Genomic DNA, 144,179 nt, shown 5'->3' on the forward strand with positions numbered 1-144,179 from the left:
AAATATGTTAAAAAATAATCTTCTATAGGTCCATTATTCTTCTGATCTGTGTAGATTTATTGCACCGCGAGATAAGGTCTGTCTGGACAAACAGTGCAGGTTAGGTTTAGGTTAGGCTCACTGCTTTCTGGATTAGTGGCATGAATTATGTTTTGGATTCAACCGTTACTCTTTGTCCAAAGGCGTCATTCATACATTCCACAACAGGATCAGTAATTTCAACATCAATACAGCTGTGATTTAAATTAAAGATCTCTTCTTGTAAACAAACCTCATTATAAAGATAAAGGAATTAATCAGAAATTTCAGTAGATAGAGGCAGGGGGTGAGGTTTTAAAAGAATATCTCAAGCGGGATCTCATCCAAAAATACAAAAAGAGTACAGAATAACTGAAAGCACACCGAAACATGGCTGTCCACCCAAATCAACAAGGCATGGCATGGAGGCAAGACAGAAAAAAAAAGCTATGGCTTTTTGAAGAAAGCTACATGAAATAATATTTGCAGTTTAACTTAAAGGAAATAGTCAAATTTAACTTTTAGGCTGCTCTGTGCTAAATTGTGGGTAGGATTTTTTTTTTTAGGAGAGACAATGAAGCGGGTCAAAGGTTACTGCGAAATGGATGGGGGGCAACACTGAAGAAACACTGAAAACTAAAGAACCTGATTGGGGTAAATATTCATCTTAAAACAGGACCAGAACTAAACATATTATACACTCAGGTGTACAATGAAAATATTTGGATAAAACCAAACTCTAAAAGAAAGAAAAAAAGCACTTGACAGTTTTGAAAATAACATATTTTCACATTTAAGAGAGTGTTTCACTCCACAAATACAGTTATGTGTTATTGTATTACTTAACATCGTAATGAAGTGTGTAGTATGTATGGTACAGAGGCTCCAATTACTTCCTAGTTATTTCCTAATAAGTTGGGGCGCTTACAGGCCATTCTAAAACCAATAAAACAAAAGGTAAAGGCTGAGGCAACATCAGTTTAAATGTTTTGTCTCCAGCCACTCAGAAACCGTTTCCTCTTAGTTTTCTTATTTTGGCACAACGCATTCCCGGTGCAGTCTATCCCTGCCTGCTGTCCACCACCATGGTGGTTCACCCAATCACGTCCCTCTCATGAAGCCTCCCTAGGAGCAGGAGATGGGTCACTGGGTCACAAACCAAATGCCACCTGTGGACTTTGACCTTTCTGCTGGTTTATGTGGTTCTGACCAATGCGGAATTCCAAAGTTATTTATTTCTGGGATAAGCGGCATATGTATGAGATGCCACATTGGTATGACTGCATCGTACAATACATCAGGAGTACAATGTACATGGACCAAAGCAAGTGGTGCATCTCTTCTTCACTTAAGGTCAGGAGCTTAGAGGTCTAAATGTTATTTCAAACTATTAGTAAGCTTTAGATCTATACTTTAACTCAATTCTAATACAATGAATACAATCTGATTAAGGTAGTAGAGGGTGAATCTTTAACACTGAGGTCTTTTTGTAGGCTCTAGTGTGTTTCTTTCAGGAATGCTCTAAATTGTGCTCCATCCTCTCAACAACCTGCTTCCGGATCTCTGCAGAAGCATCCCCATAACATGCTGCTGCCACCACTGTGTTTTAGTTTGATCTAACCACAGCACCGTGTCCCAATGGACCTCTTTCAACAAAACCTTTCATATGCCACCGGGTTATATTCAACAACTAATACTTGTCCTCAGAGAAAATCTCCTTGATATCTGCAGCTACTAAAGTGCTTCTTTGATCAAAGCTGCATCTTGGTTTGGGAATTAGATGACTTCTATAGGTAACTGGTTGCATTTTGTTATCCAGGTATGCAGAGTGGGCGGAATGCAAATGCATCCTAAACTTTGCAGACTTTTACAAACACTTGTATCTTTTCATCATTTCCTGTTGGTCTGTTGGGGCTCAATGATTTTTAATTTCGTTTGTGGTTATGATGTGAAACGTTACACAGGGTACTCCAATGCATTATGCATGAGAACATGGGATTCATCTAAAAAAGTGCATTAAATGTTTTCTTTTTTTGCTATCAAACTGAAGCTTGGCTCTCATTAACTTTTTTTATGAACAGGAGCACAGTCCCGATGTTTCTCCTCAACACTCCTTAGGTTTCTTCTGCCAAGATGTTTATTTCAGTGGAAAGAAGCCTGAATTGTTCACTTGAAGTTGTCAAAAACAGCTATTTCAATATGAAGCCCTCTAAGTTCATGTGATGCAATGTTAAATCAGCATCACAGCTATTTTTTTTTCAAGAGTATTTACATCACACATCCTTTTCTTCATTTTTTAGACTCTTGGCAGTTACAGTGCTTGCCCATCCCAGCCAGTGAGTCAGTGGAAAGTAAACTCTCTTCCATATCTACCCCCACCCCACCAAGTAGATTTATGTGTCATAGTTGTTCAGTTTCCTTCAAACATACCATCTGTCCCCCATCCTGTCAATCAAAGTTCTTCTGGTTAGCCATTTAAAATTAGCTCACCCTCCTTGTCCTCAAAATTTTTCTCACGATCTATTGCGGTTTTTGTAGACCAGCCTCTGATTAGGGATAAGCCTCCCAGAAATAAATAAATAAAAAAATATTTGAATCTCTTTCAACTTAGAGAGAACAGGCTACTTTTTTTTTTCTCTGCCGTTATTCCATCCAGGAAAAAAGGAGGACATTTTTTAATTTCAATTTGGCCGACTCTTTGTGGAGAACTTTTATTTATTTCCACTCTGTGATGTCTCCCTGGCTTGGGGAGGCTGAGAGGATCCTTACTAAAACACTACACTGCCCGAGGCAGGAACAGGCCTGAGATCTCGCCACATAAATAACACAGGATCGTGGAGGCAGCCCGTTTGGTGGTCTGCTGCAGGGATAGAAGCAACCCTTCAGTCTGTGGCTCTGTCCTTCTCTTCTCATGCTCAGTGTCTCAGAGGTCTAACAGTTTGACCATAGAGGCATAAAACAGCAGGATCTAGAGACTATTGAGCCAAGTTGTACATCTGAGTGAAGAGCAGACCTCCAATAGCCTGCAGGCGTAACCCAGACAGAGTGGATGCATCAAACTAACCTGGCACATGGGAGGGAGAGATTTACGAATTTGAGGAGAAAAAAAAAAGGAAATGTGTTAGGACAGCAGACCATATTTATTTTTTACTGCTAAATTATTATTTATAACATGTTGCCATTTTTTCTGTCACACATGGTGGATTATAGGTTAAGGTTCAAATGTTTTCAGAATAATAGTCTTGTTACAAACTGGATCAGTCGCTGGGTTTGGTACAAATTATATTTCTAAATGGCAAGCAATCAACTAGGTGTAGTGGAGCAATAGAAAAGCAGCAGAGCTAAAAGTCAGGACATGCATGCTGCTATTTAACTGAAGTTTGTTAGAAAATTAAATAAAAAAAAGCATCAGTGTAGTCAGTAATAGTGTTAAAAAAGTGATCTTTGTTTAAGGTCAAAGGCAAGAAATCTTAGACATGCTGCTAGCTGCTAGTCCTCTAAAAAAAATTCATATTTGTACAATAGGCCATTCCTAAAATTGTTTATAAAGACCTGCTTTGCATAAAAATGAGATGATTGAAGAAAGAAAAACACTAAGAAGTCAAGAAAATAATAGTTTGGTTTGTAAAAAAAAAAAAAAAAAAAGCAGAGAAGATTTGAAGAAAAAAGTGATTTTGATGGATTTAAAGGCTCAGGTAATGATAAATTTGATCATTATATGGGGATATTTTCATACAATAGTGTCATATCTTTAGACGTTTCTAGACTTTAGACAGATTTTGTCATTTTGTTTACACAAGTGTAAAACAAAAAGAAATTTCGTTTGGAAACAGCTCACTGGACAATTTCAGCTTTTAAAAGTGCAGCCTTAAAAAATAGTAAAAATGACTATAAATTTACAGTTCTAACAAATATTTTAAATTTATTTAATATCTATGTTATCAGTTTCAATAAATAGGAACAGCTGGGTATGTCATGTTACTCTGCTGAATAGGAAAGGCTGTTTATGTTTTTTTTTTTTTTAAATGGAACTGCAAACAGACAAGCATCGTGGTTTTAGACCAGGCATCACCAAAGTCGGTTCAGAATCAGAAATAATCCCAGAGGGAAATTACTTTTGTTACAAGCTCCAGTTACAGTTATATTTATATCTATCTATCTATCTATCTATCTATCTATCTATCTATCTATCTATCTATCTATCTATCTATCTAGATATATCTAGATAGATAGATATACACAACCAACAACACAGGATAATAAAGATATAAATATTTACACATATAACTCTTCTGTATATCTATATATATGTATGTATATGCATATGTATAACAGATTTTAGAGGTTTGTCTGCTTTAGCACAGCCGAGTCTGATGATTGCAGTTCCGCAAATGTCTGTTAATCAGCTTCCAAAGTAAATCATCTTTGCTGGAGCAAGGAAATCTCTAAAACCTGGAGGACAGCGGCCCTCGAGGACCGACTTTGGGGATGCCTGTTTTAGAGCAACGGTTTAAGCTTAATTAACATTGCGGAGGGTTAATCCTGAGCCACAACGGGATGGAGAATCTATTAAACTACATCAAATGTGCTGTTTCTGATTAAAAACTGAGAAATCCAAAGGAAATCTGGAATGTAGTTCAATTATCCTGGTCTGGAGTATTTGTTTATTGAGGTGAGCAGTGACAACATAAAGTACCACAATGTGAAAATCAAAATAATAATAAAAAAAATATTTAAAGTCTATTAATCATTATTAGTTTCTCAAGTACAGGAACATTTAAAAAAAATTTTTTCACTTTCTGTATAGGTATTGCGTATTCTATCATTCACTCTTTGTGATTTAATTTAGATCACAGTGTACCGCATTCGGCATACATTTGTCTGTATAGAAATTAAAGCTTTAAATAGCTTTACTTGGTTTTTCAGACTCGCTGCTATAACTGAAAATCAAACTGTACGTTATCAAAGCTGGATGCTTCTTTCAGATCAATCTACTCCACAACCCGAGCCGCTGCCTGCCCAGGAAGCAGCTTCTCCAAACTGACCTTATTGGGAAAGCGCTCAGGAGAGTTATTCTTATTGTTGTGACAGGAACAATGAATCTAAAAGTGGTAGAGTCGGAGGGGGCAAAGGAAAACAAACCACAAAAAAAAAACATGTCTGTTCTCAAAAATAATTACATGGAAGCTATTTATTTCTGTATTTGCATTGACATCATGGAAATCTTGTCAGCTGACTTTGATGCCAGTACTTGTCTTTGAAGTCGGTTTATAAAAAGATGCATTTAGCGCAAACAGCTTAATTTATAGGAGCTGACCCTGGCTACTCTTTGTTGAAACAGCCATCTTGGAAAACAATGGCAGGAAGGCTTGAAATTTAAGAGGAACTGAATCTGCTATTTTCCATTTATTCTGCTCTTGTTCAATGGACTTTTTTCCCCTCCTTGTGTAAAATAGCTCTATGTTTTTGTGTCCAACAGGAGCCATAAACTGATGTCTGGGCATACCATGGTCAGGCAATAGGGTTGGGTTTAACTAGACACATGGGGACAGTTGTTTTGTACGACAGGGGTGAGGTAGGTGGTGGTGGTGGGCTGACAGAAGAAGCCTTTGCTGCCTGGCGACCCCGTGGTGACCTAACGGCCTCTTCTTGGAAGGATCAAGGCCTGGAAGAGAGCTGGCTGAGGGTTAGAGGTTTAGGGGTAACAAATCAAGCAACACTTTAAGGGTATTTAACCCCCCCATGTACCCTAGCCTTCTAACCGTGTGAAGAGTTCATGCCTGCAGAAAAAAACACTTATTTTTATTCTGCATTATGATTTTATTTTCAGTGTGAAAAAAGTGAGTCAAATATCACAATTTTTTCATCTGACTAAAGCTTTAAATTAACTTTCAGATGAGTAGCAGGGGAGATATAGAGCCTGGCTGATAGAAAATAAGATGTTATCATTTGTATTTGGTTAAATCCTGCGGTTAGAACAGGGGAAATTATGTTTCTCTCACATTAGGTTCTTTATCCTCTCACTTTTTTCCTCTTATGTTTTTGTAGATCATAAAGGGGAGAATGGAGACCTACAGACAGGGCATATGACAGCTTCAATCATGGTTTTGTTCCATTTCCCAAAACTCAGCTGTTTCTTCCCTCAGCATCTCTCCATAAAGTGTGCTGAAGATGATCACTACTGTGCTCCCTGGTTTTTCATGGTAATTAGATGTTTCCACCAACTCACATAACCAGATATAATAGACACCTGACAAGACATTATACAAATGAGTTTGACTAAACATTTTCACTAATAGTTGGCAAAGAGGGAAACTTTTTAAAATGCAAACTAAGTGGTTGCATTTGTCCTGGTGAAGACTGAAATCTATTAAAAGGAAAATATTTGCATTTGCAATTAGGAAGCCTGTGTTGCTTTGTTCAGAAAACCAAAGTTTGACTTTCGAGTAAAACAAATCGGTTTTAGGTCATTTTTAAGCTGTTTGCTTTTTATTATTTACATAATTGTGTGTTTATGTTTATCGCAGCGCTCCAGAGCTGCACTCTATATAGGACTAACATGTAAATCCTTTGCTGCAGCTGCAAAACGCGCGTTCGGTGGAAACGTACCTTTATAGATGTGCAGTGGTTACTAGAACCAGAGCAGGAACATTTTTAGGTGTTATGTTAAAAAAACAAAAAAAAACTCATTTTACAGTCATAGCAGATGAAATTAATTCTAGCAGGCTGTCAGGTAAACTATCAGATTGACTGGCTGTTTCCTCTGGCTGCTTGGTGCAAATGGTACTGCACTCCGGCCCATTAACCACCTGTTGCTGCACACTGCTGGTCAACTTGCTGAAAATAACCAAAGAGCAGCTTAAATCATTTGCATCATGGGTTGTTCAGAAATAGTTGGCGCGGTAAAATGAGCAAAACCCAGATCAACTATCGGACACATTCCAGGAAAATCGTTCTCACATAAATTTAATGAAACTGTTATTTACACCTAAGGTTATCATGTGAAAACAGTATAAACAGTATAAGATTAAATATATAATGATTTCGTTATAACTCACCGGTTAGTCTAAATGAATTAAGTATACAGTTTTACTACATATGCAGTTTGAAATAGGGTTTATTTAATTAATTAAAATCAAAAAGTTCACTTACATTGTAAAATTATATAATAGCTCAAACACGATACATCAGAGCTTTTAGAAATCTTAAAAGCAATCAGATGAGAATATGTCCTTAGAAGGATTAGAATAATACTAGTTGCAGTGATTGACAGAAAAAATGCCAACTATAGAAAAAGCAGTGTTAGAACGATGTACAGAAATAAACATATAAGAGGGGTCGTTGGGAGGGCAACCTTAATCAGCACTGATCCTGTTTACCCCCCTGCAGAGTGACTGAGAGGGCACCGAGTGACGTAGGTGAGAGACAGGCGCCCACCCAGACCCCACCTTCCTTATCTGCCCGGTGGAACGGAGACGGAAGCAGTGAGAAAGGCCAGGGCTTTGGGTGTGATAAGAGAGGGTCTTGTGTCCTGCCTCAGCCCTGGCCGTCCACTGAGAGGGGCCATCCAAGGGCCAGGTGGTGACCACAAGCAGAATCTGGCCATGCACCGTCAGATATCCAGAACGCTGTTGTGTGTCTCCATGAGGTTGCGTTGGCGCAATGAATGGGAGGAAGAAAGACAGATACAGATGGTGAGAGGGGGTCAGGTGGAGTTCAGGGCAGATTCTTGCCAGCTGCATCATGCTGCAGGAAAGCCTAATTGCTTCCGGATCTACAGTAGGAATCCTGCCCTGCATAGTTCAGTGTTCCTGCCCTTCCCACCTCCTAGCCTTTCTGCATCTTTTGTCTCTTTCAACGCCCAGTCTTTAATTTGTTTGGTTTTCCCCCTCCACTACTGAACTTCTCTCACTCTTTGTCCTTTTTCTGGCTTTCAGGCGTATGCTCCTGCTGGCTGGCGTGGCAGAGTGTCACAATGTCTGTAGGAAAACAGTCTTTGAGTAAGATGCCTCTGTCTCTCTGGCAGTCCAGCTCCTCTATGAAACCGTACCAGTAGATCACAAGGCCAGGGCCAAACCTGTGACACACAACACATCAAATATATGGGTTATTTCACCTTATTTCTGGAAAATAGTAGTTTTTCAAAGCAGTAACAGAAGAGCATCTAAAGATGCTAAAATCTGTAAAAAGATGTGACCAACAAGTGAGTCGAACCTGCAGAGCTAAGGTAGTGTTGGTATTGGCATTTGATCAAGTGCTGCTTTGTGCAAATTGCAAGTTTAACACAGTTTTTCTTTGACTTTCAACCTCTAAGAAAGAAAGTAATAAAGAAAAAAACCCCAAAACATTTAAAATTCTTAATTCTGCTTTCATGTGTATCAGGTTGGGGTCATTCAAATCATAAAAAATAATAAATACTTTGAAAACTAATTTTAGGGGATCCTTAAATCATTCTCTTCATTACTTACAGAGCTGTCTGCACTTCAAAACACTGGAATCTAAGTATGACATTTGTCCTTAAAATATGTGCACTTTCTATTGAATTGAGGGGGAAGTGACACACTTTGCCAATGGAACAAGATCATTTATATTTAAAATAAGAAAAAACAATTACTTTGTCTCATTTCAAGTGCATATTATCTAATTATCTTCTTTAGGAGTAAAAATACTAATTCCATTGCCAAATTATCTTATTTACCTACTCAAATTAAGGGTAAATATACCTAATTTAAGAAATCCTGACTTATTTCTATATCTTTTTAGCAGTGTGTGCGTACGTCCACTCAGCATCTATTACAACTACAAATCTGGAATATTATATAACATATAAGACATCAACATAAGAGTGTCTATGATTTGGAAATGGGCCAAAGACAACAGGCTACAGTCATTATGATAACATTTTTTGCAACAGATTCTGAACTGGTTTAGGTCTGGACTTTGACTCATTCCAAATATGCTTTATTTTATGCCTCTCAGTTGTGGCTCTGGCTGCATGTTTATGGTATTTGCCATGTTAATCTAGATACTGGATGATTTATTATGTCATGTAGTAAAAGAAAGTCTAGACTACATTTTTATTCAGAAACCTTTTGTGCTGATATCCACAATTAAAATTCAGCACAGCTAATTGCTTTTAAAAGACAATTATTGAATAGTTAAAAAAAACAGAGGTGAAGATGGAGGTAATTAGACCGATGAAAAACCGTTGGAGGCTGTAAAGATTTGCATTACTTAGGATAGAAAGATTCTTACTATCAAAACTATAAAACTATTTTTGTTGAACATTTTTTGTATATGTAAGGGTAAATGTGTCCAACACATATCCACAATCTAATACATCTTTATATACCGTAATCTTCGGACTACAAGCCGCAACTTTTTCCCAATTTTTTGACCTTGTGGCGTATATAACAATGCGGCTTATCTATGGACTTATATAGCTAACGGCCACTAGCGTAATACCTATCCATGGATTTTACCATCCAACATGTTGACATCACATTTGCTTCAACACACAAGTACGGTAGCCGCGTGCGGTGGAATGCGAAGGTCCTCCTGAAGCAGACTTCTACCGTGAGTGGTACGAGACAGAACGACAGCGAGAAAGACGGTCATTAAACATAAAAAACCTGCGGCTTATAGTCTGGTGCGGATTGTATATGTACAAATCATGCAATTTAGCTTCTGCGGCTTATATTCAGGTGCAGCTAATAGTTCGAAAATTACGGTACTAAATAATGTCCACTAAATATATGGATCTCATTTTGATTCAAACATCTTACCTCTTTGTACGTGCCTCTTTTTTTTATAAAAACATATTGTGTACCTCACCATTGCTATAAAGTACATTAGTTTAACTCATAAATAAATCTGATGTTGATTTCCCCAGCATTTACCAATTAAAACTTTTATGCATGTTTCAAATTTGCATTCCTTATCTTTTGTTTGTGTTCAGCTGAGTATTTAGTTCTGTATTTAAAATAAATTATCATCTTTTCCAAGAGAGAGTCATAATAATCTTGATTTTCTTAATCTTTGCACCTTCTTATATAATAATAAATAAAATCCAACATGATTCAATTTCACTTTCACAAATAAACAATGGTAAAAATCATATGTTTTATTTTTCTTTCATTTTTGCATCAATATGCGTCACATAAAACCAGAACACAATCCACTGAAGTTTGCGGCTGTAATGTGATAAAATGTAAAAAACTTCAAGGTGGATGAAGACTTTCTTCAAGACGCCGTAGATCGTTCATACCTATTGTTTAAACATTAACTGCCATGCATAAAAATATGTTGGCGTTGAACTCTGAGCACTTCACCTCCCTTGTGCAATACCAGATTGTGGGGGTTGACAGAGCTCCAGTCCCAGATACTCCATCCTCAGACAGTTAACAATGCTGCAGGGCCTCAGGAGACCTAGAGAGGAAGCTAGCCAAGGGGCCATGAGAGCAGTGGAAGTTCAGTTCCAAGGTAAAGTACATAAAACCTTGGACATGCGATTAATCTTTTGGTGGTGTAACTTCACTTCAACAAATTAATTCTTTGGGAATCGTATCTCGTATGGTTATTTGAGATTATTGTAAATACCTTAATGTCTGGCTTTAAAAAAAATGTAAAAATAAAAGTTTCACGTCTGATTTGTGGTGTGCATGTGCAGCGCTGCGTTGACGGAGCCTTGAGGCGGTGCATGTTTTACATACAGCATTTCTGTGGAGACAGACATGTTCAAGAAAACATGCAGCTATACACGTTCATCCCTCCCTCTGCACGGCCCTTGCAGCAGTACATGCTCCTGCACACTATCCCTGCATCCTAGGCTTTACAGTGAGTGATTTACGGTGCTGTATCTAGGAGCAAACGGCCCTGAAGTAAGCCTGCAGATGAACACTCCAAGTTCAAAACAATGTCACAACGCACACACACAGCTTAGCCTCTCAACGCTGCAAAAAGCTCAAAGCCCCAAAACTCCCATCATTTCCACGGTCCACTGCTGCACATGGCCACCAATTCTTAATATGGAAATGTTATGGAGACGCAAGCTAAACATTTACATTAAGACGATGACTTCCTTTCGTATGAAAGCGATGCTGTATGGATTTCCCGTGCTCTAGATGAGGAGGCGAGACAGAGCAGAGGAGAAAAGGGGGACTGTTCTCAACAGAGTGGAGAGGAGCAAAACCTCTGAAAAGGTTAAAACTGTAGATCAACAGATAAGGCGGTGGTCCGCGATACATCATGTCCCAGGTCCGTCAGGGGAGGCCAAGTACAAATTGAAACTAGCAAAATTCTAAACACAGGGGAGTCATGCCACCAAGGCCTTTTCATACCGTAAAGAAAATAAATAGAGTCTGAAACCTGCTCAGCATTAATACAAGTCAATACTACGGGGACCTTGAGGCAAAAAGCTAACACATGGAAGAAACAATAACAGGGAGGAATGGTCAGGCAGGGAGGACGACTACAGCACGACGACTACAGCATGAAAGTCTTTGGAATAATAACAAACAGCATGCAAGTGCACCTAAAAGTCATTATAAATGCACCCAAGGATACTTTATATGCTACTCTGCTGCATATTGGCTCTTTAAAGGTTTAACTGTAGATGAAGTGGGAAAAAAAAGTTTAGCTTAAATTTGAAGGCAAATGATGGCCTATTATGTAAGCTTACTCTCCTTAGCCTGGTACGTGCTCATTACAGACAACCTCTAAGTGAGACAGGCCATCTTCCAATAAACACCCAGCTACATAAGGAGATTGGGAAATTGTTTGTGAAATAGAGCTAATTTCAGCCAGAAAGCCTCTTGACAAGGCTGGGCGTGGATTGCTCCTGCCAGCCGTGCTTTCGATAGTGTTAATGAACGGATGGTGGTTACATTTTAAGCAGGTTCCAAGCAGCTTACGGTAGCAGCTTAATGAGAGCAAGGCACTCTGGGAAAAAAAAAAAACAACCTCTTGAATGGTGAAGAGGCAGCGTTATTAGCTGCCAGTGCGTACACACAGTGTGCAGTGAAGCAGACAACCACTCCGACACCTTTGAATCTTAAATACTCTTTGCATAAATGCATCAAAGGCCGAGTTTCAAAACTAAATGCAGAAGTCTTTAAATTAACTTCAGCCATGCATTAAACTACAAACCAAGTTTAATTTGCCACCTAAATGTTACTTTAGATCTTTTTCTGAATATGATGTAAGCAGAAACTTTGCATTTAAAAAGAAAGTCCATCACGTTGTCTTGTCTAGAAACAGTAATATAAAAGCATGCTAACCTGTTGAGTTTAAGTGATAATTTGTGACATTTCAACTGACCTATAATCTGTACAGCCAGAAAATATGAAGGACTAAAAAACAAAAGTGTAATAACCTGCTTAAATAAGATTGCACAACCTTTCATTTAAGTGTTTTATGCTTTAATAGTTTCATAACATTCTTTTATTTTGGAAACATGCGTACCACATGTTCAGTAATATCAGGAAATATTTTCTTAAATTTCCTGCATTTACTAACGTGAAGGTAAAGACTACATTTTTTCCAAAAATACCCATGGCTTCTGAACTGGTAACATATCCAACATTGTCTGTTCTGAAGGGACCAGAACTTCTTTAAACTGGCAAATGAGCAAAGTTTTTATCTACAAGCTAGAAGACAAACGGGCTCCCTGGTAACATGAATTGCATTTTATTTGTATAATCTAACATAGTATAACTTCATAAATTCATTTTGCATTAATGAAACATCCTGGTCATTGCTTTCTCGTCATCATCCAAACCTTTATACGGTAGTTTAGGCTGCTTTGCACCCGTTTTTGGCTGCAAACTACAGCCATCAACCAGGAGATGATTAGTCATAACTTGACAAATAGCAATCTGAAGTATTTATTACAATAATAAAAAGATAAAGATTAAAGGGTTCAAGTACATTGGTATGAATTGATTTGTTACATAAATAAAATGAAAGTAAAAAGCGGTGGAGTGGCCAGGCCTGGGTATAAACTGTTATCCAGTTGGAAATTTAACTTTTAATTTAACAATTATTAAATTCAAAGTGTTGCTGCAGAAGTGTATTCTGCTGCGTTTTGGGAGGAAAAAAAGGAAAACAACCTCCTAATAAATATATTATTCACTGAAGACATGGTAAGTAAAAAGGAGATAAATTTAAATGAAACTGTAAAACATCCCTACCTTTCTTTGCATACCACGCAATCACTTTAAACAAACACCCCAGAAATGATTTAGACAGAGCAAGCCTCTACCTGAGGGTGAACTCTGCGTCTCTGAGGTCTCTACATAAAGAACTCTTTGTTTCCAGCCTCCATACATCAGGTCAGAAGTTATGGCCTCTGAGGTGCTGTAAAATATTGGCCTTATATTATTCTAATTTCTCTTTATCTTATTTTCACCAAAGAAAATATGCAACTTTTAAGACAGACATCAATGAATGGGATCCAGCAGGAAAAGAGCAGGTAAATACAAGCCCGTTTAAAAAAAGACAAAGAAAATGTGTCTCAGTGACAAATGCCCAGTTCTTTAGAGGTCACCCACTGGAAGTGCTTTTCCAAAGGTGGATAATGGTTCTATGATGAATTAGTTTGTGGTGGAATTTCAGAATATGCTAGTGATCCGGGGGCTTGTATGCCAGGTGATTCAACCCCTGCAGCTAATCGCTGTAAATCCCAACACATTGTGTATTTTAATGGCCTTGCAGAAGCTGTTTGTAACAACTCAGCCTGCTGGACAACGATGACACCGCTGATAAGTAAAGCTTTTGTGCACAAATCGGGTATTTAAAGGCTGACTCTGCCCAGAGGGGCACACAGGCACTGGGAGGTAAATAATCCCTTGCTGCAAACTATACAACCTACTCACCATAAATAACAGGAATTGAACAGCAGAGTTCACCTCCTACAGTCAAGGTATTAACATGAGTCTAGCTAAGAATAGAGGCCTTCTTTCTGCTCTGCACTACCTGCTTATTCTTTACAAGAAAGCTCAGATACGTTAAAAACAAACCAAACACACTGGTAGCTCCTGGATGTATGTTAAAATCGCCTACACCTACTGTATGCCTGACAGCTTGAAAAGAAGGCAGGTTGTGGTTAAAATCTCCAAGCGTTCTCAGATTCTGAAAACACACAATTTTTCATGAAATAAGGTTTAAGACTTTTTATGAAATTTTACAATTTTTACAAAAACAAAAAAGCAATTTTCCACACAATCCATCGTTATATTAATTACTTAAGGTTGAAATACATATCAAGAGATTTAGAAAAAAAGAATGCATTTTCCATTATCCTTACAACCTCCGTTAACAACCGTCCCTTTATTAATTTGCCGTTTAATGTTAATATACTAGTATAAATATGACTACAGAGTCATGTAGTTTTTACTACCAGCAATACAATTTAAGAATGTACCAGATAGGAAAGAACTGATTCCAAATCTCAAGAATCGGATTGAAGCTATGGCCAGAGCCACTTTAAAGTTTAAAGGAAGTATTGCTCTCCACTGTCACTGCATGCATGCCGAGTATGACAGATTGCTGCAAAGTCAACATCACTATGTATGCAAGCCAAAGTCCACTGTGGCTACAGTGTGGTGGAGGAGTGCGGTATCTAACAGTATTTCTTATTTTGAAAAGTTGTAAATAATTTACAGTTGCAGGTAATTATTGCAAAAATTATAAATCAGAGGCTACCATTTAGTAACTGGCACTCCTGCCAGAATATTTCAAACCTGACCTACTATTTCTATAAAACTGTACCATATTTTATTGCAAAGCAAAACATCTGCATTTTATCAAACCAAGACACCAGCTTAAATGAAAAGCTGACTTATAAATCAATCTGCTATTCAAACACGGCTTCTAACATGATTAAGGTGGTTGCATCTTCAGATTAAAAATTGTTTGTGAGAATGGATACCGATACATCCAGGGAGATTTAAAACCCATTACACTCTAATTGGAGTATCTTATCAAAAGATGCTGAAGGGAAGCCTGGTGGGTTTAGGACAATTTGAAATATCAGGACATGGGGCCTTCTTAAGCCAAACAAAATAAATGTGTCACCAACTGACCAAAGTCTTGAATTCATTTATTTTTTGCTAAACCAAATTAATAGTTACTTTGTGAATGTGCTAACCTTTACCTACATCTTCTCCAATGACCACTCAGCACTATCAGAGATTTTTCTTTCCTGCAATCAGTATCACTCTCTCTGACCTCACCCCCCAAAACGCTCCAATCACCTTAACCACCTTCTCAAATTAACCAAAGGCTTATCACCTTACCAACACACCCTCACCCAATCTGACAGCTGAATGATTGCCTGAGTTATACATGATTAAGTAACAGAGTTGCTAAAGAGAATGACTTTGTTTATTTTTAAAGAACAAATGTAAGATGGAAAAATCTGGGGTCAAGTCTCTGTTTGGGCTGTCAAAGAACTGCACATATTGCTTTCCAAACATCCTCCAGTCACAGGGAGGAGTTCTGATCGATGTTTTGAACTCGTTAAGTCTCTTAACTGAGCATGTCGCCTAACACATTAGCAGCGTGTATCTGAGGGACAAGTGTTTTCTGTGTGTGTAATGTGCTCTGGACCCTTCTCAGATCTACTGCGTCATGGTGAAATGGATTCTGACAATCTCTGGTCTGGCTTGGACATGGAGAAAAGCAAACAAGCTGGGATCTGGTTTGGGCTTTGGTAAGAGTTCAAAAGTTGGACCAAAAAGGAAAGAAGGCATAGCACAGATCCAGACAATACATGAAAAACTTTTTGATTAAAATCAATGTACAGCACATTCTACATAAACTGTGCTCTCTGACACTATAAAGTGTGTTGATAACCAAAACTTTGTTCGATTCTTCTACATTTCATACCCAAAACTAATCTTTTATAATCAATTTCTGCGTTTCTAATTTAACGTTTTTCATTGTTTCACCCTGTACATATTCTCAGTCATCAGGGTCATGGGAACCACAAAAATGGAGGCAACCGGATTTTTCTGAAAACATTTTGACACCTATCGAGGAGTCTGTCAGTTTAGTTAGTTCGCAGTAGAGCACCCTTAGGTTGGAAAGCTGATGCTTGTCAGCCCCTGGAAGCCCATCCTCCTAAACACATTCCAAGTCAGATGCAAATTTTGTTACAGTGCTGTTAGAAGAAAGTCCTCGACTCAGTCCCAAGTGCTTTGCAAACGCCAACAGGTTTCCTGGATGTGTGGACGATGGACCAAACAGTACTTAATACATGGGATGGCTGATGGTTATGGCCAATATCGTATTTTTCCTTTATCAGCAGGTACATATATGCATTGGTACATTCAATGCATTTGCCTTAAATCACGTGAATCGCATACAACACTGCTCCCTCTGTTTGCTATCCGTTAATGTTTTTTTTTTGTTTTCGGTTGACACTGTGACTGGTGTAACATTTGTTATGATGTAATTTTATTATTTAAATGGAGGGAGAAAAAAGCAAAAGCCACTTCAGGAATTGGCCCCCGAAAATTATCACTACATACACTACAATAGTGGCTTTTCATTAACAATATTAATACATTCCATGGTGGACCTCAAATTCATAAAAATATATTTAATAAAGAAAAGGTCAAATTAGAAATATAATCTTCAGATTGCTCTTAAAATTTTTAGATTACGCTTCTTGCTAGTTTTTAATGCAAAAACACAGTCAACAGCAATATTTTAGACCTGTGTCCGATTAATCCCTCTTGCCTTTGTTGAGGCCCCGTGTCTGTATTCTGCTTCGAGACGGGAAGCTCCCCATGGTGTTGGTGTGCAGGCTGGGGGGAGCTGAGAGGCAGTCCTAACAGAAGACCACGTCGTCAGGGGGATACATGCTCCTTTAACCTGTTATTGTGAACTCCCAGCAGCCCTGGCCGATAATTGCCACCTGTCTCTTGGGGAAACACAGTCAAAGGAAGGAAGGCAGAGGAACGGCCATTTTGTGTGTGCTGCTGCCTCTCGCCCCTGTGCGGCCCTGGGCCTAATCCTGCCCTTAACCCTTGCTGCTAATGTGTTTTCAATTTAGGACGTCCCCCCAACTGCTACAGGCATGGCCCTAATCAACAACAGTTTGTACTGTAACCTTATCTTGCCTTGCTAGGGCAGAGTCAGCCTGACCGGGCGCCTACAAATCTGATGCATCCAGCAGAGTAAAGTGTGTGTATGTATGGATATCATGTTTATTTGCGAGGTCACAGGAAGTGGACCTTCCACACAGACGAGGTCCACACATGAAGAACCACGGATCGCAATGCAACCGCAGTAACTTGTGATGCAAGTGACTGCAAAGAAATGCACATATTTAATGACTTATAACAGTAAAAAAGAAAGAAAAAAAGAGTTTTTTTTGTTTTCTCAGTGTGATATTAAAGTGTACCAGCAGTAAAGTGAAAGGGAAATAGAAGCATGAAAAATAATAGATTAAGTAAAACAGACAAAAAATAAATAAGAAACTGTATGGTAGGCGCACATTTTTTATGTAATTTGAAAAAAATATTTATTGCAGGTTTTAAAAATATGAAACTCAGACTCAAAGAATTTTCCAGCTAAATATCACTAGCAAAGCAAATAAACAATTTAAAAAGCCAGACCTATTTCCAATACAGACAATTCCTCAGTGTCAACAGCTTTGTGCTCAATCATCTTAAATACTTATTATATATTATTGTTCTTTCATTTTCATCCATTGGCTTTAATCTGCAAACATCTCGTTGAAGGCAGAATTAGAAGTCACAGTAGGGCAGGTGTGAATGTCTGCTGTGTCGGCCCTCTGACCCCTGCATCCATGAGAACAACTCTGCCCCAAAATTAGAGTCAGGTCTCTAATGTCTCCCAGAGAGAGAGAAAGAAAAAAAAAAAAAGGAAGAGAGGCCTGGCTTTTATCCAAGTCAGCACCTTTGGAAGTGCAGTCGTATTACCACCACTAAATCAACATGTCAGCGCCCGGCCCACTGAACTTCTTCACCCAGACTCAACAGCTTTCAGCTATTCTGCACAAATAATGAACAGTTGAGAAAACCCATCTCTCTGCTAAAACAAAAAAGAAACTAAGGTTTTTAACAACATTAGAAGAATTCTAAAGTATATAAGATGCTCTCTGTTCCTTCAATGCGAATTGCAGCTGTAAGTCAGCTAAAACCAGCTAATGGTATCCCCCAAACCCCTTTTGGTCTGTTTGTCCAAACTGCATCTGCCCTGGTCTAGTTTGGAGACGAAGGTCCATAGAAATCTGTGTGCTTACTCGGCAGTCTGTTTACATTCCTAAGGGTAATTTTAGCCCCCTGGGGGGAGCAGAGCAGGGGGGCCAACATCTCGTTTGGGCTTGTCAGTGTTGGACCGGCTAGCCGGCGCAGTGGCGGCACCTAGACATCTGGGTGGAAGGTAAACACACACATACAGACAGACCCCCAGTAGGGAACAAAAAGAAATACTTTATTTACTAAATTATCTGACTTTGTATCTTTTATTAAGTTATTGTTACTATAAATATTTTTAAGGAACCAGCTGGGATCCTCTAAAGGATATCAATGCTCTGACAAATCTACAGAAATGGATGGCCAACAGAAGCAAGAGTCCAGTCCTGCCAAAAGATCCACTGCAGGGCACCATTACTTTTAGCCCCAGTGTTTTCACTAAAAATCTGAAGTGCAAATCCAATTTTATTGTCGTTTTTAGAAATTTGTTAAGCAAACATGTCAATAATCCCTCCACAAGAGAAGCAAAGGGCTTATGTGTGTGTGTGCTGGGATTTGTGCTACTCCCAGAGAGGTCCTCTACAAGGGGCAAAAGAGCCAAATGCCTGTTGTGTTTGGTATGCCTGTGTGTGAACGCACATGTAAGAGAGAAGGAGAGGGACAGAGAGATAGGGAAAGAGGAAAAAAAGAGAGCGACTCGGAGCTTATCGAAACTAATTAGGCAAGGGATCAGGATGGAAGTTAAATACTGAGCTACATGTAATGAAAGAAGCAGAGTGGGGGACATCTAAGGGTCAGACCCACACCAAACAGTGGTCCTCAGGCAATCTGGTATTGATTTTCACTTGTTTGGGGATGACTGTGGATAGGAGGGAAGCATGGAGAGGCAGTAGGGCAGAGTCTAAGGGTCTCGCGAGTTGTCAACTTGACAGTTTAACCCCTTTTGGAGTAGAACAAACAAACAGAGGGATCTCCTGGGCTGACAGCGTTGATCTGTCATAGCGATGACACTGCAAAGCCTAACACAATGCCCACACAGGAGATGTGAGTTGGGGGAGTAAAAGGGAGGGAGGGTGAGCTGATACAGATATGCACAGACACATACCTTAAGCCAATGAAAATAGGACTCAGACTTGGTAACATTTAAATATTCTAGGGAACAACAGTGTTTTGGATTTTACAAAAAGAAAAAAACAGCAAGAAAAGAAAAAAAGACCCCAAAACATCACTTACATGGTCTACAGCAACAAAATTATTTAATGAAAGAGGAAGAAAAGTTGTTAAAAATTATTGATATTATTTGAGCATTTTTACACGATTTAGAAGATAGGAAAATTGTTGGTTTTTTTCCCAACATACATTATTTATTACAAAATTAATTCTGGCATTATTCAAACACACCTAACAGAACTGTAACTCTACATTCCTTGTTGAAAATTAGTTTGAAATCAAGTCCAGTTCATAATTTTTAAATATTTTAAACATATTTCAAGCTTTATTCTCTCCCCTTTTTTGTTCGTCTTTTTTTTTTTTTTTTTAGAAAAAAACGTTTTAACTCAATACCGTTTCATGATAATTATTGAAACTATTAGGTGAAGTGTAGATATTTTTTGTTTTTATTGTCCAGTTCTAGTATTAAGCTATTGTAAAGGCTTATTTTTACCACAAGAAGCTTTTACTGGAGACTGTTCTTGGGTTATGATAAACCTACTGAGTATGTTGTCTGCTGTTTGTGACTGGGACATATCTCAAAGACTTTAAAAAATAGTTAATGTTACAAACCTCCTTTGACTTTAAAATGAAGACATTTCATAGTTTATAGCTAGAGCAGCAGGTTCTAAACCCAACAAAGGCTACCTTCCCTCTTCTCCCAGCTCAGAATAAAAAGAACACATAAGTCAACGTCAGCAAAATCTGTTTAGATCTATCAGTTACAACCTTCTGAGGATTTTGTAGCTCCTTTACATAGGTTATAAAGACAATATCCTTGGCAACCTTTTTAATGGGGAAAAGAATAGATATTAATACCCAAACAGAAGCCTCTCTCCCTCTCTTTCAGCCAACAATCATCAACTGATAGTACTGCAGAGGGAGGAGAGATATGCTCAGGGGCTGGATAAATAAATTCAACAAATAAACACTCTGGATATCATTGTTTTAACTTTTTTTTTTTAACAATGTAAAGAGTCGTGTCTGTTAAAAGACCATCATTATGTTCTAACCATTCATAATCAAATATCATATTGATCAAACATTCTCAAAAAAATAAAGAGCCTGCAGGACATGGACTGGTTACTAGAACCTCAATAAGCTAAAAGTTTAAATCATTCATGTTATGGGTACTACTAAAATTGTTCTTGATTACATTTCTGTGGTATAAAATTATTTTAAGAAGATGCCAAAGAAAGGTCAAGAGAAACAGAGTTCTCTTTAGGAGTTTAAAGCACGGAGTGAAACTGATCCTCCATCTCTCCGACTCATTACTGTGAAGGGACTCCAAACAGACTGAAACAAGGCATCATAGTCTATTCCTTTCCAAACGGATAAGACGAAATCTGTCCACTTTTAAAAAGTCACTAAAATAGCACCACTTTAAGGTAACACAGCTCTAACAAATCGGATGGCGCCAATGCATCCTCAGCTCATTAAACAATAAAATCTGTGCATCAAATCCCAGAAAATATTCATAAAAACATCTTAGCTGTGCTAGTCAATTTTATTAAATATTTGTGGTAGGGCTGGACAATAAATTAAATTTAAAATGTAATCACACACAAAAAAAAAGAAAAAACAACAACAAAAAAAGTACTTTCAAAGCTAGATGTAAGCACTTTTCCATTCAATAGTTGTCTCAAGACAATACACTCTGGAGTGGAAAACATTCTGGGCCATGAAAATAATGAAACCCTCAAGCCATAAAGCCAAACATGTATATGCTTACGGTCACAATTTCAGCTGAAAATAAAATAAAAAATAAAAACTTTATTGGCAAAAGGATTATTGGCAGAGTTGCACAGGGCTACCGGTACTTGTTGCAATTACAAAACCTTTTTGTTCTTCTTTTTTAAATTACACAACATTCAATTAGCAATCTTTAATAGGTTATTGTGCAATGAGAATCTCCTACCTATGCTTGTTTTTGTGCATGATTTTAACAAGGGGTGATACAACTTTTTAATTTCTGTAATGATACCCATTTGAAAGCTTCTAGTACGGACCGATATCGATGTTGACTAGATACGATAACAGCACAAATCCTACATTTTTTATACTTATTTTGTAGGGTGAAATGTAAAAAAAAAAAAAAGGTTTGATCAAGCGATAACACTCAACAACGACAGCAATTAGAAAAACTAACCCATTTTTTATTAACCAATGGACTCCAGAAGTGCATAGAAGGAAAGTTTTGCTATCAGCTCGCTTATATATCAGATTTTAGATGCAGACCGATATATATTCATTTTTGGCTGATATCGGAACATTTCCAATATCGGATTGGGATATCCCTAATTTAAGTTTGATTTAGAATTTTTTTTTGTATTTTTCTCTTTCTTTGGTCAATAAACTAAAGATGTAAAAAATAAACATTAAAATCCACAACCTGAGAGACACAAAATGTCAGTGCTCCTTTCTTGTCATTCACTGTTCAACCCGTCACCCTAAGCACCTTCCCTCTCATGTCTATAAACACTTGAAGACCTCTCCCACTGTTCCCCCAAGACTGCCTCATCGTTCTGTCACATTGCCAAAGGGGACTCCATTAGCCTGGCCAACTCTCACTTATACTTAGCACACTGCCACAAACACACACACACAAACAAGGGATGGTGGATACTTTCCACATTAAATTAGAGTGGCCCCTACCCTTCCTGTTATGGTCTGGGAATGCTCCATCATCACGGATGCTACGGGGTCCCTCACTTGTCAGAAGTTGTCAGACAGATAGGGAATCTGGATACACACAGCTGACAGGTAATCTTAATGTCCTCAATTAGCCTAATTAGGCCTGTCATAAACAATTCGATAAGTGCTCAACCAACACAAACAGATAAATGTACGTGTACGAGCGCAGGGACGCACAAGCTCACACACAAGGGGTCTGCAGGGTATTAATGAGAAGGGTAATGGGTATATCAGTGGACGGTCGACTAGCTTTCCGTATCAAGCAGGGGTGTGCCTTGCTCTCAGCTGTGCACTGCTGGCTGCAAGCGGGTCACTTCAAATTGTACCATCTCCTTTCATTAGTACATTGCTGGATGAGAATCTGAAAGGCCGTGACAAAATTCATTCGAGACGAGTGGGAGCAGATTGCCTGAAGCAGGTGCTATAAGGGAGATAAAACAAAAGCTGCACCTTTCTGAGGCTCTGTGTGTGCGGTCAGGACTGATCTTTGTCTATTCCACCGTGAGAGGGCTTTTTTCCCTGCTCTTCAAATCAGTTCCTCTCCTTGCTGTGGTAAATAGATAATGACTGGAAAGTGCCCTCAAAGAAAGGTAGGCAGCTATATGTGCAAAACATATGAATGGTAACACTGATAAAAATCGGTTAGATTTTTGCAACGGAGAGGATTCACACTGCATCATCAACATACAGTACTAATAAAACCAACTTACACACCCCTGTTAAAACCGCAGGTTCTGTTTCAGTAAATAGAGATGTAACATCAAGCTGTGAAAATCTGGCATAAGTGACAATACCAAGAACTGAATATTCCCTCTAAAACAATAAAAGACATTTTTCTGGCAACTACCTAGTGTGTATTATGTGACAATAATCTTCCATAGTTCCTCGTAAATCTGGGTGATATGGTAGAGTGTTAGACTGAAGCTATTTCGTTGATAGGGACTATCTATGTCACATTCCAGTTTAAGCCTCTAAAACATGTGGCCTGATAAAATTAGGGTAACACTTCCTAACAATGTATTTCTAAAAAGGTTACTAAGTGCAAAAACAATATTTCACATTCAAGGAAAAACCACTCCTACAATCAAGCATCAGGATAGCAGCATCATGCATTGTTATAATGTTTGTCATCACCCATAAGGGCCATAAGGAAATTATTATCAATATTTACCAATATTGGTGTAAGCATACAACATTCTGATTTTTAGGAAAAAAGGGAATAACTATTAAAAGGACACACAACATATTGCAACAAAAATGCCTTGAACAGAGGACTGAAGTTTTGGAATGGCCCACGAAGATCAAACTATTACCTTATTTCCCCTATCCACCTTAAAAGTTGTACAGGTTATATGCAGGGCTCGATGTTAACCATTGCCCGATCACCCAGGGCAAGTAGTTTGTATTGTCAGGAGAGTACAAATTTCATTGCATTTATCACTCAAAATTACTTTTAAATCACCGACATTCACTTAAAAAAGGACCCACAAGCATTGCCGGCACCATTTTTGTTGTTTTGTACACATTCTGGCATGATTTGAAAAAGCCGCGTGATTTAATAAAAGGCCGTGAGATTTTCCGCCAGATTTTCGTCCGGGAATTGCCGTGAATCAGACACATTTTTTTCAACTTGGCAGGCTAAAAAACAACAAGGCAAAGTAGAGTTACACACCCACCACCTATTTTACCCTCCACCCATTTCACCCAACCCCCAGATAACCCTAGATTAAAAATTATTGGTCAGGGATTAGGAAAATTGGCATAATTGTATGCTGAAATTATGTACGACTGTAGAAACCCTGTATAAAATAAATATGCATAATGATTCTCTAGAAAAGTCACAATATATTAATAGTATCATCTTGTAAAAACATACCGTGACTCTAAAATAAAAGTTATTCATTTGTGACATTGACTTCTGTCTTGTGATTTATCTTAAGTTTTTAACCTGTCAAGTTTTTTTTAGATTTTTAACATTACAATTTATATTTTTTCAAGCAGATAACATTGTAAAGCAAAGTTTAGTTTGAAAAGAATGTGCAGGAAGGCTTGAAAAGCATGTTAACACGGTAATGTAGGCTTGAGTTCATTATCTGACGCATGCATATACACACCAGGAACCTGTAAACTTGAAAAAATACTGAATTACAAAAAACATTTAAAAAACAAACATGTTTCATTGATATATATACAACAATTTATATTAGGAACTATATTTATCAAACATTATACTGGGCAAGTAAAATTGTTTCTGGGCAAATTAAATGTGAAAGTCACTTGCCCGAAGGGCAAGTTGTAAAAATCCTTAACGTCAACCCCTGATAGGTCACATTAAAATGGGAAAACAGTTTTCAACTTCACCAGTACATATAGGCAGCAGGAGGTTATACAATAAATCTTTAGACCTTTAATAATCTATTCATTCCAATTCACAATCAACTATTAATATTTGAACAAGAACTTAATCTTCACATAGACAGATTTTGAAGTAAAGGAGCTTCCAACACTCAAGTGTTCTTCATCTGTCTGAAAGCAAGAAAAGGTAGAACGTGTCACTTCAAAGAAGTCAAAGTAGGACAAGCAAGAAAACTACGCACAAGGATTTTGATGGATCTGACACTACTTCTGACTCTCAACCAAAATGATTGCTGGAAAACTCTTGGAGAGGGAAAAAAAAAAAAAAGGAAGAAAGAAGGCCAGGAAGCAAATAACCGTCACAGGGAAGTTGTAATAGGAAATTGCTTTTGGCAACTATTTGTTCAAGCACCAGATTTTTTTCGTCTTTATGCCAACCCAGTGAGCCCCCTTTGGAAAATAGGGCAGGTCTCCCTAATGAGTAATCTATTTCAAAGAAGTCATGTCTGGGCATGACAGTTTACTGAGAGGCTTGAAGAACTGGTAATTACCAGTGTTACGGGGCAATTAATGCATATTACACTGCGGCACTCATGGCGGTGACTGTCAGCTCCCCAATAAAAATGAGCACTCTTCAGCTAAAGGGTGACATTAATTGGGCCCTTAATGACTATGCAGAGGAACCAAGCCAAATAGGAACAAAACAGGGGACTCGCTCTGACACTAGCAGAGGGCTGGAAATTGGACTAAAAATGAGATTAATTGCTGTTTAGAAAAAAAAAAGAAAAAGATGGGAAAAGGTGGTGAGGGGATGGGGGGGATAGAGGTTGAAATTATAGGGTGCAGAAAGCAAGAACTGTTCATACAGATGACAATTCAATCAATTATTTTACACTGTATTTTCTTTACGTTAGGAAGTGCCAACAGGAGTCTGGCCCTGTTTAGGATTTTGGTATGTAGCTCAATGTATTCCAGCTGCACACACACATATTCTACATCGCAAAGAAGACTGAGCCGGTGGTGTGCTCAATATGTTACAGTAGGAACACGTCAGGGTAGGGAAGAACAGGAGGAATCAACACATACAGTGCTTTTCAAATATATATACATAATTTATTATTATACCATGTAAAAAATATTTTCCTTAAAAATGCATTATGTAAGTTTTAATTAAAAATATCTTCCAAATAGCCTTTTTATTTGACCTTTTAATACGAAAATATTATTTGATGAGCAGACTGACATCTCATTAGTTCAGAGAAGATGAATGAGTCCCCTCTGTGCTTCCGTGGATGTGACGTCAAATGCGTTGAAGTTAAATGGATCCAACCTAACCAACAACCGAAGCTTTATATTCAAGATGGATTTTGTGGATAAACAGAAATCACCTGCATCCCGCTCAACAAGCAGAGGTGCTGCAGTTCTGTGCCTTTGCGCAGATGGCATCATCATGAGAAAACTCTGTAATGCCTTAATAGCAACAGAAGATTAAGAGCTTATAGAAGAATATATATATATATATATATATATATATATATATATATATATATATATATATATATATATATATATATATACACATATATATACATATATATATATATATATACATATATATACATATATATATATATATATACATATATATATACATATATATATATATATATATACATATATACACACACATACAACTATAGGTTGCAAAGGAACTAAACCATTGTGTTTACTGGGTCGACAAGTTTTTTCTGGGTTAGAATGACGTAGGTAAGGTGAGCGATAGAAGTCAATACATACATCTGTGGTTAAACATGGACAGTTGATATTTAAAGAAACTCACCTATGAAAAATGATCTAACTTTAGGTATTTTGAAAAAAAAAATACTATTGATATAGTTTACACTCCAAAAGACTTGTAGTTACAGCAAAATTAGGCTAAATATACATATACAAATATTATATACCAAATATTTACTGGATACTTGCTAACTAGATTTATACCAGATTTATATCAGGAACATAATAAAATGAAAAATTATAAGGAACATATTTTAGCTTCTAATTGATAGATATGCATCACATAAAATTCCAACACAGTATACTGAAAGATTAATGTGTAGGGATAATTATGCAGGGTACTGTACGTGTATTAAAAGAATATACCTTATATTTGAATGAATAATAAAATGTAAGGACTGGAAACATCTAAGTTAATATCCAGCCTTTTCTTGGTCTCTATAGAAGGACTTTCTTTTAGTTAAAGCTGTTATTCAAAGAGCCCCTTAAAAATTAAGCAAAACCTTCATTAAATGTACACCTACCAGACTGAAGAGCTTTCACCTCCAGCAATGTTTGTGTGGGAAAAGATCAAGGAGGCAGTGAAAACGCAAGTTACTCTGATTAATTTTGCTAAAGCTAAACACGTACCTGAAAATGAAAGGCCCAAACGGTAAAAAAAAATAAAAATAAAAATCAGCATGCAGAACATGCCATCATTTGCATACATTTTGGATTCTGGATTTCCTTGCTATTTAAATATGCAGTTAGAAATAGTCCAGCACTGCCTCTTGCCCTGTCACGGTGCACACTCACACTGTCATTGGTCCTGATAGAACTACTAGGCTTCAAAGGGAGCTTTAGAGTTGGAGAAGGAAATATTTGAATTGCAAAAACACATCATTTTCAGAATTGGGGGGGTTCAAGACAACTTTTTAGAGGTGAAATAGACTCCCAACCCCCAGAAAGCCAACTCTGTGCACACAGCACAAAAAAAGTCAACATATTCACCGCTTAAGCACTCTCTTCCCTAATTTACCATATCCAAATTTGTGTAATGGGATATGACATATTTTAGAGGGGATTGCAGGGGGAGAAAAAAAAAACTTTAATTTGAGGAGAGAACCATATAATGTTTAAGCTGCTCCCATATTTAACTGAAATCCACCGTATAAATCCAGGTTCTCAGACACCCTGACATGGGTTTGATTATGGACTGAAGTGTAATTAGCTGTTTAAGTTGTGCTATGCAAAGCTTTGGTAAACCGTACCAACATCTTTACCAGATCTTTTCAGCATAAAGAGACCTGAATTTTCTTGCAGGGGTCCCTTTCTCATTCAGATGCATATCTGTAGGCAGGTTTACATACAGGCACTGAATGATAACATTTGACACTTTCCAGTCTATGCATAAAATAAAGTAGATGCATATAAACTTTTGGCTGCTTATAATTTGTTTAGTTCGAAGCAACTACAAAGTATTAATAAAACTGTCTGCTGTAGGAATATGTACAGAATATTACTTTATCCTGAAGGTTTCTGCTGCCATGAAGGTCATAAACATATAAACAGAAATTTAATATCAATGTTCAGATAATAAAGAAAACAGCTCATGACAGATTTCCATCTTAAAAAAAAAAAAATATGCTGACATGACAACGTCACAGGGCTGATCAGTGGCGCAGTGGGTAGCATTGCTGCCTTGCAGCAAGAAGGTTGCATGTTGCATGTTCTCCCTGAGCATGTGTGGGTTCTCTCCCGGTGCTCCGGCTTCCTCCCATCGTCCAAAAACATGCCTGTTAGGTTAACTGGCTTCTCTAAAGTCCCCTTAGGTGTGAGAAAGTGTGTGTGTGAATAGTTGTTTGGCCTGTTTGTCTCTGTGTTGCCCTGAAATGGACTGGCACCAGGACCCCTCGCGACCCCACTTGGGATAAGCGTGTAAAAAAAATGGATGGATGGACAATTTCGCATCAAGGTTTTGCTCAGATTAAATAAAAATATGCTCTTAAACCATTTACCATTCCAAACTTTCTTCAGACAAGAGGTTTTTGCTACTTTTTAGATACAAATTTCATTTTCAAATTTTCAACATGCAAAAAATAGAATTATGATACTCTTTTGTTTTTTTATGTTTATGTTGTGATCCAAGTTTCTATATCGAACCATTAAAAAACCCAATTTTTTAGAAGGACAAAGAATGAATAGATGAATGGATGACCGAGAGATGGACGGCTTGTGACAAATCCTCTAAAAGTGTTTACTTAAATGAGTATGTATCAATTTGTGAAAATATAAACAATAATTAATAAGCTAATTTAAAATAACTGATATATGCATTTAAAAGCCTTAAAGACAAAAAAAAATAATGTGATCTCCCATTTATTTGAAATTACAGCAAGTGACATTAAACATAGTTACTTAATTGCTCAAAATTATTATTCCAGTTTGTCACGTATTTGATCATAAAATGAAAGGTAAACACAGACAACATAAAATTTGTTGGAACAGCATCTAACAATTAACTTTGCACTGTAAGCTGGATTGTCGCCAGATTTTAGTTTTGAGTCTCACAAGAAATCCATCTTGAAAGACTCCGCTAATACGTCAGTCTCTTAACAACCAGCAAGTGTTTTTTGGGGTTGGACATGAAGGAATGACGGCAGTCAGAAGGGCTTCGCCGGGGGCATTACAAACGCCGGAGGACTCACCAGTTGATACCTCAATGGACTCTGTTTTTGTTTAAATAGACACAATTTCTCGTTTAAAAAAGAAGAATTGTTGGAGCAAGCACTTTGTGCATTTGTAGATGGGAAAATGTCTGTACATTTCTTCCGACAGGATTTGGAAAAGGTTTGATTTATCAGCTTACTCCGCTAGTTGTGAAAACACTCCCACCTGTCATTCCTTGTGCGATTCGCTGCTGGGATTGGTGTATTATGGAGGGCTGTCACTATCTGGCATGTCACCCAATCAGCTCGGAGTAATGTACTTAACGTCCCTCCTTTTCACGGACAGACATGAACGGCCGCCACTCCAGATTTATAATGTAGAACTCAACTAATTTCTACACATATCACTCCGGGTACTGCCAGATTATCTAACAATCCCAAACCAAACTACATATTACTCAGCATTTGGGTATGCAAAGATTCAACATTAACGCCTGACTGGTATTGTAACAGTATGGGACATCGGACATTCTGTTGTTTAAACAATAAAATAAAGGAATAATTATGTCCTTAACATCCATAAAATGGTCAAAATCAAAAACTACTAAATATTAAAATCTCCTCCATGTTATAACCTTGTAAGCGCTAACCAGAGCTACTCAGATCCCAATCCTCCAAACAGTCAAAACATTGCGTGGCCACCTTCTGCAGCAGCACAACCACCACCCATGTAGACAACCTGGAGACAGGTCTGAGCAGAAATCAAACCTGAATGACGGATAGCTTTAGCACACAGTGACCTCTGTCACTGGGCTTTTGCCCTAAATCAATGTAGCCGATAAGGGTCCCACACCAACGCTTACCTTGATACAGACCTTATCTTTGGCAGGATGAAGTATGAGTAATAACTAAAGACAAGCAACAACAAGACCACTAACCCTACCTTGTCAAACATAATTTACAACCTATATCCTTTTGCTTCCCCCTCTGCTGCAGTTAAACAGTAATTATGAGAATTGGAGCAGTGAGTTTGGAAGATTAACCTGTAGGCAGAACTTTGTAAGTATCTGGGCTGCAAATGAGGCGCATTTTTATAAGACAGCCAAAAGACTGATGAACCCCCGACTAGTGTTGCCAGCATGCACAAATTAATTTGCAAAGTTATGAGTAAAAGCAAGGGTAAAGATTGAGGTTTAAAGTAGAGCTGACAAGAAAAAGAGGTAAAGACTTTATGAGAATTACAGCAGCGAGACCTTCTAGTAGTTTCCATTTTACTGAACATGACAATTTGTATGTGTGTGTATGGAGAGTAAAGCAAGAGTAAGACTTTGAGGCAAGTGGAAAAAGAAAGAGACCAAACATGACATCAAACGTTGCAATTAACTGACCTCTTTCTCTAAGAGTCACAGTCTAAAAAAAACTGCCTTTAAAACTCTGATTAAAATATGCTTGGGTTCTCATTCAAAATGACATTTGACAAGGTTAGTAATATTTCAACTTACTGCAAAAACATTCCTTTGACATAATCCTTTTTCCATCAATTTGTAGGGGTGCAGGTAACCTTAGAGTGTGTTTCTCATGAACTCAGAGCAAAACTTCAAAAATGAAATGAAGGGGGGGAAAAAAAGAGGAAGTAGCTCTAAAATTCACTTGTGTTTTGTTTCACCTACTGAGCTGAAGCTAATGGTTTTTGATCATTATTCATGGCATTTATCTCCACCAGAACAACAAAACCAAACAAAAAGTTTTGTTTTTTTCTTCTAAACCTCGATCAATATTTAGGAACTAAAGTGTGGCAGGGATGTTATCAAATCTTTGAATAACAGAGATCAGGCTTTTCCTGAAAGATAAAAAAATAAAGTTTACTACAGAAAAGGAGTTTGCATTGAATTAAATAAGATTATCGTGTTTTGCTTGTCACAGTAGAAGCTGTTAGCAGATGCCATAGAATGAAAATAATGTGAGTTCTTAGTTGCAATACCTTCAATTAATAAAAAAATGTTTTTTCAAAATATGTGCACTTGATACTGATTAGGGACAATTTAGCTAATAGAAAAATAGAATTTCAGTGTCTGGTGGAGTCATGGAGAATGGTGTCAATCATACTGTTGATGTCTCATCTTTACTAGATGAGGAGACTTGGTAAATGCAACTTAGAAGAGGTTCTATTTCAGCTACAACTCAATATCATTTAACATTGAAGACTATTTCTCAAATGAACCAGTTAAGAAACTTGCATAAACAAGAAGCAAATTGTCACAGAGACAGCTGTCAGTGCTGATAAATCAAGCTGGAATAAAGCAGTGACAGAAACGAGAAAACAGATCTGGTCAGGCCGAACTCTGTCTGAAGTTTAACACAGTTTTCACTTCCATTCTACTGGCTGTAGAGCAGAATGTGAAGTGTCAGATAATACAGTGAGTCAGGCCATAGCTTAGCTGTAGTTGCGCTAAAATGGAAGTGGCACCTCCTATCAGAGGCCTTTCACCAGACAGCTCTATTCTGTCCATTCCCCTCGTAACCCTCATGACACTCTGGCACCCTTTGCAAAAAATAAGAGTGGTCAGTTAAAGCACGCAACTGTCATCTTAGAGATATTGGGTGTAACGTCTGAGCCGATATAAATATCAGTCAAAATGAGAAATAGATTTCTGTGACATCTTTGTGGCGGCTCTTCAAAGGATGGGTCAAACCCCCCAAACTCTGTAGAGTTTCTGTTTCACTTGTTCAGAAATGTAAACCTCTTTTATCTTGCATCAGTCAAAAGAAAAAAAGGATTGGGTTGCGCTCTTTAAATCTCAACTTATTTTTTCCATATTGTTTACATAATTACATTTACTCAATCTATAATGTTTCAAGATATGGTCACTTAAAACCAAAATTTGACATAATGACACATCCATCATGAAAAGACTTCTTTTAGTGGGACTTCTCTACAAACTAGTTACAATATTGACATAGTTTGTGAAGATACATCTCTTGACCTAATGGGTCATCTACATTAAAACTAATGAGCAAAATCAGTTCAACACTTGGGGCACAGGCTCCTCATGCGTCTTTGATTACATACTCAACCTAAAGGACAACCAGGCAGCGGAGTTTAACCTATCAGGCAATCAGACCGCCGAGACATGTGAAACTCAAACCACAGATAGAGTGGGGGGTTGGGGTGGACCTGACGAAACACCAGTGAGGAAAAGCTCTAATGTATCTGTTTTCAGTGTTTGAAGCAACAATGCAGATGAGTCAATTATTATTAATCCATGACGCTTTTTCCCACTGGCTTTGCCAGAATTATCCCAGAATTGGGTTTATTTAATTTTTAAACTAGTGAGGTTCATGTCTGTCTCCTAAGAATCTGACTGTAGCCAGGCTACCTGAGCAACGAATACGACTGATTGACCAGCTAATATCAGCATTTGAGGCTTCCAGTGTATATCTTTAAGAAACTAAAACAGCAATAACTCAAAAATGTCAGCTTAAAAGCCACTAATTAGAGATTATATTGAATTTCTGCTGAAATCAGAATCAAACAGCTTTTTCAAATAGCTTAGACTGACTGTGATTTATACATCTGTTTGATATATTTAAAAACGCATTTTGGAATAAATACCAGAAAGATATAGAAAGGTTTGTACATATGCATGCTCTTCAGAAGAATACTGTTCCTTGTTGATTACTTTTAAAGGAAAAATCTTTGGAGCTCCATCAGCTAATATTGGCTACCTATATCCTGGCCATGGTTGGGTTAACCTAGACTGTAGTCTGCTTCTGATCAGACAAGCTATTCAAGCCTCTTGTGATACAAGTTTACTTTCAAAAAACATGACCCTAACAGTAATGGTAGTTCCCTTTTATAATATAAAACAATGAAAACAACCAACTTACTTTCTTGTAAACAAGAATAATGTGTAACTAATAATGCAATGATGCAAACAAGGTAGGGACAATGGTTTAGCTCCAAATACGCAGTCAAACTCCTATTACACCCAAACGTATTCTGACATCTCATTTTCATAAGAATGTTACACGGGTCACAATTTATCAAAAAGGAAAAAGGTATAAACATATTAAACAAAAAATAATATGTAGGAAATTAAGGGAGTGCTTCCGGTGATTTTAAGGCATAGCGGCTTAATGCAGCGATGGTGGTGAACACCTACATATATCGCCCAATGCTGATAGAAAAAAGCTATTATCAGCCAAATATATCGGTCGGATGATAAATCCGTCTACCTGTAGTTGCAGAAGTGAGAAATATTCTTTGAAAATTGAACAATGTAATATAATTTTTGCTTTAAAGTGTGACTTCCGTTTTTGTTTTTGTCTTTTTCCTGACAATTTTCATTAATGAAAATACTTGCCCACCTTATGTTTATTTTAAGGTCAGCCCAGACAGAATATAAAACTAAAATCTTAGCTTCAGAATTATGCATTTGAGCACCTATTATGAACATGAGTTTTATATCAGCACAGATTGTTTACAATGAAATCAATTTACTTTAAGCAATTAATTACATTGTTTGATAAGAAAAAAAAAACCTAAAATATAACATGTAAATAAAACTACAGAAACAAAAACAAGGTTATATGAGGGACAGGAGGCCTATAAAAAGAAGTCAACTGTCTTTGTTATCTATAAGGAAGCACTTATCACAAGCAGCCAGGTCCACACTGTGACTGATGGGCCACTGCAGACCATGAGTACGACCACATTATCTGGTCTACACAGAGCCCCTATTTAAACACAAAGGCAGAAATATGAAGCATTTCTTCCTTGGTTGTCACCCTGTAAAATATTTTATTTATGTTTTGCTCTTAAAAAAGCGAGAGCTTAGTGCTTCTATGCCTAAAAACCCAGACAGCCATTAAAGTGCAGCGTGCAAAATACTTCACGGATTTAAGCCAACATAACTCTTAAAATAACCAGCGGGCTTTAATCATTGATGTCAAATTCAAGGAGAAAGCAGAAACAATCTTAATAAGCTAACCGTAAGAATATCTTCAAACTAAAAAGCAACAATCTCACCTTCTACATTCAATGTGATGATAGACATTCCAACTAAATAAAAATTAACCCTTTGTCAAATTTCATAAACATACAAATAAACAATTACTTTAAAGATACTCTACATTCAACTGTGCTCTTTAGTTTACTTTTAATAACACAATCAGATCTAAATAGCTGATTCATTCTAAGCTATGATTAATCTGTTATGATAAAAAAAGATTATAAAAAAGAACAAAAAAGGAGAAACCAATTAGTTTTTTTGCACCAAGAAGCTATGTGGCCCGTGTATAGCTTAAGACATCGACACACTGGGCAACAGTGGCATATGATGCAGATGTTTGTATTGCAAGAAAAGGGTCACATGTTCAAACTCCTGATCCTTCTGTCTCAGTTGTTTTCTTGGGAAAGAAACGTAAAACATTAAAATAATAATCACTATAATCGCTCTGCGCGACAAAGTACAACTCTACCATAGTGATCTAATGGTACCGTTTGCAGTCTGGCTGAGAGCTAATATTTTTTTTAGGCTTCTTAAAAAACCCAGTTTTAGTATCGATCAACATCATTTCAACATCCTTAGAACTTAAAGGAACTGCATCACCATCTAAGATTAGCTAACGTAACGTTAATTGAGAAGACTCGTGCAAATATTTTAATATACACGTGAGAAAATGCAAGCAGAAATGAATCAATGAGAGAGGCTTAAGTTTCATGATATTTACATTAATTGAAACGTTTGATTATGTTTTGTATAAGTGAGAAAATATAGCCTATGAATATCTATATATCCATAACTAACTACCCATTTCTACATCCATCTATATCTATATTTCAATGATATATTAATATTTATTATAATTATCATGTCATATATGTTTTACATTATTCTAACCTATATATAAAAAAACATGAATCTGGAGGTGTGGCACTTTTGCTATGGCTGTGCACCACGATCAATTGCATGATATGTAGAGGAAATCCTGGGCCATTTACAATTTCAGTCATGATTTACATAAGAAATACAACTAAAACGTCATTTATTGAAATTTTACTTCCTGCAATCTTTGTATCTAGAGAAACATTTCCTTTTGTATGCAAATAGAAATCCAATATAATACATACCTCTGTAAATCCGACTCATGAGGAACCTTTCTACACAGTTACTCATACACAGGCCGCAATAGTAGATCTAAATGTTATTAAATGTTGACAACTGATTGGGGTCATCAATCCACTATCTATAACTATATATAACTATATATATATATATAACTATATATATATATAACTATATATATATATATATATATATATATATATATATATATATATATATATATATATATATATATATATATATAACTATATATATATAACTATATATATATATAACTATATATATATATATATATATATATATATATATATATATATAACTATATATATATAACTATATATATATAACTATATATATATATATATATATATATATATATATATATATATATATATATATATAACTATATATATATATATATATATATATATATATATATATATATATATATATATACCTGATCTGTGGGTGGGATGGTGTCCATACCTGCAGTGGTCATTGAGTAAGAGGCAGGGTGGACTTTGGGTAGGTCACCAGTTCATTACAGGAGAATACACAAACAAACAATGATGAAGACACTCTCTCATACCTACATAAAAAAAACATAAAGAAAACATGCAAACTACATGCAGGAATATGTTAAGCCGGGGTTCAAACCCAGGAACTTGTGATAAGTTAACAATGCAACCAACTTCATTACTGAACAAAGGCCGTTTCTAAGTTCACAAGATCGGGAGTAGGGACTCGTGTTCTTGCAAGTACTTTCTTGACAAGAACATAGGAAAGTATGGACTCCGGGAGAACGCAGAATAAATATGGGTCAATTATAACAAAAGTGTAGTCATGTTACCACATTAAAAGCTAGTCTGGGGCTGCATTTCACCTCCTGTTATTAATAGTCTCTAGATATATAACAAAATCTAAATTTTTTTAATGTAGTGGGGGAATAATAATTAACAGTCAGATCAATACAAATCAAATGAATGTTTTGCAAAATAAAGCAAAAATAAAACGCCATCAAAGCCACCTTTACACACAGCTCTGCTGAGAGAGGGCTGCTGCAGACGGGCTGCGGATAGCCCTGGCTGCGGTTAGCCTTGCAGGCCCGCTGGTTTCCCTGGTCCTCTCAACATCGGAAATTTCTTTTAAATGATGCACTTAATGAGTACATGGGCCATATGGTGATGTTTAAAAGTATAAAGTCCTCGCCTCAAATGATAAAAGAGAACTTTTAATTAAACAGTGAGCTTTGTGAGCACTCCACTGGAAGCTGCTGCCCAGGTGCATGCTGGGAGGGCTGTCAATATTGAGAACAGTCTGCTCTGACTCATGCTCGGTAAAGAGAGAGGGGCGAGAATATCCGGGGACTTTGTCCAATCTCCGTCTTGTGTTCTTGTGAATTGTAACAGTACTAGGGCTGAGGCTGGTGACATTTCACAAGTACACAAGAACACACAAATAAACATATTGTGAAACGACCAAAGAGTTGAGTTCATTTGGCCAAAAATGTCTCATAAAAGTCAGACATGAAAGGGCTGATCATTCCTACGTGTATACACATTTCAGGCTGGATGTGGTGGTGAAATGGTGTACGGGGAATGTTTTATGGGCACACTTTTGACTCATGAAAAAGCCCATCTATTGAGGCTATTGTTTATCACGTAACACAACTTGAAACCTTCCAGATTGATTTCATCAGCATAACAATGGGTTCATTTTCCTAATTTGGCAATATATTCACCAAATCCCATCCAACCAACTATTTGGATTTGGTGGAATGTGATAGCCACATCAGGGATGTGCGACGACAAATATGTAACAAATGCATTATACAGATCCTAATCATGCAGGGATATTTCTGGAATTATGTTAAATCATTGAAGCAAGGTGTACCTGATGAAATGGTTGGTGAGTTTATGTGGCTCCATTCTACAGATTTAAAAATATTATCTGGTTAATATAACTCAAATCTGTTTTAGACTTAAGGGGATCTGTTGGAGTGATGGCTACAAAAAGTCTGCATGTGTCTCAGCCTCTTTTTGGCATCCTTCTGATAAATGCTGCTGACTTCTTACTGGAATAAAACCCAGAAGGTCAATGTAGATTAAAAAAAGGACTGGGAAGAGACAGCAAGGCAGAGAAACTGAGGGTGAAAAAAGTGTCTCTGCAACTGTGACAACATACATTGTGAAAGCTGACAAAAAAATGCACGTTCATCTTAAAGAAAGTTCCATAGCGAAACAGGAATTCATGGAGTAGACATGCTCACACCTCATTTTACTTGAGGCTCTCCTCTCCATCTCAAAGTGTCACAGGAAACGCAGAGACAGGGGGAGGAGTATATACTGCTGCCTTTCCCGCTCCTCGTTCATACAAACAGCGACCATGTCAAAGTGGCTCTTACGCTCAGCGGTAAATGACAAATTTGGATAATGCGCACAAACAATCTGACTAAAATAAACAGCAGACACGGAGGCTTAACCTGAGCTAAATCCTCAGGCTGCAACAGCCCTGCGAGTGACGATTACACCCCAGACGCCTTAAACAATGCGCCAAAACGAACACCCTTAAAAGCATGAAATCCTTGAAGCATCAGAGCCGACTTGTCATTTGTCATTAATATTCCACTTTGCCTGTGCTTTGGGGGCCAGCATTGCACTTTTGTGTGTTACTGCGCCCTAAAACAAACACTTGCAAAGCCCTTAAGGAGCCACCACAGTGAAACATTTTTTATGGTAGAGGAATATTCTACGGAGGATGTCATAACAAAGGAAACAATGAAAGGCCACGTTCCTTCACTGCATGGCTCATCATTTATTATATATAAGAGAAAGGCTTACTTGCTTTTCTGTCTTACTCTGGAAAAACTGAACAACAAAACATTAAAACAAATATAGTTACCATAAAAAGTCACCTTGCCTACATTTTAAAAAACTAATTCAAAGTAAGAATTTTTAAAGATCACTTCCACGAATCCGATGCTTTTTGGGGAAGAAAACACTTCTAAAGACAAGTTTTGTCTGCACATTTTTGCCCTTGTTAATTTTAGATTTCTGGAATATTTGCTTTTTAAAACATAAACCTTAGATAGCTTTAAAATATTGTTAGAGTGTTGTGTTATATTTTGGTTATTTTGCATCTATTTGAATTGATTTTACTACCTTCTGTGACTTCTGAGAAAGCATGTACGGTATGTTGAGATTGAAAAATTTCATTATTTACAGATTTAATAATTTGTCCTTGTTTTATCACCATGGTATTAAAAATGCCCTAACAGCAGTCAAATTACTGTGATCATTAGAACTTCTTTAAGAAAAACACTACTGAGGTGTTCATGTTTCATCCAAAATCTGTTGTATACATTTTTCCAAAAACCTCAGTTAAACGGAGGCAGAGCACAAGCCTATGAATCGTCACTTTGTAATCCCAGGAAAACCAGGATCTGTTCTCAGTAGCGACATGCAATGTCCAGCAAAATCGTATCATCAGAAACAACGACATGTGGGCACCCCTTCTCAGGTGACATCCAGTGTCTGCTCTGGATTAGTGATGCACCAGCTGCAGAAGCTGTTATTAATCATATCCTTCTACTTTATGGCACAGGCATACACAAGATGACAGGCTGCAGGCACATATGTTAACTGTATAAAGTGCCTTAAAAAACAGTATACATTTTCCTCGAGTTTATCACATAAGAGTCATGTATTTTGATGTATATTATAACACTTTACTGCTGCAAAGTGCAAACCAATCAAAAGTAGTACATAATCATGAAAGGCAAGAAGATAAATGTTTTAACTAATAATAACATATATAATAAAAAAATTACTCTGGCAACAAAGTATTATATCCAGTGAAACTAATGGTATCATTAGTTACATTAATTAGTAAAGTCAACATATGCGTAACTTATTCTCAGTATAAATCCAGCTGCACTGTGAAGGCCTCAACAGTTTCTTAAGGAAATTAATAATAACATGTAAGACCAGGATGGCACCATGAACAGTTCCCTAGTTTGTGTATTTTGGTGTATCTCTCTTGGTCATTGATTCTATACTGCAGATATTTTAATAAGAACAACCCCTAAATGTTTGGGTGACCTATTTAAGCAGTTTCTCTCTAGTTTTCATAGAACCAGACAGTTTTCCTGATATCCTAGTTTTCAAGAGCTCTTGTTTTTACAGACCTTTTATGCCTTCAAAACCACCTATAGGGACAAACCAACAGAGGCACTTACAAAAGCAGTGACTATGTTCTTGTCTATTGATCCATCTGCTGCTTTTAAGTCCGTTATTAACTAAAGGAGCCCAACCCTATCCTAACTGCTTTTTCTATAAGTTTAAAAATCTGCAGTTCACACCACACTCACACACAGCAGGTCTACCAACACCTTCCCGACTCCTATCTAAAGCCCCGCCAACACTACAGGTCACAGAAGATGTAAAAAGGATCTTCCAAAATCAGACACGGAAAAAAAGCTCCAGGTCTTGATGGTATTTCTCCACAATGCCCGTGGTAACCAAATTATTTCAGATCTGTAGTCTTTAATATTGTTTGAGTGCCTGGTTTTATAAATATTATGGCATATGAAGGACATAACAGGCCCCCTACTGAACCCGTGTATTTTACTTACAGAGTATACTAGCAGATGACACAGTTCACTCGAGCCTTCACTTAATCTTGCATACCTGGTCCACCCAAGGTGGTACTCCAGGATCCTGTGTGTGGACCTCGGTTCTTTTTCCAACTAAAGAGAAATCGTCCAACAAGTACTCACCCAGCCCACGGCCCCCACCTGTCAGTATGAACAGCTTCCCAACTGATCATAAGTTGTGAGTCAAGACAGACAGCATCTTGTCCTGAACAAGACTCATCAGCACCAGTAACCCCAAGGAATGCACCCCCCTCTTCTCCCTGTGACCAGTTGAGAAAGCAACTTGCTTTTTCAAAGCACAGAGAATGATGGTAGTGGTGTTGGAGAAAGCAATTTTAAACATCTGATTGGTATATGCAACTACAAAGTAAAAGTGAATAAAAGCACACTGCTCAAAAAAATAAATGGGAAACTCAAGTAACACATCCTAGATCTGAATGAAATATTCTCATTAAATACTTAGTTCTGTACACAACACAAAAACCATGAATGGAAATCAAATGTATTAACCAATGGAGGCCTATATTTGGAGTCACACACAAAATTAAAGTGGAATGACACAATACAGGCTAATCCAAGTTTGATGTAATGTCCTCAAAACAGCACAAAATTAGGGATCTCCTTCCAAACCTGAACTAAAGCTTCTGCCAACTCTTGGAATGTCTGTGGTGCAATGTGACATTGGTTGATGGATTCAGACATGGTGTCCCAGATGTGCTCAATTGGATTCAGGTCCAGGGGACAGGCCATTCCATAGCTTCAATGTCTTCATCTTGCAGAAACTGCTGACACACTCAAGACACACTAGGTCTTGCATTGTCCTGCATTAGCAGGGACCAAGCACCAACTTAACTAGCATATGGTCTTGCAAGGGGTCTGAGGATCTCATCTTGGTAACTAATGGCAGTAATGCTACCTTTGGTGAGCACATGAAGGGCTGTGCGGCCCTCCAAAGAAATGTCTTCCGACACCATTACTGACCCATTGCCAAACTGACGATGCTGAAGGACTTTGCAGGCAGCAGATCACTCTCCACAGTGTCTCCAGATTCTGTTACGTGCTAGGTTTTAATGTGCTTTCATCTGTGAAGAACACAATGTGCCAGTAGAGAATTTGCTATTCGTGGTGTTCTCTGGCAAATGCCTAGCATCCTGCATGGTGTTGGGCTGTGAGGACAACCCCATCTGTGGAGGTTGGTTCCACATTCCATCCTCATGCATTCAGGTTCTAACTGTTTCTAACTGTACCGGTCCCACTCCTGGGTTTTTTCCCCTCTTATGGCCTCCTTCACATGGTGTACTGGTCTGATGTACTGGCCTAGTGTACACTGACAGCCACAGCAAGCCTTGATGAAGCATTGATTAGCTATTCTAGATGATCTGCACTACCTAAGCCACTTGTCTAGGTCGTAGGGTCCATCTCATGCCATCATGAGTATGTATGAAAGCCCCACCAATATTCAAATGTGACCAAAACATCAGCCAGGTCAAGGTCAGTAAACTATATTAACATTGGTCTAAACACGTTTATACCTTCAACTATTAACCATTATAAGAAAATTGATAGCAATTTAAAATATATTAAATAAAAGATTTATTGTCCTGAATCAATGGACATGCTGAGACTAAAAACGTCGATATAATGTTAGATTCAACTAGAAAAGAAGTCCAAACGAAGAAAAGGATTTCCAATGCCAATTGGTGCCAGTGACAGCAAAATGCCACATAAATCATTTTCTATCCATTTGTTAGACAGCTTGTCACAGACCAGATTGCTGATGCTGTACAAATCACTAGATAATTGTTCAAAACCCTTACTTCCTCAGTAATCATAGTATTGCCTCCATTATGTATATGAAAAGTGTAACAAAGAACCCCAAAGGACAGATCTATATTAAGATCTACAAAGTATGTGCTTTAAAAGCATAATGATTATTTGCTGCAAATACATAAGACTACAAATCTACAAATCACTCCAAGATGTAACTTTTAAAATGATTTAACGAGACAAAAAGTAAACCATTGTATTTGCATGTGCAATCAACCCCATAACAAATTTCAAATTGGTCATGTATAGCATCAAACCAAAAAGTATTACCCCCCCATTTCATACGGGAGAGAAATGAGCCATACAGTCCATTATTTTGCTATAAATCATGTTTTGTGGAAGGCTGACAGCTTTTTATCAGATCTAACCTTTTCAAGCTTCTATTATGAGAGCCAACATTTTCAACTCTGACATATTTGCACTTCATGAATTGCATAGCTGATTTATGTTGGTAAGGATTGTGCGATCCTTGACTGGTACCTAAATTCATTTTGATGAGATCACATTTTAGACAACATCATAGTTTAATAAAGTTTGAATATCTAAGGGCTTCAAAATAAAATCATCCATTTCTAAATATCACAATATTAAAATTAGAAAGAGCTGCTTGAATGAAGCCTTTGGTAGAAACAATCATATTCAAATTTTTTTGGATAATGTATTACCCAGCTGCATGCAGATCACTGCCATACTTCCTTGCATATGATCCAAACTTCAGTGAATGGTGACCCAAGGAAGAGAAAGGTGGTGGCAAATTCAATTTATTCAGAATTAATATGGTCATCTTAGCTTCTAATAAATTAATTAAAGTCAGATGATACTGTAGTGCAAATCTGTGGAACATAAAACATGCCCTGAAATAAACACATAGCCACTTATTTTGACTTGCTTTTAGTGCACTTCAATTTACATGAACTGCAACACAAATTCCGCTTATTTTTGCAACATGAAAAACTGCAGTCTATTGATTGACAAATATTTATACGCGCTGCTAAAATCTCGGGCCAATTTTCCAGGCCAATGTTGCTTTTTCTTTCCCCATTAACATGATAAAAATGAAAAGGTGATGACAAATGCTAAACTATGCTCAGTTTAAACAAAAATAAATATCAATTAACAAGTTAAACACTAATAATGAATAAAAAATGGAGGGAGCAGCAATAAATGCACTTTACACAATCTCAAGGCATGGCTGCTGAATACACTAATGTATTGGCGAATGTATGTTTTGTATCTGCTGATATGGAAACAAGAAAAAATGAAAAAAAAAAAAAAAAAAACTTATCGCCAATAATTTTGTGTGTCTCTACCACAGTCAATATATTTTGCACACTGCAATTCAAGCACCACTGCATGCTAAATTACAATGAAGTGTGCATAAGGGCTGAAAGAAAATTTATCAGATTAACTATGATTAACTAGATAACCAAAAAAAGCCAACTAATTCAAAAACTGAGTAATACCTAACTGGAGTAAAAATACTTTAAAAGAAACAATTTACTGAAAGAAAAAAATCAGAGCAGAAATGAAAAGAAAAAAAAATGGCACAAAATATTCCTTCAAATTTTGCATCAAGATGAAAAACTTTATTTTTAAGTAAATTGAAATTAAAGCAATACAGGTTGTACTGTTTTTGCCCAACTCCATCTTTCACCAAATATAGACAGTGGAACTAGATTTTGCAGTCAAAACTGCTTTTCCTTGGATATCAAAAATCACATGATGATATGTATAGACCAGAAGCTTGATTATGGTTTGTTTGCTTTGTGGGAGAACCCTTGGCAACCCTGACAAAGTTCACCGTATATTAGATGGCACAGTTAAGTTAATAAGCACACAGGAGTACATATTTCTCTCCATGCTGTGCTTAACCTTACGCACTTGTCCTAAAACACATGAAAAGCTCATTATGTGTTTAATATTCACAAGCAGGTGAATAATTTTTATGCAACTCTGATAGTTGGGCAAGATAGATCGCTCAATTATCTGAACATCCGTCAGAGCGGAGGGCTCGTCGGCTCTGGAACGCCACCAGCTAAAGATTGATGGCTGGAAGACACCAATAGCCGCTGCTTCGCCATCTCATCCAGGCACTGGGCCTAAACGTAGCATCTGAATCTGCACCAGGCTGCTTTCCTCTCCCTTTTTCCATCCGCTGTCTTCTTTTCTTGGTAGCATTGTAGGTGAAGCGTCATTACCCCTCACTCCACTGAAGAGGGGTTCATTATGGGGTTAGTGTGTTGGCAAGACTATTGCTTGGATGATAAATGCAGTTGTTGAGGGCTTTGGAGGGAAAATCAGTTATGTTTTATTTTTTTTTCTTCCAGTCTACAAAAACATGCCCCGACTACACTTTGCTTGAAGGCAACCGAAGAACAATTAACACGAGCACTGGGTGAAGCGGCTCAGTTAAAGCAAAGAGGGAATTCATGAAAAAATAAGCAAATCACTGAAAACGTCAATCAGAAGCAATGAGGTAATTACAAAGAGCGGTGTGCAATTCCAAGGGCAATAACAAAGAAAGCAGTTTAAAGTCAAGGTCTAAAATCAGATTTTGAAGGATGAAGGAATGGGCAAATAAACCAAATGTCCCTGCTTAAAGCTTTCCCAGAAAACAAAACCCAATAGGAGGTGAGATACGAAGGAATAAATTAATCTGATCCCTCCCTTACTGCCCGCTTTTCACTTAGAGAACTAAAATATGCATTTTCACTTTCTATGCTCAAAATTTATGTGTGCATACCACGCCATAACAAAGATTACAAAACCTAATAATCATTGTATTTAAAAAGTTACACGACTTCTAGATAAAGGTACCACTAAGAGCTTTTTACTTTGTTCTTTACATAATTTGCTTCTGGACCTACTCGGTTAGAACCTTAATACACTTGGACAAGACAATGCCAGTCAAAATAAATGCAACATACTGTACCTTAAGGCTAAAATTTAAGAGTAGCATAGATTGGAATGACAGAAACCATCCCATCATAAAGTTTGGGTCTGCTGGCAAAAGCTGGTAAGCCTCTCGGCAGTTACTATCTATTGCTGACAAAGGTAGGTTTCTTTGAACTTGAATTGACATTGAGTTCTTACAATTACAATAATTGAAACCACAAGTTTTACACCTGCATACACTCGAAACCTGATTTTAAACTAAAAAGAAAAAAAAAAAAAAAAAAAAAACGTATTATTAATCACGACCTTGGGATCTTAACTGAAATTAAACAGCTAATTGATACAGCTGAATGATATAAAGTGTTTTCCATTGAAACGTAATTATTTTTGGGAGGGATTTTTTAGGCTCTAATTTTAGGTTATCAAACATTTTGGGCTATGAAACGATGCTGCCTGCTACAGCACATATGTATCAATCATCTGTCATTTCATAAAGCCAACAGTACACTTCAGATCAGTTTGGCAATGGATTACAGTTCCTCTACATAAAGCACTCATAGTCATCTGTAAGGAAAAGTGATAATATGACTGAGAAGTAATATCTGGAGCAGGTCAAAGCTCAGTTGTCTGGAATCAATTTTGATCAAGATCGGTTCCAGACAACTGAAATCAATTCCCAAGACAGTTAAGGCTTTTATAGATACCAATGTCTACGGCTGTACATTGTACACCCTTTACTAAAAAAACTTCACTTAAATGTTCAAAATTTCCCAAGCAGTAGATGCTGGATTTGGAAAAATAAATTTTTTGCTGCTGGGGATTCCTATATGGGGTCTGAGCGCCTCTGAAATCGAAGTAATATATTAAGGCAGGCTCGTAATCTTGATGAACTGACTGCACATGTGTACTTTCTCACTTAAAAACATATTAAACTACCTTTTACCGACTGATCACAGAGAATATAGCAATTCCACTCTCTGCCATTGAACACAGGAGCAGCCCAAGCAGTAGATGCATCTGTAAAAACAATAGACGAATCTCAGGAACATCAAAGATGATCTTGAGGCACGTCTGACCTTAATGTGTACAAGCATCAAAAATAAAGCAGCAGATGCTTTTTTTGCTGCTCTAATTTGCTTGTGGTGTGAACGTAGCATTACACTTTCTGATTGTTTGAATTAATTTATGAAACAAAATATTGTATCTAAAAATCATCTCGTCTTCCTAATGAAATCCACCTCTAGTCAAGCACACATACTTCCCATAATCAGGACAAAAGTAGTGTTGTAATGCTTAACAATTCCTGTAATTAATGAATAGCGCAATGAAAAAAATAATGTCTCATCTAAACATCCCTCACTTAACAATAAAAGTAAACAATAACTCTCAACTCCCAATAACAGATGATACCCAGCCTCAGCAATGAACGAAATAATGTCTGTTCTGTAGGCTATTGGATAAAATAAATGAACAAATGAGCTAATTAACAAAAAATACCTCTTGTGTAGCAAAAATAACTCAAAATGTACCAAAAATGAACAAACATATCAATAGACTATCTTTACTTTCGGTGTCCAGGTGGCTTTTCAGATTCCTTGCACCTCCATTGGACACCGAGCCATGTGTGCCTGCTTTGCACACTGTTCACAAGGCCTCCCGTTTGTCTTGACCCGGTCTGAAAGCGGGGAAACTCTTTTTAAATCGTTGGTAAACATACATTTGTGCTTTTGCATGTTGTTGGCGTACTGACAGCCACGCTACAGTATCTATATTCTGATTAAGAACAGGGCTGCCCGCACTGACGCGGCTCAGGGATTACGTCACACGCAGCGTCGTGCGCAGTGCCCTAAGGCCTGTAAATTTAATAGTCCAATTGAGGTAATTTAAAAAATCAGGACATTTCCTCACTTTCTAAAAAAAACACTGGACGCCCGGGACAGGACGTGAAATACGGATATGTCCCGGGAAATACGGACGTTTGGTCACCCTAAGTTAGCTGCATATTTCATACACCCTATGAAATATTCCTAGCTGAAAGCCTGACACAGTTCCTTTGTGACAAACTTAGATTACATCAGGAGAAAATAAAAAGATGCTGAATAGGTGTCACCTTTAACACCATAAAAATAAATAAATAAATATTTAAATAAATATATATATTTTTTTCTACACTGAAGAGGTCAACACAGCATATAAGAGTACAAGCTAAATACCTTTGCCCCACAGCAGCGACTTTTGGCTACTCTAGTTTTAAGTAGGTTTGAAAGTCCATAAAGTGTTTTCCCCTTCAGACTTTTTTCCCTTAATCCATCCAGAAATGGGATCCTAATGTGGAACTACACAAGAGCCAAAAACATACAAAGACAGCTCGTCTCTGCCAGGGTTTTGGACACAACGCCTAAGAAAGGCCCCTCCTGGCAATCCACTGCCATGTCACTAAATGTCAGATGGCCATCACAGCTGATTGGAATCAGTGCTGTAGTGAGGTACTGCGGTCCAGTGCCAAGTGAGGCATGGATATGAACCACCAGTCTGTTTGCTATTACACAGGTTTCTTATTATATCCATTGGTAAAAAAAAAAAAATCTGTACAAAACTGACAGCTATACTAAACAAATATTCTTTTTTTTTAAGTATTTTTTTCTAGGCTTTCAAAAAGAACTGATTGGGAAATCTGACTTTTACCCTCTTGCTTTAGATCTGTACTATGAGTCCAAACAAATACTTTTGATGGTTTCTACACTTGTTTTAAACAGTACAGTTTCACAGCAGGAAAAAAAAAATCCCAGATTTTGTTTAACTGGCAATGACATCATCATTCCAACAATTCATTCAGAAATGTGAGCACACACAAGTTGGTTCCTACAACGGTCAGACCACAAAAGGCTTGTTCCTGTCCAAAAGTTCTCATGACAACAGATGTAATGCATTAATCACCCACTTCCTAGCTTTCCTTCCAACACAATGTCTGTATTCTGCCAAACAATCGAACCTGCAGAAAGGCCATTCTGGACAGCAAAGAGTTCTAATAACAGGGGCGAATGTGGAAGTAGCGCAAAAAAAGGAGGCACCATGAGGAATTCTGTGGTAAAAGCAACCCGTACCAGGGAGGAAGTGGTGAGAGTTGTTAGTAAAAGATACGAGCAGCTTTTATTAGTGCACAGTTGACGGTGGTTTGTGGTTAATAATACAAAAAGAAGGTAAGTTGAGGAAATAATGGCAGGTAAAACAAAGCTGACCTGTTCCAGTAGCTCCAGAACTGCTCATTGAGGTAGGTTCGATGGCTGTGATCATCCCCAAAAGATGCTTTGCTTTCAATCCAGTGTATGATGTGTCCTTCTACAGCTTTATTAAATGAAAAACAGAGACTTTTGTCAAATGGGTATATCTTGAAAAATCCACAAAATGTCAGTAATTGACACTGCAAGTAACTGAATGAAAGAGAAAGAATGTTCAGGTATTAATTTTGATAAGCATGACAAAGTTATTTAAAACCAAATTAAGATTCTAAGAAAATCTGAGGATTGCATGGTGCAAACGGAATGATACAGGTTTAAAAATATACTATGACCATATTAGGGCCTGTACATTCATTTGGTCAGTAACTAAAGTTCCAATCAATACTTTGTAACATAACATTTGTGGGCAATGACAGAGGTCTAACATTTCCTGCAAGTCTTCACCAGGTTTGCACACACTGTAGCTGGCACAAATACATTCATAAAAATCCTACAATATGATTTCCTGGATATTTTTCCTAATTTTGCCACTTATAGTTGAAAAGTACCTATGATAAAACTTACAGACCTCTCTCATTATTCAAAGTAGGAGAACTTGCACAATCAGTGCTTGACGAAATACTTTTTGGCCTCACTGTATACTGTTAGTCTATCTAAACTAGGTCACCCTACAGAAAATTATTATTCAAGATTTTGCTGGTCCTTTTGATTTAAATATTATTCTTTATGTTTTCCTAGAGCCATAAACTGCAATAATATAAATCGGAAGTGTTTAATCAAATAAATTTCTAGGTTTTTGCCATTAGAATAGATTAACTGAAATTAATAAAATCTTCACTGACAATCTAATTTATTAAAGATTTGTATTTAAAATTATGCATGAAACCAGCAATAACTAGCTCCATGTAATTTATCCAAGAACTTTCTATGTGTACTCACCAACAGGCACCTCTAAGATGATATCCGGCGTTTTGTCATAGCCCATAGTTCTCAGCTGGTTTTCATCTAAGAGATATAAAATAGAGATGTTTCATATTTTCCACCTAAGATAATTTTTTTTTGTCCATTTATCTTATTTTGATTTCAAGTTTGAGCACTTTTACAAAACGCACACATCACAAATGGTCATTGATCTAATTTTAATGTAATACTGGAGAAAACTGCAGCTGAGGACAAAAAGTTTAGTACAATAGCTATATGGGCATGTTCCATGTTTGCAGTCTTTGCACTAGAGCGTGTCATGCTTAATTACAAAGCTTTAGCTTCAGGACGAAGTTTGGCTTTACTTTAGATAATATATTGCTGGACGAGGATGGCTTTGGCATTATACCTCTGTAAGCTTGACCCCTGACTGTGCATGCTGCAGCCACTGTCCTTGACTTCTGCTGTGCTCTGGTCATTATATCTACAACACCTGATTTCTCAATTAAATCTCAGGCTGACCAGGTCATTCAGTTCCAAGGGCCTGCCTCTTTGTCTTCAGCCAAGCTCAACTAATGGGGCATGGAAAGGAATTGAGGAGAGATGGAGGGTGGCGGGAAGGAGGTAGCATCATCAGCCAAGGGTGAAGGTAGAGAGCCGAGAGAGGTCAGTAAGAGCTGCCAGAGGCCTGTGGTATGGAGGGGCACCCTGAATGTGGTGATGCAGTTGTAAACGCATGTGTGTGTGTCATAGCATTGAAGCCTCTACTCACACACACTGAGCATGAGGATATGATCGCCTTTTTACATCAGCTTTGATTAAAATTAATGGGCCATCCCTGCTGTTGGGTAGCTTATTTCCAATCCATTTATCAGATGGGGTGAGGCTGCTTCAGTGGCCCCCATGCCCCTCAAACTCAGTTTTAGAACGGTCCTCTGTGCAGCCCTGAAGAAAGGTCAGCTCTCTATTTCCAAATAAATGATTTGGTCTCAATGAAGGAGGGAATGACTTTTATCTTTCATCATTTATCTGACCTTGGAGTGGTGGGAGGAAGCGAGACTTGAAAATTCAGCTCGATTCTTTTTAACTAGTAAGTGTGAGAAAACGGGTCAGATATTCTACCTTTACTCTTTTTTTAATCTTTGACCTGGTGATACATATTGTGGGTGATTCTGGTTTGTTATTTATTTAACAAACATAATGTTACCTAAGAGTTAGTTGTGCACCTATTGCAGTTTCTGGCTGCTGACTGATCTTTAAAAAGCCTGCAGACTCCGATTTTGGCCGATATCAGTTTCCTTTTATAACTAACACTGTCAGGTGCAATATGCTTATAATACATCCTTAATGTTTCAATCTTATTTCGTACAAAAACCAAACAATATCTGTGAAACAAACACAAACTTGTTTTAACTGCATATGTGCTCTCAAATATAAATTAAAAGCTTTGAAATCATAGTAGGCTTTTTTTTGTTTTTTTTTTCTTTTGTGTAGTTAGACAAGATTTGTGGAAAAGATCAGTTTCCTGAATCTCAAGGAAATTGGGACAACCAGTTGTTGCATCCCTAATAAGAAAGCATAAAAATATGTTTTTAATCTTTTCAGACCAGCAGCAGTCATAGGGCTTTTGCTTTCACACACAGTTTTAGTTTCAGAGTCATATATTAGCAATAAAAAAGTTGGCAATAACTAAAAATACAGACTATGTGTTCCATTCCAAAAAGCAGTCTATCCTAGGCTCAGTTCCCAGACTTCCAAAAGGGTTTTGGCAGTTTTTTGGAAATCTCAAAGCCAAGTCTCAAAGGCTCTGTTATGTTGAGATCGTCTTCCATTTAAAAAGGAAATTGAAAACAGTTTAAATTATAAAAAACAATTCAGAAAAAATATAATTTTTAGGTATTTTTAGGTAATATTCAAAGTATTACCAGCAGATTTGTGATTCAGCTAAAACAATAATAAAAAAATATATATATAACTGACATCCTTTCTGAATTATCTGATAAAAAATAAAGATCAACAACTTTCTTACTTGTGGAAAACTTTTAAAATTGTAAAATAGTAATGATCAAAAGGATGAAAAAAAAACCTTCAAATTGAACTGGAGTAAATGGACTATGGAACCAGAGACATAGACTTTAGCAGCTATCACACATGCATCAAAACAATTAACTATAACTGGAAAAAAAAAAAGATCAAGTAATTATACAATTTGTTAAAAAAAATGTCAAAAAGCAAAGCTAAAGAACTACCTCATACCTATATTTAAAAAGTGAAAATTGCTCACCAAGAAATGAAAGATTTCTCTCCATCAGCTTGTCACGAAGCAGCACCTCATGTTCTTGGCCAACAGCGCTGAGAACAATGTCAAGGATTTCAACATAGACCCACAGAAGCATTTTATGACCACTTAAATAGAAAAACAACGTTTCCCAAGAATGCAGACTATGCTGGAAAAGTAAAGCTTATTTACAAAAAGGCTCAAAAGAAAAAAAAAACAATGAACTAAATATTTAAGAAGTAGAGGGAGATGTTTCCATAGTGAAAAATATTTGGCATAAGACATTTTTTAAACCTGTGCACACATGTAGAGCGGTTCAATGTGGAGCCCTACGTCCCATCATGCAGCTTTTAAAAAGGTAGCAGGGAAGTGAGGCTAAAACAATTAATGACCTTAAAGTCTGTTCTTTAGTAAAGTTCTGTTTTTTTAGTTGACCAGTGGCAGTGGAGAAAGAAAGTTCAACTGAACAAACGTCATGTAAGCATTTTGTTTAAAAGCATTTCGCTCAGTAGATGGCTTCATTTTTCAACCATGTTTTACATATCTGCTAATAAATGTGCAAACACTATCAACATTTCGTGGAGGGCAATAATGGAGGATTGTCCAGCATGAATGAGCAATTTAAGGCCTCATCTTGTCACAGCTTCTTATTTAGATATAAGTCCATATTGTGACTAAGGCACCACAAATCCCTTATTTTCCTGTCTTTTTTCCCCCAGCGTTTTTATTGTCATTACACTGCTACTAGTACAGATGGACAAAATGAACTCTGCATTTAACCCATCTCCTTGGGTAGCAGTGGGCTGCCATTGTGTGGTGCCCGGGCAGCGATGTGGGGGTAAAGGGTCTCCCAGAGTGGCAGTCTGTAGGAGTGGGGCTTGAACGAAGAGCCTCTGGATTCCAAGCACAATGCCCTAAGCACTAGGCCACCACTACCCAAAGCAGGCATTAGCGTGAAGGCACACTGGCAGCTCATTCCCCGCAGCTGGGATATGAACCCAGGCTTCCTGTTTGCAGGAAGGGTGACTTACCACTAGAGCAGCTTATTCAGAGATCAACCTGGATCAAGCTTTAGATCAAATTCCTGCTGCGTAACTCAAGTATGTTTAAGCTTCTCAATGTTTTTAAAGATCTTTTACTAGAGAGCAAAGTCTGTGGTTCAAGTCATCAAGGTGCAGAAGAAGCAATTTAGCCTCTGATCATCATGTTCCCCCATCATGTATCGTTTCCTGTATAATTTTAACCTTTTTTATGTTTGGACAACCATTAATTAGGTTTAAAAGGCAATTATTTTTACACATGAGTCTGGTTGGTTCCAATAACTTTTTTTCTTCAAGAAAAACATCAAAATAAAAAAGCTTTTGTTTTCTTTCCATTTAGCTTACCCTTTTCTGGTTTTAACATGTACTGTAGGTGTGATAAAATAAACATGAAAGCACTTTTTTATCCAAAGCTGCATTACCAAAATGTAAACATAAATGGCAGGGAGAAAAAAAAAAAAAAAAGAGCTTTGATTAAAGACTATTTCTAATCATTCTGGACATTGCAAATCACAAATCCCATCACAAATGAATAATAGGCAACTTTTAGAACAGGCCCTGTCAATGATACTCCATTGTCCAAATGATGGTTCCTATTATAGAAAGAAAAGAGCTACAGTAAAAAACTTTCATCATTTGGTCAAATTACAGCATCTATATACCAGTACAATTTCAGTGGTGGAAAATTTTCGGCAAGGCTTCTTTTTGCCTAAAATACAGATGGTAGTGCTAAACTGAATACAAGCAAACCTTGATCAGGTACACTTTATCTTTTTATTGAATAACACACCATTCCCTTTATGCTGTTAATATTACTTGGTATCCATCTTATTCTCTTTTATACTTAACCAAGCAGAGAGCTGAGTAAAGCATGTATATTCTATTTGAACTAAAGAAAACCACAGGAAAGTAGCGAACTGAGATGTTTTATACGTATTATGATTACATTAGTTTTAATTTATCCTACATCCCAACAGAAAACATGCAAATTGAAAGGCACTTATCTATGAAAAAAAAAATTAGTTTCAGGTGTATCAAATAGGCTTTCTTTAAAAAAAAATAAAAAAATAAAAAGTAAAAAAAAACTATAACAAAAAAAACTACAAAGTGCTCTCCTTTAATGTACAGGATGAAAAAAAATGCTTAAAAAAAAAAAATCTAGAGTGTATTGATCACTGCATGTGCTCAGCTCATTCCTACAGCACCTACTTAAAATAATGCATTTCTAACTAAATGCCATTTTGAATTAAACTGAGCAATGGATGCTGCCATAGAGAAGAATCTTAAATTTACTATAATGCTATGCAGAAATAATTATTATTTGGAAGAACAAAGACGTTTGCTAATAGGATTACAATATAACAGCAAAGGGGGTTTATGCAAACATACATAAAAGGACTCTTCCTCTCATGTGTCTTTAAAGGTGTACAACAATGGGGCGTTGATAATGAACTAGGTGGCAGGGTAACAGATTTTCAACTCACAATAAGAGGACGACCACAGAATGGGGAAAAAGAGGGGGGAAGAGGAGGAGGGCGGCACAGGACAGGCTTGACTGGCTGTGAACAGAACAACCCAACCTCACCGCACTCCAGAAAGCCTTTGGAGACACTAACACATGCATACACATCACTACAATCATTCAAATTAAGTCTCCACCCCCAGGAAATATTTGGTGCGCTACCCAGCTGGTCCACCCTCCCAAAAAAAAAAAAATCTGGACTCCCACTCAGCCCGTATGCTGGGGGCAAAGTCAGCGCCTGTTACTTGGCACGAGTGTTTACAGCTTTATAGAGGAAAGCAAAGAAACAGGAACATTCACAATTTGCATCTTAAAAAAAAAAATTAAAAAAAAAGTCCTCTGCATTTTCTCCCCACAGTGCATAACGTAAAACATTGCATCTCGTCTCCTGAAGATGCATTTAGATCAGCCTATCCGCTCCTCTTACTCCTCCCTCCATTGCCTTCGAGCCTTAGGATCGGTGAGAGTGGGATGGCAGACGGGATGAAACGCTTCACTCTGTGAAGCAGAACTTTTATGTCAGGTGAAGCCAGACACATCTCATCCCCCTTCAATAGCTCCTCGTCAATTTCAAGCTTAAAATTTTATGGGATAGGATACTGTTTGATGCAGTCTACCAGTGGTCCATAACAGCAGTCATTTATTGTGCACTGAAAAAGAGGAGGAAGAAATATTACCACACACAACAACAAAAAAAAAGAAAAGAGAAAAAAAAGTGAAGTCAGGAAAAGCCCATACAGTGCTGAGAGGTAAAAAAAAAAAATACAGTAGATGCAGGCACATATGACTGGATGCCGTGTGACTTTATCAGCAAACACGATTATATGTTGACGTCTGGCAGGTGCAGCAGCAGCAGCATTTAAAAACATTATTTATGAGCAGAGGTGGAGAAATGATGGGCAAACAAACAAGGTTATACTTGTTTTTGAAAAATATATGTTTTCCTTTAAAGCAAAAATGAATTAAACTAAATTTCTGAACCATGAAAAGACAGTAAGAAAATTTTGAAAATAGTCTTCGTTGAACATTCTGACCAATGGGAAAACATACATACATTTTTACATATTTGTATCTATAGGCATTTCCTATTCAATACTTGGGTCTAAACATCGAGTTTTTCAAATCATCAAAAATCACAAAGATGATGTATGGATCTCATAAACACGTGTCAAACATGATACACTTGGTGTAACAGGGTTAAGATTGATTAGTGAAATGCAAAGTGTAAAGTCTTTACTTGGTAGATATTTGTTGCTAGTATTTGGTCGGCAATCAATGATGGCTCCTTCAGCATGCTGTTGAGGATGGTTTTGGAAGCTAAAAAAAACAAAAAAATCAAGCAAAGAGAAAGTTTAGGGTACATCAAAGACACTCTTTTGTTAGGGGTTCACCAAATAATCTTTTACAAATCTTGGAAATTTAGGATGGAATAAAAAAAAAACAAAAAAAAAACAATATCATCATGTTAATACTTTCCTGTGGACATATTTTCCCCTTCCCTCTGCCAACTTTCTATTGAATAACCATAAATAAATTAAACTAGAATAGAACTTTATTGATCTCACAATGGAGAAATTCACTTGTAAACAACAGAAGGTGCACAAAGGAGGAAAAGGTCAATGAAGTATATACAGTGCATCTATATATCTAAATCTATATATATCTATATCTATATATAAAACCACATACATACATACATACAGTGGATGGTAAAAAATAAAGGACAGGCTTTAAGTGACTTATCCTTTGTGCAGCTAAGTCGTGGCAGGTAAAGTGCGGTTTCCAGTTTTTATATATTTTTTGAGAATAGAATAGAAGGCCACAAACCAGTGCCGCAAAAAAAATCTAAAAAAATAAAATAAAATAAATACACACACCAGAAAATACGTATCTTAGATTATTTTAACTCTAACTGTGCCAACCGACCACATGCTTTGGCATAAATGAGGATTAGATTTGAAATCCTTCATTTTTGTGTTGTATTAAAAACTACTCATTATGGGATCTACACTGTTATATTGTGGATTATACTCATTCAGAAAAGCAAAAAATACAGAATCTGGTTAAACTGTATCAATGACTTTTTAGCGTATAGAATACATTTTTACAGTTGCTTAACACAATATAATAAAAGAAAGCTCATAGTCTTAAATGGACAAAAGATAAAATCTATATTGCATGATATTGTGCAAATATAGACAGAAAATGCAGCCTGAACAGTTTCTACAGTTAGTCTCGTATATCTCCCCTTGTCCATTAGAGAGCGCATGCAGATTTTCCGTAGATAAATGTTTCAGTCCACAGCACAGCCGCCTCATGTAGTTTATCTTGTTATGAATGCAGAGTATTCTGCATCTCTCATCCCATTCTTTCTCGACTAACATTATAAATCAGCAAAAGCAAGCATGTTGGATTGACTCTGTGTTATAGCAACAGCTAAAAAATTCCTTAAATCACTTCTTAAAAAGATTTGGATTAAATGGATTGTATCATTGTGTGACGAAACGGCTGAGACGTGCCATTTCGGTGATATATCTCCGCTGCAATCTGACAGAGATGCGGCATCAGAGACAATGCGATGGGATGTTTCTATTCACATTTCAAGCATGGATGGTGCTAGCACCAATCTGGCAGAGATTCTCAGAAACCGATTGAGAAATGCAAATACTACATATGCACTTAAAGTTGTGCTGGTAAAGAAGGAAGAGCTAAAAATTAAAAAAATATTCAATGCAGTAAAACATAAAATACAAGCTACAAAGCAATGCTATGTAATTTATGGCATCAGTTTTCAGTAAGAGAACAACTGAGCAGAGGTGTAATAAGATCTCATGGCATATGGCTTGCAATACATGCATAATTTGTCAAAGGAAGGCGTATTGTGACTTTTTGCAAAGTATATGGTTTCATTCATTCCTGGATTTAAAAGTGTCTGATTTAGGGTTAACTTACTCATGTTTGAGACTCTTATTTTGAAGTAAGAAAAGAGGCAGATCTAACATCAGCTACATATAGCACTGAAGAAGCCTCCAACAATTTGTATGGCGGCATCAAGGCAACATAGAAAACATTTCTAAATAGATGAAGAACATCTCTCCTTTTTCGGATAAGAAGGCCAAAGTTAGCTTCTAGTCAGCACTTAAATCAAGAGGTATTTGAAGCTTAATGTGACTAGACTGAATCTGACACACTCTACTTGAAAATCTATAATACTTTTTGCAATTTTTGTACTGAAAATTATACTTAAAATTGCTTATTTATTTGTCCCTCTGCAATTTAAATATTGTTTGATGAATAGACTGACACCTCAGTAGTTCAGGACAGATGCATCAATAAGCTTGTAATCTATTTTCAAGAATTTACATTGGGTCTGAAGTTCCCTCAACTCAGTCACCAATGTCAACTACAGGCAAGGTGATAGTTTAAAAAAAAAAAAAAACTAAAAAAAACCTTATCAAGTAACAGTGCAAGCTATGACATGAATTAGAACAGTGCTGCAGATCTGTGTTTTGGCCGCAGGTGTCAGTGTCATTAGAAAACCCCATTTTGCCTCTTTAAGATCAATTAGCTTTATTAGTCAAGTTAAGAGTAATGCCACCTTTATTCTAGCAGTGAAAATACAAAAGAAAAGAAGCTGTTTTAAAGCTTTTATTTGCTTTAAGACCACCTTAGAATATGATAAGCATAAAATATGCTGTATATAACATAGCTGCACATGATGGATTTAAAAGTATATATTATATCCTGTGGCATTTATTGCGATTATTAGAAAATTGCAGATAAACAGTCTTTGACCTGGATGCAATGCTGGCACTCCACACGCAGTGAACAAAGGCAGACATGATCCCTTCTCTAAAATATAAAAGGTATGGAGGAAGGAATGAGAAGAAAGCACATTTAGCACATCTCTCTTTTGTTTCTTTGTCTTCACATTTTTCTGCCAGATCTTTTTTTTTTCCCTATTGCAACCTGTTTTCTGTTTCTGTCTCTTCCAGCCAAGATGCTCCACCAACCCACCCTCGTAACCCCACAGTTCCTTTCAGAGCTGCAAGGCACAGGGGCTGTGCTTTATTTCGCTGCTCATTTTTCTCAAAGATTGGTACCTTCACACTCAGATCCATACTGCACTCGTGTGCAGTGCAGGCAGCGGTGAAGAAAGAGGGTTATATTTTCCCCTTGAGTTAGGACACCTCTTGACAAATGATAATGGATAATCAATACAGTGGGAAATATGAGGCAGCAAACTTTATGAAGCTAGGAGACATATTACTCCCCAACAACACTGGCTTCCCTTAACAAAGTCACTACTCGACTGTGCCTAATAATCTGAAGGAAAATAAAAGGACCTGCAATCACATCAGCAATATTGGCAACTTATTCCACTTTAATGGCATTTTGATTGATTTTTTTCCCTCTCTTCCTAATGGCCGTTTTATAGATTTGATGCTAGTTCTGCAAAACAGTAGCGTGTAATAAACCTCCCCGAAGGCAAACCTTGGCCATTAAAGCTCTTGTCTTACTAGTGTTCATAATTGGAGGTTGACCACTGCCACATTTTGGTCTCTCACATTGCGCTCACACTCATCTAGGACTAGACTTCAAAGCTCTTGTGTCTTTACAGCCCTTTAGAATTTTTCATTGATGGCCACAAAAAGTGATCAGGTGCAGTTCCGATGGTCTTTTTTTGAGCAATGGGGTTAAAAATAGCCGTAAACAGGTGACCTTGGCGCTGACATTGTGAAATTTCAACCAAGCATTGACCTGATGAAAATGGAAGGCCAGGCTGCTAATAAATCAGGATGCTTTTAAAATGAGTTAACCCTAATGCTCATTCATCACAGAGCGTAATGCCATTTGCCGGCCAGGGATTCGCTGCTGCGCACAAACACAGCAGTAAATAACAACAGCCCTTCGCATCCTTCGCATCGTTGCAGCCTCCGACATCAGCATACATTTATTAAAGAAGCCCCCGCCTTGCACAGCGGCACACCTCCGTGACACCCCATACTCCTCTTCACTACACACAAACACACACTCATTCCTTTTCAAACACATGCATAAAAATGTGTAGGAAAATACAAAAAAGGATAATCTCAGGAACACCAGGCACAGAGAACAAAGCCCTGCAGCACAACTTTGCACCTTGTAAACATTCACCAAATTTACTGTAATTGTCCCATGTTGGTATAAACTCCTACTAAGGCACGGTATCACACCGTCAACATCAGAGCAGAAAAAGAACAGAGGAGAGGAGGATAATAGATGTGAAATGCTACGCCTCCATTGGGATTTGCTAAAGAAAACAACCAGTGTAAACAAATCACAAGTCTGTTGTCATATACTGGAAGCGAAATACGCTATACACTGCGAGGTAAGAGTAACACAACAATGACGTAAGATTTCACTGCCTACTTCCGTTTTGCTTCCCTTTTCTTGGAGAAAAAAAAAGTAATTATCTGCAACACAAAAAAAAAAAAAAAAAAAAGAAATCCAGGAAACCTCATTAAATAGCAACATTTGTTGAGGGAGGACCCTGATAAACAATAATGGATGGCAGTTGTTATTGCACTCGACACTGATGAGCTCCTCTAGAAGTTTGTTTATTAATTAAAAAACCCACTTCTTACAACCGAGTGGGTGGGTGGGGGCAGATACCAATGTGTGTTATGTAGAGCACCCCCCCAAACTCTCCATGCACAACCCACTGAGCTGTGGAGGGAAGCTCGTTCATCAAACTTCATGGAGCAAGGGGAGAGACAGGTTCTGATAATGTGCGCCGCTAAAGCTGATTTTCCATGATGAATCTCGGAGCATATAAATTGGCTAATATCTGAAAACATTTACAGATACTAGAGGAATTGACTACTTGTGGGACATGATGGATGAGGCTCTCCAACGCTGGCCGACAGCTCCGCAAATCTCTGCGGCTGCCTAAAGCCCTCATTTGATTTTCCAATTTACTCCTTTTAAATTTATCCTTCCGCACTGAAAAAAAAAAACAAAACAAAAAAAAAAGGCCTCTTGAGATTGGAAGGAGGAAGAGAGTCGGAGATGCACAGGAAGAAAAAAAACAAAAAAACAAGATGCTTTTTATTTTTTTAGACTGATGGCGTGTGGGTGTTGGCTAATAACATGAGGTAGTATCTCCAGTGCAGGAGGAACCCAGTCCCTGAAGAGGTTACTGGGGCAGAACTGATCTGCTTCCACCTGATTCTGCTTGATAGCGGTGAGATGAAACTTTACATTTCTGTGTGTGTGTGTGTGTGTGTGTGTGTGTGTGTGTGTGTGCGCATTGGTAGTAATATAAGACCAAGGGAGGCTGTGCTGTAGAGAGGCTTCCCAGGTCAGGCCATTAGACTGTGGCAAAGGCTGACTGGAGCTCCTATACTGAAAAGGAGTAATTAGTATACTTGTCAAGTGAAGTGCCATGGTGCTGCTTACCTCCCTGGCTCGCACACACACTCACACATGCACAATAGCAAGCACATTCACGCAGAGTTGCATTTGTGGCGACTGCTTCCCATTCTCACTAATGAAGAGCCCTTGCTCCCATTATTTGTAATAAAAAAAGGCTGCAATTACACAAACACCAGCTCCACACAGAGGAGGGGTGCCAAAGAGAAGAGCGGTGTACTTGAAGAACAATAACAATCATAGTAAATGCTAAGAGATTTTTACTGGATAAAAGGAAGTGCAATATTCAGTTCATTTTATCAGCAAAACACTGGAGCCATTAATGAATTCTGTCAAGGATCTAAAAAGATCATGGCAGACACGACCGTTCTCACAGTGTTAACATCAAATGTTAGACATTTATAACGCTGCATACAAGGCTGCTGTAAAGGAATGCAACAATAAATCTTAAAAGAACCAGAATCACATAGTTACAAAACATGGAGTTGCAATCTAATCTGGAACTGGGCCTTGGGAAAATGGAAAAGGTCAAATAGCTCGCAAAATTGCCTCCTTGGAAAAAAAAAAAAAGTGTATGTCTAAATCCAGAGGCACATCAGCTCCTGTCAAAAGAGGAATAGAAAGATGGAAAGATAGCAAGAGGGGTAAAAGAAGAGCAGGAGCTCCCCCAGTGTGTCTGCTGGTGACATCTGAGAGGCTTCTACTAATGCAGAGATGCTACGGCAATAAACGGTTAATGATGTATTGGTCACAGAATTTTAAAAAGCAAAAAAAGAGATTGGAACCTCCCCAAAAATCGAAATTTATATACATTTTTTATATAAAACAATAAAATTACAAATAATGAGACAGAATAAAAAAAACAACATAATATTTCTTGAAAAAACAACTAATTTGGAACTGAAATATGAGATGCAGTTCTACCTAAACCTTAGAGGATTCAGCTTATCTGATTTTTTCCAGACTAAAATAATTTTCCAATTATCCCTGTTTCCATTATTGATTACATTAATGAGGTTTTACATTAATGAACTCTTATAAAATTTTTGATTTACTCCATGAATGCTTTAGCAAAAGAAATAGCAATAACCGAAAGGACATTTCATGCGTTCACAGTGATTATCTCGACTGAGTGCACATGACCTTTCCTCGCCCAGGTGTCTAGTCCATTTTCATGAGCCAAAAGCATTATGGATGCTGATATTACATTCAATACACGATACATCTGTTTTGAATATATCGATTTCTTCACAAGCACAACCAGTTCTGCTTGACTGATGCTCTTTCCAATACTTGAGCTATGAGAAGGAGAGCCAGATTGTTTGGGTTGTCATCACGTGGAGGTGTGGTGGCATCTGCAGCTACTAGAAAGGAGGGAAGGGAGGGTGACATGCAGCAGCCAGCAAGAAAAACCAAAGCCAGGACAGTACACAAAACAATTTAAAACTCCCTATTGATCCACTGCTGGTGATTGTACATATATTCTATAGTCCCAAAGGCCTCATTCCTGTTTCTCTTAAATGCAAGAGAAAAGAGTAAGGGAATAAAAACAACAAAGGGGCTCAGCAAAGGCAAGCCAGTCACCCAGTCGGGGGTAATGTCCCTTATATAGAAGTCTATTGATCTTTGCAGTGAGCATGCCTACCCTCCCTGCAGACTTCCACTAAAAACACAATAAACACAAACATGTGAACGCTGGAATGCAGACAGGGGCTGGAGGCGGCATGACAGATATGCCTGCCAATAGCACTGAACCAACCTGTTAGCTAATCGCCAGCAAAGACAATTATCCTTGCATTGTTTCATGGTGGAAACACATTACTGGGGTCTAATATACTCAGAGGGAGAGTCGACGATTTGACCGCAGCATATGCGGGAAGCAATTCATGCGGAAACGCTGAGCGGGTCAACGGGAGATTGCAGTGAAGCTCATTGAAAACAGAAATCCCTTGCTTAGCAACTGGCATTAAAGACTGTAACATTTCTAAATCCTTCATATGTGTTTTGCAGGAAAAAAAATCAAAAATACTGCATGAGACTCTCCAGCCTTTCACGATTCAACAAGAATCTTAAAAAAAAATTACAACATGCCTGTAGTGCATGCTTTAACCTTTTGTCGTAAAAAATTCATCTGTACTGAAAAAGAAAGCTCTAAAATCAACAAATCAAAAGTTCAATCCCCTTTAAGTGACTTAACAAAAATACTGCTTCTTTAGTGAAAATGGTCACACACAAAAAAAAAAAAGACGATAAAGTGTCTCCTACATGCTGTATTCTGGAAGTTGTACTCTGGATATTCAGATAGACTTTAGACTAACCAGTTAGCGACTTAGTGCTAGTAGGTTCCCAATGGGAAATTATACTGGGACCGAGTAGCACTTAGCAACGATACTGTCAAGGAACGCTATGGACAGCGGAAACATGCAAGAAGAGGAGAGTTTTGTGTCGGTGGTCGTGGATGAATCTCCTCTGTCACACATTTTTTTTATTTAGAAAAGGAAAGTGGGGACAAAGATGTTGTAGAGAGGACACCAGGGTGGCAGAAGCTTGGTTTGGTATAGAAGGCTTACAGCCGTACATGTTTGAGACCCTGCCTCGTAACGCTGCCAGTTCTGTTAGCTCTACACCTGTTGATGACACAGACGTCCATCCCTGTAAACACTGGGACGTAGCTCAATTGTAAAGTAAATGATTCTTATTTCTTATTTCAACCGTTGCGTATATTACCTTCGACATATAAATCAAGATCTTATGACTTTAAAAAAATCGATTGACAGATGACTTTTGATATACGATTGGCCGAATTTAGGTGTACAAGCTGACATATAACTAACAGGCCGCATAAAATAAAAAACACAAGATTTTAAGACAGGATTTTTTCAAAAATAAAAATTTTCTAACTTCTGGGACAATATCGTCTGATAAAGAGTACATTTATATACATGTTTAGGCCAGAATGATTTGAAATTTCATAAGATCATAATAAACTTTTAAAAGGCAACTAATGCTCTTAAACTCTCTAGTTCCACCGTTGATTTTCTTCTATCAGATTATGCCAAACTTTTAAGTGATTGCCAGTAAAGGACAGAAAACATTTTTTTTCCCTTCTTGACACTTCTCTAACAAAAATCAATTGCCCGCTAACCTTCCAATTTATAATATTACTTTAGACATTTTCTGAAATCTCCTTAGAGACTTCTCAAGAATTGATAAGATAGTCAATGCATAAGCTGGGGTTAAATAATTAGTTGCCAGCTAGGATAGGATTGCCCTTGCAGTAATTGTACAATAAGAGACATGTGTTTGCTTTGCTGAATCCAGGTGACGACTATTTTTGCAGGCAATGCATCTTCACATCTTTTTCTATAGAATGAATATTTTGTCCCTTCTTATGATGTGCAGCATCTGAGCATCAGTTTTCAAGTGTTGCCACAGTTGAATTAGATTTAGCGTAGGTCATGTGCATGTTTTTATCTAAACCTGTTTTTTGTAGATCTAAGTGACTGTTCCTCCAATCGCAGAAAATTTAAGTAAGTTGGTTTGATTCTGCCAGACAGTGCATTGGGTATCTTTAGCAAAACACTGGGCCTTTATAATTCAATATCAACCATCCAGAAAGTTTTATATACCTAATCTGTACTCCAAGCAATTAATTAATGCTTCTATATGGAGATGGACCAGTGCAGCATGCTATTATATGATGCAACTAGCTCTCCAGGATGATTGTCTGCTCTACAAGCTTCTCAGACGGGTATTTTGACATGCAGTGGATAACATCGGGTCCAAAGCAATCACATCTTTGACTTTGACAAATGGCTGTGCTGCGGTGAAGTTGAAAATAACACACATCCACTTTAATCTCTTTCTTGATTTAAATTGGAAGCACGTCTTTTTTGACATTATGCGATTCACTTCAAGTATTGACTGCCCAATAGACAAATGCAAGTAGTTGACAGGACAGAACTACTGGAATAATAGGAACGCTCTATGGATACATATGTTTACAATTCAAGAACAGAGGGGAAAAAAGGCAGATGGAGGGGGTGGGGGGGGGGTTCTCTTGTTTTTGCACCCAAAAATTATTGAGAGGCAGCAGAAATCACTACCAAGGAGTTGGATAATAAACAGAATTTACATGTTTATACAGATTTCTTTCTTCTGTATAAACTTCTTCTCTTCAACAAGTTCAATGAAAATATTTGCGTCTGGACTTCTGCTCCCCTGTGGTGCTCCATCAGCACTGGGAGGAATAGTTTACTTTTTTTGTCACATTTTTCTTTAACTCAATTTCCTTTATGTACACCAGTAGGTTAGGAAAAGAGGAAGCAGCTTGGGGAGGAATAAAAAGTATGGAAAAGAAGGAAGCATGCAGAGAAAATCACATGAAGAGAGAATTCACAGGTGTTAAAGCTAACAAAAATGAGGTTAATCCAAGCACTAGTGGAGGGGGGCTCTAAGACTTAATTGCCAATCACAGGCTGTGGAAGCCAGAGCCATTAAATGTTGTCCACTAATTGGCATTTGACAGACAGAAGATACAACTGATGGTTGGGACTTTGGACCCAAAAAGAGAGAGGAATAACAGACTATTAAGGTTGAAGTAAAGACTGGTGGAGAATTACACGGAAACGTGTTACTTACGCATTTCACCGCCCTGGTCCTTCAGGAACCGATCCAGGATAATACGGGCCATCAGAGCAGGAGACAGATCCACCTTTAAACAAATTGCACAGCACAATTTATTGGAATCTTATTAAACCAAATCGAATAAGATAATAGAATTAAGAGGTTTTATGTTTTATTACATAAAAAATTTTTTTAAATGTGATGTGCATTTGTATTTAACCCCACAAGAGGGTTTTTAGGTGCACCTTTCCCCACCATTATCGCTGAAGCTATGTTTATATTTGTCCAAACCAATCGAACATTGCCGTTTCTACCAAGTTATTTGTAAAAATTAATTCCTTAAGCTTAGTCAGAGTTAAAGAAGAGTCTTTAAACATGAGCTTTAACTTTATGACACAGATTCTGAATTGGTTGTAAGCTTAGAATGATACTGAGCCAACCTAAAACTTGCATATGCATATCACTGTTTTACAGGCATTTTAAGTAAAACTCCCCTAGTGTGTTTGTAGTGTACTGGGGTGTCCCACATGAGCTGTTAAGCTATGCAGCTCCCACAGAGTTGCAGCGGGTTCTTTTAACCATACATCTCAGTTTAGAGGGATGAAGCACAGAGACTGAATAGAATAACTTGACATATTATTTCATGACCCAGGAACGTTCCGAGGGTATCAGAGTAAAAGGGGTGAAAGTAAAAGCTTGTCACACTTTTAACATTTTCTTAATCTGAAAAACAAAATTATAAAAAAAAAACTTAAAAAAACATGCATCACTTTGCAAAAAGTCTGTGGTTACTAAAAATGAAATAAAAAGGTTTGCAGTGTATGAATAGTTTTGGAAGACATTTTGGAGACACCACTGTACCCGAGTTCGAAACTGTTTAAAAACATCTGGATCTTACATATTTTTTTAAACATCAGCACAGGGTATTTTCAAAGAGATTCAGGAACTCACTAAAAAGACACCAGCAGTTGATGGTTTACTGATGTCACACATTATAATGACCTTAATGGATCTAAATTATGTTGTTGTATTCCTAACCCTTGACCTAAATTTGGACAATTCCCTCTCAGTTTGCTCTTTGGAATCCTTGCTATGCAATAACCTTTCGAAAAAGAAAAATAGCTTGACTGTTGCACAGCCAAGGTAGCCGTCTTATTGCCTTAGCTTCTGTCAAACACATTCCCAGTCTCTCACCTTGCAGGAAAAAAAACCACACATACTACACCAAGCCAAGAAACAACACAGAGCTTTAATCATAGAATGATCACTGAGGCAAGCAAGCTAATAGGACACACCTCAGGGACCATGTGCATGGAGTCCCTAATAGGAAGAATAAAACCTATGGCTCCAGCACCCTTTGAACACAAAGACACCTTATAGGTGAGCGATGTTTTGGTTTGAGCGAAACGAAAAGTCCTGACAGGGAAGGGAGCACTAATGATTGATGCTGAAGGTATTTCCACCTGCACCCTGCATTCCATCAGATTTCAAACATTGTTCTTGTAAGGATCAGCTCACAAGAAACAAGCCTTAATCAGAATATATAAATCAATGAAGATGCAGAAAACAAATACACATATGTAAAACAGATGTGTTTTTTTCTAAAGCTGTGAGACTTACCCTAAATAATATATTCAGTATCAGCATGGAGAAGCATTTATTCATTCAGTCATCTTAGGATGGGGGAAATTAAAACACTGCTTGGAGACCAGCTTGTTATAAAGCAACATTCTTACAGCCATTGAAAAGTTTCTCTCTTGTTAGCATAATTGGGGACCAAAAGTAAATTTGCCCTCAGCTTGCAGACAGCCGAGTGTTTCATCCTTCCTTGGATGCATTATGCTAATGCTAGAGGCAGAGATCTTTCTGTCTAAACAGTGTCTTTATAACCACTGTGTCATTTGCTGGCATTCTACACTATTGAAAGAAGGTTGGAGTTTGTAGAAATCCCTACATGTCTCTTATAATTAGGGTGTGGCATTGTGTCTTTATCGGGACTGCTGATCATTTTACTATCAATACTTTTACCAATTTGAATTGCAGCAGCCCTCTTATTTCCAGAATTATTCTGATCATCTCTTTTTTGCTCTACATCCCTTCTTCCTCTGAGTGCCTATTGGCCTCTTCTTCTTCTACACCATTTGAAAACAAGGGAGTTTCAGATACTAGCAAACTGACACATGAAAAATGGCAGCATTACTTAAGCAGGCTAAGCCTGAATAAGTGCCACCTGATTAGTTCAGGTAGTTGCATCTCCTTAATTTTCATATTAATCACGAGTCCCTCTCTGTTCTCAAGCCGGTACGCAGCAGAGAAAGAGTTTAACGTCTGAATAAGATTAACAGAGCTCCAGAATTCTACTGAAAATAATATTTAAATCATTTTCTCATTGTTTTTTTTCCAAAAAAAACCTAATGTTTGTCACATAAAGCGCTCCACCATCGCACCTGCACTAAAACCTTCATGTAACATTTGCATAAAGATCCTAATAAAGCTTGAAACACAGTGAGTTTAGATTCCCTTATTCATGGACTTCTTCTGGGGACAAAAATATCCATAAATAGCTTTCATCTCTGTTAATCTTTACCTCTTTTGAAGATATATTATCTCATAAAGACATGAAACTACATCAATTAGCAGTCTGGGAGGGTATGAGTGCTTGGTTTAAATGTTAAGTAGCATATTAAAATGACAGTTAAATGGTTCATAGACCGTTATCTATGTTCTTTCCAGAAAAAAAGGGTATTTCAATTAACAAGGAAATGAAAAATTGCTGTTAACTTCCAGGTCGCTACCAGTTTTAGACAAAGAAACCTCTATATTGTGAGAGATAATAATACTAAAGTATAAGTTTAAATGATGAAATTAATTGTCTGGTCTACTGCACTACCGAAAAAAAGGATGCAGAAAGAGAAAAGTGTATTAAATTGGGTATCTGCCTTTATAAGTTTCTCAAACTCTGGCCTTTGCAAATTTCTGTAAACAATTTTTTAAAAAGTGTATAAATGCCTACTATAACACAAAGCAAATACTAATTATTTCTGGGAAAACCGAAAACTAATATAATGTTTGTCTAACATTCATTTGTTGATTGGAGGCACAGATTTAAGCAATCATGTATGATCAACAACTGCTAAATGTGAGGGTCTCAAAATGCTTAAGGTGCAAAATATTATACCTAATGCCTGAATATTGTAGCTTTTCGCTGGCCTGCTCTTTCTATAATAAAAGTAGAACAAATTATGCAGCCGGTATTAGCTGGATAATTGGTTTAGCTTTTTTGCTAGGTTATTAAGCTAATTCCTTTAGTATCCAGAACCGGAGGCTTACCCCATTTTGTATAAATTAAAGTATGTTAGATTATGTTGCTTGCATGCAAAAGATTTTTTATTTTAAAGAAACCTATACCACATCTATCATAAAAATGCCTCACAAACACTGTTTTATAAGAGCAAACACAACTCTGAGCTTCTAAACCAAACAACGTAATACAGAGCGAAATGGACTGGTGACCCCCGTCCTCACCTGTCCGCACTTTGTGACAAGTCTGTGTGAACTGCAATTTAGAAAATTGCAAAATAAAACAAAAAAACTATTTTTACATCTGCTTAATGGAGCATGAAGCTAATTACATTAGATAATTGGTAATGGAGAGAACCATTTTCTCAATTTTGATAATGACTAACAGCCCAGAGAAAAAAAAATCCAGACCTGAACCAAATACAACCTTTTTCATTCATAGGAATACTTTTTGTTTTAAAAATTAGAGAATAAGGTAGACTAAGTGTTGTTACCTCATTAGCCAACTCCAACAGGACAGGATCGGTGGGGCGAACCCTTGTTTCATTCAGATACCTTCATTGTGATAAGGACAACACCAAAGGTTAAGGAAAGAGAAAAAACACCTAATAAAGACAGACAAAGGATAGAGGGGCTTAGATCAGGCTAGCCAAGACATGCTAATGTCCCTGATGACATTGCCCTGGGTGGCATATGGCAGACTCAGTGCGGTTAGAACAGCACTGCTTGGAAGGCTTCAAATTTCCTTCGAGCCAGACACGCATATGATAGTTAGTTAACCCCTGCCGCTTAAAAAGCCTTTTTTCCCTCGCCAGCTAAGACAGAAAGTCCCCTCAGATCTTGCCAAGATCATCTCTGAGGTTTGCTCCTCTAAGTGGATTAGAAGTACATTATCCAGGCTTATTTTGTCCAGAACAATGGCCTAATAAGCTAGATAAAAGGCTAATTGCAACATGCAAAGTGGCTTTTCCCATTGCAGGTTTTTTGTTGCCTTTTTTAATTTAGCCATATTTATTGAATTACACATAATCATCCCGTCATAAGCCTGCATAAGGCAAATGTCTCAGGATTTTCTCTTTTCTTATTAAGACAGTGAAAACAGAGCTCTGGCTTGGCAGGTGCAAGTGAAGGCTGGGGAATGAATTCTGAGAGAAATGATTAGTTTGGAGGTGATTATACCAGACATAGTAGGCTCATGATCTCTCATCTACCTTTGACAAGTCCTTTTCTCACTTATTGAATGTCAAGATAAAGATAAAACCACAATAACTACAAAAGAATTAAGAAAACAAGAACCCATTACTAAAAAAATATAGAAGAAAACACTGCCTGAAACAAAGTGAGAGAATGAACAAATAGAAATGTGTTGGTGATACCTTTGGTAGTAGCGTTCCATTACATCTGGTGCATGATGTCTTGAAATTGTTCTTTTAGTTCGTTTCTGTGATAATAGAAATTATTAGTGGAAGTTTATGGATTATTAGATTCATAAATAACATCTCCAGGTGAGTCTTACCCCATCAGCAAATCATAATATTGTGCACCCATTGCCAAATTTCCCTTACTTCATCCACTTCATGAATATTTACAGAAGGTCTCCTTACCATCACCCTCATCTTTATCTCCACACACAGATTACATTAACATTACTTACACTAAGAAAAATTAGCAAGATAAAAATCAGAAGATTATTTCAAACCTAAATCTGCAAAGAGGATGCTCTCTGCTTTAATTAAGCATCTAAAACGGAAGTAAATATTTATAGATCATTTCCAAACTACATTAGCTCCTAAAGATTTTCTGTTTCATCATATTTCCATTCATTTGTATCTGATTCCTGTTTGGGCATTTTGATTCTCATCATAAATAAACATGGCTGAAACAATTAATCGAATTAATCATGAGTGACTATTAAAATAATTGCCATCTAAGTATAAAAACTCTAAAATATGTAATTAGCTGAAACAGCAGTGGTTATTCCAAAATAAAAAAATAAAAAGATTTAAAAAAATAAAATTACCTTTTTGTACATCAGTATGCTCTATCCAGAACTTCTCAACTGACATAGTTTTAGTTTCTACTGGTTTAAATTCTGTCATAAAAATCTATAACAAACCTTTTGCCATCTGATTAATAATAGATTAATCTAAAAATTTATCGACAGATTAATAGATTAGCAAAACAATAATTTTAGTTGTAGTTCTTCACATAACATATAGTGAAATTGATCCATCTGAAATAACAGTCCCCTCCTATATTTACACAGCATAAAAATGAAGTCTTTAAAACATTTAGCTGTAAATACGGGAGTAGGGGGTTCAAATTGATGCAACATCCTGTGGCAGACGGTTCCATTTCCAAGCTATAAAGGTCACGTACAAAATGTAGAAGGAAGAATATGACCACCTACTTATTTTTAGCAGTATAATCATTATTAATACTAACATCATCATCAAGGTAAGTAAAAGACCCCCATGCTAGGCCAGTCTTGCACTCCTCTGTAGGAGAAGTCATTTCATTTCAATAAGTTTACTGGGGTCACAGTGTGTTAAAGCAGCCTTGTTCAAAACCCCAGCACTCCCTCCCCTCTACCTGATACACTCGAATCTTGTATTCATTTCCTTTTTTTCGATCGAACCCTGACATTATACACGAACCACACTGACATTTTCATGCAATTCAATTGCCATCCTTTGCTGAGAGGCAGGAGGACAGGGGATAAAAGAGGAAGAGCATTGGTTAAAAACAGCTTATTTAAAAGCTACCACACACAAAAAAAAATGTAATTCCACAGAGACGAGCAATGTGACTGACACCTGTCAGTGGGATGATAAATGACTCCATTTTCTGCCTGTGCTGCCTTCTGCCACTGGCGGCAGTGGCCATTTATCATCATCCGCTGTCAGCCGTGGAAAGCAGCAGTGACAGTGCGAGTCAGCAAACATTTAGCACACACAGCCGCACTACACGGGGAAATTATTATTGTCAGAATAATAATGGTTTAGCATAATTTATTACAGGTCCACCAAATAAGCAGGGGCTAGATGTTATTAGACAGATGGATGGGAAGGTTTGGCAGGCATCCACTGAGGCTCAGGCAGGAAAAGGACCTCAACGTGAACGTGAAGGAGGAGAGGAGGTCTGTGTGTGTGTTGGGGTGGGGGGTGAGGGAGGGGAAAAATGGGGTTGGGGGGGCTCCTCCAAACCAATCAGAAAGCTGGCAGTTCAATTACAAAGAAATAAAGGGACATTCATCATTCAATTAGGCACCTGTCAGGGCTCACAAAGGAAGAAAACTTCTAACCTGGTACTCCAGGGAGAAGATGCTCAGAAGAGTGGACTGCGAGTGACTGGAACAAATAAAAGAAGGACAAAGTTAATTACCAGAGTGCATTGCACAGAGACAAAGGGAGAGGAGCTTCAAAGCTGGGGCAAGCTGCCCTGTAATCTAAAAGAACATGAAAACAAGTGTGGCAAAGTTGTTCCAGATGAACACCTCTGACAAAGAGTTCCTGCCATCATGACATGAGGGGGAGAAAGACTGAGCTGGTGTGTGGTATGAGGTGAAAGACGTAAAAGCTGATTTTTGCTCTTCTGCATGCCCTTCCTAGAATCCTGTTTGGTTTTCTATTTCATCAATACATGCAAAGCTGCATTCAAATCAATCAGTTGATGTTGTCATAAATTGGACATCCACTCAAGGCCCATCTAAACACGCATAATGTTGAGAGACATTTATCATATTTATGCAAATCATTTACAGGGTTCTTAGGCAGTTGATGATAACAATCACACTCTCCCAGTTTACAAAATTTGCAAATTGGATGACCACAATGAGATGTTGGATTTGACTGCTGTGGCTATACATGTGGAGGGAGGAATTTTCATTTATTTTTTCCCCTGTCAGTGTTGGCATATGGACCACTCAGGGAACCTTCTCTTAAAACTGGTGAGCTTTGAAAATAGAAACTTTCACAGCAGGTAGGTGCGAGTCTCCCGAGCCAGTCAGTTCCATAGGTTGTTGTTGCATTCATCTCCAGCTCCAGTCAATGTCAAACACCTGGCAGAGAGGAAAATATGGGGGGAGGTAGCTCCATCTGGGATAAGGAGTCCCTCCAAAATCACTCCCCTATCCCCATCGTTTGAGTTTGTTATTTACATGCATGAACTATTCTATTGTAATTTGTCAGTGTAAACCTTTTTTGTGCATTTAGACAAAAAATTTAATTGCAACATGTAAACAGCTTTGTAACTGTTCACAGTGGTTTTTGTTCCCTTTGACATCTGGATAAATTAAACAATATAATTTTTTTTAAACTAATACTTCTCCTCAAACTAGATCATGCCAAGAAAGGAACCATAATATAGATGACTGATATAAAAGATGACTGATCAAATACCAGCTTTCCAATACCAAAGCTGTAAAACTTAAGAGCAAGATAGGAATGTTTTCAATGAATCAGCCTTCCAGCTCAGCTTCAATTTTCAATGCAATGTTACTCTGGGATGAGGGGCCACTGCAAATTGGTAGGCCATTAAATGGTCAACTGTCAACATGTGGACACTAACTGCACCAAAAAAAAGAAAAAACCCTCTCCCACACTCCAGCCTTGCACCTGAGTATTTCAGCAACATTACATGCCTTATTATTGGCAGGGGATCCTCGTGATTCCCGTGTCAGAATGCACATCTGTTAGGTTTTAAATGGATTACTCTTTTCAATGAGCATGATTACTGCTTAATTGCTAAATCTTTAACTTGAAAGGGACATGAACTGCCCTTAATAACCATGAAATCAGTGACAGTGAACTTTGGCGACTTTTCTTTTTTTTTGTGTGTTTTCAAACTTCAGAATTTCATGACAAAGAATGAAAAACCACGTATGTTCAAAAGAACCAAAAGCCCTGTGTTACTCTGTGAAATGGCATAAAAATGGTGTCCTTTTTTTTTTATTTCTACAGGTTTGGAACCATAACATTTCAAAAATGCAATTATACCTTGAAACTAAAGAAAACCCAATAATGCCTTCTAACACAACAAGTGTTGAAATCCCTGGTATAAATAATTTTCTCTCACTTTTAAAATACGAAATATATCCTTAAAATTTCCCCAAAAATAAGGTGAGGAAAATATAAAAAGACAAAGAACTATGATTTGTCAGCTAAGTGTTCATACCCAGAATCTAATGATTAGTTGAGAAACATTTTGATCCGTTTTCAGCCTCAAATCTTTTTTGATTTCTATCCAGATATAACATCCTTACCTCACTTTACAGGGCAAAGTGGGAGGAGACCTTCTGCCCACATCATGTTTGTCAGATTTAGTTGTGAACTCTTAAGGTCAACCCAAAACTAAGGAGTCTCAATGATCCAGAAAATTAACTCCATCTTAATCCTCAGCTTTCAAGCAAGCCCCTGAACGTTCTGGTTAAGAGTCCAGCTTTAGGAATTTCATTCAATAAAAACAAAAAAAACAAACAAACCCAAGTTCTATCTGCATTAAAGCAAACACCACATCTACTGCCGTATTTCAGTTTGAATATGGAGCTACTTTAGAGATGCTTAGTACACAGTGTCAAAAGTTGGAGTTTGGTTAAAAGAGATTCTCCCACAAGGATTTTGAGATTTAAGTCAGACCTGGATGCTTTTCTGTTTTGCTTTTGGGTTTTCTTGGAGAAACATAGATCCTGCTACTGAGTTCAAACATAGAAAATAGAGCTCATTTGTTTGTTATAACGACACATCTTGAAGTCTTACTGTTGAAATCCTGAAAGTCTCCAACTTCTGTCTTGTCACGTTTCATCCGTTTGTGAAAGAAATGTCCCCTTTATCCCTTAATGGTTCCATATGTTCTTTATGTCTGTGTTCACCAAAAGTAAAGACAGGAAAATGTTGTACTCTTTTATTGGCTGATACCTTTTTAGTAAAAGATCCTTGTAAGCTCTTCACAAGCTACTGCCTTTAGGGAGGGATGCAAATACACAAATGTTTTTTGGCAAGAAAATCTGAGCTTTGTTTCTGGTTTATCAGAGTTGATGGAAAGTGTGAACAAAGGAAGACTAAAATCAGAAATCAGCTTAAAATGTACTTCTTAAACATTAGATAAAGGGGGTGTAATTGTAGGGCTGGTTGTTACAACAAATTCTGATTATTTTTCTGCAGTCAAAATACACACACTACATGCTGCATTAAAGGTTTATAATCTTGCTGATGTGGTCTCATAAACCTAGAACTTTACCAGAGGTGGATAACCTTAAAAGCCAGTGTTCATTTTCATTAAAGTAAGCTAAATAAACTTCCAGTGATTGCAAATTATTCTCTAAAAATCAAAGATGACATCTTTATGTTTTATAATTTACTAAAAACTAATTTTATTGTACCTTTTTTCTATTAATTTCTAAAAAAAGAAAAAGAAAAAAAAAAAACTACACAATTATTAATGCCCACCTTAATTTACATCAAATATTAACATAATTTTTGTACAAAAACAAGGTATAAAAAAGTTGAAACAATGCACTGCATTCTTCCACTGACCTTTTCATAACAGAAGGAAAATATAGGCTCTAATTTGAACTTGGGGAACAGAAGGTTGGTAGACAGAGGAGCGGTTAGGGAATCATTCACTCTCAGCCTAATTACCCATCCTTACAACAGAAGACAGAGCATTAATATTCACTGGCACCAAAAATAGTGAGGCTGTAGATTAAAATAAAAACAATTAGGGACTTCACTTTGTCAGTGAACTGGTATGGCTGTCTGGTCAGTGTTTCGGGCTCTATTATGCTACAATATCCACTGGTGAAGCTTTGGGGAAAAAACAAAAACATAATTTCAAGCATTTCAATGCATTTATGGTTAAACAGAGTCTAAGGCATAACATGAGGAAAAAAATAATAAAACGCAGAGAAAAGCATTGAAAATCCCATCAAGCTAATTAATAGGAGATCAGGGAAATTTAAGCAATCAATTATATTCAGAATCTTCCTATTTACAAATAATTAATTATAAACAAGAGCTGTAATTTGGGTAATGAAAGCCACCTGGCTAATGGCATTGGTATCATATGCTGTGACAGTACTAAGCATTTGGTGGATCTGCATGCAGAGAGTGAGGCTCTTCAGGGCATGCAACTGTCTAATTGAGGCACAGCACATATTTTTTATAATGGCAGCTAAATTATTTTCCAAAGAGATGAACATGAGGGAGAACACAACCTCATGCAAAATGTCAAAAGTGCTTGTTTTATATTCTTTGCTTTAATCATCAAAATAAAGAGATGAGCATTTTTAAATCATAGTAAAGCTTATTACATTTAATAGCCTCATTCAAGAAATCTATTAAGCATTTACTTTCTTAAAGATTCATATTTTATAAAATGAAAAAAACAGCCTAATGGAGGTTAAAAAGTGGATATGCAAATGCAGCTAATTGCACACGCTGACAGGCAAAATGCTAACATCTGTTTCTCAGCAATGCCTACAATCAGTAGCAGTGAAAAAAATATTGGGGAAAAAAAAAAGAAATATGGATTAATGTATAAATGGGATATATTTTGACAAGATACAAGAACAAATCTCAGTGTGCTACAAAGCTCCAAACAAATACTTGCACAATAACCATGCTTGTTTGCACTTCAAATTAGTATTACATTATGTTTTTGTAAAACTGCTGTATATTATTCTATAAGGAAAAAAAAGGAATATAACAGGACATGTGACACACATTCTCACAGATATTCTCATCCCTTCCTGCTCCCCCCCACGGCTTTCCTGAGGGAATTGAGACATTACAAGGAGACATTACTTGCATTTATTCACACTCTTTGTCAAATCAATCCAGTTTTTTCACATAAAAAAATATATCCCCAAAAAATAGAATCCTATGCAATACTTAATTTCAGAAAAAATGGAGTCAAGTAAAGAACACATCCTGATTAGACATTTTTGCCCACCATCAAATCTGCAATAACAGAGTTTTGTTGCAGGTTTAGCTGCACCTTATGTACAGAATGTAGCATTGGTTCAGATCCTTTATCGGTTAGTCTTTTTAACCACCATTGCTCCAAACAAATAATATTTCTGCTGTTCATGTCACAGTTTTAACAGTTTTTTTTTGTAAATAGTCTGATGCTTTTACTTTTTTTTCAAATGCACATTTTTTTGCATGTAAATTTTTCAATTAATCCTACTTAGATGTACATTTAATTTGATCTGTAATGAAAGCTTCTCCTTTAAAATTTTTTTTTTTTTTTTTTTTAGTTACCAACTTTTTTCTTGCTAGCTGTTAAAAAAATCTTTAATTTATTCCACTGTTTAAGAATAAATGACTTATCAATTTAATCCAATTTGAAAATTTGTTTTGTAAAAAATTGCAAGACCCAAGATTGTTTCATAACCCTTTAGCTGCAATAAAATAAATTTTCCTGAAGGATTTAAAATAGTATCTTTAAATTAAATAAGATTGCTTAGAAACTTCATTGATGGTCCATTTCTCTTAGACACTCATCAGCATGGGGAAGACAAGACAACATGCGCTTCAGGTATGGTGGATTTGCTTCATGTTCATTCTTCTAGATATGGCTACTATAAAACACAATTTCCTAAAAATAAACAAAAAGTTTAAAATAAGTAAAACTGAAAAGAAAAGGCGAGAATCTGTTTAGTTTTTGCGCTAAAACAGTAAAAGGAATTGTAATGAAAAGTAAGAATATCCCAGCTTTATGCAACTTTTTCATTACGAAACAGATTTTGCAGCTTTGAGTAATGACTAATACCCAACAGATACGATATCAGCATGAATTATATATACTTTTATTATTTTTTGTAGTGTACCATATTAGAAATTTTTTCATCAGGTGATTTTACTGAAAAACAGAACAATAGTCAATAGCAACATATATGAGAGCGACTGGACCTGTCCAGGGTGTACCCTGCCTCTAGCCGGTAGACAGCTGGAGATGGGTACCTGCACCCCTCGCGACCCCACTTGGGATAAGCGTGACGGAAAATGGATGGATGGATGGATGGATGAGAGCGACTGACCCGTTTATCAATAACCGATTGGTTACATAAACTATAAACAGAAGCAAAGTGTGCTGCACTACAACACATTTATATTTAGGGTTTATACACTATACATTATTCCCCATCCTGAAAATGTCCACAATAATTGTGATAACACATGAAAGCGCAGATATTTATTGCTCTGTGAGAAATGTTTTAACTATTAGGGTTTAAAACTGTTATTACAATGTTACTTCTGCAAACTGGATATAAAGATATGTATTATCTGTTTGTCCAAAGGTCTGGAAAAGATGCATTACATCAACCAACCTTAAGCATATCAGCAGGACTACATCTGTGCAGTTTATTATACTCTTCCAACACAACTGAGTCTACCATAACAAAAGAGAGAAAGCATTTGGTTATAACAGCCTAATTTAACAGCAGCACCCCAATGTAGGTATTCCTTGCAGAACTTATCTATTTCTGGGAATGAAGATTAAGACTGCAATGGTATCAAAAACACTAATATATATTGAAATTACTCATATTTTTTTTAATCAAAAACGTAGCCCAGGCGATTCCTTTGATCACAGTTTTTAACTTCCATTATACAGACCCTATCATCTCCACACACCACATAATCTTTGAAAAGGAGCTGCTTATCTCAGTGTTTTCAACCCAATGAGCCAAAAAAGCTTTACAATCTTTACACTGTGCTTAGACAACATTCCCACAATATAAGAAGGAAGTAGAAGTTACTGAACTTCTTAATCAAGTAATTGATTACATCTATTATTCATGACCTCCTTAGTCTGACATGATGATGTAAACTCTGCCCAGCCTTCCTTTCTTTTTATATCTCTCCTCTTTGCTTACACTTCATCCTTCTCTCTACCCTTCCAACAGTCGCCTAACTACATAGGGCTTGGGAATTACTGTGCCAGTGTCTCAGTCTTCAATTCTTGTACCCCTATCCCCAACTGCCAGTTTGTGTTTTGCTCGACGGGAGCAGCCAGAGGTGTCGACCCTGCAGGCTCTGTACCTGATCAGTCTCTGGGCAATATCAATGCCACTTCCAGCCAGCAAAATAGCAATTTATTCCCACTTTTAAAAAGATATAGAACTGAGCTGCAACAAGAAATGCATAAAATCAGAATCTGGCAAAAAGTAATGGGGTTTAAAATTGTGTATGAATTTTTTTTTATTAATAAGGTCCTAGTTATTGTAAGAGATGTAAGGATTTCCTGCTGTTCTTGAAATTGTAAAATGGAGAGCCTTGCGAGGGTTCAATAAAAAAAAGCCAAATTTAAAGCCGCAATCATTTGATCATTTATGGAATTGTCCCTTTTTCTGAGTAGTCAACCACAAAACAAAATTAACTCACAGATGAAAGAAAACCAAAAATGGGCATCAGAGACTTTTAAAAGCCTGAATACGAGTGGTTAAACTTTATAAGAAGTGCTAGTTAGTGAAAATGCTGGTGAGGATTCTCAGTCATCCAGGTCATAGTCATTCCAAAAAAGTAAAAAAAAAAAAAAAAAAAAATCCACTGGACTTTGAAGTTTGAAGACATTTCGCTTCCAATCCAGTAAGCTTTTTCAGTTCAAAATGTCAGAAATAGCGTTTAGTTGTACATGTTGTACAAGTTGTACAAAGCCTTGAATTCAACACTAATTCTGACATTTTGAAGTGAAAAAGCTTCCTGGATGGGCAGCGAAACGTCTTCCAACTTGAAAACAAAGTCCAGTGGTTTGTTGTTTTTTTTTACTTTTATGGAAGAGTAATTAAAAACTCAAAACTGTCAACCTTTACCTTTTATATACCAAGGCCTTTGTTTCAGGGATACATGGTAATCGATGGATGAAATGCGGATAATCAAAGCCTACTACCTCTAACAGAGATCTGGAAGAGCATATTTTTAACATTTTTTATTCCGTATAGTCCTTAAGGGGAAAATTTTAAATAAAAGCAATAAATTATGATAAGAGTAATTGTTAAAGAAAAAGAATAATTGTGTTGGCCCGAGAACCTGATCAGTGCATCTCCAGTCAAAATTAGAGCTTCATGATATCCAGAAAACAAGTATTTATAATAATTCCTGCATATTGCATTGACAAATACTTACTATAACCAACAAGTTTGAATTACTCAAATTTTCTGTTATTTGGCGCTAAATAAATAAATTGAATTTACACGGATTAAAACCAAACATGGATCAGGCATAAAAGCAAGAGTACATAATCTTTATTCATCTTGATATAACAAACTATACAATTTTTAAAGGCACTACTTTGCAATTGTTATACTGCAAACAATATCACAATGATGAATGCAGATTAATATGTTGTGTAGCTCTAGTCAAGACAATGGAAAATGCAGTCCAGTCTTCAGGCTTCAAGTTAAACTAAATATGAACAAAACTTTTCATCCGTCACTATAAAGACGATACAAAATCTTTAAGATTTACTGTGTAGGTAAAATAAAACGTAAGATATAATCAGGGATTGGAGTTATCTGATTTTTACATAATCGTCTTTAAAAATATTCAGATTTTTTTTTAACAAAAGTGACTACTTTTTATTCAGTAAATACATCAACCATCATCTTGCACTCTGATGTAATTTTCAGATTCATTAAAAAGTGAAATAAAAAAGGAAAGCAACCTACAGTGATTAAAAATAAACTTTTATCGTCATTTTGTATACACAGAGTGTATATAAAATGAAGTTTCGTTTTGTACAGCTTCAGATAGTAAATGAGCAGCATCTGAGCAGTGAAATGAACATTTCCATTTCATAAAGTGCAGCCGCGATCAAATGTAAACAGTGTGGGAGAAAAAAAACATGATCCATTGCAATAATAATTGTAATGCTCTGAACCCCACAAAAAATGTGAAGTTACCGTGACTTTTAACAAAAGCCAAAATGTGTGTCATCCAGGAAAAGTATGAGCTGAGCAAATATACAATATGGTCATGGATGGTGCAGCCCAGGCTTCCATCCAGGCTTTATGGAACACTACATATGTACAGATCTGGCCGGATTTAACAAACCATGCCTTTTCCTAAACCCACAGATTAAACATGCATGTAAACAAAGAGGAACTCTACTTCCTTTCAAAATAACCAAGCCACTAAGCTCCTCCATGGCTGCCATATTACCATCAAAACAGCGTCTGCAGCCAAGAAATCAACATATCAATGGTACATGCCAAAACAACCCTGCCCCGCACTTTCCCTCCAAAGATCATGCCAGATAAACCCCGAATCAGGGAGAAATTAACAAATGCTTGACATTTGCTCAACATCCATTATTCTGACACTTCTTCAGAATTTCAAAAGGCTGAACGCATGCTTAATCAACATTCATATTCCCAGAGCGAGCTCCAGCACCATATTGCAGCCCGCCTCAGTGCTGATGAAAACGGCACATTAGGGCTCCATTCGAAAACCGTTCAAGGCCTCCTCACGAGGGAACTGTGCGGGGATGTGTGTTTGTGTGCGTGAGACAGTGTAAATTAGGGGAAAGCACTGGCCCCGTTTTGGGAGGCTGTTAACATTAAGTGCTCTAACTTTACGGTTTGATTACTTTCCAAAACAGGGGGATCTGCCTTTTTCTACCGATTACCAGTTCCTTTGATTGGGGGCTAGAATGGCCCTCTCCATGCATGTTTATGCGTGTATGTGTGTGTGTGCAGGGGGGGAATCATTACATCCAAATTCATTCATAATAGCACAGAAGGGCACAGAGGACTCTCGCTTACCCTCCCTCGCCATCCTACCCTCCTTCCATTGATTCTCTCTAGGGAAAAAGCTGTGCAAGGACTTGGGGTCCCCTCTGGACTTTAGGGAAGTCAGGCAAGGCCTCAGAGAGCAGCTCTTCATTTCCAATTCTAATATGAGGACCTTGATGGGACTGATGTCACAGCACTGCCTTCACCGGCCTGCTGCCGAGCCAGAGTCCAGAAACTAGACAGGACATCAGGACTTGCTACAAGGAGGGCAGGGAGGATGGATACGGGGATGGTGCTGGGGTGGGGGGAGTGATATTTGCATGCCCCTCTATTGTGAGTGGGGGTAAAAAGTGACAGCACCGTGTCCAATTGTTTTCCCCTCAGAGCAGCTCGGCCAGTAAGAGAGGCTTGGCTGACAGATGACTCCCAACATCTGTGTTATGCAGCCGTTACAGATGAGGGACCTCACATCGCATCGCTCTCTCCCTGTCTGTCTATGGGACACTCCCCCTCTCCTCCCACTATCGCTTTGCAGAGAAAAACTAAAAGACTGACAGACCATCCATGGAAATTACCCTAAAATGGTCTATAACAATGATCTTGTTCAAAGTTTAAATTTTCTTCCCTTTGAGCCCCCAATCAAAAGCAATGACTGTGAAATGGGTTTGAACTCAATAACTTTAGCATAATGATTATTCCTTTATATTGAAATATACTGGCTTCATTCTAATCCAACCAAAATCTACATTTTTATGTTTAAAAATAACTAAATGTATCTAAATCACTCCAAATATAAAGATGGTTCCTATCTAAAACTCATGTATACAGAGGGGAAATTTCTCTATTGAGCAAAAGCAGCTCAAGCTGTACTTTTAGACCTAAACATTGGCTGGTTACAATAATGAAGGTATATTGAGATTTTAAAAACTCTTTACATTTTATCTTAATTTCTACACTTTAGAGTTTTTTTCTCCTTGTCTTGCTGTGCATTTACAGTCAACTAGCTGAAAGATGACTGCAACACTCTTCTATTTCTAAAAACAAAACAGATTTAATTGTTTGAATATAATTTTATTTAAAATAAAAAAAAAGAAATTACAGACAAATCCGGTGTCCCTGGTAAAAGGAGCGGCAACAGTTTATCTTATAAAAGCAATACCTTAATAAACTGAAATTTTGAGGCAAATAGTAGGAATGTCCCAAAATAATTAGTTTAATTCCAATACGAAACAGATATTGCAGCTTTGAGAATTGCCCAATACTCATATTGGCCAAATGCGATATTAGAATGTTAGAAAAGTCTTGATTAAGTAATCTTACTAAAACGGAACAAAAGCCAACAACAAAAGGTATGAAAACAATGAGTTACAGATACTTTTAACAAAGGCATTGTTTCTGTTAGCAAGAAAATAGTGGAGATTTTAGATGCTTGAAGTCAATTTTTTGGCCAATATTAAACTGATATTAATATTGGATCGGGACATCCCCACTTAACAGCATTTTGTTGTTTAGAAGCTGACTTAAGACTCTTCCCAGGCAGAAAGCCATCAGTAACTCTCAGTAACTTTAGAGACAGAAACCAGCAAATCTAATATTTCTAATATTTAGAAACATTAGAAATATTCTGAGCAATAAGCAGTGAAAAGCAGTATGAAAGCTAGCAGGAAGCTTTTACTCTAGTTTAAAGGTCTTGTTGAGGATTTATTGTGATTTTTTTAAAACACCTGCCTTCTCCACAAAATGCTCATGTAAAACCCTGTACCCGCTCCTGAGAGGGAACGCCTATGAAACGCCTGCTAGAGTATGCACGACCCAATTTCTCCTAATGCACGCTCTGTTTAAAAGTTGCTATTCTCATAGCTCATACAAGCTTATTGTGGACGAACATCCACCCTAACCCATAAATCACTCAACCACTATACAGACCGGAGACTACATAGTGGACTTTATAGTAAACTGTTCGGACAGATGATCACTGCTTTTTGCTCCTCGTTGGTCACGTACCTCCTCCTCTAATACGCGGTGCCTGCGGCATCTTTGTTATTAGTCGCCGCTGTCAGGGCCGCTGTGAAAGCAAATCCCATAATGCTTTGCGTGGGGAGCTCTCCACACTCTCCACGCAAAGCATTCCGGGATGTATTTCTGCCTCTTCTGAGGCCTTTCTTTTCTTGTCATACACTTCATAAACGCTTTTTCTCTTATGACCCTCTGCCATTATAAAAGAACCTCGGTGATAAAGGTGAGCTTCAATGACTGTCTGAAACCGTAGCTCACCACAGATATACGCCTGAAAGTGTCCATTCACAGAAAAAGATAGCTAACGGGGCGAGCACTTAGGATGGCCCTTTGTAAACATGTCACCAAAGTGATTGACAATTAGTAGGACCACTTATTAAGATGATCCACCCCGGAAATAAAGATTTGTCTTCTGTACCTTGAAATCATTATAACAAAAAAATCAAATGCAAATGATTTATTTTTGCAGAAATTGAAACAGTCCAATTGTTTTTCCATTAAAAATTAATGTAGTTTCATACTTTAATAGATGTTATCATACTAGTGTATAACCATTTATGATTAAAAAAATAAAAAGACACACACACTAAGTGCCGCTTAAAATCACAAGAGGAAAATTCACATTCCTACCTATTTTTCTCCCCAGTAAAACCCACTTTATAAAAGTATTTTTCTGAGAGTCTTTAACTTGTAGTAGCAGCAGCATTACATCACATTTCATTTAGGGATGCTAGAGAGAAAATAACGCAATCCTTTCCAAACAAACTATTCACAACTCATTCGTTATTTTCTGAACCAAATTAAAAATGGATCCAAATCCTTACTATATTTACCTCTTTGTTGAAATACAAATCATCGAATACTGTGGCGTAGTACCTGTTGGCTACAACCTCTCTGCCCATTAAAACTAAACCATTATTTTAGCCATAATTTTATTGCAGGTTTTGTCCACAACACACCCCCAGCTCTCACCCCAACCCCTCCCTGGCCAATCTTTACGCAGTGGCAGGGCTCCCACACGGTCCGAAGGGACGGGAGGGGGGAGGGGGGCAGCTGACTGCTGTGCCTGAGCGCATGCTAAGAGATGATGGATGGCCTAGTCGATATGTTGTGTCTTAAGAGCCTGATTTCCTGCCAGTCCAATCACTAACCTCCAGAGCCTGGCTCAGCTGATTGGACAACCAGAATAATTTTGCAGGCTGTGAAAACACTGCTGCCGTGCCTGTCTGTCAGGCCCAGTGACGAGACTCAGGGATTTTAAAGAGCAAGGGCCTCCCCAGGATTGGTTATGGTGAAGGAAATGATAACAATAACCAGCAAGACTAAACAAAGGGGCAGGCACCTCTGGGAGAAAAAGATTGTGCAGAATTATTGTAGACAGTCTTATATTTTCCTTTCATCAGTATATGCAGCAGTAACACTTTTCATAAAAAAAAGGTTTCATGGTTTAGGAAACAAAATGAAAAAGAAGAAAAACAATAAAAACAGTTTCCAACTGTAGTCACCTAAACAAGCAGAATTCTGTATGCACTTCATACACATGACATTCTGTAAAATGCTGAGAGCAGGGGAACAAAGGTGGAGTGAATCTGCTCTGAATCCCCTTTGGGGAGCTGATACTTTCTTTTAGATTGGTGATTAGGACACAATGGAAGTAGGAAGCTCCAAATACATGCGACTTTGTAAGTGACCTCGACGGGATCGGCCATGGTGTCCTGCTGGCCTTGGGGGATTACACATGTTACTTTCAATAAAGTGAGGGCCCTCAGTGTCAAGGAGAAAGGCAAACACAACCATTAACCTCTCTCTTCGATTTCTGGATGCACAAGGGCTGCATGGCAAAACGCCGCCTAACGCTTGAGTGGAAGCTGAAGTAGAAACCTGCGAGGAATTAAATAACGATCCTAGAGACAACGTTTACTGAGATTATGGATGTTTTAAAGGTCTAAATTATACATTTCAAGGCTGTCTATTCGAAATACAGACATGCAGCAGCAAAATCTTGCAGAGAAACAAAGTCTGGCCCTTAAGCAAAATATATTTTCTCAGTTGAAGATAAATTTGCACAAGAAGTGAATTCTTTGCAAAAATATTTTTTACCACTGCTATTAACAGTACAACTCCAATATTAGGAAATAGCTTCCTCTTCTCCACATGTTTATAAATTTGGAACAAACAGACAGGTTCTTTACCTTATCTCTCTTAAATTATTTTTTCCTCTTCAGCTTACTGAACATATTATAGGACTTATTTTAGTTGGCTAATTTTACTGTATGTTTAGGTTTATAAAGCAATATGTAATAAATATCCTGTTGACAGACAAAAATATGACCTATTCTCAGTTTTCTAGTAGAGTCCAGTAATTTGTATAAAAACATTTCGGTGCTTTAAAAAATAAAGAGAAGCAAAACAGAAAAACAGATTAACAGAATCACTGATCACCAATCTGATCACCGATCTTCTTCAAAAGCAGGTGTAATGTGTTTTTCCACGTTCTTCACCATTATGTTTGTTGCCTACAGCAAACCCATCAGGAGTGTTTGGCAAAGAAAAGCTTAGTTAGTGTTATGTTGCCAAATCATAAAGTTCCAGTTGAAGTCCCAATCCGTCAGCATATAGATAATGACCAATATTTGTTAAGGTAATAATAAAAAAATAAAAAAAAAGACAGACTGGTGACCACAGGGTTTGCCAATATACAAATATATGAGCCCTAACTACATAGACCCAACTTATATGGGCATTTCAAATTTTAACTCTCAAATCAGGGCCGTAACTACCATTGAGGACACTGACTTAATGTCCTCAGCATATTTTATTAAGTTTATATTTTGTGATATATATAAACTCCAAAAATATTATTTAATGAAAGGGAGAGTAGGACAATGATCTTGGTCACCCACAAAACTGGGAGGTGTTTTATAGTTGAAGAGCTAAGAGTAGCATCTATCCAATAAAAGAAAGGAGCTCGAGAGTTTAGGCATGCGCTTTGCGCACCATCAACACGCACTGTCGCTATAGTAACTGCCACACACAGGCTACAAACTCTGTTAGTGAGTCCGTCAGTCACTGCAGTTACTGGAAGAGGAAAACATCGAGCTAATAATGTAGCTGGAGACAGTTTAAGTTGTTGATGACTGTGAGAATAACAGGCATTTTAATGTGGAAATATTTTAGCATATTTTAACTTATTTATAAATGACCATATTTATAGCTATTTTTAGAATTTCATACTATAACATTGGGCTGCTCTGGAACCTGCAAAACTAATTTCATTTAATTTCATGTTAACGTGTTGAAATGACAAAACTCCTCGAAATATGCTGTTGAAACGACTTATATAGTATTCGACTGTGTTGATATTCTTCACTTAAGGATAAACAGGATAGGGAGGAAATGGCAATCTTTGGGCGAAACAGCAAGAGGAGCAGTCAAGAGATGCAAGGAGAGCAGGTACTAGAAAAGGAAGATTCTGCACCACAACTGTATATGTTTTAAAAGTAAAATATTTATTGCTTGTTACTTGAAGTATTGTGTAAGATTATAATAGAGATATGGTTTTCCATAATAAGAGAACAGATTAGGCACTATCAAGAACACAATATACTGTGTCTGTGTGTCTATTTTAAATAATGAAGTAAATATGAAGCAACTTATTTCAATTATACTGGAATTTCTTTTTTTAACACATTTCTAACTTCTTACATAGAAGGTTCAAAAGAAAGATGACAAATTTTACACGTTTATAATGCCTGAAATGTCTGGCAGGGAAAGAGAAACAGAGAAATGCACCGCCTAGCCTTTTCAAAAGTCTTAACAATGTTGCTTTTGCTCCTTAAGACTCTGAAAATGCCCAGATTTAATTAATGGAATCAAAAACATTTTCTGGGGTGAGCCGCTGAGCCTCCCTAGAAGTGACCAACTCTTGAACTCAGTATTGTTCAGGCCCTGCATACGGCCCTGTCTCAAATCCTTTCACATTTGTTTTAAAACGGGAGACAGGAAAACTAAGTTTTAAAGTGACTGCTTTAAGAAACATATGTCCTTGCTCCTATTGATAAACTTAAAAAGAATACACATTCTGCTCAAAATCTTTCTTTATACTTCTTAGGTATTCAAATTTTACTGACTACCTAATGGACTGACTTTGGGCAGCCCTGCTTTAAAGTTTGAACCCATAAAATGCAAGAATTATTATATTATTATAATTAGCAAATCCCACTAGATCCCTAGACCAAGTATAGGAATGTGGTCAGATGGGGTGTGATATTATTTCCATATCCAAGCACTGACTTCAATGGGCTAAACTACAAGTGGTGCCAGATATAATGCTGCTTAGTTGCAACACATGGCTGTCTTCTCCTACACTGAACTTTGAAGATTTTTCTTTTCCTTTATTAAATTCAATTCAGTTTATTTATACAGCGCCAATTCAAAACACATGTCACCTCAAGGCACTTTAAAGTTCAAATATCCCTCAACATAATGCTCACTGTATGCTAATGTAACTAAAAAATGATCAAGCCTCATCCTCCTTTGTAATGTCATGTTACAAAAGGAGGAAAAGGCAAAAACTCATGTTACTTATTAAAACTTCTATCTTAGAAAAACACATCTAAATTCAATTTCCCATGCTTTTTATTTATAGGCTCAGATACTCAAAGGCTGGATTTTACAGTTTAAGATAATGCTGCTGGAACAAACAGGCATTTCTTTTATGGATATCCACACATTTTTGCACATAAACTGTGTTTTGCTTAAGTGTTTTATTCTATTAATCACTCCCTAGTAAATGTAGGTTGAAAAAACTAAGAGAATACAGTTGAACGACATAAAAATGGGATATGTGTAGCGAAGTGTGCAACTTACTGAGGGAATCTGTCTCTCAGCATCTTCATGCACTGCCGTGTAGGTCTCAGCTGGTCAGTCCACCTCGCTATCTCTTTATATTCCGGCCGGGACAGCTTCATCTTTAAGCTCTACTGTATCTAAAAGCCCAAAAACGAACGGATAAGTTGTATTCATTGCGCCAGGAGGCAGGTGTTTGGAGAAAACTGACAGCTGTCAGACTCAACTGAGCTGCTAACAGGATTTAGCTTCATGTTAACACAACACACCACGCTAAACGCTTCGCTCAAACGTTTTCTCCTATTTACATGCATATATTATACGTCTCACTAACACATCATACCATTATAGAACATTTAAGACCGTCAAATAATATGTACATTTGTTTTTTACCCCTAATTCTTGCTGTAAGAAGACAAGCTCCGATAGCCGCTTCCCGCTAGGAAGTTGAAGCAGCAGTGTTTTTGGTGAAGAGCCTTTCGATTGGCTCAGCAGTAAGGATCCGCAGTAAACCGGTACCTGATTGGTTAGATGGTTGGTGCGGCAGCGTGTGGGGCAACCTTATTGGTTCCAGCTTTTCTCTCTTGATATCTTTCAGCCTTAAAGTGGTACAACTCTTGAAATAATGGCACCGATACACACACAATAAAAATCAGAGTAGCAGTATAATAGTATGTTTGACGAGATTGTGAGAAATATCTCTGAACATTCATCAACTGAAATATAGCTGAACTTTTTATTTATTTATATAACATCATTTTAAAAAACAACAACATATAATTAAGAAAATCATTCCACAACATTTTGTCTCAAATGTTAAAAATAATGTTATATCAAGAATTGCTTGTGATAGATACATAAAATAATAAATATATTTTTTAAAGATTATGTTTTACCTCTTTTTAGAGCTTTAAATTGCCTTTCTTCTCTCATTGTCTTTTTGTAGGAGCACATTTGTATATTTGTATAATGCATTTGTATATTTTTTGTTAATAATTAACTAAGTTTTTTTATTTTTGAGGATAATCTACTTAAGTTTATTTATTCTACTTCATTCTTTGATATCTGTTTTGAGATTATGTTTTTTGAATATTAGTTATGTTTCTTTGTTTCTGGTTAGTTATGATCCATTTTGGTGAATTAAGTTTATAAATCGGCTGTCAATGGTAGGACCAGCATGCATCTGTGTGGGCGTGTGTTTTTTTTTTTTTTTACCAGGGCAGAAGAGGCATGGAGGAAATATTTGTCCCTTTTGTTTGTTTGCCTGAGGAGAAATAAACCAAGAAACCTGAATGAGTTTGCCTGGATTTTTTTTTCTTTTGCCTGCATAAATTATTCTCCATGGTTCATCTGTGGCATTTGTGGATTTTTTTGTGTCATTAAAGTTGGGCCACAACACTTGTCATAATTCTTCCTTTGCCCAGGCTAAGGAGTTGCAAGAAGGACCCCAAAAAAGCAACAGTTCAATAGCTAATTTCATTAGTGGTGTTATTTGCTTTTGGCAGAAGAACTTTTACAATTATGTCCTACCCAGACTGTAAGTGGCCCAGCCAGCAACAGCTTCAGACATGCCCTGTATTTGCAGTCTGAACGCAGGAAGGCTCTAACAGGGTGAGACTGTTGCTTGAAAGCTGGACAATTTGTGATTGCTTTTGAACATAGAAGGTCTAAGGGCATCAGTTCCTGCCAATAAGATGAATAAAGGTTAATGTTAATCATTAGAGCCGCAGTGCATTCCTATTGATTAATATGTGTCAAATGTTGCCTTTCATATACATCAGGCTCCTCTTGCTGAAATATAAATACACAGGACAAGTTACCAAACTCTTTTTAAACTAGTTGCTTCTTAAAACTTATACACTACAGCTGTCTGAAAACTTGCTAAAGAAAGAGTGACAGTGCTTAACATTTTACTATCATTGGATAACAGTTATATTATTGATTAGAATTAGAATATTTTAAACGGCCAACACTGAATTACTCCGATATTGCTTTTTGGAGTCTGACCTTTATTTACTAAAGCTTCTTGGGCTGGCATCCTTTATAGAACAACTTTTACCAAAATCTTTAGATTAAATTAAAATTTCCTTCCCATTTGCTCCCTGAAAATGTTCTTTCAGACCAATGGGTCTATACATCCCATAAGATCAATATAACTTTAAGATTTCCCACAGCAACACTGAATTCGACTCCAATTAGTTCTTCATATCAAGTATTGAGATGTTAATAGAGATTTTAAAATTTGCGCATAAAGCATCTTTTTTTTTAACAGTCTGTTTTTACAAAGAAGAAGAGGTTTAAACTATATTTACCAGGATTGTGTGCAAGTCAAATATTAGTTTGCTTTCTTCCTTTGTGGATGGACAATGAGCAAAGAGCCTTCATCTGACCTCTGTCACATCAGAAAAGTCTGTATTGTTGTTGGGCAGTGTAGTATGATGTCTGGGATGAGCTTGAGGTCTTGAGCAATGTGTTCACCAGCACAATTTGATGGTCTGAAAGGGCTCAGGGCTCCGTGGTTGCTACAAAAGGGGAGCTGTGTAGTGGGATTGCTGTGGACAGATAAGATCAGGGCCTCTGAGGAAGTCTGCTCTGATTGCAACAAAGGGCTGAGGTCAGGGGCTGGAGAAGCAGTTTATTCATCTAGGTATCAGAGGATCAGAGGGCTTTGGTGGGGAGCAGCGTGTTTAAAAGGTATAAAAGAATCCGTGTAATGCAATGGTATAAAAAGATAAAAATCAGAGAGGAGGGTTTTAAGGCTGTGCACTGTAATAGCTCCAAAAGCCAATGGGATCAAATATTTTTTTGCAGTCTTCTCTTTTTCTTGTGTGCTACACTGTGAGCGTTTGTGCATAGGTGTGTGTACCTTTGACTGGTATAAGAAGCATTCTGGACTGTGTTTGAGGCTGAATTGATTGAGGGGATGCTGTGAAATGATGAGAGCCTCGGAGGCTGAGAGTAAACAGGGCAGCGGCACACCCAGTGTCGCTAACCAGCTGTGAAGCCTGCTCACAGTAGGAGATGAATTTACAAAGGATGTGTCCCTCTGATATCCAGGCGAGGCTGCAGTGATCTCTGCTTCACGGCTCTCGGCACACCATTGTAGTGTTAAGCAGTGAGCCACTAATGGCACTTAGATACCTTAATGGCAGAAAAACATTTACATTTTGCTTGTAGCAGAGGGAGACATGGCTGTGTATGTGTGTTGGGTAAAAATATCAATATTTTTTCTTATATTGCTTATATTGCTCAATAGTATATTGCAGGGAAATGTTATAATATACAGTGATGTGTAATTTGATTTAGTGGCACTGTTGAAAGAACCATATGTGGGCCGGTATGGGGTTCTCACTGTGAGGTATTTATTCCAAAATTTAAAAGAAATCATTTAACTTGCAATAACACATTTTAATTTGTCTGCTTGTCTTCTAAAGTATTTTTCATCAAACGAAAATTTTTCGTTTTATTTTGAAATATACCCCTCGTGACCCTACTTTGATAAACGTGACAGAAAATGGATGGATGGATTTTGAAACATAGAGTTAAGAAGGGATTTGAATAAATCCAGTTTTCAATGCTTTTTATGTTAATCTGCTCTATATAAAAGTAACAAGTAGGCCAATAGCTAATTGGTTGATAATTAGTCAGGCTATCTTAAACAGTTAGCAGTATCAATTACAGACATGACATTTGTGGCTTGCTAGCTGTCGTTAATAGCAATCAATGCAAAACTAATCATAGCTTTTACTTCTGTACCATAACTAAGGATGTTCTGATACAACTTTATCATTTTCTAAACAATAACAATATGGCAGTTTTAAGTATTGAACAATGTCAATATTGACCTGATGTGGCACCAGTCAGTTCATATATAATTGTATCATTTGTTTTATAGAATGGAATATTATGTGATCATACTGTTAAAAAGGAGAACTGTAGTTTGAAATAGAGTACTTCTACCAGCGTAACAATTTAGGAGATTGTAGATGCAGGTTGATATATTCCAGTATACATTTTTGATATATCGATTTTCGATGTTAATTAAAACCATAGATGTTGAATTTCTCTAACTTTTTGGGAGAGGCAAAATGTCTGCTGCCTTTATTTCAAGCAGCAATAGGTAGGGAAGGGGCACATCTGTGTCACTCTATTCTTCATAAAACAAGAGAAAACCATTGTCACTCTGATCTTGAAAGGATCTTAAACAGTTGAAACAATAAAACCTTGCAGTCCTGAAACCTTAACTTTGCAAACATGTGGTAACTTTCACACAGTATCCATAGTAATAAAATATCTGTAAAATGTCTTAAAATGCATATCCTCCTTAAAGAAATCATATATATTAACATATAAGCATGATGAACAATTATAAACTCAGTATTACCTTGATTTATTTATTTTTTTTATATTTAAAAAGTCCCCTATTTAACAAACACAGATCAGACAAGTGGAAATTGTAGGCAGGAAATGCCTCTAGCATTAGCAAGGTATGAGATTTAAAGCTCACATCCATGTTTTATCTCATCTTGGAAAATATATGTGCTTTACCATAGATTTAAAACTATAATGTTCTCATCCTTTGTCTAAATCTAATTAAAGTTGTATATAAAGGCACATAGTTTAGCTTTTTAACATAAACCTGACCCATTTGTAGCTATGACTTGTTCAATTCAATTGCATGAAAAAGGTGAGCAAATTTAGGCCATTATTAGGGCGATTGATAATATTTTGAAACTGTATTTCTGTCCAAGCGGCAAGATGCAGAAACAAAGGCTGCAGCTCCGAGCTCATTAATCATAGTCAACGGGCTGTCCTGGTGCAATTTGCATGACCGAGGTTGCTGCACGTGCTGCTGTTCAGATAGGCTGCTGGATCTGCCTCAGTTTGGCCAGGCCGTTAACTCTGCGTCAATCAAGGATAGCCCAGTAACAGCGTGACAGAGGAAGAGGAAAAAACATTTTCTTCTCATTAGCCCACATTTCTTCTTCAGCTGCTCTTTCTTTCTGTTTTTCATTCAGCCATATTTCATCTTTAAGCTGGGACTTATGAGGTGCAAAATAAAATATTCATATATATATATATATATATATATATATATATATATATGTAATAAAAAGCTTTTAATTACATCCATAATGGATACTAATAGATTTTTTGTTATGTGTATTTTTCTTTACAGTTTAAAGTCTTATTATTTTTATGAAAAAAATGTTTTGGTCATCTTTGATCCATTTTATTTACAGCTCATTGACTTTAGATATCATGAAAAAAATGTTAAAAATGAAGAATAGTTTTACAAAGCTGTACTCTTATCCCTTGTTTTATTGGTCTGAATTTCAAATATCTCATCAGGATGTTTAGAGAAAAAAAAAAGAGAAACCAATTTGAATTCTTTTGTTTTTTGCTTCCTCAAAGTGTGTTTATCTGTGCTTTTATGCCTGGCAGTGCGTATCTGGAACAGACACTGAGGTGTGTTTTTGTGTCTTACCCACCCACCATCACCGCACACAGACACATGAGTGCGGCCTGTGTCTGGTCTGGCCCCTCACTGCTTGCTGGGGATCATACTGCACCCCCTCCCTCTCCCAATTGCTGTAATATCCTAGAGGCATTTTTCTCATTATCAAATATTGTTTGATGTCTTTGTTTCTTGATGATTAACCACGGTCACCAAACACTGGTCTGGATTGTTTAAAATTTAATTTTGGAAGGAGGGATGGTTGGAGGGGTTTCAAGTACCTGCAGAGGGCCTTACTGGTTTGGGAGGACATTCATGTTTTATGCGTTATTTGCCATGTTAAAATGCAGGAGGACACACGTTAAAAAAACACAATTAATCCTGCAGAATTGTTAAAGTAGTAGCCCTTTTTATGGCTGTTATTCAATGCTGGAGAAGGATGCAATTAATTAAGGTTTGAATCCATTTAACCCCAAAATAATTACTGCATGATGATAATCAGTACAACTCTTTTTGTAATCTATGTCTAAAAGAATTTAATTTGCAAATATTTTGTTTTTCCCTAACTCCACTTTTTGGAGCATCCTCTCTGACGTTCCTAGCCATGCTTTTGAATGTAATTTTAGCATCATGAAGACAAACAGCTTGTGTTGGGAATCAAAGATTTATGATTGAATAAACTTTGTGAGCAAACAAATAGGGAAACAATGCTCTCCTCCTAATGCCAGCATGTCAAAACTATATTGAATACTTGAAATATCTGTGTATCTGAAGCCTGAATAGCAACCATTATATCGGTGTAATGATATTATCCCCTGAAATTTGGAGAGAAAGAAAAATGGCAGAAATGAGCACTACCATTGTCTGCCCCGTTTTATTTAAACAAATTGCATGTGCAGAGAGCGAGAGACACAGGCTGATGGAGGCAAAGAGAGACAAAAAGAGAGAAAGTGCTCTGTGAATGAAAGGTTATGCGTCGTCCCGTGTGTTTGTGTTGTCAATAACTGGAGAAGGCTGTCAAGAAAGTGAGGAGATAAAGGTCAATAACTCAGGCAAATGTGCTCGTGTTTGTACGCTCCTGCTGATAGTGCAGCAAAGTCAGAGCCTGTGTCTGACACCCCACAATAGCACAAATAGTGGGGCTATAGCAGCAGAATAGTCATTATTATTACTTGCATTATTATTGCTGCTGCTGCGAGTGAGAGGGGAAACCTCAGCACATGGCTGTGACAGCTGGCTCAGTGTCACTCAAACATCACTCCGTAATGAAACATGCCACAGATCTGAAACAACAATGATAAAGTGTAAACATGCAGAGATGATGCTTCCGCAATACTTTGAGGTTTCCCATATGATCTTAACCCTTTAAAGCCCGATACAGCAAATGACAGTCAAAATATTCTATATTAAAAATATTCTAACATGCTTTGGATCGTAATTGATATATTTTTATGGTTAATATTCAATGGATTTCAAAACCGGAAAAACTAAATTGAATGCCTTAAAAAATGAGGCAGAATTAAAATATACATATTAGAAGACAAAAGATGCATTAAGCTATATTTGTTTCTTGAATACACGTTTTTATCATTTGTATTTAATTTTTTTTGCATGACTCAAATACAGACACACTTCCAATCTTTTTTCTTTTTCTTTTTTTTTGTTGCAATATTCTCTAAATCCATCTCAGATAAACATTTTACTTCTTCTGGAGTTGCATCCAGACATCCTAGACTTTAGAAGAGCAAAAGACAAGCAGAGGATTTGTTACAGCAAGAGTTTGAGGAAAATGGCAATATATTAAAATTAGTAAAGATCCCTGAAATAAACATAAAAATATTATACATTTAGCATTTTTGGGTTAAATTTTGCCTTAAACTAGTAAATAATACAAATAAAAAAGCAAACAGATTGAATAGCTAACCTTTAATTGTAATTATTATATAATGTTTTTAATTAATGTAGGATTTATTTTTATGTTTTATTTTTACCAGGCACATGTTTATTAGCTCTTCTCTCATTAGTTTCTCTCATTTTATGACGGTATTTATTATTTTGTATCGAAAAGGCAGAAAAACCCACTAAAATGAGGGTCTAATTTCCAGTTTAGTTGTTTTTCTTGAATTAGATTTCAGATACAGTTATGCTATTTGGAAAACTGCTACAGTCTTGTTTTATTCTACTGCTATTTAGTGCATTTTCATAGCCTTGAGTGCAATAAATGTGCAATTAACAGACTTAACTAATTCATGAGGAACATTGTAAAACGAACAAAAGGCGTAAGTACTGTACAGACACCACTGTCACTGGTGGATATTGTTATTGTGCTGCTTTTAATTGCAGACGGAGGAGATGGTGGTGGAGGAGGAGGAGGCCGTGTGTTTTGAATATAGGTCTTTGGTTACCATAGCAAAAAAGAAACGCAAGCTTCCCACTTATATTTAACGTCAGAGGCTACGTGGAGGTGTTAAATTTTCTACATTAACCCAGTTGCAAAACTAATGACCCTTTTTAAAACACAAAGACAGCAGATAGTGAGCAGTAATTCCTCAAGCAGCAGCGTGAAATTCTCCGACCATTTAGCTTGATCTGTGCTCAAAGAAAAGGTCCCAATAGTTTAGTTTTCCATTATCACACAAGCTTCCTCTGTTGAACTTTATTTCCACCCATATTTTAACTATTGTCACTTTCAGATCATCACTGAATAAACTCATCCTCTGTATGAATCTGTGATAATTAAAGCTATAAATCACACTAAGTATATTGCATGAAATTCTGATTCAAATCAGTGCCTCATGTTCTTAATTTGACAGACTTTTTTTGTTGTTGTTGTACACAGCATTACAAATTGTGTCTTTGTGTTTTCTGCAGATGAAGCAGAAATGTACCTGTAGTAGGTGTATAACCTCCATATGGGAAAGCAGATCCTTCTACCTTTTGTTGCCCACTCCTCAGTCAGTTTGTTTATTGTTTGTGGAGCCTTGGAGTGGTTTACATTACATATGATTATGTAAATCTGATGCATTAAGGGTCGATGCATTTTCAAGATCTTTTCTAAAGCAGTCAAGTTGCTATTTCTGAATCCTTTATTATTTAGGAGTGCAACAAAGAAAGTCTTTTGTTCACTCTTTGCCACACACACATGCTTTCAAGCATAGGCAAACACACACTTACAGAGATCTGCACTCCTCTCCTTCTGTCCATGACTTACTACTGTCCCCTAGTGGCGCTATCCTCTACAGCCTAATATCCATTTCCATCAACTTCCTATCCAACTCCATCAACACTTGCATTCACCTGACTTCCCCCTGTCCACATCATGCTCCACCCTTCTCCCTGTCTTATCATACTCAAACATTTAAAGGGCTGATTTGTTGTATTGTATGACAGAAAGCTCCAATTATGCATTGCTGTGTCCACATTGACTTTGCTTTCAATGGAGGGTTCAAACAGAGTCAACAAAAACAGGAACCCTGATGTTTTGTGGCTATTGTGAGGCCAGGGCTCATGTCAATAAGGTATTGTTTGGTCAGAGTGCCACACCGAAACTGCTGGGAGAATGTTATCAGACCTGTGGAAATTGGCCTTGCGTGTAATAGTGTTAAAATGCGAGGAGGATTGTTTGAGCAAGCACAACACAAGTGCATGCAAGAAATGGGCCTCAATGCTTCTTGCGCTTTACAAAATAACTTTTTTTTTTATTTGACCTTTATCATAAAAATCACTATTATGAAAGGAACAACTAAAATTAACAACTAAACTACTGTTCAGTACTTCTACAGTCTACTTCAAAATATACTGAAATCCAACTGTTTTACAAATAATTTTCTTACATTTCTTTAACGCTTTACTAGGTTCTATTTAGTCTGTTTAATGTTGACCTAAACTCGAAAAGGCTATATGGGTTTGTTTGTATAAAATAGAGATGTTTTGTACAATGAAAAAGAAAAAAAACAAGTGTATGATAACAAGTAGAAACATCTTAGGTTTTGTCTTTTCTATTCTCCATGATTTTATCTAGAAAAAGCAAATAAGAAAGTATAAGAATGAACTTAAATGTGGAAGCCTGTGTTGTTAGCAAGCTACATTTTAGCCCAATTACATTGCTAAACTAGTTAAAGTGCTCAATGTTAATGTACTTAGCTCCTTAAATGTGTTTTATTAATGTGTTTTTTTTATTTCAACAAAAGCTGCATCTTAATAGTTTTCCTTACAAGTAAACCTTTCATAAATGCAAGATCCTTTTAAATACCATAAGCTTGTATGTATATATATATATATATATATATATATATATATATATATATATATATATATATATATATATATATATATATATATATATATATATATATATATATATATATATATATATGGCATCATTTTATATTTTTCTGCCCAGTGCAGAGAAAATTACATTTTAGCATTGACAAAATTATAATCAATTTAAGTTCTTACTTCAGTTCAAAAATTATTTTAGCAAAAAATTTGTATTACTACCACCGAATTCCAGTGAGTTTTATAATGGTTAAATCTACTCCAATGTTCTCTCAAACAGCAAATAGAATTTCTAGTCGTTGACTGAACAAATAGTAATCGAATAAAACGAATAATCTTTTCACAATTACCAATAGAAATGAATGGTTTTAAATTTAGAAACTAATTTGCTTCATTAAATAAAATGAAGAATTATATTGATTTTCTTTTTAATATTTCACATTTTAAATTGAAAATGTTTATTGTGCAATATCTTTGTTTTTTTTAAACCGATGTGCATTTCTAACATTCAGCAGAATGTATTTTTTATACATTTTATTTTTTATTTTTTTGCCTAATTTACATGATAACCTAGAACAATGCTAATAAATAAAAAGGTCAGCCTCCACTGGCAGGGGCAGAATCACACAGTCAATTGAGTCATGTCAAAAGTCCAATTACACAGGTTACAGTGGATGGCACCTCTGTCTCCAGTGCCCCGTTCCTCCTGGGATAGCTTTTCAACAAGAGGGCTATCACTCAAAGCCAAACCACATTCATTCATTAGTCTGTTAAGATGGGCATCAATTATTCATCAAGAAGGTGGCCAGTGGATTATTACTGTCAGCAGTAGGATTATTGTATCAAAGGTTGATCATGGCTTGCTTGATTTAGCATGATCTACAGTTTGTGACATCAAAGAAAAAAAGTTAAAACACTATGCAAAAAAAAAAAGAAAAAAATCTTGAAGTGAAGTTTCATAAAAAAGAAGGGCATGTTGGTGGACTGGTTTGACATGGAGGATAGGCATCTTTCCTTATGATTTATCTGCAAAATGCTTACACCTTTCCTTCCATCCTCTTAATTTTATTGTTTCAGTCCAAAAATGTAAGGGGTTAGGGTCCCTTATGTTTACCAGCACAGCAAAAGAAAGCTGTCTGATAAGGCTATTTTTTTGGTTTCTTATGTGATTATAAAGTTTTTTGTTTTGAGTGTTTATAAATTGCTTTATGAAAAATACCTTTTTCCACACTTTTGTGTTTAGTGTTTTTGTGTCCCAAAGGGCCCATCATAGGGTCACTTTTTCCTAAATATATACATGCCCCCCCCGCAACATAGATTTTAATAATCAACACACCAGCTACAATAATAATGCAGAGGACACACAGCTGTACATAATGTCACCAGGTGACGGTTTATTTAATTGCTGGGTAAATGCATAAAAGAAATCAACATTGATGAGCCAAACATTTCCTCAGCTGAATCAAAACAAAATTGAAGTAAAAGACTTTGGACCAAAAGAAGAGCATCAAAAGTTAGTAGCTTCAGTTAATACAGCTAGAAACCATCAAACAGACCCAAAATCTGGGTATAGTGATGGACTCAGTCCTGAACCTTCAAAAGCACATAAATACAGTAAGTTGACCCTCTATCACCTAAAGCACATCTCTAAGTTTAAAAGATTAATAATACTTAATATGTTTATTTCTTATTAATTTCAATGTGTAACTTTTATTCTTTTTAAATATTTATGTTGCCTTGTGCCACTGTGATGTACAATGCTTTTTCTGTTTTTCTCATGTGCTACTCTTTGAATAGCCTTGCTACTGAAATGTACAGTATAACAAAAATTTGCCTAGTAGCAAACTTGAGGGAAATATGACAAAAATAGATTTTTTTGTACAATATGTAGTAGTTTTCTCATCACACAACTGAATGAAAATCCTTCTCACAACGGGACATTATATCATGTTGTAATTTAAGAAATCTGAATACCTACTACTTGCCCCTTCCTTAGACTGACAGATGCCTTTTGAAAAATGCCTGATTCAAGTTTCTTTCCAAGCGTAGCAATGCTTTAGCAAGCAGCGACCAAAGTGCCTTGTGTACAATCCCCATTTTAATCACGGTGGGTAAAAAATAAATAATGTTAGAATACAAAACTTAAAAAAAAAAACCTTTTAGCCTTTATTCTATTGAATAGACAATAAAGGTATGATTTCTAATATTGCAACAGATAAACTTAAACTTTAAACGTAGACTAAACACAAGGGCAACAAAACAGAGAGGAAGCTAAGGAACACTAGACAACATGTGAATAGGTTAAATGGAAACAGGTGAGTGCCATGATTGGCGATTAGATGAGCGTCCCTGAAAGTTCAGCTAAGATGGGGTGAGGTGAACCAATTTGTGATCAACTGCTTGAGTATATTGTTCAACAGTTCAAGAAAGATGCTTCAATGTATGATTTCTATGATTTTATTTCATCATTTAAAGTCTATAATACAATGAAAAGGTTTCAGTTAATCTGCATGTAAGCTGTAAGGCTGAAAACCAAGACTGGATCCTTGGGGACCTTCAATTCATCTGGAGGCACAGCATCAAAAAGTCCTGTAAAGGTTTTACTACATGTGCTGAATTCGAATTCAGGGGCTCCGTCCTCCGAAGGTCAGATTCGTAGGTCCATGGTGCAATAGCACGGTGCCAAGGTCTGTTGCAAGACTCCCCTAATGCTGCCTACTAATGCATCCTGTATCCTACATAGCGTTGGATATTCTGTGATTTATTGCAAGTCCAAATTAGCCGGCTTCCCTGTGCTCAGAGGAAAAAGGTACTTGGAGCTGAATAGTGGTGAATATTCAAAGTGCAATTTAATATAATCCAAGTATGTGAATAGTAACATCTGAAATTAATGAAAATAGTTGTTTTAAATGGTTATTGAGTCAGATATGTGGCGGGTTTGATTTATCTAAAGGTTTTTATTTGTTACTGTGTAAATGGGTTTGGCTGTAATTTAAGGACAGATTCTAATATATCTGCAGTGCTGGGGACTGTAAATCTGATACGATGCAGCTGTTGAAGCTCCTCGAAAATATTAATAACACCCAGAACAGCAGTAACAGAGCGTAAAGCTGCGGCAGGCTGGACCTATTTGAATTCATAGCCAAAACTCTTCTGGCCTCCTTATTTTCACAGACCTTGAAGGATCCAGTCCAGATAGACCAGGTCCTTGGAGGATGCAGCCTTAAAAATTGAACCCAACAATGGGCTCAAAAACATCTGAAAAAACCAAAGTAAACACAGTTCATATGTCTATTTAATAGTCTACCATGCAAAGCAAAAAAAAAAAAAAATATATATATATATATATATATATATATATATATATATATATATATATATATATATATATATATATATATATATATAAACAATATCCAAAGCAGGTGTCAGGCTGTCTCAGCTCAACTGAGATGGACTGATAAAAAATGGAAAAAAGTGACAAGTTCATATCTCAAACTTTCTTTGAATTCAAGGATGTATGTCCTTCAGGCCAGAGAGGAAAAGGATTGTTGGGATTATTAGCTCAAAATTCAAAAACCATCATCTTTATATGCATGTCCTGGGTACCTTACACATCAGGGAAGTCAGTAATGCTAAAAAGTATATACCGGTTTTGAAGCTGCTATCCCAGCAAATGGAAAACATATTTTACGTGTTCTACAGTTGTTTTCAACGTTGACATGAGGCAATGGTAAACATGCTTCTTTCCCACCTTTTTTAGAATGTGTTGCAAGCTTCAAATAAAAAGATGTGATGCTTGGAAATTTCCTTTTGATTTTCATGCTTGCAACACTTTCCAAAAACAAATACAAAAAGGGAGAGAGGCATAAATATTTGAAAATACTAAAAACATTCGTGTTGATGAGTTTGAACATAAAACATCTTGCGTTTGTTGTGTCTTCATTTAGATTTAGGTTGAACAGGATTTGCAAATCATTGTATTCGGCTTTGTTTTACGATTATGTCAAAACTTCTAGTGGAATTGAGGATCAGATGCATTTACGCAGGACTGGTTTAAAATACAGTTTTGCCTTTATTTGAGAGAAGTGAATACTGCCTGTAAATGTACACAGTTGAAACATCAAATTATTATTTTTTTTGGTGCTCTACCAACGCAAATTGGTGAAGAAATATACATTGATGCATTAAAGAAAAATGGCTGTTCTTTTTATTACATGATGATACATGAAAACCTTTTGCAGGCTGTCACAGGTTTTCTCTCAGGATCATTTCCATTCATTCTGAACAACTCCCTTGTACAGATATCCCCAGACCATGATGCATCCATTGTCATTTTTTGTTTTGTATGTTCTGGTTAACTTGGAGTTCAGCTTTCTCCTATAAAACTGAAAATGGTCCTCTGCTTTGGCTTTTTAAATTCCATTAAAATCACATTTAAATACATAAAAATTTAAGATTGTAATGTAAGGGAAAGTAAAGGTTCAGAAGATATGAATAAATTTACCAATTTATTGGCTTTGTAATCCATCTTAGCATATATATGTGCTTTTAAATGATACAATTTTACTGTAGATATCTTTTTTATGCATTTTTTTGGTGTATAAAAATGCTTAATTGCCATATGCACACACATTAACTTTATAATCATCATTGAATAAACCTAACAGCTTCCTTTGAAAACTTTTCCATAATGAAGTTGCTGCAAGTGTTAAAACTACATACTGTAAGTAAGCATTATGTATTCTTAGGCCTTACATAAGATGTTGATGGGTCAACAAACAAATTTAGCCTTCGACGAGTCAAAGTTTGTATAAGAGATAAACATCAGAAGAGTTTGACATGGTGTAGAATTTGGACTTGGAGCTTTGGAAGAAACCCCAGAGACACCTTCCACAGTGACGTCTGTCTGAGATAATTTTAAAAGAAATCATTCCTATTCAAAGCAAAGAGCCTCATCAAAATAATACGTTAGGGGTTTTTAATAATGACCATAGTCACAAGCTGTTTTTTTTCCTATAGAAATTCTGCTTAAGCATACAGCCGGTTTGCATCTCTCTGTGGATTCTCTTGATGTTCTGTGTTTTCACTTTTTCCTCATTTCTGTGCAGCACCTCCACACTGAGACTCACTGAAGAAGGTGTCTAATTTAGTGGCTAAGAGGTGGATTTATACCTGGGCTAGTTATGGAGAAGGTTGCTCCCTTGAGAAGTACAATGACTGTTTACGGGCGCCCTGACAACGCCTTAGCAGATGATGAAGCACCTGCCGGGGTTCCTACCATGTCTGTTCCATCCCTCTCTGCCTGTTAGCTCACTTTCATACACTCGGCTGTCGTTCCTCTTTTACTCTTCCTTCCCTCTACTTCTAGTCTTAGTTTCTTCTCCTTTTCCCCTTCGTCTTGCTTTTTTCGTTCGTCCAGAAGGCAACATTTCCCAACTTACTTTTTGCATTTTATACGCTGCTCTCCCTGTGGAGCAGGTCTATCTACACACTATAGTCTAAGAATAAGAGAGCTTTCCTTTTGTGTCCCTCTGCAATCCTTCATCTTTTACACCATACATCCTCAAAGACACACAAAAACAGATGTATGAACCAGCAAACAGAACTGTGGTCAGATTTTGTTTATGACAGGGAAAGGCAATATCGAGATTGTTTCAGAGTAGAGTCATCAAGTGAAATGTATCGCCGTCAGGAGTATGTTTTATGTGTCTTAGTCCTCGGACAAAGCCATTTTGGGAAACAGAATATAAAATATCATATGACCTCTTCTAGTATAAAAGTAAACTATCAGCTGTAAATCCGATACACAACCACAGTTGCCTGTGTGTAAGGAAGGACAGAAACCAGCTCGCTATTAAAGACAGCTTATACATGTGTCTCAGACATGTGTTTAAAAATGTTTCATATAACCACCTGATATAAAGATATGAAAGAAATACAGATTTTATTCATTTTTTGTTTGTTTGTTTTTTTTTTTACTTGGGGCCAATCATTAAATAGCTAGAAAACACAAGGCATCAGTTATCTGTTATTATATGTAGTTATGGAGTACAGATTGAAATATTTTTCTATTTTCTTTTTCAAACAATCTGCTTGTGTTTAGTATAAACACTAAAATCTGATTGTAATGTATTGGTTTGCAGTTTGCTAACCTGGTGTGTTCTATGATTTTTGTTTTCCAGCTGTAATTTAGTGTCGATTTATGTAATAGACAAACTCTAATAATAGCCGGAGCTTTTCTTGGGGAACCCGGTGGCAGCAAAAGCCCATTCATCAATGTCCCTAATGAGGCCACATCTAGATTAGCTAGTGGAGACTCCCTGGACTGCTCTGTCTCATTTCCAGTGCAATTTCATATGCTGTGTGTTAAACACTAAACAAACAGATATGAGCCAAGGCAAGAAAAAAATATTAGTATTTTACTGAATATTTCCTGGGTGTTTTTATTATAAAACACTGTTCTACTCAAATACCTTATAAAAACATCCCTATGGGACAAAGCAAGGCCCTTACAGTAAGGTGTTATAGTTTGCTGCTGAGAAATAGTGGATGGACAATAAGGTCCATCTGCTTTCACACAGTCAAATAATGTTTCATTTTTGTTTGTCTTTGTTTAGATGCAGTGTTAAGTGGTTTGAAAAAACATTATGTTCCCAAAAGTCCATGGGTGTTACAGGACTAATTTGTATGCATCTAAACGACATTTATCCTCTGAAAGAGCTAGTTTTTGTGAAACATTTATTTTGTGAAGGGGTCTATGTTATATAACCGGACACATTTGCATCTCAGACAAGCTATCTTTGCTAGAAAGCAAACAGTGTGCATGATACTAAATGCATGCGGCCTGTAGAGAATTACTGCAGTGGCAGCAGCATGCTGTTGGCTCCTTTATGTTTACCAGCAACAAGGAAGCTGGTCAATGTTAAGGATGGGTTAAAATGGAGAAAAAAAAAATAATAAATAAAAAAAATAAAACTGTAAAAAAGATAGATAGATACTGGGACAGGGACTCAGACTTAGGAGCACTTAGCTAACCCTGCAATGTAAAGACTCAGTCAACGTTCAAATTAAATCCAACTGAATCTGTAACAAGACTTGAAGAGTGTTATTTGCAAATGCTCTCCATCACAAAACATAAGAGTAGAAAGTCCACTATAAAAATGAGGAATCCTTGCGTCATTATGAAGCTCCACTTCAGCCTACACAGTTATATGTGTTAAAAGCTGTTGCATGAAGGACAACTTTCAAAGCAATAACCCTCTATAATGTTTAAAGCACTCCCTGGATGCTTTTACTTTGAAGACTAGACACCCAAGTGAAGACAGGAAATGCTGTGTGGTCGCAAGGGAGTTTCAATCAGTGAATATATCTAGATTAAGATTGAGATAGACTAGATGCCTATCTTTTACAGTCAGTCACAACATACTCAATAAAAACGCATCCATTAGGAGATGTTCGCTGTCGTGATTGAAAACTCAACTGATTCCATGACTACTAAATTGCCATCCATTTTATGTTAGCAGCCTCACATAAGCTCAGTAAGATTTCATCTGTTAAGGTTGGGCCGGGTTTGACTTTACCGCAACCTGTGCTTGGTTAGCATTGAACTGGCAGCTTTCATGCACCAAACTGGGCGGAATGGACATCGCAAATAGTTCAGTACAACAGAGAGACACAGCACTGCACCCACACTCATACATAAGGATAGTTTAGAGTGCTCAATCATCTTAGCAATGAATGTTTTTGAGCTGTCGGATTTTGGTCAGTGATTCAACCATGGGAAAGTCTGACTGCAAGATAACAGTGCAAACAACTTGATTCACCATTTTACAAAAGTAAAAAAGACAAAAACTTCAGAATGAGCAAAGCTGGTGGAGGCATATCTCAAAGGACATGCAGCTGTATTTTGCAATGCAGTAAAAATATTAAGTGAAGAATAAACCAGAGTTTGCAAAAAACCGATCAATATGATTGTATACATATCATTTAGAGTTGCTTTATGCAAGATATCAAAAAGCCTGAGTTTGCAATTGAAAAGATAAACCTCTGACTCTGATAAACTTAAAAAAGCTTACAAAGATACTCAAGGAATAATGATCAAAGTCAGTACTTTTTTTTGTCTTCGCTTTAAATGGAAAGTCAAGCTCCGACTTGCCAAATACTTATAGTAGGTCTGAGATTCCAGCTAATTGTTTGAAGTTTTCACTCTAAACTAGTGATTAGTGTGCATCAACATAACAATAATGAGAGCCCACTTCTTAATCACTTGATATTTTTGCTGTTTGTTAGCATTAAAAACCATAGCAGTCAGTGTGTCAGCGAGTAATGACAGAGGAAGTGACGTTTGACAACTATAGCCTGCCACTACGGTTGGTTTCTTAAGAGCAAAAGGAGGTGGCCATGTCTCAATGCTAATGGAGGAGGAGAAAATGGCCATGTCACTCCTGTCAACGTATTATGCTTTTAATCTAGACAGTTGTTGACGCTCCTTCAGGCCCATAATTTTGTACCATTAAAAGTGCCGGGGGAGGAAATATTGTGGGAGGTGGTCTGTAAAGTGGAAGCAGTTTCTCTACCTCTTGCGCCCTATTTTGCTGTTTTTATCTGCTGGAAACTTTTTGGCATTTCTTGAAAACATAAAGAGCAGTTGGCACTTTAAAGTGTTCATAAAGTCAATCATGTTGGCTTGAATTACCCAGCAGTATCTGTCAGTTAGTTCCCCTTTAGCTGCCACGCCACAGAGACATGTAAGAGGGAAAGTGAACGCACAAGCATACATGTATGATACATGGTGTGCATTATTGTACCAAATGCAAATGAGTGGGAGACAGAAAAACTAAAAATCTGAAAAGGTTATGGCAGGAAAAAAAGAATATAATTCTGTTTTAACTACTTTAAGATGAGCAAACTTGTTTGCATGTTCCATTTTATTCCAAACTCTGGGGCTGAATAGCAAAGCCCTGCAGGCCAGAGCAACTCTGACACCTCTAGATGAATTGCAAGTAATTGAAAATGTTCTCAGGAATTACTGTCACTTGCCTGATTTGTATGCATGGCAACCCTTTCTTCATCTCAAAGAATACCAGACCCACAAGGTCTTTACATTATGTGCAAACATTTGCAATTATGATGAACTGCAGCAGCTTATCTCAAAAGGAACAGGTTCTTACTGATGGAAAAAGAGACATGTTAATGAAATAAACTGCTTAAAACTGATGAAATAAAGATTGCCCCACCTCAGGGCACACTCTAACGAAATGATCAAGATGACTGTGTGACCACCACTCCTATTAACACAGGTAAAAGCTACATTTATGAACATCTTCTGTGAAGCTTCTCTAGTTTTCTCCCTCTTCACGAAAATACAGGCCTCTCTAACTCTCTTACAGTTCATTCAGAGGGATGGACTAATGTTAAAAGCATGTGCTGTCTCCAGAGGCAAGGCCTAGTAGACACTGCAGTGAATGTAGTTTTATGTGTGCAAATAAACCTGGCTCTGATGCCCCTGGAAGTAGTCCTAGGTCTTAAAACAATGTTGGTGTTGGGGCGACAGACTCTGGCTGGCGATCGGAAACACCTTTGGGAGGGTGAGCAGCTTAGGCAGTAAAAGGGTTGAGAGAAAGAGGGTGGCAATGTGCCATTTCTAGAGGCGAAATGCAAGGCATAGGGTAGATATAAAGCTGCTTGTAAGGAGACTTCATCCTCCCCATTTGCAGCAGCTCTAAATAGTGGAAGTCTAAGGAAAGACGTTATACCGATGTCCGCAATGTTGCTGTTTAATGTTTATGGACCTGTGATCCAATGGATAATCTTGTCTGAAAGCTGAGTTCTCACTGTGTTTGTGCGTTCAAAAAGACAAAATAATTCAATGTACATCTCCAGCTTAAACAGCTGAAAATGGATCCAAAATTGCTTGGCCACTCAAAAGCAATTATTATGGTTTTAGCCAAGATAAAAACAAGAGCTAAAGCGTAACCAAATGAGCCTACAGCCAAACCAAGATAAATATGGCAGCATAGCAGGATGTAAGAAAAGCTGTTCCTATCACTTTTGTTGTGTCAGAATCTACAATTTAATATTTGAAACAGAATGAGCACGAGTGTACAAACAGAAGTTGTTGTGGACCTTCATGGTGTCTGCAGCATTTTAATTTGTTACAGTGATTGGCTAACACCACCTTTAGGTAGGCGGGTACAAAGCGTCACTTGACACAATCCATCAGCTTGGAAGGTTCTGATGAGCAGATCCTAATTGATAATATAGAAGTAAATCTGGGTGGTACCATTATCAATCAGGTTACCAAATGGAAGCTTTAATGTCAGCCTGAAGGGCTGCAAAGGAGCAGGTATTGCTCCGGTGCAATAAGGCCAAGGATGTCAAAAGTATTGATGTTATTGCTAAGGTAGAAGTATAAATCCTACTTTTCAAAAAACCCTTTAGTAGAAGTTAGAGTATCAATTAAAGTTTTTAACTCAAGTAATAGGTTAAAATTACCATTTCTAAAACTTAAGGGTAGATGTTAAGGGTAGATGCTTTACTCCACTGCCCTGTTAAAATATATATTTTTTTACAATTCTAGATGATAACTTCCTTACATTTAATTTTCTATATTAAAATTTAACTATGCATCATCTTGAAATTATCATTATTATTATTTTTTTTGCATGACGCAAACAAGTTTTTGCAGTACCAAGTCCCACCACAGAGAAGTTAATTGTTGTGATGAAACAACTTATTTTGATGGTTTTCTATTTTTTTTTATATACTAACAGGCTATAATGAGAATGAACTTATATGAAACAAAACTAAGGAGTATTTTTAAAGTAAAAAGTTGTCTAAGAAATAATTACTCCAGTAAGGCATAGATTGCCAAAATTTCTGCTTAAGTAAGCTAACAACGTTTTTGTACTGTATTACTTGACACCTCTGAAAAAGGCAACATTATTATTAGTATTATATTTTGCAACAGATCTGGCAAAGCCTTTCACAGAAGACACTCTGTTGGTGTTTAAAAGCGTTTTAAACAGGATGCTCATTGTTTTTCATTACGCTCTTAATTTTATGAAGATTTCTTCTTCGTGACATCCTCTAATCCAAGAGTTCCTGAACCAAAGCCAACCTTCTTTATCAGCTTTTTGAGCTTCTCTAGTCATTTACCCTAATGCTGTTACCCCAGCAGATGATGCCAGGAATTATCTCACTCAGCACAAAAGACTAATAGAAGATATGAGGCATCTTGCTGCAAACACTGAAGGATCTAAGCCTCCTGAAGAGGTACAGTTTGACTCGTCTCTTTTTGTAGGTTACTTCAGTGTTATTTATTTATTGAAAATGTTTGACAAAAATACTTTTGTTCCAAATTTGACAAAAGAATGAGGTCAACCTAGTAGTTGAACAACATATGAAAACCACATATTGGAACACAAATCATACACAAGAGCATTTTTAGTTTTTTTTTGTGTGTATGTTTTTTTTTTACCCCACAACCATCTTTCCCTTCTGTATATCCATCAGCCTCTCAATACAGGATTGTCTATTTCCTCACTATCCTGGGGTTCCTCCTGCCACTTTATCAGACTCTTCCTTTTAATTTTGCACCTTTCAGTGTGTAAGCATCCATCTCTGCTGTCTGCAGCAGCGTCGGGGGCTTCACACCATGCTGATGTGTGAATCAGGCTGCTGGTGAGCCTGCGAATGACAAGGAACAGCAAGCTGCAGCATTTCTTTAAAGAAAAAAGAAAAACACTGTATAGCACACACTTATTGATCAGTTTGCATCCAGGGATGCAAACAATCTGAAAAAAGTGAATCCATGTTTAACACATACATTTGATTCAGTCACTTTAAAAAATTTGGTTTTAGTACTGGGAAATAACATATTGAAAGTACACTTTAAAGTGACATTATACATTTAATCCTGAGAAAATATCCAGCTACTAACAAGACATTTCATGTGCAGCCTTTTAGTGAATATTACAGTTTCTACACATCTACATTTATCTCTAGCTGAATCTGGCAGTCATGTGCTCTTGTAATATCAGGGCTTTACGCTGATGAATAAGGATGGAGGTGAATTTCAAGACTCAAGTGTAAAATCGGTAGATCATCCTGGTGTTCGACTCCATTAGCTTCATTGGTCTTTCTCTGAATATTCCAAATAGTTTTTGTGCTGATGTGACACATGAAATATCATAAATTTAATCTTAATTTTGGACTCCAGAACCTTGTCTCCAGGAGCATATCCCCCATCATCCTCTCTCCTGCCTCTCTCTTTCTCTGCATCTAACAAAATTAATTACTGTATGTTTTATTTTATGAAGGTGTCAGGATGAAATGATGAATGGCTTGTAATATCAACAGATTAAAGGCACAATGTGATGAAGGATGCTCAGTGATAGTGCTTACATGCAGACACACACGCTTACCATCCACAGACAGTCTCTGGGGCCATTGATATCGGGTTTCATATTTGATATTAACTACATGGGGGAGCGATTATGGCCACAGTGTCATTACCGGTGGTACAGGGGCATAATGGGAGTGAACTTTTCAAAAGGGTCCTTATAATTGCTGCCAGGATCATTCTTGATAAAAATCCAATATTGATATGTACACTAGTCCCCTCATTATGGCCACAGATGAAAAAGAGCATTTCAGCATTCTTTAATGAGCACTTCTACAAGTGAAGGTCATCTTAATGGGGTTCAACTTGCTTTTGGGAGCCAGAGGTAAAAATTCTAATGAGAAATAGGGTCTACACAGTTCTCATAATGTAAGCTACAGCTATGGATGCCAGTTTAATTTGGCCTGTGGAGGATTACAGGAGTCCTGTGCTGTCATTTGCAAAATGACACGTCAGCTCTAGCCTGGTTTTGGGGTGCAGGCGGCTGCACGGCCATTATCATACTTCAAATCCACTTGAAGCTCAAGCCGGTGTTTATTAGAAACTGCAGTTTATTTATTGCTTACCTCTAGATGGAAGGGCATCCAAAGCACCAATCTGAAACAATGAAAGTTAAAGCGTGGAGCACTTTGGCAAACTAGTAGGGACAGAAGTGATTGCACATGCATTTTTGGTTATTCATGTGTTCATTTTGAATTTAGACAACTAGGGTTAGAATGGTTTCTACCTCCCTTTAAAACTTGGACTTTTCCCATCAACATTATCTTGTCTTGTGGTTAAAGAATTCACCTTGCACTAATATTTGGAGGTTCTTTATATTACTTTTGAAAGTGAAACTGTTAACTTTGCATTGTATCTATTAGCCAAAAATGTATATCATATATAGAATTTTCGCTTAAGCTTAATTTCTAATGCGACTTTACTTGTAGACCAACACCATAGATTTGTTTTTCTGCCCCCAGCCCAAAAATGAAAGTTCTGTCTAGGAGGAGGTAAACAGTGGAGACAAGCTTCACACCACAGTACAAAGTGCAGACTCAGTGCATTTTTATATGCAGATGGAGTGGTTTCTATTCAGCCCAAAAGTATCATAAGACCAGAGATGCCACTCTGCGCACAATGTGACCGAAGTCATCATGAAAACCTGAGAGAATATTTTTAACACCTGAACAAATGAATATCTCTGGGTTGGGCTTAAATGATCTGTAATCTTAAGGGGAACTTGTTTGTTTGATGGCAGAGTAAAGCCCCTATTTTGTATCAGGTATCGTTCTGTGTCTGACATTTTTATGTTTTCGCACTGATTATATTTTTTCAGACTTTTCCTAAAAAAATGCTTAAAGTTTTTTCTTTTCTTACTGCTGATTAAGAAAAACTGAAAAGAATTAAAAAAGATATAGTAAATGCTTGAAATTCTTGTCACTAATTTAGAAAGACTCACTTTTTCACTGCACATAATACACATAATTACAATGAACCATGTAGTGATTATTGTTCACTTGGAATATTTTGATGTATGAGTATATTTGCAGGTGCAGCTCTTACCCCTTTATTCCCAAGTGTAAGAATGTGAGCATGAACAATCGCAGTCTTTCTCTGTACTATAGAAACAACTAGGACACCCTAATGTAGGTCCAAGGAGGGGCAGGGGTGGGAAATAAGATTTTTCTGTAGGAACAAACAGTCAAAAAGTTTTGTTTAAAGTTTAGATATATAAACTAAATTAGCTGCCATGCTTTCTAACCCCCTCTCTTTCCTCTGCACTATTATTAACATTTTGTAGGTCACATCACTTTAAGCAGGATCCTCAGATTTTTTCACCATGACTTGTATTCACATGGGAGATGAGCTCAAGGTTAAGAGTCACACAGCTCTTTTCCCTTTTTTGGCCACCAGAATAATTTTCAAAGTCACGAATCATCAACATTCAACTTCCCATTCAAAACAGTTTCAGCTCGAGACAACGATGAAAAGATTTAAACCAAACCTGCTCAGGGGAGCTTTGGGGCATATAATCTGTGGGGAATTGAAATGAGCAATTTGTCAAATTTCATTCAAAGCAGCAAGGTTTTTAAAAGCGTAGATAAATTTCAGTCAGTTTCCTTCAACTGAAATAAGAGAGCGCAGAGTAAGGGAAGCTGCTCCATCTGATTTAGGCAACTATCTGAAAATATGAGGGAGTTTTAGAGGTGATAAAAAAGCCAAGGCAGTGAATACTATCTTGTAGATAAGACAGACACCCCCCTTTTTTTTTCCACAGGCTACATCCATTTTATTACATTCAGCAGCAAATTAAGGAACATGTAGAAAAAAAAAAAAGACAATTGAAAATAGAACTTACAGCAAAGATTGGATTCGGCCTGATTTCTTTCTTTTCCATTCTAACATTAGATGGCAATACTCACGTGGGATCTACAGAAGATGACAATAAAACATAAAAAAGATATAGCTCAATAAAAGAACAAAAAGCCATGAGTTCATAAAGAAGACCTGGGAGCCATGTCAGGTTTGGTCCTTGCCATTGCTTTTCGTTTCCCTTGGTTAATTTTTAGAGATGATTGCTGCAGTTATTTATGGATGAAACACATCCATAAATATGAGTTTGATAGAGTTAGTGTATATAGATACTTATGTGTACTGGCTCCTGATAGGCTGATAGCATCTCCTTTTCCTTTACAGAAACTATATGGTGCCTTTCATAAGTATTTATACTCCAAGACTTTTGCCCATTTTTAATCCCATTAGAACCATAATTGTATGGGATTAAAAAAAAAAGACAATAAACAGTAAGAACCATTTACTTGGCAGCTACTTTGAGGTGCCTCTCTTGCTGCTCCAGCTGTCTGTTTTTTTTCTTTGAGGATGGTGAACCTCTATTAAACTATAAGGCTACGTTCACACTGCAGGTCTTAATGCTCAATTCCGATTTTTTTGGGAAATCTGATTTTTTTTCCGTTGATGTTCATATTTCCAAATATATGCGACGTGTATGTGATCTCTTGTGTGAACTGTCATACAACGCAAGTGTCCCGCATGCGCAGTAAAGGATGCAATGACATCACAGGCCAGCATGCTCTTTGTTTACGGAACTAAACATTGATGGTAGTACCGGCACGCATCTAGCGGTCTTTTCCAACCATAAAAACTCAATCTTTTCACATGGTTAAACATAAATACAGCTCTCTGCATCATCATCTGCCATGGTTGTTGTTTTTTTGCCGTTTCTGCGTAGCAAGATGCAGAATAGTGATCTTTGTCGGGTATTAATGACGTTAAAGGTCGGATAAATCCGACCTGGCCATTCAAATACATTTGAAAAGATCAGATTCGTATCGGATTAAGGACCACATAGCCAAGTGACCTGGGTCGGATTGCAAAAAATCGGTCTGTCTGTGTTGTTCAGACAGTCATGAAAAGATCAGATCCAGGTCGCATGTGGGTAAAAAAATCGGATTTGGGTCACTTCAGGCTGCAGTGCGAACGTAGCCTAAGTCTTAGCGCTTTCAACAGGTTTATCTCCAGTAATCTTAAAAAAAATGCCAATTTCCATTTTTGTCCCCAATAAAACAATGAACAGTTTCGACATTGCTGCAAAAATAAAACTCCTCACAGCATCATGCAGCCAACACCTTGCATATTGGCATGGTGCTGTCGTGGTGATGCCCACTTCTGGTACCACTGTGAAATGTTGATACAGTATATTGGTGAAAGTTAAGGTCACCATTAAGAACCACATGGCTCCTAGTTTTAGACACAGCGGCAGAAGGTCCATCATATTCAGATGGAAGCACTGACTAGGTGAGTACATAAAGGCAGTTAAAATATTACATTTATATTTGTTATAATGTCAAATGCAGATAAAAGATAGTCTTCCCATTTTAATTTTATTTTGCTGAAAAGGAGCCTTTCTCTCCATATAGATGTTAAACTAATATTGATCATATTTACCTTCTTTTTCTTACACTCTAGTGATAAAATGTGTTGAGGGGTATTTAATAGTTGAGCATATGAGCCCAGTGAGAACATTTATATATAGGGTACATTTTTTGCTATGGTCCTGGTCGTCCTGTTGACAGATATCTCCTCCTGAGCTGTGTTTATTTCTTCTGCTCTTAGGTTACCATGGGCTGCTTGGCTGCTTCTCTGATGAATGCTCTCCTTGACACTCAAGCCTTGGTTGGGCAAAGCTTGGGATATTGTTTTATAACCTAAAAGTGCTTCAGACTTTTCCACAACTTTATCCCCACCTGCCTGATCTAGCAAACATCAAACCTCATTTAAAGGGCATCTCAATTTATACTGAAATATATTTAAACTTTTTTTATTGGATTAAGTTTGGGGTGAAAGGATCTAAAAATATTCTTCCTTCTATTTCAGAATTCTATTGCATTAAATTCCTCCCCCAAAAATCGAAACTTGTGCCTCTAAATTGGCAAAGTTCAAGAAACGTAAGTTTAGGAAAACCTTTGCAAGGCAGTGCATAGGAAATTGTGTGGCCATGCAAATAAATAAAGCTTTGGTGGTAAATTCATCAATCCTCCCCTCCCCTCCTTCTCATTGCATAAAAAAATCTGAAAGATCAAACTGGTGAAGGCAGGCACTGTTGAGCCCAGACGGTTCAAGAAGCACTGTGCCACCACTTGAGCTGTGTGATCTTGGCGAAGAAAAAGCCCTGATGCATACAGGAAATAATCAGGGCAGTGCAGGCAGGGCTCAGAGGAATGCTAATATTTTCAGAGTGCTTAAAAAACAATGCCACACACAGGCACTGCCAAACACAGACCACCTCTTCCCCACTCCTCATCCTCAATGTGCACGCTTTAAACCACAATACAAAGCCACGCATATATCACACAACAGAGAAACAAGAAACACACACACATAGCCCACTGACAAAACTCTCACCAAGTGCATTTGCATAAAACATTAAGCTTAACAAAATGATTACACCTGACAAGTTGAGTTGGAGGAAGAACATCGCCTGTGGCAGCCGGTTACTTGCAGATCCTGCAATCATTCTCTCGTCAAGCAACTGTTTCATGGCTGCCTTTGTAGACCCTGTCATGCCACCGCATCGTGATTAATCCTTTCCTTTTGTTTTTCTTTTCTCCCTTCCACCCCTCTATGTCCCTCCCACAAATCCAATAAGTTGCCCTTAAATCAGGTTTCCCTGCACCTTGCAGATAGCAGCATTGTGATGGATATGCCGAAATGCATGCCAGGCAGAATGTTTTTATGTGGAAGTACTGTGAAATTGCACTGCTGTGATTTAGCATTATGGCGCTAAGTGTTTTTCTTGTAATGCAATTAAATGTGCATGTAAGCCACCCCCACACTCCCAAAAACTATTGTGTACTCTATTTAATAATTTTATATGCACTCTTTTGTGACACTGCCATTTAACCTGGGGTAAAGTAGAATAATTTAGAGGAGCATTAAAAGAATAACTTTAGAGTGTTTGCTATAGAGAACACAAGCCGGATCGTTTTGGGAAGAAAAGATGACAATCACAACATTAATATCCTTCTCTGTCATATAAGCCTGCTGAAATTTCTGAGCTTAGAATACTTTGCTGAAGGATAGCTTGCAGATAAAGAAAGAGAGATTATTGCCTCCTTTCATTTTTGCCCTCCTGGCAGCGGTAGGTATGGTAATATGGGTTTTGAATATTTGCGAGCGTAAACTTAAGAAATGAGTACTGATAAGGAGTGACAGCAACAGAGGCAGAAGATATCTTCAGCATGACAGGCGATGTCAAAAACCCCGGTGACGCTGTCACTGTGACAAACTTTTCAAAAGAACAATGCACACGGGCATGCCATCATTGAAGTGAGCTGCTGCAAGCCTCTCTGACAGTGTTGTCCCAGCAGTTAAAAAATGGAAACATCACCTAATTATGCATGCTATATTTTAAACCAACAAACCCAACGAGTGTCAACACACTGCACACACTGAAAAAAATGTAAGATGTAGACCATTTTTATACATTAAAAACAACATTTTGATTAATATGTTGGAAATATTTACTGTGGAGTGCAAAAGCAGTCCTACCTCTTGAACCCTTTTGACATTTGTTAAATTTAAGCAACCATCTTTAATGTAATTTAATGGGATTTTGCTGATACATAGTGATAATCAAAAAAGTGTTAATATTCTGAAGCATTATTCTGAAGAATAGTATGATTCTGCAATAACAATATGATGTTGTGATCAGGAGGATGTGTGGTGCACTTTATTTGACAAAAAAGTTTTTGCTAAACAATTATATATGTTTTTAGGTCAAGAGTGGTATTTAATTTTACCTTCTAGACATAGAAGAGTAAAGCTTGCAGGGAAGATCTATGATTGAGGGCAGGGATTTGAAGTTTGGAGAGCTGCATAGGTGGCAAATACTTTATTTATCAATTAAGTGATTTCTGACATATTGCCATTCTTCTTTATATATGTAATGGGCATGGCTAATACACAGATTATTTCAACTGCTTCTCTGAGTATTGCTCTTTTTGGAGCATTATTCTTAGGAGTCACATCTGTGGGAGATTTGCTGTTGTGCCATATTCTTGTCATTATCAGATGATGGAGAGGACTCTGTGATGATCTTGGTGCTGATGTCTGGTCTGATCACACATTTCAGTCAAATGCTTATCTCTGCCCAGTTCTCATTAGCGCTCATCTGATCCACCTGCTTCAGCGTCTATTTAACCAGCGTTCAACCAGTCATCAGTGCCAGACTATTTGAACTTTTGGCGAGAGTTCTCTATCATACCTGAGTGTTTCTAATTGCCTGACCCTGACCTGTTCTACCTCTGGACCTCTAAGCCTGCCTGTCCCAATTTTGATCAGTTTTCCTGACCTGTCCTCGGAGTCCTGGTGGATCTCTGCCTGTTTGTGTACCGAACCTGGAGCTGTTTCCCGACTCCGTCCTGGATTTCCCTTCGCCACCTCTGCAGACCTCTGATCTCCTGGCTCTGAGTCCTGAGCACGTCCTCGACACCTGCTTTGGCTTTGTCCTCATTTGCATTATGCTGCCTTCCTTCGTCTACTCGGTTCTGATGTCCTGCCTGTCCTCCGACCTCCGACATATTGGGGTCTTGGAATCTCTTGGCGGCACCCTCTGTGTCGCGTTGGCAGCCGACTGGCTGGAACCAACCTCAACCTCTGGGCATGGACTGAACTTTAAGACCAGGTTAGTGACTCACATGCATTGTCATCCACTGCCAGATAAATGTAGTCACTAAGTTGTTGTCCCCTCCAGCAGAAGTCCGTGTCTTAGACGTTGACACTGTTCTCTGCATTTACGTCTTACTTCCGAAGTCAAAAAGACCAAAGGAATTTATACTGGAGTACCATAATAAAGGGGTTGAAAACAAACGTATGTCGAATATATTAAATTTTTATTCAAGAAACATTTTATGATTTGTCTTCCATTTCTCAACTTTCCACCATTTTTAATTGGTTAATCACATACAATGGCAATAAGATAAATTGAAGTTTGTGGTTATGAAATCTTTTTTTTTTTTTAAAAACCTCCACCTTTGCAAGATATTATGAGGGAAAATATTATTGGATCTTCAGCATATGCCGGTCACATACTGAGCCCAATGTTAACCTTCCTGAAAAACAGGTGTGAGCAAAAAAAAAAAAAAGAAAAAAGAAAAAATGCACCATCTTTTATTGGGTTCTGGTTGTCTTTTAATCTTTGCCATACTTTTACTGACATCGTTACAGACCCAGTCACATTTCCGAGAGAGACTTTGGCAATCACTGCCTTCTGAAAGAACCAGCTGGCCCATTGTTACGGCTGCTGCAGCTGTGTCTATTTTCATAACTTGTTCTCCTTTTGTTCTGCCGGCCCTCCATATGTAGGTACAGATGCAGGAAGACTGAGTTTTATTTCACAATTTTCATGAACTCTCCTCCTTGTGAAAGCGTAATATTTAACAACTTTTCTGTATGGTACATGTGACTGCATGAATGTATAGAGCCATGCATACCTAGTGTGTCAATGTGCACGTCTGAGTGACTAAGAGGAGGAAGGCAAAGTCTGTAATCACCTAATTCAAACATACACCCGGGGAATCTCATTACTGGACCGAACTGTTCCATTTGAACCTTATCTGGTTTCAATCAGGCAGTGCTGCTTTGTAGAAAAGTGCCAAGACTTGATTCCTTTTGTCTAAAAGTCTCCACCATCATTAGTCTCCTGTTTGTCTTGTCTATAATTGTTTTATAGCTCACAAGGTCCATAATTTACTATTAGAGCAAATTTAACTTGTAACAAAGAATTATTTCTGACAGGTAGCTTTGAATGACATTAAGAGTTTTCCATGTGCAGAATGGATGTGCTGCCATAGGGAACTCCAGCTCAACCCACACCCTTCCCCACTAACCCCAATACAGCCCCCCCGATTTTCAAACGGACATTAAAACGAAACCTGACCCCAGCCCTGGAATCTGTTAGGTGTTGTATGTCCCCCCTTCTATGCTTTTCAACTCAAACAGCGAATCCTGTTCAGTGTGTTTGAGCTCAAGTATGTGTGCTGCACCAACGTCGATGCCGTCAGGAGGGGAGGTCAGACAGAGGTGAGCACAACGCGACATCAGAGACTGCAAGTGAACTGTCGTAGGAATCCCCAGATTAAAAAAAACTGCAGAAGGTTAAGAGTGGGAGATAATCACAGGATCTGGAATTCACAATAACAAACCAGCTATATATCTACCTGTCTCCGGCCTTCCTCCTTAAGACGGCCAAAGGGTCAAACAAATGGCTGCATTCCATCAACAGCTCCCTTTTAAAAAAATCTTCTTCATAGGTCTCAAAGAAGTCCAATTGAGTCCAACATTATACCCAGAGGTACATTTTCTGAGTTTTCCAACTGTTTTTCTTAGGGAAAGGTTTTGAAAATAAACTGGTCTATTTGGGACTGTTGAAGAGAGTTTCAGTGAAAACATCATAACTCTCTTGGTATCTTAATTTAGACCTAATCCAGATCAATTAGCCCAAATAGCCGATAAGTTCTTCATCTTGGCATTTTTTTACTTAGCTCAATAAATGCTGAGTTTATTAATATGAACCATCTGAAAAGCATTTGACAATTGGTAAGTGTTTTCCTCTGCATACAGTTACAGTACATGATTATCATATATTTTTCAGTTTTTGTCATGTTAACAGCAGATATATATTTTTTTGAAAGTAAATTTGGGTAAGAGGCTTGGATCACTTGTTTTCTTTCATTATTAACTGTATGGAAAAGACAACATATTAAGTCAAAGACAAACAGGATCCAATTTGTCATCTGATCTCTTAAAAATCTAATTGTAAGTTGTAGCAATTACACATGGTTGAAGTGGATGGGACCAGGCAGAACACTTGCAATCTTCAAAGCTGTCTCCTCATAATTCTGAACAAGGTAAACTCCTGGTCTATCTAGGCAGAAACTATCTAACAATTGATGGGTAAGTCATGAGTCAGTAGGAGAGACTCAGTGATAAAATAAAACATGTTCGTTTTGCGGAAAATAACGCATAGCTTGGTGCAGAAACAAAGAGTTGAGCAGTGAAAGTGAACAGAAAACAGATATACAAGTGAAGCAGCAATCATCTTTTGACTCGTTTGAGCAGCAGTTGCAGCATTAAGTTTACTGCCTGGCTTGTTTATGCTGGTCAAATATGTTCTACATACTCTGGTGTGGATATCTTCAGAGTCAGGTGGTCAGAAAATAAAAATCAGAACAAGAAGGCCAGATGCAAGTGGTGTGTCTTGAGCTTTAAAGTTCAGTTCTCTGTTTGTCAGACCCATTTTAATGGTAATGAGCTGTTTTGTAAGTTATTTCCCAATGTGAGCATAGTGATAGAGTAAAGTTTTGTTAAATAACCTTCCCAAAATCTCAGGTGAAGTTTTTTTACGGTGGAGTTTAAAATAAATAAATTGCTCTTGATAAAGATACTGAGAAAATGATCTACTGCAGCTAATATATTTTCCCTTTCAACAAAACCCTTTAATCCAAAACACTCATATTTTGGAGTTGGTGCCTGCCCTGCAAAATAACTGATGATGAGATGATGAGGTTGAAGTCTACCTATCCTTATCAATCCCAACCACAAATGTAAATTTTGGCAATACAGATGTCTTGTGTGACTAACTGGCTGGGAGTTTTGGGCAAAAACAATACCTAATTTTACCTTTTGTAGGTTCAACATTAGCAGTAATATGGGGGAGTGTTGGCTTAGTGGTTCGGGCATAGAGCTTGGAATACTAAGGTTGTGAGTTTTAAACCAACTCCCACAGAATGACACTCTGGCTCCCTGAGCGAAGACCCTTAACCCCACACTGTTCCCTGGTCACCGGAAATGGCAGCCCACTGCTCCCCAAGGGGGTTGGTTAAATGCTGAAAGTGAATTTCGTGGCGGTGTACTTGTGACAGTGTAATGACAATAAAACGCTGGAAATATCAAAAAACAAAACTTGGTAAGAAAAACTGATTTATTACATGTAGTAAATTTGAGGTTTTAACCCTGCTTGATCCCAACTCTAAATCTATGTAGGGACTGAGCTAGGAGGAATGTTGTGACCCGGGTTAAATGCTTCCACTGAGACAGACCAATGGGGTGCAGGGAATTCTGGTTTGAATGATCAATTTAGCTGTCAGAGCTGTGCCTGCTTTCCAAAAAGATTGGGGGGGGGGGGGGGGGGGGGGGGGGGTTATACAGAGTCTAACACTGTAAATATGATTTACATAGTTATAAGATAGTCCAGGATCTAACTCTACCCGGATCCCATCCCAAAGAGAAGTGTAAAAGAGGCCGCAACACTGTGATTGTTCGATTTATGTTCCACACTGGACACTTCTTCTACTGACAACTTCATTTCTGACCGATGTGATTATTTTCTCTATCATAGTTAGAATCACTGTGTATTCCTTTGCTTTTCTGAGGAGACTGGTTTGAATCTCTGAGATGATGTATTTTAGACTCCATGCTGTTGCTCCTCCACACACTGTTGAAGATAATTTTTCTGCTTGGTTACAATTCTGCTAGCTTCGATCTCAGGAAGGGATATTATCTTAAAAAGCAAACATGAATTGCCAATCAAAAGTAACTATTTCGTCAGAGAAAAGTGTTGTAAATAGCCTGAGGGTAGGATAAAATAATGATATACTGTTTTATCCGCGGGGAAACTCTATCATGAGACAGAATCAAAAACTTGCAGAAAAAAATTCTGAAATGCTTTTTAGAGGATGTATTTCATCATGCTGAATTCCCACTGAGGATTGTACAACTACTGAATGGTTTTCATATTCATTTGCTTCACATCACGGACACTCTGTGCCGATATTTCTCGAGGATAGCTCAGGGGGTTTAGGACTGCAGGCCATATCTAAATTCAGCTATTGATTAATGCTGCAGCAAGAGAAAACAAAACCCCCCTTTAAAGATGTCGTAGTCTGCAGATCAACGGCAGACTGTTTAATTCCCAACCTCACTGCTGCATTTAAATTATTTGCTTTTGCAGTTAGAGATCGAAAGCTTGTAAAAATTGACTTGTGTTACAGGCAAAGGGAAATAAATTTCTACTGTATTGACAGCAGCAACGCAGGAAAGCTATTGCCTGGCATTTAATTATTGAAGACATTGATCAAGAAAGTGATTTGTTTGCTGTGGTTTGGTTAAAAGATCTAATTGAGTCACTGGGTTTTGTTAAATGTCCTTATTATTTTCATTTGATCTTAATTAGAATTTGTGATAAACTTCCGTCAGAGAGGAATTAAGGGGTTAGGTTAGGAATAAAGTGACTGTAATCAAAGCGTGCATCTGCAAAAGTAACATGTTTTGCTTAGTATAAAAGGTGAACAACTTCCTTTTGAAATCTGTCGCATTGGGATTTTTTTAGGAAACTGTAGTGAACAAAAAAAAAAAAAAATTAAAGCCAAGAGGCTTTAATTGAAAAAGTAAATAAATAAAAGAATATGATAATTGAAATTATTAATGATTTGATTTTCTATTGATATTTAACAAGATAAACATACATTTGACTTTGTGTATGTAATGTGAACGAAATAAAAAAATATATCTAGAAATATATAAAATTAAACCTCACAGTTTTTCTTGGACATAATGACCTTTTCTTAGATTAAATATCCATAACCTTTCAAAGGTTGCTTTGTATTTCTTTAAGAGCAGTGATTAGTTGAATGTGATAGTGTTTTAAGCAAGTGATGTTATTTCCCATGGATACAACTTCAGAATGAGTTTCGCTTTGGTAGTTTCCTGTGTAATCTTGGCTGGTGTACTGTAACTGTACTCTCTTTTCCTTCTGTTTTCTTGCTTTTGTTTATTCTTGTGTTTCTGAACCCCTCTGGCTCCTTTTGCTTTTGTGTTTTATTCTCTTAAAAAACTTAAACTTTAAGTTTAAGTTTTGTTCGGTTTCCTGCTCTATGAGTGTTTTGTTTCTGTTCTGCCATTTATTCCAGTTTTCATTCTGTCCTCTCATGTTCTTACTCAGCTGCTCTCCCTCTGTTGGTTAGTCTCCCACCTGTTTCCTGTTCCACTGGTCACCTGTCCTCTGTTTATTTGCCTTATGGTTCGCTCAATCTATGTTTTTTTTAAATATACAATCCAAACTCATTGTTTTGCACATTGCCTCAAATGTTGAATTATGATATAAGTTTTTCAAATTTTCTTAATTACAACCTGTGCATCTGAACTCGGTAGTGGGACCAGAGACATCTAAAGCCCCACTTTTTGTTTTTTTTCTGAAAATAATAACCATGGATAACATTTAACATCTGTTTAAGTCTTTAAGAATATTATCTCGCTTCATTAATTCAGAATTTAAACATGAACTGTGTTCCATTTATGTGATAGCGGCATTTACAGCCACACAGATGTGGTGACAAGCACCATTTAGTTTTTTCATATAGGGTTTAATTTACAGTGCCATCTCATTATTTGGAATATATTCATCCCCATTACTCTGTATTTCAAAGCTAGGGCGTACATTTTTGTTCACCCTGTTGTTGTTATGATTGTGTTTAATTTGTATTCGTTTGGGTTTTGCAGTTTATCCAGTTTCTTGGCTGAGGAACCAGCAGGTCACCAAGGGGCTGGGTTGATTTGGACCATACCACATCAGTGTAATGGGGGGAAATGGGCTTTTACTTTGGTTAATTCGATTTTTGTATATTTTTTTCCATGAGTTTTTTTTGTGGACAAGTGAATCTGCCACTATTTAAGTTCCCATTTGTTTCATTAAGGAAGGTCAGTTTGTTTGAGTGAGTCTTGTTCTGTTACTAGTTATTTTTAGTAGTTTCTGTTTCTTTAACCTCTTTTCTGGTTTAATTTTTGACAGATTTTTGTACTTGTTACATTAAATTAAAGAACACAGTTTTTCAGACATAAAGGGTTGCCTGACTGTCCTTACTGCTCGGTCTTCACAATTAATGTTCCCTGAAAATACATTTTTATTCTAGCAGTAAATATCATTACTTACTTTTTACGATAATTGACATAATTTAGCTAGTCTGAAGGATAAAGATTTTAATACCAGCCCTGTTTTAGACCTCCTGGGATATTCAAAAGAAATCATACATTATTAAATTTTTTTTTTTACCAGAATTGCAAAATTTCCATACAAAGAAGGACATTATAAATTTTGTCCTATTACAATGACGAATTATTTGGATGCTTTGGGATGTAAAATAACAGCCCTGCAAAATCTTCTATGTGCTTCCCTTCCTTTCTTTACATTTTAAAACAAATCCTAATGAAATGAAGGCAAGAGTAATGCAGGTAGATATGTGTCTCAAATTTGAAACTTGGTCTGACTCTAACTTTTTGGGTTTAGTCCCAGGTCCATTCCAAAAGAAAATCTGGAGCTGCAGGCTGTTTTCCATAAAATAAGTCTGCAAGGGAGAATCAGACAGTGCAACTGGAAGAAATTATGAGATAAAGAGCAGAGGGAGATAAAAATAGTATGGGTGAAGGATTTTCAGGGAAAGACACCACAGGGAAAAAAGGAAGGGGGGGTTTGTGTTCATTTTTTGGGAAAAATGGATCAGATGGAATGGAACCATCCGTCGCAATGAAGGCAGCGGTGCTTTTGGCATCGACTTTTGTCAGTCACCTCTTGGTCCAAAACCAACACACACGCTTTTACACACACACACACACAAAGAAAAGTGGGAGTTTTCATGGACAGGTGATGGTTAGCTTTGCTTTTAGCTATTTGCTGCAGGCCTGGATGAGCTCAGCCAGTGGTTGCTTTCTCCTTGGCAGCAATTTATACAACAGAGTTGTGCTTAGTGGCCAGTGGCCATCTAAGCTGCACAAAGTCATGAAAATGGATCAGATTAGCCGCTCTATATCCAGATAGTTATTCTGGGTTATTCCTGTGTATCTTCTTCACACTTTATTTCTACAGCAGGTTTGCTTTTACTTAAGCTAAAAAGCTCAAAGCTAAAAAGTGACCTTCCAGAATACAATATATGTTCTTTTTAAAATTTGGATTGATTTACCTGAACTGCTTTAATATCATGTTTAGCACAAATATAACCTTTCAGATCAAATAAAAGGGGTGCTAAATTTATATATATTATGATCACATTTTTTACACATTAAAACCCCAAACCTAAGCATATTTTTTAGATTTTTTTGGTGGAGTATTTGTGAAAGACCTTAAAAATAGTAGAGCTTTATTTTGACATTTAAGGAAAAGTCTTCAAGCTTTTATTCTTACTTTCACATACAAATCAACCCACAAGATGCAGTGAGTACATCTCCTCAGTTTTGCACACTAGGAACACAACATTCACAAGTCTCTCCTAAATACCCCAGGCTGAGTAGAATTGGATGGAGGGCATTACAATCAGTTCCTTCTCAAGTCGCTCAAAAGATTCCTAATTTAATAAATGTGTTGACTTTGAATAGGCTTTTCCAACACAAAAACATGTAATTATCTAAATGATTCATCTGCAGCTCTGGCTGTTTGTTTAGGCCTGTTGTCCTGCTTGAAGATGAACCTCTGCTCCAGTATCCGTCTTTGGCAGCCCTTAACCAATTTATTTTCTTTTTTAATTTCTTCTGCCCATTTTTTTTTTCCCATCTGACCCACTTCCCAGAAACTCCTGATCATTTTTGTATTATTTAATTTTATGGTGGTTTCAAATCTGTTTAACATCTCTTTAACCTCTGTGCTACATTTGACTTTTTGAAAGGTGCTCAGTCAATAGATATTTATTATCAACAAAAAGCAGCATGATTGCATCATGCTGTCAGAGTTTATTTCTGCTGCAATGCACATAGAGTCATATTTAATATTGTTTAAGTTGATTTATCTAAATAACAGAATTCACCAAATAAACCAAGTTATATAGATTAATTTCAAATAGACGAATTCTTTCAAATGTTTCTTCCTTGAATGATTATATTTCCACTTAATGAAACACCATTTAGGCCAAGAATATTACATTATTTCAATAAAGAAAACTGTTTAATGCAAAAATGCTGGCTTAATAAAAAGTACAGTTTGTCTTGTACATTTTGTAAATATTATTTTCAAAAGTTCTTATTATTTAACAAATATATGTCATGAACCCCTTTTCTTACTTATTCAATGGGACTGTAGTTTTACCAGAACAGAGGACCTTATTCTACATGCTAGCTCTGTCCATCACAAGGCCTGCAAGACTTTTTATCTTTCATCAACAACTGGCCGTGTTCCACAAAGACCTGTTTTCCAAACAGATTGTTTTTTATGGGTTGTGCCGTGGATCTCCTCAGCCTCTCCAAAGTTTGGGATGATTTGCTCAGGGTGATGAAGGGTGTTAGTATTTTAAAGCAAATTATGTTGTATTCTGGTCTCATTGACATGGAACACCCACTTCCAAGTTTTAGTCTTGTCACATATGTTGTTGGTGGCAAACTAGAATTCTTGTTGTTTCCTTCTTCATATTGTCCCATAACCCAGCTGCAGATGTCTACAATTTTCTGACTGATCTGTTATCTGTGTTCCTTTGTCTTCATGATGCTATTTGTTCACTTATATTCATGAACAATCATCTGAGGCCTTCACAGGGCAGCTGCATTTATATTAGAGCTGAATATACATACCGTAATATAGTTACAGATTAGGCAAATGGTTTCACTGTCTTTTATTTAATAGTATTTTTGCACTACCATTTAAAATTTCACTCCAGTTCATATATCTGCAATTGTTTCTACTGGTCTGTTACATAAAATTCTAATTTGAAAAATAACTAGGAAAGGTCAACTCAAAAGTTGTCACCGACCATTTTAAACAGTTACATACTTGGATTATTGAGTCCCCAATACTGGCCAGTACATTGACAAAAACAAACTATTATCTTTGTAAGTGTCTTTATTGCACTTGGTCACCTGCACATTTATCATGAGGTAATAAATCTTTGTAAGTGAAGGATGTTTAATGACTCTGAGAGACATTGGTATAAGTGCTCTGTCCTCTTCGTTAGATGGGCTGTGATTCTAGCTGAAGAAGACAGAGCTGCAGCTGGTATTTTACTTTACTGGGTCCAACACTCCCCTGGGCTCACTATAATGGAACGCTCTGCATGAGTTCAGGCCCTGGCCTCTTCTGGGCCAGTGTGCATCCAGCAGTTTATGGAGCTGCTGCATATAGGCTGACTCCGACTGACAGCGTGATGTCTGCTTGCAGCCTCGTACCTTCCTGTTTGAGATTGTTTAATCCGTCTCTTTGCAACATAGCCTCTACTTTTTGTCTAAGTTTATACTGCTTTTTGTCATTCTGTGTAAATATAGACTTAAAAGATACATGCAGCTTGCTCTGTTACTATTATGTTTCCTGGATCTGTGGAACTTTGGTCAGAAAATATATCATTCAGCAGAAACATCAATGGTCGGCAGAGTTGTTTAATATTTCCTTTCCTCTGTAGACATAGACACGGGGGAAATATCCATCTCCTGGGATCCTGACCCAGCAGGAACTATCCATATTTCAGTTGGAACCCTAACAATGACATTTGGACAGGGGCAGGGGGTGCTATTTGTAGAGTCAGGTCACTTCCAAGGCATCAGCATCAGACTTTAGTCCATTTTTAAATAAGCATCACCAACAGTTTATATCTTTGGAACCTTATACCATTTCCTGCCTCCCCTTTTTGCTTTTGATCACACTCTCCCATTCTACACAAACACAAGCTCACACCACACTGTGACTCCTCCATCTTTTATCTGTCCTACTAACACTAATGAGTCTTTCAGCTGAGAGATGATAGACTTGTATTTATTCTCCAGGCTGAAAACGTTTGGGAGTGGATATCTACTCTCAGTGCCTGGGGCCCATGCCAGGGACACATCAGCCCCAGATCTGTGCTGCTAGATAGAAATGGGGGGAAAATTGTTTTCCAGCAATCCTCCTGCCCAATTTTACTTTAAATAGCCACACCACGCATAACTTCATTTTCCCGTAGGCATTGTCACTACTTGAATTTTTCCTCCCCAAAACAATTACCCTTCATTTACAGTTGTGCCCCTCCTCACATGTACACACACGCAAAGTTAATCCCGTTGGCTCATAAGACGCAAACAATGGAAAATCTCAGAGCAAGCCCCCCTCCCCAGGGGTAACACTTACCTCCTGCTTCGGTAAACAACGAAAACCTGCCAAAAGACAGACAAAATCATCACATAGCGGAGCTTTTTTTTTCCTTCCTTTTTTGCACAAAGATATATGTCATAGGGAGGCCTTTGGTATGATATGCTAAGTGCTGGGCTGAAGAGGCGAAGCAGCAAAGTGAGACACATAAATCTGACATCCAGCATGTGAGCCCATTAATTCAACTTTGCAGGCCATGTAGATGAGAGGGCTGGGGGCCTATCCAAACACTGTCCCTCTGCAGCGGGGCTCCCAGCCCTCCGAATCACTCACTATTTACTGTGGGCCTGTGTTTGGACTTGTGCCATGTAACACTTTGACCTAGCAAGGGGAGATTGCTCAGACTTGTATGCAAGAAGGAAAACAGTGAGCTATTGTGAGGCTCGGCACAGCAGGGTTTGGTTCTCTTAGGCTTTATCAACTTCTCAGCTTACTGACTTGTGTGATTAGCTGTTTTTTTTAAGTCTTAATCCTGCTTTCCTCCATGACCTTTAAACTGTACTTTTTAGGAAAACACCATAAATATATCAAATCAAAATGTCCAAGGATAGAACGATTTGTAAGTATAGGTTGATAAAACTTTGAAGATTCATCTTTTAGTCATTAAGCGGCTAAAGCAGGGGCCTCAAACTCATATCTTGGAGGGCCTCACTACTGTGTGTCTTGCTACTTTTAAATGTGTCACTTGAATTAAATAGCTAAACTACAATGCTTGCATCAGTTAAGCTCTGCTAATGAGATTATATTGGAGTCAGGTGTGTTGATACAGAGACACATCTAATAGTTGTAGGACATTGACGGTGCAGGACTTGAAATGGTGAAATGGGGACCTGCTTAAAAATGTTTCCACTTTTATTTCAAGCTGGACCATCTAAATCTTTGAAAATGGCAGAGGGTCGTAAGAGAAAAACTGCCTAAGAAATGTATGAGAACAAAAGAAAGGCCTCAGAAGAGGCAGATATATCCCGGAATGCTTTGCACGGAGAGCTCTCCTTGCAAAGCATTATGGGCTTTACTGTCACAGCGGCTCGCTGTAGCCATAGGCTGTCGCCATAGACTGTCGCTACCTGACAGCGGAGACTAATAACAAAGATGGGGCAGGTAAATGAAACACTTTACCAATGGAATAACACAATTTACATTTAAAAAAAGAAAATAAAATCTTGTAATCTCTTATTTCAAGTGCACAATATCTAATTATCTTATTCTAAGGGTAAAATACTAATTACATTAGCAGAGCAATGTATTCACCCTTTCAAATTAGGTGTAATTAGACTTATTTTAAGAAATTTCTACCCATTTTAAGTTTTTGCATGGGAGGGGATGCATTGTTTCATCAGTGTTTTAATTTGTGAATACATTTAAAGTACCAGATATAGCTTTGAGCATTAAATGAATAGGCTAAGGTGGGGTAGCAACATGACTTAAGATTAAACAATGGTCCTGACATGTCTGCAGTACTTGAAATCTAATCTCACAGCTTGGATTTCAATACATTTACTTGGTAAAGTTGTCTTGTTCACATTTTTAATGCCTTACCACGTAATATGTCCTCCTTTGATTGTAACAATACTATTAAATTGGAAACCACCAAAAAACTAAGATCATAAATGGGGCTTGTTACTTTTGCAGTTTTGTTCTTCTACTGTATTTTACTGTTGCTCTACTGTCTATACATGCTTTCCACATCCAGAAAATCTTCTTGCTCGTTTACAAACCAATGGTCTCTCTCAAACCTCTGAGACTTTCATAAAATAATTGGATTTATGCTCAGATCAGATTAAACACAGGTTGACTCTTTTCACAAAGTCGTCAAGGCAATGACTCTAAAATTTACTGGGAGGTGTTTGAGTACAGGGCACTGAATCAAATGTACAACATATCTTTATAGATTCTTATCAAATGCATTTGATTTGCTTTTCACTCCTCCAGTTTCTACAGCTATATAATTTTATTAAGTACAATATGTTTAAGTTATTTGTTCTAAAGAGACAAAACATTCAAAAGGAACTTTACACCCTGATTATAAGAGAATATATAAAAAGACAATGACCCAGCAGATGAGGGGCAGTTATATGACATTTTGGAAAATAGTTTTCTTTTCCAGCTATTGTCTATAGTATAGTGACAATTCATTTAAATCACTTCCAAACTCATTTATTGTATTTAGTTTTCAAATTGAAAGACAAATTCCCCTTTAAAAGTGTAGATTCATTAGTGTTTCATAAGCAGTTGTCCTTTACTTTTACTCCTCTCCACTGTCACGGTGGATGACAGGTAAATGACCTCTGAAAGTGCAAATACTGTCACTCCCCTGTCATAAATGCCCCTGTACCACACAAAGAAACATGTATATTTATGATGCTGCATAAACATGGCCCTTACGTCACACCAGAAGCCAAATGTGTGCCTCGCCATGCCACTCATCTCGCTCCCTTCAGAGCCCCCATGGCACGGCGCCCCAAATGAAAAGATGTTAAGAAGAAAGGATGCCAGCCTTTGTCAAACTCTTCAAGGTGAAATTACATCTAGAAAAAAGGCAGAAAAAATGTAAGAAGCCCATAGGGGATCAATTCCCAAAACATGTCTGGAGTATGTGGTCATTTCATCCTGTTTTGATTCTGAGCAGTGTCTGGTTCAATGAAGTGCATGTTTAGACAGTGCTGCTGGAAGATATCAGTCATCCCTACCTGTCAGGTGAGGGACTTCTATAAACTCTGATGATTAGTTCATGATAGGTCCAGACATGTTGGTGACTGACAGCTTCACTGAAGTGCCAAACCCTTAATTCAGGCAGAATGGCAGTAGGCGGTGCCGACGCATTCATTTTGGGAGTGTTAATAGCACTGGCATTTAAGTTTTTTTTTGCTAAACTTTCTGCTCTGTTTTCTTCCTTGCGCTGCTGGAAGCAGGAATGATTAACAACTTTAACCTTTCTCTTTTGACACTGAACTGTTCTGAGGCGGAGCTGTTTAAAGCATGAGACAAAGTTTGTGTTAAGCCTAAACAATTGGCCACAAGTGGTGTGAAATCCTTTCTGGTCTCATGTGAGGTGCCCCGACCACTGCACCACACCTCTGTTCATCTTTCCTCTGACCAGGGGTGTCCAGCTTCCCCTGGTATATGAGCCAGACTTCCTCTAGTTTGAAGCCAGCAGATATTACATAAAACATGTGAGGTTGTTGGCAGACGGCTCATCAAATCATGCAATAAATTTTAGCTGCCGTCTAGCTGTTAAATGGTTTATGCCAGATTTGTTTTCCTGGCTACTGTAGTAAGGAAACTGTAGTAAGGAAAATTGTATGTCCTTTTGATCCGATAAGTTAGTAGTAAATTTATCCAAAGTTACAGAAAAACAAAGTTCAACCAAGGCATAAATGGTAAAGAGGATGCTGATAAGAGAGTTAATGCGTCCCTATCTGACTTGTCTTGTCTCAAAGGTGGCAGTCCTACCTTAAACGTGAGCTAAAATTCATTCAGCAGCTTCCCACGGGCCTGACAATAGCAGACCCATTCATGAAAGATGCTTCCTAAAAACGAATGTATTGAAAAATGTGTTTCCTCCCTACTTCACTTTACACATCACCTTTGTTCTTAATAGTGCTTTTACAGTGGTCAAATCGAAAAGACTGCTGATCCTCCTGTGCCGGCAGTGCTGTCTGGACAGAAAGTCACATGATTATGACTCATGTCAACATCCGCTGCAGCTGGTTTTCTCAAGGTCCTTAATGGGTGAGCAAAGCCTTGAGGGCAGAATGTTTGGTTTTGAGTTCTTGATCTTTTCTAAAGGAATGTTTAAGAAATCTTTATTTGAAGACAGATTTTAGAGGTATGCCAATAACATCTTATGTGCTAAGTTTACTTTCTTAACATTTTAGATTGCTTGTCAGAAAATTTTAGCTTGTCAGAAAAAGGCTAAGTTAAAGGGACCTAACGCCCATTTCAGTTTAATTAAATTCATTCAAATGGCACCCATTCACAAACACTCATCTCAATTGACTTTACATAGAGAATTTATTCCGATAATACAAAAACATTTTTTTCATAGTTTTCTTTGCAAGGAAAACCAGCGAATTGCATCAGCTGACTGTCAGGTCATCCTGGATAAACATGTGGTAACGGTAGATATTAACTTGCAATTTTTTGACTCTACGGCAATCCCTAACATAGAGGGTGCATGCAGCGACAGTGGAGAGGAATAATCAGAAACCTCCAGCAGAACCAAACAGTGTGAGCTGCCTTTTGCTGAGGCAAACTGGGGGTTCAAGGAGAGGGAAGCGGTAAAACAAAAGGAACATTAAAGCACTGATCCACAAATACTGTCTATTATAGAAAAGGTAAATGTTAACTAGCTCCACAGCTGCTCTCTTTGGGAAAGAAACAATAAAACAGACAAGCTCTGAACCAGTTTTCATGTGGGGAACAAAGAGAGCACATAAAAGTTAACCCCACTGCTATGTCTAGGAGAGAAACAGGACTAAATACCAAACAAACAGGCCCAACTCTATCAGCCATAACTAGAGTTAATGATAACAGCAGGCCAGACGACATTTCTCTCCCAGATGGCCTAAAAAGAGTTTCAAACTGATATATGTTTGTCTACTTAGTTTGGAGATATAAGAATAAAAATAAATGTGTGTGTGTGTGTGTGTATGTATGTTTTTATGTATGCGTGTGTGGGTGTTTGTGTCTGGGTGGTACAGTACGTAGGTGTGAACAGTGGCAAGATCCACTGAAATAATGTCACAGTACATTCTGGCTGCTCGACTTATAGCTCCATGTGAAAATAGTTAGTATTTTTGGTGTAGATATTCATTTTTTTTTTTGCCAGATAATTAATATTCATTCCATCCATCCATTTTCTGACACGCTTTATCCCAAGCGGGGTAACGAGGGGTGCTGGTGCCTTTCCCTGGCAGTCTACGGGCAAGAGGCGGGGTACACCCTGGACAGGACGCCAGTCCATCGCAGGGAAAATAAATAATATTTATTAATATTTGAAAAGATTATAGTTGGATGACTCCAGGTTATTAACTAAAGATAACTAATTTCTGAAGGGTAACTAAAACAAAAATCTTATTTTACTTTTTAAATCGAAATTTTCAGTGTGGGATAGACGTACTACCTAGGGGTGGGTATTGGCAAAGAAGTCACGATTCGATTCGAATCACGATTCACATGCCACGATGCGATTCTATCACGATGCATCACGATACTTGAAATATTGCGATGCATTGCAATATTTTCACTGAACACTGTAGTAAAAGGATACAGCCCTTACCAGTGGCTGTATCTGGATAGTGTCTTCAATTAATACATAACTGAAAGCAACCGAATTCATACATAGCTGTATTTATTGAAATGACTTTTGGAGGTGTTGCCATGAAAACAAATACTGGACAGAAATATTACTATTACCGGCGTGGACACACTGACAAAAAGATCTTAGGATTCATCAAACTTAAAATAACAAAATAAGGATAATCAGTGCCGTTTACATGGCCTCAGTGGTCCTTCAAACCAATGAAACGAAAACATTAAAATGTTTCAACTTGAAAACTGAAATGATAAAAAAAAAAAAAAAAAAAAAAAAAAAAAAAAATTTTTTTTTTTTTTTTTATAATCGATTCTTGCCTTCAAGAATCGATGCAGTAGATCACAACAATTAGAATCGCGATGCATCGATATGACGATTATTTTGCACACCCCTAGTACTACCTATGTTGTGCTCTCATTAATTTGCTTACCCCCTTGTGTGCAACTACTGTAAATGTCTCAAGTTTGATTGTTGTATGTTGTTATAAGGTTTTGGACCTTAGCTTTAGACAGACTGCTCGTCACTGATTTATATAGTTTCTTTTTTAAGAAGATCTCATCTTTAGAAGACTAAGGGACTGATCAATTGGAGAGAAGGAAATAGGAAAACTGACAGAAAAAAATTGGTAAAAGAAGGGTGAAAGAAGAAACTGCAAGACAGAAAACAGAGGAATAGAGTAAAAGTCTTGGAAAGAAAAATGAGAAGGGAAGAAAATCATCAAATCAAAAAAGCATTATTGAAGCATTAATGATGCACCACCCTGTCTAACACTTTATCATTCCTATAGCTTTTATCATGTTAATTGCAACTCTCCTATCAAAAACATAATACACCTGTGAACTTTTAAACAGTTTTCATGTTTTCATTGGAGTTCTTAATTATTCAAACAAGGAAATGAATGTTTTTCTATCCTTGTAATCAAGGTCAGTTTGTCTGCTACAATTGATTTTATTTAGTGAAACATCTAATGGGAAGTTTCTCTGGCCAAGATAAATGTCTTATATTAAAATGAAGCTCTACAGGGAAGATAATGTTGGTAGTTATGTGTCCAACCAATCTGAGTTGTTAATGTTTTTAACCAATCTTTATTGGTTAAAGAGCAAACCAATAAGATTGGTCACTTAAACCAAAGTATACTAGTTATTTCTAATGTTACAACCAAGGTTAATGCCAAGATTTGCATGCTGTACATGTACACATCATTGTAATTGTTCTCTAGGTCCATAACATTACACACTTGACTCCAGCCAAACAGTCAGATTAGTAAACCATCGGTTACCATTATTGGTTATTTAGTTAACCAATTAAATCGGTTAATCTGAAACCAATGACTTGGTCTGATCAATATGTTTAATCCAACCAAAATTGTTTTAACCAACTAGATCAGATGCTTTTTCAACCAATCCATTCTTAGAGTGCTATCAAGCTTTTCGGTTTAACAGTCCCGCTGCCTGCCCCAAGTTCTAAGTCTCTGGTTGAATATTTTTACCTCTTTTTTTTTTTTTAGAAAAGGTAGAAAGTAATGCATCTTGTTCTTGGCATAGACGTGGCCTTTTGGTGAATGATACCATTTCAGATGCTTCAGAGTCCTAACTTGGTATTTTACCCATATAATCCTTTTGTAATTGTCTATGAATTTAATATGTAATAAGTTTTAGTGGAAAAAAAAAACACAAATAAAGCAATTTTTTACTGCCTTTCATGCACCTTCTCTTTTATCTCAGCCAAGGGGACCAACTAATAAAGACTTATGCCAGTGAAGCCAGAGAGTTATCAGCCTGAAGTAAGATATCAACTGATCTCAATATGTACACAGAATCTACGTACAAAAACCCTGAACCCTCCATTTTGAACAAACCAAAATCCTCCAATTTCCCCCTGTAGGTAAATGTGCAGGGGGGTCAATTTGTCAGTAATGTTGGTGTTTACACATCATAGTGTCAGTAGTAATACTACACTCAAACATGGAGCCAATAATATATTTCAAAACATGTTCCTGGTGTGACTAAAACAGCTACACTGCACTCAGTGTAACTTGTCTTTGAAAGCACCGCCCCTGCAGATGGATATTTATCCTCGTAGGTGTGAGCTGACTGACAGGTGCTTTGGAATGTTCCATGAAGCTGTTTCACAGTTCAGTGTCAAGGTTATGGTGCATCACACAAATCCACGCTAATCGTAGCCCCTAGTAAGCTCCTCCTGACAGCAAGGAACTCGTGCTGACGAGGGATTGTTGACATGTTTTCCTTAACCAGCATGCCCAGCACATTATTTTCCCTTAAGCCTATTCACAGTAATGTGGAGTGCTGAAAGGATTTTGATTGTCTGCTAAAGTATTTAATGCACAGCAAATATTTTAGACACTGCTCATGGTGCGGAAACAATACACACAGTTTCCAGCATTCTTGATTAATCAAGCAGAACAAAACAAACCGAGCCAGTGGGAAGGAACGAAAAAAAAAAAGCTAAAAAGAAATCCCCTGCTTATTTCTCTGTGGTTACCATGCTTCTGATTCTGGAGCAATAGCTTTACTTTCTAAGAGACAAGACTTATAAAAGTACACTTTTCTGCACAGGAATACCAGCTTTTAGGCATTTGATAAATGATTAATAGAACCTTTCATCAATGAAACTCAAAAGCATTACAGTGAAATGAAGTGTATGATTCTGCCCTGTGGTGTTTAAAAGGATTACTGGAAAAAAATACAATATCTTCTTTGTCAGCACTTAAGGTCTATATAGCCATGCCTCAGGATATCCCTTTCCCAAAAGGAAGGATTGCCCTATTTTTTTTCCAAGCTTCACGCTGCTCATCATGTTAAAACCTCATAGACTTTCTTTCATAATGGGATTAGTATGAGGAAAGTTTCTACTTTCTAATACTACAGACACATGTCAAGCATAATAGTATATTTAGTCATTTTTGATCATTTGTAATAAAATTCAAAAATGTTAAAATACATTTTTTTACTGATAGAAGCAGAGACTTAGATTTTTCTCTTTGAAATTTGTACTTTTCTGACAAAGCTTCTGACTTCAAAAGGATTATCTTTAGTGCAATCCTTCTGTATCATCTATCATCTGAGGCCCATCGTGCACCCTTGTCCCCTTCCAGATGTTCTCTTTTGACTTCCTCTCCATCTGCCATTCTCTCCTTCTCTGACAAAATCAATAGGAGGTCCATTTGCTGTATCATACAGCAGCGTCTCTGCAAACTCCGGATGGTAATGATGCGATGATAACCCAGGGGTGAGGTGCCCAGGGTGGGTGATTTTTACTCTGATCAATACAGCTGGTTTACAAGGTTCCTTTTCAGGATGCACCATAGTTTTGCGGCTCCTCTAAAGTAATAGTGTTATAACTGACTGTGTTTCTGTGAATCTAAGACCCTGGTATGAGGCTCTTTAGTTTTACTATTTTTTTGTTGATCATAAATCCCCAGTTATCAGACACCTTATAGAACTTAAAATTTCTGCCTTTCCCTGGATAATAGTAGTCATATGAGCCACCATGACATCACTCCATTAATGTACTCCTCAGCCAAAGAGAGCTCGAGAGTGACCTTCCCTTTGGGAAGATTTCAGCAAAGGTCTTTTATTCAAGAAAAAAAAAAACTGCTTAAAGCCAGCCTTCTGCTTCCTAAACATGGATTTAATACCCTCATTAATGATATATGACAAGGGAAATCAATGCAGACTGCACGTTAGGACCCCTTGTGCATGTTAGTGTGTCTGTGTGTGTGAGCGTAAGTTTATAAGTTCATGTTACTGCAAGTGTGCAGCTCTTTGTGCATTGCCTTTAATAAGTACATGGTGTTGAACATCATATACTCAGGTCTACCTCTGGATAACTTACAGGAAGAATTTGGATCATTTAGTGTTGATGTCTGAGCAGTTCCGCTGTTCTGGGCTGTAGTTTGCATTTACTCATCATCAGATGGAATTTCAAGTTTAATTTGGACTATTGATGGTGAATTCAACATTTATTTTCTATAGTGCATAATGAACTGATCCCTTCGATTGGTACAGCTCAGTTAAACCTAAGATTAGCTTATGTTTCAGTGCTGTTTACTGTCAGGTTTGGTAGAAGTTAGTTGAGGACCCAAATACAAGAGGAGGAGGCAGAATGATTTCTTTCAGATTTAATTTAGATGTAGATGGTAAATGAAGCACAAATCAATGAATGATAAACAGGTAACAAAAACTAGGAGACACCAGGGAGAAACATACATGAGAAGTGAAGTAATAAAGAGAATCCAGCAATGAGGAACTGCACAGGGGGTGTATATATGGGAGACAGTACAAAGAAGGGGTTAATCAGTTGATGGGGGCAGGTTTGGATAGAAGTAACTAGAAGGCAGCTAAGGGAATGGAGACAGGCAAAAGGGGGTAGAGGGTAACTCAAAGAATACTTCTTAAATATAACACAAAGTACAAAAGAAACAAATGACCAAGAAAATATAGAAGTTTGCATACTCTCATAATACATACTGTTGTGCTTTCATTAAGTTGCTTACCCGCTTGTGAGCAACTACTGTAAATGTCTGAAGTTTGATTGTTGCATGTTGTCATAAGGTTTTGGACCTTAGCTTTAGACAGACTGCTCGTCACTGATTTATATGTTGTTCTGAAAGCTGACTCCCTGCTCTTCTGCAAAATTTGAGACCTACAAGAGGGAACGTCTATTAAACGTGTGTGAGAGCATGGTGCACGCTCAGTTTAAAGGTTTCTGTTTGCATCGCTCAAACAGGCATTCTTTCCAAGAGAAGATTTGCAATTTTTCCACTATGTCAGACTCACCACCAGTAAGTGAAAATGGGGAGGAACACGTAGGATGGCCTTGCGTAAACATATCACCAGAATGATTGACAATTAGAAGGAGAACTTATTTTGAGGATACATCTGGAAAAAGAACAGCCTCCCCTTTAAGCCACTAATGCTCTCTAGGTGTCCAAACTTGACAATGGATGCATGGTTGATTGACCTGCTTGTCTAATTGTTGAAATCTCCTGCACCCCTCTTCAATTATAATAATAATTGAACATCATTGATCTCACAATCGAGACATTCATTTCTGCACCGTAACCCATCCCCTTAGGGAGTATTTGGCTGCCACAGTGTCACGCCTGGGGAGCAATCCGGGGTAGGGTCTTGCTCAGGGACCCAGAATGCAGGCTGTGGGGATCAAATAGGGTACTTGTTAGATTTATATTGTTTACATGAACTGTAAGAACCGTACCACTGAGAAAAAAATAGCCTGATTTAGGTTGAGTGCATCAGTCAGTAACTCAGTATATCATAATAATTATTACCGGGTTTTATTGAGAGCAATATCTGCATTAAGATCCGAAGATGTTGAGCTCAGACGCTGTTGGCCAGTCTTCAACTCCGGGATTGAATTCCTATTTACAGAACATCAAGGTTAAAGCCCATGTTTTAAAAGGTAAAACTAAATCACCTTGTACTTGACCCTGCAACACTCTCATTGGAAGAACTCATAGATAAGGTGATAAACCCCCAAGATCAAAGCTTGGATTTGATTTCCAGCCAGCATGGTAGGGTGAACAGCGTTCCAATAAGCCCATCCAACAGCTATCGCAACCATTCAGCACTTTATTTTCTTATTAGATTGCTCTCCCAGAATTCCATTTTTATCCACATAGATCTGGGCAGTGAATCACCAGTGAAGGCCTCATCAAGCTGTCAGGCTATCTGGAGTGCAGGTGCACTGTAAACAAGCAGTGCAAGCCCTCCCTGAGTAATGGAGACCCAGGTTGTTTTATGTTGTTCAGAGGTGTTAAACAGGTTCATATCCTGCTGAATTTTAGGGGATACGCTTCTTAATTTTGGGAGGAGTTGCTTACATTAAGAAGGGGTCCTCAGATGAAGAGAGGTTGGAAAAGTAAGAGAAAAATATGTTTTGCTACAATTATAGATGATCCCTTTCTGTACTTCTGTGTAAGACAGCTTTGTTTCATAAAAAGTGTCTAAAAGAAGTATTTTATGCTGAGCTGAGCAGTGCCACAAAAAGCACGGTCTGCTTCACATCGGACACATTTTCTATTATTATAATTTCTCTGTAATTTCTTCAGTAGTTAAAGGGGCTACAGTTATTATAGAGTGGAGAAATGTCTGGCTTAACTACTCTAGACACTAGACAATTGCCCAGAGGTCCTTCTTCCCTCAAGGTCATGGAGAAATAATAGAAGGGCCCGGGAAAAACAAATGCAGACCATAGTGTAGTTGTCTCTTTCTCCGTTAACACATGTGAGGGCTGCTCCTCTTATCCTGAAATAAATTGCCCTGAAGATAAGCTCACACATTATTGTCTTGAATAAACTGCACCGTTTTTTTCATTTGTATGTTTAAATGGTCCTTGGTGCTAAAACTATTTACTGCCATCATCCTTTTAAATAAAATATATACAATATAGCAGTTTTTTTTGTCAAAGCAATGGAAGATTTAGCTTGTATAGGTTAAGTTGTTCTCAGAAAAAAAGGGACTCAGGGAAATTTGAGAAGACTGCAACCTTTAACTTAAGGATATTCATTTAAGTAAAAAACAAATGTTTGGAAATAATAGTTTTTAATTTATCTTCTGGTAGCACAATTAATGATATTTCTGCTTTGAAACTTACAAACTCCTTTTGTGAACATTTTAAAAGTTTACGAGTTTACAGAATATAAAGATTGGCTCATATTATCATGAACCGTCACTTTTTCAAAATCCCACATATATTCTTTAAAATTAAGGCAAGGCTGGATTAGTAACCACAGGGGCCTCTTGGGCACTGTGGTTTCTAGGGCCCAAGACCCATATCCTCAAAATAGGTGATAACAAAGTTATTAACCCAACAATCTTCAGACACCTGTTGAACCCTTGTCAGACAGACTTAAAGGAATAGTACACCCAAAACATGATTAGCCTTCATTTTCTACTCACCCCCATGCTGAACAACACTCTGGAGTACTTTTTTGATATCTCAAATGCATCTGGAGATCTGGGAGGCTTCTTGCTGTCTGCTGACATTCAAATAATGGAGGTGCCCAGCGCCCGAGGCAGAAAGGTCCATAAAAGTCCACAAAAAACGTGTCAATATTCCTCCATACTGCTCGTCCAATGTATTCCAAGTGTCCTGAGTGGGTAGCATCCAGAATTTACTCGAAACGAAGTCATTTAGAATGTTTTTAGAGCATAAACAGTAGTGTACAGGATTTCCTGAAAGCGCGCACATGCGTGTTCAAGAGCCTACGGAAGCCGGCAGACCAAACCAGATGAAAGTGTGCATTCAGCGTCTGCTCTGCCAATAATGCAAGCGTAGAGGAAGAAATGTGCTGTTTACCTGTGCAAAGAAAGAAACAACGAAAGAAAAATGTCTGAGGACTTCAGTGTTGAGGAAGAGCATGAGTTCTTTGCCGAGCTGAATGCGCTGGTTTGGTCTGCCGGCTTCCGTAGCGTCGTGAACGTGCACGTGCGCGCTTTCAGGAAATCCTATACACTACTGTTTATGCTCTAAAAACATTCTAAATGACTTCGTTTCGAGTAAATTCTGGATGCTACCCACTCAGGACACTTGGAATACATTGGACGAGCAGTATGGAGGAATATTGACACGTTTGTTGTGGACTTTTATGGACCTTTCTGCCTCGGGCACCATAGACCTCCATTATTTGAATGTCAGCAGACAGCAAGAAGCCTCCCAGATCTCCAGATGCATTTGAAATAACAAAAAAGTACTCCAGAGTGTTGTTCAGCATGGGGGTGAGTAGAAAATGAAGGCTAATCATGTTTTGGGTGTACTATTCCTTTAACACACGTAATGCTAAGACCCATCTTAAAAGCACACACACCTGTTTATTAAAAGCTGAATAAATGGTCCAGCTGAAAGTATGCCTTTTCACTATGAGAAACCAAGTACTGCTATCTTATTTACAACTTACATGATAAAGTCAATTAAATTGTCGAAAGCCAGAGTTTGGATCAAAATGATAGCTGTACAACTCCTAGGGTTGCCACCCTGTCACGTAAAAAATATTCCTCCTTTGTTTAACAGTTAAATATTGTGTCCCATACTGAACCAATACAGGACTCAATGTGTTCTGTATTTTCATAAATGCCAGTCACACACACAAATCAATACTAAAGCCAACAATAATTAATAAGATATAGTGGTTGAAACACTAAGGCCAGAAAAATTCTAGTGGGGGATCTAAGCAGGACCCCTAAGCTTCAAATGTGCTGCCGTCACAGTTGATTGGTCTTATGCTAGATTTGCGCCGAACTTGATTTGAGCAAAAAAGCACCTGCTGATACTTTTTGATGCTTGTACACATTAAGGTCCGACGCGGCTCAAGAGCATATTTGATGCTCCTGAAGCACATCCAGTAAAGTGTGTACAGATGCGTCTGATACTTCTGCTGCTCCTGTGTTCAATGGCAGAGAGCGGCTTTACGATATTTGCTGTTATCAGTGGGTAAAAGGTAGTTTTAATATGTTTTTAAGTGAGAAAGTCTACATCAAAACATCATCTGTGCAGTCAGTTAATCATGATTACGATCCTGCCTTCAAATAATATTTCGCTGTTGAACCAGCATGAAGCCCCTGTACACCGCCCTGTACTGTCACTGGAAATCCCCAGCAACAGCTGACTCTGGCTCGGTCACCTCTTCTGGGTTTTCTGCTACTGTTTGTGGCAGCTGGAAGGAGATGTTAGTAGTTTTCATGTACATAATCCAAACTGCACAAACCAGAATAATAAAATCCACATTTCGAGAGTGGTGAAACCAACAGAGAGGATCATCGGAGCCCCTCTTCCCTCCATAGAAAATACCGGTCTCGAGACCATTTTTTGATGGTCTGGGTCTTGTCTCGGACTTGACCGCATTTGGTCTCTGTCTTGTCTCGGTCTCGGGCGCTGAGGACTCGGCATTTTATTTCAAGACCAGTCAAGACCACAGCTGTGGAAATAACACTAATCATCAGAATATTATCAGTTTCTTTAAGATCCTTCTTTTTATTGGATGCTTGGATTCAAATCCAAGCAATAACCTGTCTCATTGGTAAATGCAGTAAAGGAGATCAATCTATTTTTTCAACAAATTATCTGTCTCATAACATATTTCACAACTTGGTGACAGATATAGATTTATTTAAGAAAAGTTATATAATATAGCTTTAATCTGTATATGAGAGAGAAACAAGAGAAATGATTGGCTTTTTTTTCAGTTTTACACATTTTACAGAATTTTGCACATTGTTTTGAAATAGCACATTTAAAAACAACATAAATGTATGTACTGTTCATGAACGGCAGAGAAAATACAATTTTGATCGACTTTGATTAATTGTTTGAAATTCTGTGATTACTACACAGAAGTACTAAATAAAGATGTTAATGTTTAGTCCAGTTCTGTGTGTTAAATATCTAGGTGTTTTTATGTAAATGTGGGTCTTTTAGATAAATTTTTGTGATTTTGATCATGTTTCACATTTTATTGTCACATACTGGCGCTGGTCTTGGTCTTGACTCGGTCTCGACTTCCCTCGGTCTTGGTCTTGACTTGGTCTCGGACCCTAAAAGTCTTGGTCTTGTCTCGGTCTTAATACACTCTGGTCTTGGTCTCGGGTTAGGTGGTCTTGACCACAACACTGGTGTCCCAAGCCCGTAACATTATCAATGAGCCCTCACACTCCCCCCATGGACTGTTCTCCCTGCTGCCCTCTGGAAACAGGCTTTGCAGCATTCACTGCAGGTCCAGCAGATTCTACAACAGCTTCTTCCCCACCACCATCAGACGGCTGAACCGTTAAAAAAAATAACTAAATCATGTCACAAACTCTGTATCACACTGATAACACTAAACCAAAAATACTGCATATTTGCACCATATATGCTTTAAACTTTCATATCAATGTGTTTTTTGCACCATTTTTTTCCTTCCCACTCTGATGTTTGATGCATTACTGTATTTTGGTTTCTTATTTCAGGTAATTTCAGGTAATCTCTTTTCAGGTTTTATTTCTTTAATGTAATTTAATAAATTAAATTTTCATTTGATCAGAAAATCCTTGTGTGGTCTCCTTTAATGTTACCCCACCAAACAAGCCTGGTGTACGTAACAAAGAGGAGGAGTGATCATAGTAATTTTTATCAGCAGTGCTGTGTCTCTCTCCCTGCAAGCTCCCAGATCAGCTTTTCTGATTGGTTGATGTGGTGTGTCAATCGGCAAAAGTTAAATTTTTCCAATTCCAGCAGCTGCTGCTTGCTAAGCTCACAACATGCCTCAGATGCTCAGAAGCTCATGAGGCACTGCTTCTCCTGCTGTTTGAAATGCACTGCAGGACCTTTTGATGCGCGTCAACCATTGACTTTGCATGTAAACCAGATGCTTTTGCTGCTTCTATCGCATGCAGTCTGAAAGTAGCATTAGCCACTTGAGTTAGACCTGATCCTCCACAACATCCTCAGAAGAATACTCAACCAAAAAACAGACATGAGTGGGAAGAAGTAAATTCCTGGCTGAACAGCACCAGTGGGTATGAGGCTGAAGAAAAAAATTATAAAATATGTTGGGCTGTAGGATTATTTACAGTTGCACACAGTGTTACTAGACGCATAGTACTACCATTTTGTGTCTATGGACCAGTTCTGTTTCAAAAAACCCGCCCAGAGACTATTTGTAGAGAAGAAATAAAAAGGGGATTTTCTTAATCCATCTGAGTACTCTGTTTATGTATTTACAAAGGATCTACTTCCACATTATTCTGACATTTGAAGCTAGTTTGCAGATTTTCCTAGAACAGAACTGCACTGTCACAAAATGTTACAGTCTTCCTTGATATCTTGGAATCTGGTAGTAGACCACTTTGGGTCAGTAAACTGAAAGGTGTCGCTTGGATTAGATCCTTCATCACAAAACCAAAAATTAATCTGATCAGGCCAGTTTCATATGTGTTTGGTTTTTTAGCAAAAGCTTTTATCGTAGGTAGCTATTGTGGTTCAAACAAGCTCAGACTGCTGTAAAAAGGCTCTTATAATCACATGACTCAGTCAGTGACAGATTTGACCTTCCTACTTACATCGGCAAGTTTTGAGATGGGCAGCCCACACAGTGCATCAATACTCACCAAGTGCTATATTGACCAAAGAAAATGATTACATGCGTCTCAAATAAGCAATACTTGGGTCAACAGTTATACATTGTTGCTTTAACTGGCAGTGCTTCCCTTTGTGTTTTGCACCTCAGTGAGTCAGCATCATCCATGTGTTAGCCGGAGGTTTTACCTTTGCAAATCATTTTACCTTTGCATCTCCCTATTTTCCATGCCTACAGTCTTCCTTTGCATTTTTGTGTTTTATTTTGTGGCATTTGGTAGTCTGGTTTTTGTGTTTGCAGGACTTTTTGAATTTGCTGTCAGTTTATGCGTTTTCACAGCCTTGGTGTCAGGTTGGGTGGAGTTTTTTTAGGACCAAAATGCAGATATGAGCAGGCATAGTTTGTAGACTTAATACATTTCCACCGGCAACTGAGGCAAAAATAAAAAAAATCAAATATATTAAAGAGAAAAATCTAGGATAACTTCAGGGAAAAACACACACGAGGAGGCAGGAAAAGACAAACAGAAGAAACCAGCATGGAGAGGACTGTGCTGCTCTTTAAAGCCTAACACTCTGATGAG

The 144,179-nt window shown here is 37.3% G+C and overlaps 1 protein-coding gene across 4 annotated transcripts; it reads right to left on the reverse strand.

The window, feature by feature from the left end:
* Positions 1 to 7,117: 7,117 nt before the first annotated feature.
* On the reverse strand, positions 7,118 to 87,866 carry cdin1 (CDAN1 interacting nuclease 1). 4 transcript variants are annotated; one of them, XM_038272713.1, is made up of 12 exons: positions 87,786 to 87,866; positions 87,414 to 87,532; positions 71,097 to 71,142; positions 69,169 to 69,233; positions 68,287 to 68,347; positions 64,508 to 64,580; positions 54,690 to 54,769; positions 54,053 to 54,102; positions 50,897 to 50,964; positions 48,631 to 48,696; positions 47,692 to 47,797; positions 7,118 to 8,095 (listed from the first exon to the last, which is right to left on the reverse strand). In XM_038272713.1, the coding sequence occupies exons 2-12, from the start codon at positions 87,512 to 87,514 to the stop codon at positions 7,927 to 7,929; spliced, it is 885 nt and encodes a 294-aa protein (XP_038128641.1). In that variant the 5' UTR covers positions 87,515 to 87,532; positions 87,786 to 87,866; the 3' UTR covers positions 7,118 to 7,926. The 4 variants fall into 4 exon arrangements, with proteins under 4 accessions (XP_038128641.1, XP_038128650.1, XP_038128659.1 ...); XM_038272722.1 differs by having other exon boundaries at positions 87,773 to 87,790; XM_038272731.1 differs by lacking the exon at positions 48,631 to 48,696.
* Between the last annotated feature and the right edge of the window lie 56,313 nt (positions 87,867 to 144,179).

The sequence above is a fragment of the Cyprinodon tularosa genome, unplaced genomic scaffold, assembly GCF_016077235.1.
Source record: "Cyprinodon tularosa strain WSP-4 unplaced genomic scaffold, ASM1607723v1 ctg120, whole genome shotgun sequence".
Taxonomy (NCBI): Eukaryota; Metazoa; Chordata; class Actinopteri; order Cyprinodontiformes; family Cyprinodontidae; genus Cyprinodon; species Cyprinodon tularosa.

Bases quoted from the DNA above. Each gene is read 5' to 3' on its own strand.
- cdin1 (XM_038272713.1), bottom strand. From the start codon at position 87,514: ATGAAGCTGTCCCGGCCGGAATATAAAGAGATAGCGAGGTGGACTGAC. The intron at 71,143-87,413 runs GTAAGTTGCACA...TATTTGTTCCAG, and splicing joins CTGAGAGACAGATTCCCTCA to TCACTCGCAGTCCACTCTTC. The intron at 48,697-50,896 runs GTGAGCAATTTT...TATATCTCTTAG, and splicing joins GAGAAATCTTTCATTTCTTG to ATGAAAACCAGCTGAGAACT.